The 139423-nt window shown below is 38.4% G+C and overlaps 5 protein-coding genes and 3 long non-coding RNA genes across 13 annotated transcripts; 4 read left to right on the top strand and 4 right to left on the bottom strand.

Annotated features, from left to right (window-relative positions):
• The first annotated feature begins 531 nt into the window (after positions 1-531).
• LOC126927384 (uncharacterized) lies at positions 532-12523 on the top strand. The gene is made up of 3 exons (XM_050743540.1): positions 532-973; positions 2921-3069; positions 11923-12523. The coding sequence occupies exons 1-3, from the start codon at positions 892-894 to the stop codon at positions 12094-12096; spliced, it is 405 nt and encodes a 134-aa protein (XP_050599497.1). The 5' UTR covers positions 532-891; the 3' UTR covers positions 12097-12523.
• Positions 12524-17933: 5410 nt separating this feature from the next.
• On the bottom strand, positions 17934-18665 carry LOC126927388 (uncharacterized). The gene is made up of 2 exons (XR_007715431.1): positions 18214-18665; positions 17934-18082 (listed from the first exon to the last, which is right to left on the bottom strand). It is a non-coding gene; the product is annotated as an uncharacterized LOC126927388 (long non-coding RNA).
• Positions 18666-44254: 25589 nt separating this feature from the next.
• LOC126927386 (omega-amidase NIT2-like) lies at positions 44255-46551 on the bottom strand (the record flags this gene model as incomplete). Its single annotated transcript, XM_050743544.1, has 5 exons — positions 44255-44413; positions 44530-44763; positions 45043-45211; positions 45654-45838; positions 46410-46551. Coding segments are annotated over 5 exons (822 nt in total), but the record flags the coding sequence as incomplete, so codon positions are not given.
• Positions 46552-47383: 832 nt separating this feature from the next.
• Positions 47384-49639, bottom strand: LOC126927383 (G-patch domain and KOW motifs-containing protein-like). 3 transcript variants are annotated; one of them, XR_007715428.1, is made up of 5 exons: positions 49262-49581; positions 48792-49149; positions 48609-48712; positions 48236-48494; positions 47384-47962 (listed from the first exon to the last, which is right to left on the bottom strand). XR_007715428.1 is itself a non-coding variant. In XM_050743538.1 (5 exons), the coding sequence occupies exons 2-4, from the start codon at positions 49399-49401 to the stop codon at positions 48617-48619; spliced, it is 594 nt and encodes a 197-aa protein (XP_050599495.1). In that variant the 5' UTR covers positions 49402-49449; positions 49527-49639; the 3' UTR covers positions 47908-48494; positions 48609-48616. The 3 variants fall into 3 exon arrangements, 2 of the variants coding, with proteins under 2 accessions (XP_050599495.1, XP_050599494.1); XM_050743538.1 differs by having other exon boundaries at positions 47908-48494; positions 49262-49449; positions 49527-49639; XM_050743537.1 differs by having other exon boundaries at positions 47908-48494.
• A 1221-nt stretch (positions 49640-50860) lies between these two features.
• LOC126927387 (uncharacterized) lies at positions 50861-52685 on the top strand. The gene is made up of 3 exons (XR_007715430.1): positions 50861-51007; positions 51558-51738; positions 51840-52685. It is a non-coding gene; the product is annotated as an uncharacterized LOC126927387 (long non-coding RNA).
• Positions 52686-55505: 2820 nt separating this feature from the next.
• Positions 55506-75040, top strand: LOC126927385 (uncharacterized). 4 transcript variants are annotated; one of them, XM_050743542.1, is made up of 4 exons: positions 55506-55596; positions 63309-63490; positions 65439-65587; positions 74440-75040. In XM_050743542.1, the coding sequence occupies exons 2-4, from the start codon at positions 63409-63411 to the stop codon at positions 74611-74613; spliced, it is 405 nt and encodes a 134-aa protein (XP_050599499.1). In that variant the 5' UTR covers positions 55506-55596; positions 63309-63408; the 3' UTR covers positions 74614-75040. The 4 variants fall into 4 exon arrangements, 3 of the variants coding, with proteins under 3 accessions (XP_050599499.1, XP_050599500.1, XP_050599498.1); XM_050743543.1 differs by lacking the exon at positions 55506-55596 and adding an exon at positions 56327-56569; XM_050743541.1 differs by lacking the exon at positions 55506-55596 and adding an exon at positions 59939-60992.
• Positions 56535-58045, bottom strand: LOC126927389 (uncharacterized). The gene is made up of 2 exons (XR_007715432.1): positions 56792-58045; positions 56535-56703 (listed from the first exon to the last, which is right to left on the bottom strand). It is a non-coding gene; the product is annotated as an uncharacterized LOC126927389 (long non-coding RNA).
• Positions 75041-90900: 15860 nt separating the features above from the next.
• On the top strand, positions 90901-94746 carry LOC126927382 (uncharacterized). The gene has a single exon (XM_050743536.1). It carries the CDS (start codon positions 90901-90903, stop codon positions 94744-94746), a length of 3846 nt encoding a protein of 1281 aa, XP_050599493.1.
• Positions 94747-139423: the final 44677 nt, after the last annotated feature.

Raw genomic sequence — 139423 nt, 5'->3', positions numbered from 1 at the left:
TAATATATAAAATAGAGAAAAGCCATAGTTGATTGTAATGGAAATTTAGAAAACCTCAAACTCGATATAGAAGGGAAAAATAAAGGAAAGGAAGGGAGAGATAATTGGAAGCTTGGGGCCAGGTTTAATTCACTGAAACCGGGCTGCTTGTGTCATCACGAAACAGAATTGCCAGTACGTCATTTCTGTGCACCCGTCCTCGTAAAAACGGTTTCACTCGTTAAGAAAAAACGAATAGGCGGTGAAGAGAGAAAAAAGCAGACAGAGAGCGCTTTTAAAAAGCTGACGAAGCGTGCGTTGCCACAACGAGACACACGGTGCTATTTGTCGTTTTAAATTGCGCCGCAACTTGTTTTTGAGATCTTTGCTAGAGACATGTGAAAACACGTTGGAAGTATATTTCTTGTTTTTATGGAATTTAGCTGGAAAATGAAAAATAACGTAAAACATGTACTTACGACTTACAGAGTAATTGAATGTATACACTATAATAACCAGCGATTTAAGGCTTTAAAAGATTTTAAAAGATCGAAAGAAAAGAAAAGAAAAGAAGAAAGATAATATGTTGTGGCAGTCTAACTCGATTTAAGGAAATAGAGAGGGAGGGGGGGGGGCAAAGCTTGTTAATCTGGAAAGAATACAAGCATCAATTTCAAGCACTTATAGGGAATCAAGCGGGCTTGTTAAGGTCGTAAGTTGGACAATTATCCCGTGTTAGGTTCAATCAGCTTAGTCCTACACAAAATTGATCCAATCATGTGAAAACAAATGTATTCTGATTTTTGTCGCAGATATTTCTGGTCTACGCACTCCAGTGACCGCACAACAGATATTGAAACACCTGATTTTCACCTATTCTACAGCGACAACATTTCTTGATTTTTTACAACCATGAAGAATTCGTACTCGGAAATACTTGCAATGCTCATCTGCTTGCAGGTTATTTTCGTCACTTTCTTCCCGTTAGGGGCTGGTAAGTTGATACTGATTAATTATACCATCGAAATTCTATATAACGGCTACAAAAAATATTTGCATCATTACCCTCATTTCCTAACGAAGCGCGTTTTTTTTACCAAGTTTTATATTTCATTTCATAGTATCAAATCTCTGTAGTTACACGAAAGTATTAAATGATAGGAAACTTGATATACACGAATTTAATTAATTAATAGGTTAGTCGATATACAGCCATTATTATTTCATGTGAAATATTACAACGTCAAAAACTTAACGTTCCTGTACGTACAGTATTAATCACAAATTGTAAGAATGTTTACTGATAAGCAAAATAGATAATATGGAAAACGCAGACCTATGGAAAGAGAATTCCTGACATTAGACAGGAATACGCGATTGCACGAAATATTTTATGGTATGTCTAACATGGAGAATATATGCGGCAAAGTACGAAAAATTCATCCTGAGATATGTATACGACCTACGCGGTACGGGACGTGTTATAAATGGTTTCCGCCACTCAGCCGTATTTGAATTTGTGAACACGATCGAACAAATGACGCGACAATTATTAATTGCCGTCTCTGCCTTAGTAACGATTCGCGTTGGAACGAGGTCGAATCGTTCCGATTCCACGCGCGATTAACAAATAATTACAGTGGACATCAATTACTTGGATGACCTTCGTCATTTCAGCTTAAAACGATTAATTTGATCAAACCAACCAATTATTTCAATTAATACAATCTGCACTTTAAACTCGCACGTCTTGTGTATACACACCGGGCCAGAGAAAAGTTTTCATTCGTTCGAGTAGAACCTTCGTAGTCCTTGAGGACGCGTGTCGCTTCTCGTGCACCTAAAGTTTCGTTCAAATTAACCGATTTATTTGAATTCGAGCGAGTGAAAACCTCTTTGTCACCGTGAGTTTGTTACTTAATTCATACTCTTAGATGCCCTTTGCTTTCAATCTCTTACATCCATTCTTAATTAGTCAAGTCGTTCGACTTTTGACAAGTATTTTAAAACCATTTTACTAGCACGAACCTACTTTTTTACTTGAGATTATCCGCTATTTTTATTCAAATGTTTATGTACGTATATACACTTTTGAATTTTAAACGAACCTTCTATTATACCTATATCCTTTAAGTGCCGTTTTAAGTTTCAAGAGACTTTAACTCGGATAGCTCGACTTGGAGTTCTAACGTATACTGTAAAGCACACTTGCGAAGTAAAACAGCAAACACGATATAAAAACTTTTTCCCCATGTAAGAAATCGAATAACCTATTTCAACGGTGCTTTAATCTCATCGATGAAGCATCGATGCAACGAAGAAGCATCGTGATAGCCGCAATGCGGATCCGTTGAACAAAAATTTCCTGGTACGGTCGTTTTCGTAATGTTATTAACCGTTTTAGTGTCGGATGTTTCAAGACTCCGTATCGGTTTGTGCTATGCAGCGCGATAGCGCTTCGTTCATTTATTTGCGAGGAGTACCGATCGACGCGATCGCGTTGCCCTTTTTCATCCTGTTTTTTTCATCGAAATATACCGTTCGACGTGCTCGCGCTTCATTTCATCGGTTATACTGGAAGCGTTACAACAAACACTCAAAAGTTTGCGAAATATTTATGCTCTGCGTTTCGTTTGCGTGATAACATTCTATAATGCAGGATTTGGTTTTCCGATTCAAGAGGTAATTTTTTATATTGGTTTTTTTTTTATTTGGTTTATGATTATTTGAAAAACAAGTAATTACGAGAGGAAACTCTGATATGACTCACGACGAGCACGCTTGAGCGCGTTGCGAATTAATGATCGTGACCATACATCGTGGCACAATTTACCACGGTACGCGAATAGAGCGATCACGCTGCGTGGCGTTAAAACGGTTAGCGTAACTGCGCGTACGATTGTCGAGTGGCAAAGATATTGACGCTGGTAATCGTTTTCAGCGGCTTTAGGAAAACACTGTACTGATTTCGAAGGAGAAGTTGTCTCGCATGGAATGATGTATGTGCCGGGACCATCGGTTTGCAACCTCTGCTTCTGTTACCATTCGGAGCCAAAATGGTGCCGGGCTATCTTCTGTTCACCTCCTTTTGTAAGTATATGCTCATTCTAAGAGCAACCAGCTTAACACAACCATGAGAAACTAAAGTACACCGTTAACGCTTGCATGCTGGTCGTTAAAACACATGCTGCGCGAATAGGGTACACAGCGATTCATTTAACTCGCCTTGAATTAGTTTTAGAAAGACAAACATGGACAGGGATAATTTTTGTCACGAGCCGTTCAATTTATTCGTTCATTAGAACGAATTAATTTACACCTGCTGAGATCGCGATTGATGTGACAAATTTGAAATCTTGTTCCATATAAATATTTTTAAACAAGCACGTCGTAAGCTTTGTATATTTTTTAATCGCAACGAAACTGTTCAGAGAAATGCTGAAATTATTAATTAGAAAAGGAGATTTCTACGCATCGTTGTAAAAGTGTCAGGGAAAATATTGGTGAAACAGTTACGTTGTTACAAGTTCTACAAGAAGAAATATTGAAAATCACGTTCCACTTATTCAGTTGCACGTGTAAAAGGTATCTTGCGTTCGCGCAAAAAATCTCTGAAGGATACATGCTTTATAATAATTGGAGTGTCGAAGTTGTTACGCGGATCGGCGTACACGTACCTTTTAATGAAACTAGGTTACTCATTCGTTATTCGTTCCTAATTTTCAGCTTCACGATTTTTACGCAATAAAATTTTATACACCTGTTCGGTTTATAAATGATTCAATTCAAATTTAACAGAATTAAAGTTGAAATAATCATTTGTACTTCATTAAAAGGTTCTTTCAGCATCTCGTTTTAATAGTTTTATTGGTAATATTTTGTTAATCGTTATATTTAAATGGAGTTTTTCAAAGGAGAGACATTTTAAGGTAGGAAATGGACATACATTTATAATAAGAATTCAGAAGAAAGAATATTTCATACAGAGAGAAATATTCCGTCTGTATGTATAAATAACTACGCTATGAATTTTATATGTATCGGATATTCCTTCTGGTTAATGTATCTGATGTTTTTTCACGCGAGGTAGCGTATATTTGCATCTATATGTCTCTTCGTTTCTCAGTAGTAAAACTTAGCATTCATGCGGCTGATAAGTAGTTACGCACTGACAACGAGAAACATAAAATGAGTAAGAAGCATGAGACATTCTATAAGAAAAATAAAGTTGTTTTTATCTTTCATTGCATATTCGTCAGAATATTGTTAATAAATATTTAAGTTAAGATTTCAGTTGAAATAAATACATAGGATTAGACATTTATTTATATATGTATCTATGAACGCATTTGACATAAAATTTTGATAACGACTAAAATTATATATTCTGATATTAAATTAATTTAATGAGAATAAAAAACTAATTTTTTTAAACGAGATTTTGTATAAAGTTATATTTATTAGGAAAAGTTCGTTCATCCCTTTATAATATGATAGGATTACAGACTCATAGCTGTGTAAATCATTTCGTGGAATAGTACATGTGTGCGTGTGTGTTCTAAGTTTTTATTATAAAAATGCTAAATGTACTAGGAGACGTTTTTAAAAATTCATAAATTTTTCTTCATCAAACATATCAATCGTTATATTGAAAAGTTAATTATCTTTTATTTGTTTCGAGCTGCACATTGATTGAGACATTCGTGTTGGTTATAATTGCGAATTTAACGCAACGAAGTTGTTTGAATCCCTTGCGAGCATGTAAATATATCGTCGAATTAATAGGTCAATTACTTGAGGTTGGAATTGAAAGAAAGGGAAAGGTGGAGGAGAAGTCTTGCGTTTGAATGCGGGACACTTTTAAAGCCCACAGTTCGCTGAAATTGCCAGAGAATTCAATTAAATGGCAAATTAAACCATCGAACTGAATCTGTTTCCAATCGCGAGCTTAGAAGTTCTATCCTTTGAATTTTTATGTCAGTCAACTTTCTTTTTGTACGTACGGTAACGAATATAATTCATGAATTAATGAAGTATGTAATTGGATGAAAGTTCTTCTTCCTGGATTTAGTTTAGACTGAAAAAAGAAAAATTGAGGAGAGGAAAATGCTGTTACGCATACCGAGTGATGCGGATCACTGGGTTATGTGCGACTCGGGCGGATGTTGTTGCCATACCCACTAAAAACCCCTCCTCCTTTTTCCTTTGCTTTGAGGACAGACAACCCCAGACAACAAAACCTGTCGGCAGTCATCAGGTTGTCCTTTCATGCCCCGTCGTATCTTCTTCTTCGGGCAGTTATTCTGTATATTCTGTATTGCTCTCGTCATCTTCTCAGCTAGTTCAGAATACTGGGCTGATCTCCTTCTGTGGTTCTTTGTTGTCTTGTATCTCTGCCTTCACTGCTCCGAGTAGTTGTTGTTGCTCTCGTTCTCCTCCTTGCCTCCTTCAAGGCCTTCGCTGTCACCCTCCTGTGAGACATGACGGTCTTGCGAAATTGCCTGAATTTATCCCAGCTCTCGTTCTTGGCGGTCACCGTGGCGATCAGATTGTCCACGTCTATCTTCTCGCCAAGAGCGTCCTCCAGCTCAATCCTCCTGTCCGTTCACTTCGGGCACGTGAAGAGGGCGTGCTCTGCATCGTCGTTAGGGTCTCCACAGTCGAGACAGTTGCTGTCGCTGCTCTTGCCAATCCTCTCTCTATAGACACCAAAACTCCTGTAGAGGTGGCCGTGTGTGCGTTATATATTTATTGGATGTGCGTGATAGTTGTAGTAGTTGGGCCTGGTCCGCTGTAATTGTCACTGGGGGCTGTAGATGTCGCTGCCGTCGTCCGACACTAGTTAGTGTCGAGTGGTGGTATTTGGCTTGTCGAGTGCCGCCACACTCCCATTCCCGGTTAACAGCTGCATGGTGTGATGATCGATGTCCATCTTCTTTTTGGTAAATAGCAGCGCACTCGGCATTAATTTCCTTGCGCCTCCAGTTCCTCCTTCAGCTCGTTGCCGTCATCCGCGCCGATCCTGGTCTTATGGATCTTGTTCCTCTCGTAAGTCTCTCCGAGCATCTTTATCTTTATGTAGATCGGGAGATTCCCGGTCAACACGCAATGTGCCGCGTGGGAGACGGTACGGTATGCCGTCGTTGTTATGCACAGGGCCGTTCGTTGTGCCCGTTTCAGCTTCTTCCTGTTCTTATCGGTATTCGCTAAGCTAATTCTTCTTTCTGAACCCATACTGCCTCCGATGGAACGGGTCCGTTCCGATGCATCTCTCGATGATCTTCTTAAAGCATTTTTCCCAGATCTTGCTCATGGCTGGGAGTATGCTTATCGGCCGGTACGCGTTAGGGAGACTGGGATCCTTTCCTGGCTTCCTTAGCAATATTACTCTGGCCGTCTTCCAGCAGTCTGGTTCCAGCTTGCTTCCAGCTCCTGCGTCCAGCAGTCCAGGAGTCTTCCATCGACTCCTGCAGCCTTCTTGGTGTTCATTCTTCCGGCGGCATCGACGACATCGCCTTCGCCGATGACGACGCTGAAGCTGATGTCTTCTTCTTCTTCGGTCTCTGCCTCTTCGCGGCCCTCGTAATGGGAGGGTCCGTGTCCCATGGTGAATAGCCTCTGTAGGACTGATTCCACCATGTCGATCGGCATGTCGTTAGTTGGTTTCTTGCTTTTGCATCTCCTCATGACTGTGCGATAGGGTTTGCCTTCTTGCTTTTCTGTATGGATGGAAACGCGTTCGAAAAGTAGAACGGAGTAATTAGCGATGCACGATCCCAGGCTGGTGAATATTTTTCCATCGGGAGAAGTCAGGTCGAGCGATACAAGATTTATATGCTCGTTCTGCCAGTTATTTCAACGTCTGTTACGCGATAGAAAATGAACATAAATGAATAATAAATGTATTACAGCCATAAAGATTGCTTGATGTACGCCACCGTATTTCCCCTATTTCTCCGATACAATTTTCCTTTTTTTTTTCTTTGCCAAACACTTTACTAATCGGTACGTATTCGAATTATCCTCAATTATTCTCGGTTGTTTCCGTTTCCTTTGGATTTACATAAGTACTCGTTTGATGTACGTGCAGAGTGAGATAATAACTATTAACAGCTATAAAATAAGAAGCGAAAATACGTTGAAACTCGACTTCTAGATTCGCGAGACTTTGCAGAGCTTCGAAACTCTCGTGTTTCAAACCTAATAAAAAGTTGTAGAGGGAGAATTACATTGCGAGATCTGTTAAGGAAAATCGTATCGTTGTAACAGGATTATTTCAGCGAGGGAAATTCCGTGTTGCGTGTAACGCGTTGCAAAGCCATGAGCTTTCTTTCGGGTTAATATACATAATCGCCTTATCGAACTTTCCATCTCACACGTGAATTTTGCATTTCAATCTTCTTACTTGCAGTCAAGTCCAGTTTAGTGTGACTAAGCTAAATGTTTCAGCCCTTCCAGGTAGAATATGTTTTATAGAGAGACGTACAACTCTATGAAGAGGAGATCAATAAATTGGGTTATCTTTAAATCACTGACAATTATTTCATCGACACGATTTCACCGACAGCGAATTCACCGGCAATGTCTATCAAAGTTTATTTACCGATACACCGAGTGAAATCACCCACAATCATTTCACCAATATTCTCCTTCGTCGATAATTATCATGCTTGCCACTACATGTTATCGTTGATTATATGTCTTTATTTACACATTCGTTTACGCGCATAACGAGATAAACGAAGAAACGAAAATGATATGTTGTCATGATGTATTGTTAAATTACTAAATAACACGAGTTATATATCTACCTACATGAAAGCTTCTAAATATCAATTATAATTCATGAAAGCACACAAGCTATTTTGCTATACACAAATAGAATTATAAGGAAATGTTACGTGCTAATGATTTAACGAAATCTATTCCTCTGTACATTTGACATTTCTGTATTATTACTTGTGTACTTTCTGCTCTTATTTACGTCATCGGAAGTAAAAATACGTTAAGCGAATCAGCTAATCTATTTGAGATATTCAATGGCTCGGTCTTCTCTTATGCGACTACCAAGTAGAAGATAAGTTCCTGGTTATATAACATTTTATAACATCCAAATTAACTATTTTTTTTCTTTTTCTTTTTCTTTTTCTTTTTCTTTTTCTTTTTCTTTTTCTTTCTCTTTTTCTTTCTCTTTTTCTTTTTTTCCCCCTTTTTCTTTTTCTTTTTTTTTTTTACGTGGGGGAAATCCGCTCGGACACGAAGCCACTTCTTAAGTGGCGTGGTAGTGAACATCCAAATTAACTGGGGCACTAATTAGCTGAAGCTTCTAGTCAAACCAGGTATCAGTCTTTGTACGCAAAGGCATTCATTACAATCGTTTAATGTTTGAAGAAACACCGTTACAAATTCGTGATATAGGAGAAAGCGATTCAAAACTCGGATTCATTTGTTGGAACGACGCCGTGGGCAAAAGTACATAATGGAAAACTTTCTTCCAAGACCAATTGATAGCGCTGACGTAATTAAAATGTGACGATATTGCCAGCGACGTTTCTCCAAATAGACGACTAACTTATTTACGAATTGCCGTAACACGATTGCCGCTGGTAATACGGTTAGTAATCACTTTATTGAATTTTCGCTTGACGTGACATCGTCGAGTTCCTAGAGAGATTCTTCTCCCTTGTAAAACTATGTTCCTGCAACGACTGTATTTGTTGAATTACCGTTCGTGAACAAGTCCTTCTCTTTATTACGTGTAATAGATTCTTCTTTTTAAGTTTTAATTTACGTTGGTAATTTTCTATAATTTATTACTCGAATATGGTAATTTTTTCTTAAAAAGTTTGCTTTTTCTACAATTATTTTACGACAAAACCCATCAAAAACATGATGTATCTATATATACCCTCAAATATTATCGGTTTATTCTCAAGCTATAGTTTAATTTCGGAAATTGCCAATTAAAATCATAAAAAAAAGACACACAGAAAGTTCGTTAAAATATTCGATTTTCCAATCAAGATATAGAATTTATTCGAGTAATATAGATTACAGTAGCGATGGTGACGGCAACGATGAATGGACTGATTCTTCGTGCGAAAATAAATTGGAAGCGCAGAAGGATGCATTGTTTCAGGGAATATCGATTTTCAAGCATGGTTTTAAAGTACGTGTGCGCGTGACTAGGTTTGTTAATTAATGCCGCTCCCAGGTTTTCAATATATAAATGTGACACCTACATATCTTTAAGCTTAAAACAATTGGACTAAGAATTTCGTTAAATTTAAATCAATATTTATCTTTTTAAACGCAACAATATTTTTAATGACAACTTCACGTGTAAATCAAGTGCATACATATTCGATCGTTCTTGAAAACCTGATTCTCTGCGAAGAGAAAAAATCCTTGAATAAAGATTTGATCTACGTTTTATATGCTACGTTTTACATCCACCTCTTTTCAGATATACCTCTCTATTTAAAATCATAGATCGTCACACTCTATAGGTATTTCCTTGAAAAGGTTAAAGTCGTTCTGTATAAAACCCAATTCAAAGGGGAAGGAAATTCTGCGAAAAATTCTTTCAGATTTCCCTATGTTTGAGCTCGAATCAAAGCAATCCTGTATAATAGGATAGGATGATAGGATGATTCTGTATTATTCCTTGTGTACTTTCTGTTCCTGTTATTTACAATAGGATGATTATGCGTTTAACTTCTCATAGAATCTCTCTGATTCCGTATGATATCATCAGTGTTTTTGAAATATGTTATTAATGTCGTAACGTCAACCGTTTCCAGTGCAAATTCAATTTTGAATCGCAATTTCCACGTTTGCGTGGCAAAAGCGTAAAATCGATAACGCACGCAAACATGTCTTCTTTGCTAATGGCGTACTATAAATATAAATATTTGAATAAATATTGCGAATTTCATATTGCTAAAAGATTTATACTATTTGTTCGTAAATAATCGTCGGATCTATATTTAAGTTGAAACTGCTGCATTAGATCTCTTTTCTTACTTAAAATTATTTGGATTGGTAACTTGGATGCAACATGTAATTTATTCTTCTTTTATAAATAGTGTACAGAAGATACCAATTCAGAGAAATGGAAGGAAAGTCTAAAAGCAAAGAAAATCTACAGGAAGATAAAACGTTCGAGCCTTGACAGGCTATATAAGATGCTAAGTAATCTTCCTAGTCCTGCAGTTCTTTCTATTTTCATCAATAATTATTGGTATATGTTAGGAATGCAATTAGAATTTTTGTCCTCAAGCAAAGTATAATTTCAATTTTGTATGTAAACCAAAATATTAAATATCAAATAACCATCAAATAAAATTATATTGTATGGACTACTGTTTCTTTAAATATTTGAATATTTGGTAAATATTGTTTATTTAAATATTTTAAATTGCATGAAAAAAAAAATGATGCAAATAAATCATAGGGCATTTTAACCAAAGAGACCAATATCTATTTAACTGTGATTAAATCGTCACCGTTTAACGCTCTATCTCTTTTATTAACTGTGCCTTGTTAAACTACAGAGGATTACAGAGGATGCGTTTTTTTGATAAACAAACGTTCTGACAAATACGGCAGCAAAATCAGATATGTAGATTCTTACAACAGCAGTTATATTGTATGAATTCCGTTTTTCAGAAGCTTTATTTGTGAACGACAATTCGCCAGAGTACGGATTCACTGTAGTTATAGCTGTAGGATCTCTATCTAGTTGACAGATCTGCTTTACGTAAAGCATTCCTGTCTCTTGTTCTACCTTATCGCGATTCTCTCCTCACCTTATACGCTTTGTCGAGGAAAGTAATATCGCTACATATCTCGGCTCCGGTTACAATAATTAGTTTCCGCCTAAACTGTTAGAACCGCGTAGCACGCACCCTACTCTCGTTTATTAAACATTCAGGCCATCTGATCGCATGCGACGAGTTTTATGTTAATCCCGACCAATTACAATATCTTTCTCTCGTTTACAAGGGACGACGAGACTGGCAGTTGCGTGCTTTCCAAAGCAAAAGCCACGATATCTGCATGATAACCTAACCTCAACCGATTTTGTTGTACTATTCTTAAGTGGACTTCGTTTGTACCATTTTCGTAACAAAAATAGAATATCTGGAACACAGCATTCCGTTATGCGATATTGTCAATTTCTAACATCTGAAACATCAGAGATAATTTTTTCCCTACAGTTGTAAATTTGTGTGAAAAATTACGAACGTAAAGGTGTTTGGCGCATGTACAGTTCTCCCCACCCCCCTCCCCCCTCCAACCATCATTTGCGTAGACATGCTAGAAAGATCCACTTTTCCACGGTGAAACTGTCTGTATTGTAATTTCATTTTGACAATGGTCCAACATCCGACTATGCATAAATTTAATATTAATATAAGCAGGTTTCATGCCAAGTATTACACATCTAACGTATAAGCACAAGCCCTGGTTTTAAATGCCTTGTAGTAAGACCGAAAAGATTATTCAGTTGGATGTCTGACTCAACATCAATATTTTACTTAGATGATAATACGTCGAGAGCATGTTGGTGGATGGAATGGGAGATGAATGAAGGCTTACTTCTGTAAAATACATAAAATACAAGTCGGAATGAATTTTGCCGCTTGGGGACAGAAAAACAGCTGACTGATACTGTCATACACCTGAATTTATAAAATTTTGAAAATCGATGTAACCTTTGAACTTTATCGTATTTTGTTTCATAGCACAAGTTATTCTTCCCGAAATGTACGTTTAGTGTTATAATATATTTGACCAATGGTTCTCAAATACTAGTTTTGCAAAAGCAATGGTGGAATTGCAGCAATTCTTTCTTCTTTCATTCTTTGAATGACCTGGATTTTCGAGTAGTCTAGTGACGATTGATCCGTACAATTAATCGATTTCTTTTTATTACAGAACTGCAAGAAATTCCGCGTTGAACGCCGATGTTGCGAGTTCCAATGCCTGGATGAGGTTGGCACTGAGTATTGGTCCGGATCTGATGTGGTTATCGTCAATGGTTCACCTAAACTTGAAAAACGTAGTGTATTGTGGACGCTGAGCTTAGTGATGGTAATTGTAATATTTTAATTTCTCAATAAAGATTCCGATGGCGCCGTTAACAAAATTCGTACCTTATAAACATCGACGATTAGCTTCAGCCATCGGGAAAAGAAGTAGTGTACAATTTAGTGTGTTAACGAAGAATCATTTGTAACTGAATAATTATACCTCGAGAAGATTATGCCTGAGTAATTATATTTATTCTTATTTTCTTCCCCTTTATTTCATTTTAATAGATTTTTGTATTCAAAGAGCGAGGTATGGTTATATCAGACGGGTTAATTTGTTTTTACATATGTCAAAAGAATGAAAGGAGATGACGATGAATCGGTGACAGGTAGAAAATTGTAATCTGTTGTATTTCCATGGTACTGTAGTTGATTATATTTTGTTCAATATTATTCATATTCTATCATGTAATTTGGGAATATACATACATATACATATATGAAAATATAGTGGTATACTTATCCCCTAATCTTTGTGATTTCTATGAAACTTTTATGATTCATTGTCACTTGTATGAAGGATGGAAATATAAAAAAATTGATAAAATTATTAATAATATTTACAAAGAAAAAGTGAGCTGTTGGATATACAGGGTGGTTGGTAACTGGTAAAAAAAAGAAGTCGAAAATATACAAATTTTTCATTTGAGGCTTTGTTTTCGAGAAAATCGACTTTGAATTTTCGCTCGGTACGCGTGCACTTTATCACGTTTCGTTATAACGGATTTTATTGTAGATTGTGTTTCGATTGACGTTATGTTGATAAACCCTTCCAATATGTTGCACGCGTTGCACGCATACCGATCAAAAATTCAAAGTCGATTTTCTCGAGAATAAAGTCTGGAACGAAAAATTTTTATTCTATATTTTCGACTTCTTTTTTCGAGTAGAATCACCAATTTTCCGCTTGTACTATCAATTACCAACCAGCCTGTATGACAAAATTCTATTTTAGACACGAAACTCGCCACGAGTGGCTATTTTGTTTACGAAATTAAACGAATTTAATAAATGAAATGGCAAGGAAGGAACTACAAGTGACCGTCAAACTATTTTTATGCTTGAAAAGTAATTCGCAAAGTAATATAAAATAATACTACTGATTTGTGTCTCTTTCAGAATTTTTTCTTAATCTCTTGTTTTTTCCCTTCAAATTTATTATTTATTATTTATTCGGTGTCACGAAAACCGATTAAATATTAAATATCTTAAATATAGATTGAAATGAAAGCTTGTCAGTTCTCGTTCAGTTGTCACTTCAAAGTCGTTAGTTCAAAGGTTCTCGTACATCATAAAGCAAGGGATCAAATCTTTAACTTATTACAAATTAAATCTTTTATTGTAATTGCGAAAATTATGAAAGTACCAAGCAAAACAAGTAGGGAACATGAACTGCTCAACGAACCAAAGAACGGCTCAGTGACAAAATTAATAAAGTAAGCATCACAAATATTACAACATTACACTCTTACATCACATAATAGTTCTCTATACAAAAGATATATAGCGAATCGACTTTTCACAACGATAAGAATCAACAGAACCAATTAAGACCAGGCGAAACTCTCGTAAGACAACAATATCAGAGGGATCAAATCAGCGATTTTAATCTATGTTACAAATTATAGTTATCAAGAAAAATTGCTCTTTTCGCGAAAATTATGCTGATGACACAATCACAATGCATTTTATATGTGGTAGTTGGATGTGCTCGTGGCCATCAGGAGTATAAAGACGACGTTTTTAGAAAATGACGGCGCTGTCGGGTTTTAAAAGCTTTTATTTTTTTCTTCATCATTACAAAGATTGTGATGGAAGAACGTAATGGGGTAAAATCTGACGATTCCTTAATGAAGAATGCTTAAAGAGATTCTATAGAAAACAGTGATCGTTTCGTTGGGTAGTTCATTCGAATTTTGATCAGGATTATTGAGATAGAAGGGTCGAGAGCTTGGTGGAATATCAACTTTGACGCTTCAACGCTTCATCTCTTTTCAAGCTCACCAGTCACGAACCATGGTTCACTGAATATATCTTTTTGGAAAATCCTTTTTGGATTTTCGTACGAAAAACATGGTATGTTTGACAAGGGATTTTCTTTTGAGGCAATTTAGAGTGACAAAAAGGTCTTTCTGTTAGGTAGCTTGTCGATAAAAATGTTTTATTAATAACGTAAATGGAACGAGTAGTTACGAATTTAAATAGAATATGACCAAATGGAATATATATCTTCTCTTCGACTTTCATAAGCTGAAAGCCCCGTATCTAAATTTTATCTTAATTATTTGAAGCAAAACGTATGTTCTTTTATCTTCTTTTAGTTGTAACATTCACTATACTATGCTTTGTTTATATGCTAAAGCACATATTTTATGATTTAAGGAATAAATTAGATATGGGGGGACTATATTGTTAGATTGTTAAATGTGACTAAATGGAACTCATAGTTTATTAAAAACTACGGGATAAATACGTATAAATGTTGTAGTCGTTGTAATCTATTATTGTGCTATTATAGGTATACGTGTGTACTATAGAGGGACCACCCTATTAGATACTGACAGCTTTCTTCTAACATAATCTTTCCATAGAATCTTATAATCTTTTTCCTCTCATTGTCTCCGAATAAGAAGTGTGTAATAAATGTTCGAATTTCGGTGTGTTGAGAAAGCTGCTCGGTTAAGTTTCTGACTACAAAAATGGTCTTTTTCTATCAGAAAGAACGAAAATAAATGTTCGGCAACGAGTTTTTTTTTTTTTTTTTAAGATTTTTATTTTTACGTATCAAGTATAGGGAAGAAGTAGTGATCTCTCTTTTATGGATGAAATCATGTTAGGCGAACGTAGTAAATGGCTTCTGCAGTATCACGGAACTATTCGTATTACTCGATTAACTGAGTTCCCCTGAGTCAGTGGTTCTCAATTCTTGAAGCGTTTATTTATCGATTAGGGAATAGTTCTAAATCTTTTTCGACTTTCTCCAAAGCAATCTCAAATTGAATATTTAAGACAGCATTTAATGAATTCAAATTGAAACACCTTATTTTATTACGTAAAATTAAAATAACATACTACAAGGAATGTCAGTAATTTGGTATTTCTCTATGCCAATTTCCTTAAAATTTGTATCAAATTTAAATGTACCTTTTGTTACTAATCTAAAAATGATTACTGTTTCCAATAATAAAAGAAATAATACCTTAAAAATCGCTTAAGAAGTACGCAAAATACTTTGAAGGTAACCGAGCCAAAAAAAAAAAAAAAAATAAAAATAAAAAATAAATAAAAATAAAAAAGAAATAAATAAATTTAATAGTAAACACGTAGGTGAAACACTTGCTGAAATTTGCATCACTCGACACGAGCGAACCGTTCGGAAGGAAAACGCGTTCAGCCCCCAAGGCTGTGGAATTGGCATCACTTAATTAACTCCGTTTGAATCTATCTTGAATTAATTCTCGTTTAACGACCTGTGCGTATTCAACATCATATCATTTCCGACCATATCGTTCCCAGAAGATGAAACAGCACGGTAAAACAGATGTGAATACCTATCACGAGCGAAACAGAAATGCGAAGATCCTTTGGAACGATAATAATAAAATCGCATGCATAGGAACCATGGATGGAACGCAAGGCAAAGGTGTAGATGGTATTATAAGCTTTGAAACGAGCGTATAGGACGAGAGAAATTGATCAAAAAATTGAGTTGAGCCCTTTGAAGTTAGGAACAACATACTTTGATGTTTTGTTTAAAGGAGAGATATTGAGCTGTGCAAAAATTGTATAGGTTCTCTGAAGGTAAATAAGATTTTGTTGCTGAGTAAATAAACGAGATTTCAAGTTTCTCTTGAATATTGGAAATTTAAAGGTTTTGATGGTATTTTATCGTTATATTACTTCTAAATTTTAAAGGACCAAATCACATTGCTGAAATTTTTAAAGTCTTTCTATATCTTTGAGGAAGTAAGATAAGGTTGATAGATGGTCGTTGTTGGTACTTAACCGAGTATGATCATATAGTCGATTAAATGAAATTTCTATTCTTTCAGATATATATCATCAAATATATATTATATATCAATGTTAATTGTTATCTGTGTTGGCGTAGTGAATAAACACATTGATGTTCGGTGTTTCGATTATCAGAATTATAATCGATGTTAAATGTATAGAGTGTCAAAAAATTATTTGTTATAGCTGTGGAAGATGGAGATCTGTTAGAGAAAATGGATCATGAAATTGATCTTGAGTATAATTTTCGGACAAAATTTTTTATTGCATCGTAAAGTACTCATCACGAGAAACGAAAGTTTCAGAAAACCCCTGGATCGTAAATGATTCGTTCTTTTGAAAAAAGCTGTTTAAAATTTCTTATATTAATCCTTATACTAATTGTGTATAGTAATTATATTTAGTATATTATGTTATAAATAATGGTTAATATAAGTATCAAAACAAATAGACAACAATTAATTAGATAACATCGTAATAACATAATATAATATAATGGGTGTAATCATATACAGTAAAACTTAGAAAATGTGCTCTGCATGAATTCGGTGAAAATTATCCTTTGTTCCGTGGTATATATAGGCAAAAACGAATGGTAGACCGCAGCATAATAGTTTCCAACCATCCACAATTGTTCTAATTCCTCACTCGACGTCTTTCATGTTCATTCATGTAGGAAAAAGTATGTTATCGTTTAATAATAAGCTTTTAAGCGTTTAATAACATCTCGTCGAGTAGAAATTCCACACGAAGCAGTGAGAAAAATAATATTTGAAGAAGATCTATGTTCTCAGGTTCGTCGTGTGCCAGAACTTTGTAGGATAGATTGTATCATGCGATGAAAATTTTATACTTATAAGTTGAGAAAATTGGAACGAAAATTCACGTTGTCTCAAAGATATCTTGTTTTTGGATAGAAATAGTTACTTTACTAACAACATTCTCAATATTAAGGATATCGCCATCTTAGATTTAATCAAAGCCGCTGGAATACGCCAGATATTTCATATCTGACTTAACATGTACAGTGACGAGCGAAAAAAGTAAGCACATAAATGTAAAAGACTAATTTTTCAAGTGATCGGTAAAGATTAGGTAACAGTAACTACAAGTTATTATTAACGAAATGTAATAGTTAATTTTCATTAACATTAATAATGTACAAAACATTTTACAAAAATGGATATCTCAAACCATGTTTACAGTTTTGCACATTAATTATACTCGTCGAATCAAGGTTTCAACATAGTATTTCGTTCACTAGTACTACTTCACGTTTATTATATCCAATAGAATTAACTACTATTTAGGTAAATTATTTTTTGGAATGGTCAAATAATGCTCTTTTCTCATTATACCTTCGACATTCGCTTTTTACATAAAATCAACGGGCTGTGTTTACACTTTTGTCAACTTTTGCTTGTCACTGCATATCAAGGAAGATTGAAATATAAAGTAATTCGCACAAAATAGTAGATATTAGTATTGATGTTATTGTATTCCATATTTGACCTTAAAACATGAATCAAATATGAAAAATCAGTCTAAGTATTAATGAAATTTCAAACATTTTTTCTAAAAGAACGGAACTTTCCTTTCTCATGAGCACTATATGATGCAATAGAAAAACAATTTGACACTGAAAATTGTGGTCAAGATCAATTTTGCGCTACACTTATTTAACCAATTTTCATCAAATCGAAGGTGTAGAATGGCTTGAAAAAGAAACCGCGATAAATACTTTTTTGACACTTTGTACAAAGGTGTATATCAATGTGTATATCGATACACATACTCTGTATGTGTATATCCGTGGAATATATATCCGTTTTTCGAAGCAAAATGTTATCTACCTGTTCAAAAGAGCAAAGCAAAAACACTACATAGAGGGTTTGTTACTGTTGACACTCTGTATTTCCGTGCGCAAAGTATCCAACCAGATATCCAGGAACAGCTTTCAGGGAACGAGATTGAATGTTGATTGAACATACCTATTTGATCGAATATATTTAATATGGCAATGTTACGTATAACAATATACGTATGGAATTTTAAATGTCATGAGGGTTGCAGCGGACTCGATTTTAATTACATTAAACATTTTGCTCATTGATGACCTTACCTTAATTTTTTTCTCCTTCCTCACTTTCTTCTCCTATGCGAGTGACACAGCAAGATTGATAGTAACAAGCGATTTCATTAAAACACAATCTCCTTTTCCATTTGATGAACACGATACGAGACGAGGGAATGATTTAGGAACACGACTTTCAAGCGGTTTCAACAACTATTAAGTTTCATTTATAGCAACGAACACTGCCAAAGACGCAATCAAGAAGCTTCGCGTAGGTGCCGTAGATGACGTAGATGAAAAAAGGTAGATCAAACGTAAATGACGAAATTATACATTAATTTATTTTAACGCGTTAAAATTACGCTAATGACAGTTGCTCCTTTCTATCCGTTCATATATTTAAGCCCTATATGCAACAAAGTGAATGTAGCATCTGCAAGCGTGTTAATTGGACAACGACGAATTTCGTTTCGCAAACACGGACACGTGAAACATTTTGAAGTTACGCGGACGCGAGAGTAATTCGTTCCCTTAAATTGCTCAATTTCCATTTCTTTCGCCATGTATATTCGAGTACTGCATTTGAATTGCAGAGCAGTCGGAAGTAACGGCGCACGTCGTTGATATATCGACAGGAACATGAATTCTTTTTTCATCGACCTATTAAACCGAATCAAGTTTTCAAATTCAATCATTTAATTTCATCGTTTTACATCGAACGTTTCAATCTTTTTTCTTTTAAATACCTTACCTATATTTCATCTCGTTGAATATTCCATATTTTTAATGCTACTACCACTTATTGGTAATTACAAATATGTAATTATCGTTCTGAAGTTAGAAATTCGAAATAACATTCGTCAGTATATGATTCTACGTTTTATATAGAGTAGTAAAAATGATACAATGAGTTTCGGTAAATAACCAATAAAAATTTTTGTTCCTTTTTCTTTTTCTTTTCTTTTGTTTTTTTTTTTTTTTTTTTTTTTTTTGGTTTTATGTATCCAAGGTCGAGAATAAACTATGTGCACGTTTCTTTTTTTTTTACGTATGTTTTTTTTTATTTTTTATTTATTTATTAAAATTCACAATTTGTCCAATTTGGACATTTGGTGGAATTTTTTAACCGTTAAATTAGCATGTTGGTGGCTACCCCCAGCGGGATACCATCCTCGTGTTTGTTAGGTTATGTCCTTTATAAGGTCTGCTGGGTGCTTCCTTTTTAGTCTTCTGTCCATGTTTATGGTTTTGTATGTTTCGGCAGGTAACCGGTTTGGGTGTGTTGCTATTCTTGATTTGTATTTCTCGGAGTATCTGCTAATTTCTTCCTTGACCGTTGGGATTCCCAGGTCCCTTCGTATATCTTCGTTTCTGACGTACCAAGGTCCGTTTACTATTGTTCTGAGGATTTTAGCCTGTATTACCTCTATTTTGTTTATATGGCTCATTGCTGCCGTCCCCCATAGTGGTATTCCGTACGTCCAGATTGGTTTTATGATCGTTTTATATATTTTTAATTTATTTTCAATGCTTAATTTGGATTTTCGGCTTGTTAGCCAATGCATTTGTCTCCTTGTTTTCTGTATTTTTTCTACTATTGATTTGATGTGTAGTTTCCATGTTAGTTGTGTATCTAAGTGGAGTCCTAGGTATTTGACATGCTTTGTTTGCGTTATATGTGTGCCGTTCAATAGGATGTTTGGTGGTATCTTTTTTCGTAGCGTGAATGTAATATGGTTGCATTTATTGGGGTTTGCTTTTATTGGTTTTTCTTGTAGCCAATTTTCTATTTTTATGATATGTTCTTGTAGTATTTTGACTGCCGTTTCTGGGTTAGTATGCCTGACTAGTATAGCTGTGTCGTCCACGAATGTCAATACTGTGCTGTTGGTAGTTGTTGGTATGTTCGCCGTGTATAATTTTTTTTTTTTTTTTCTTTTTTTTAATTTATTTATTTAAATTCACTATTTGTCCAATTTGGACATTTGGTGGAATTTTTTAGCGGTTACATTAGCATGTTGGTGGCTACCCCCAGCGGGGTACCATCCTCGTGTTTGTTAGGTTATGTCCTTTATAAGGTCTGCTGGGTGCTTCCTTTTTAGTCTTCTGTCCATATTTGTGATTTTGTATGTTTCCGCAGCTAGCCGGTTTATGTGTGTTGCTATTCTTGATTTGTATTTCTCGGAGTATCTGCTGATTTCTTCCTTGACCGTTGGCATTCCCAGGTCCCTTCGTATATCTTCGTTTCTGACGTACCAAGGTCCGTTTACTATTGTTCTGAGGATTTTAGCCTGTATTACCTCTATTTTGTTTATATGGCTCATTGCTGCCGTCCCCCATAGTGGTATTCCGTACGTCCAGATTGGTTTTATGATCGTTTTATATATTTTTACTTTATTTTCTGTGCTTAGTTTGGATTTTCGGTTTGTTAGCCAATACATTTGTCTCCTTGTTTTCTGTATTTTTTCTACTATTGATTTGATGTGTAGTTTCCAGGTAAGTTTTTGATCTAAGTGGAGTCCTAGGTATTTGACATGCTTTGTTTGCGTTATATGCGTACCGTTCAATAGGATGTTTGGTGGTATCTTTTTCCGTAGCGTGAATGTAATATGGTTGCATTTATTGGGGTTTGCTTTTAATTGTTTTTCTTGTAGCCAATTTTCTATTTTTACGATATGTTCTTGTAGTATTTTGACTGCCGTTTCTGGGTTAGTATGCCTGACTAGTATAGCTGTGTCGTCCGCGAATGTCAATACTGTGCTGTTGGTAGTTGTTGGTATGTTCGCCGTGTATAATGTGTATAGTATTGGGCCTAGGACGCTTCCTTGTGGTACCCCGGCCTTGATGTCTTTAACTTGAGAATGTGTGTCCTTGATTTTTATTACGAAGGTTCTGCTGCTTAGGTAGGATTTTATTAAATGGTGTATTTGCTCCGGGAATTGTTTCCTAATTGTTTGTAGTAGACTTTCATGGTTAATTTTATCGAATGCTTTCTCTATGTCTATAAAGAGGGCTGTGCAGTATTCCTTGTTTTCTAGTGCTACTATTATTTCGTTTATAAGCCTGTGCATTTGCTCTATCGTGGAGTGTTTGTTTCTGAAACCAAATTGGTGATCCGGTATTAGTTTTTTTGTCTCTATTATTGGTTTTATGCGGTCGTATATTATCTTTTCCAGTATTTTGGAAAATACTGGGAGCAGTGATATTGGTCTGTAAGATGCAGTTTGGTGCGGGTCTTTGCCTGGTTTGTGTAACATTTTGATTTGTGCTAATTTCCATGGTTTGGGGAAGTATTGAATTCTTAGAATTGCATTGAATATTATTGTAATTAGTCTTATTGCTTTTGGCGGAAGGTTTTTCAAGATTTTACCATTGATTAGGTCGATTCCTGGTGCTTTGTTGTTTTTTGTTTTATCAATTATGTTTCTAATTTCTTGTGCCGATGTTTTAGGTATGGTGTATTCCTTGTCGGCTGTGGTAGTAGTGGTTTGTGGATCCTCCTCCGTATGGCTTTTGAGGTTGCTGTTGTTGATAATGTGTGGTGTGAATGTGTTGCAGAGGTGGTTGGAGAATTCTTCGGCTTGTTCTTCGTTGCTTCTTGCCCATGTGTTATCTGCTTTTCTGATTGCCGGGACGGGTATTATTGGCTTCCTTATTTTTTTCGTGGCTTTCCATAGTGAGTAGTTGGTGTTCTCGTGTGTGGAGAGTGTCCCTATGAACTTTGCGAATTCGTTATCGTTGTGCTCCTTTATTTTGTTTTTTATTTCCTTTGCAAGTTTGTTTAAGTGTTTTTTGTTTTCTCGGGTTCTGTATTTTTGCCATTTTGCTTTTGCTTTTCTTTTTTCTTTGATTTTGTCGAGTATTTCTTGCGGGATTGTTATTGTTTGTCTGCTGGTTGGTTCGGGAGTAGTGGTTGTCCTTGCTGCTTCCTGAATAGTTGCTGTCAATGTTGCTACTGCCTGTTCTATGTGTTCAGGAGTTTTTAACGGGATGTTGCAGTTTATTTTGCTTTCTATTATTTCTTTGAAAGTTTGCCATTTGGTGGTTTTGTTGCATAGTGTTTCTGGTTTGCTATAGTGAATTGGTTTGTTTCTGTATTCAATTATTATGGGTGTATGATCGGAGCTGAGCTCGAGGTTGGGTGTTATTTTTAGTTTATTTGTGTTTAGTCCCCTTGTAACTGCAAAGTCCAGAAGATCTGGTTTTTTGTTCAGGTCAGTCGGCCAATGTGTCGGTGTTCCTGTGGATAATATATTGAGGTTATTATTTCTTATGTATTTTTCCAGTGTTCTACCTCGAGGTGTAATGTTTCTTGACCCCCAAAGCGTGTGCTTTGAGTTGTAGTCTCCCGCTGCGATGTACTTGTCCCCTAGGTCCTGGAAGTATTCTTCCCACATTTGTGTTGTTATTTTGTGTCGCGGAGGCACATATACTGCTGACAACTGGAAGTAGTTGCTGCTAGTTTGAACTGTGACAGTGGTTGCTTGTAAATATTCTTTGTTAACTTGGCTGTGTAGATAATGTTTGATATCGTTTCTGACTATCACTGCTGTCCCTCCGTGAGCTTTTCCTGAGGGGTGTTTGGTATCATATATGGTGTAGTATGGTATTTTCAAGTAGCTTTTTGTAGTGAAGTGTGTTTCTGAGACAAGTAGTATGTCTATATTGTTATTGTATATGAATGTTTTAATTTCGAGGGCCCGTTGTTGCAGGCCATTTGAGTTCCAGGCTGCTATTTTTAGAGTGTCCGTTTTTATTTTTTGCTTAGCACGTTTGTAATTAGTTGTAGCATGACTGTGATTTGTTGAGTTTGCTGTTTTAGTACTGCATTTTGTTCGCTTATCATTCTGGTTAGCATTTCGGTGTTCTTTATGGATTGTTTGAGTAGTTCTTTGATTTCTGCAGTGTCATTGTTACTATTGCTGTGGTATTGGTTGTGTGTATGTGTTGATTGGCTGGTTATTTGAGCATAGCTTAGACCACCAATGGTGTTGGTGCTGATAGGTTTGGTGTTTGTTGCTTGCTCTGTACTTGGAATTATTTCAGGATTTGTGCTGTCCTGTTGGGCTTGTGTGTTAGTGATTGTTCTGCTTCGTAGGGACGGGAACAGTTTACGTTGTAATTGTTTTCTTACTTCACATCCTTTATAGCTGGCTGGGTGGTTTCCGTTACAGTTGTAGCATTTAACCTCCTCAATTTTTCCCGTGGATGGGCAGTGTGTCGTGAGATGATTTTTTGCGCATTTAACGCATGCCGGGGTTCTATTACAATAGTTTTTGGTGTGTCCGTATTGTTGGCATCTTATGCATTGTGGGATTTCTTTTTTATGTCTGGGTGGCTCCACTTTTACTATTGTGTTTAGTAATTTTTCTATATCGTATATTTCCTTATTGTTGTTTTTAGGTTCTAGTTCAACTAGGAATAGCGGTAGTGGTTGTTTGGTATCGTATTTGTTTATGTTATTTATTGACCTTACTTGGTGTCCGATTTTTGCCAGTTCTTCACTTATTTTTCCAGTATTTGTTTTTGGGTGTAGTCCCCTGATTACTGCTTTGTAGCTTTTGTCTGTTTTGAGCTGAAAAGTGTGATATGCTGCATTTTTTTCCTTTAGTGATCTTGTAATTTTTCTGAATGTTTCTGGGGTGTTGGTTTGTACTTTAACCTGGTCTATTTTTATCTGTTTGATGATGTAGTTGTCTTTCCCTGCGATGTTGTTTAGCAGTTCGATGAGGGGGTCAATTATTTTTGCGTCTACGTATATGGGTGGTGGTTTGGGTGTACGGTTTGTCGGACTTTCAGTTGGGTCCGTTGCTGCCTCTTCTGGCAGTGCGCTGAATGGATTGTGCAGTTTGATATCTTGTAGCCATTGTTTTTTTTCATATGTATCAATTTTCCTCGCGCTTGCGAGCGGGGTTACCTTCCGTTTTTTGCTGGAGGTTGCCACCGTCCAGCTTTCTTCCTGGTGTATTGGTATGTTTTGCTCTTCGTCGGATTGTGTTGTTTCCATAATATCATCATTTTTCTCTACATATGTAGAGTCTGTAGCTTTATTTATGAAAAATGTTTCACCGGAGTTAATTATTTTTATTGGTGGAATCTGCATGATTCCACGTTTTGTCTATTTTTGGCTTTAACTTTGTCCCTATCTCTTCTCTCTTGCCGCACTTTCACTGGAGCACTGTTTCGCACGTCCGTTTAGGTCGCCTGCCCAGGCGGAACTCCCGCCGTGTATAATGTGTATAGAATTGGGCCTAGGACGCTTCCTTGTGGTACCCCGGCCTTGATGTCTTTAACTTGAGAATGTGTGTCCTTGATTTTTATTACGAAGGTTCTGCTGCTTAGGTAGGATTTTATTAATTGGTGTATTTGCTCCGGGAATTGTTTCCTAATTGTTTGTAGTAGACTTTCATGGTTAATTTTATCGAATGCTTTCTCTATGTCTATAAAGAGGGCTGTGCAGTATTCCTTGTTTTCTAGTGCTACTATTATTTCGTTTATAAGCCTGTGCATTTGCTCTATCGTGGAGTGCTTGTTTCTGAAACCAAATTGGTGATCCGGTATTAGTTTTTTTGTCTCTATTATTGTTTTTATCCGGCAATATATTATTTTTTCCAGTATTTTGGAAAATACTGGAAGCAGAGATATTGGTCTGTAAGATGCAGTTTGGTGCGGGTCTTTGCCTGGTTTATGTAACATTTTGATCTGTGCTAATTTCCATGGTTTGGGGAAGTATTGAATTCTTAGAATTGCATTGAATATTATTGTCATTAGTCTTATTGCTTTTGGCGGAAGGTTTTTCAAGATTTTACCATTGATTAGGTCGATACCTGGCGCTTTGTTGTTTTTTGTTTTATCAATTATGTTTCTAATTTCTTGTGCTGATGTTTTAGGTATGGTGTATTCCTTGTCGGTGGTGGTAATAGTGGATTGTGGATCCTCCTCCGTATGACTTTTGAGGTTGCTGTTGTTGATAATGTGTGGTGCGAATGTGTTGCAGAGGTGGTTGGAGAATTCTTCGGCTTGTTCTTCGTTGCTTCTTGCCCATGTGTTATCTGCTTTTCTGATTGCCGGGACGGGTATTATTGGCTTCCTTATTTTTTTCGTGGCTTTTCATAGTGAATAGTTGGTGTTCTCGTGTGTGGAGAGTGTCCCTATGAACTTTGCGAATTCGTTATCGTTGTGCTTCTTTATTTTGTTTTTTATTTCCTTTGCAAGTTTGTTTAAGTGTTTTTTGTTTTCTCGGGTTCTGTATTTTTGCCATTTTGCTTTTGCTATTCTTTTTTCTCTGATTTTGTCGAGTATTTCTTGCGGGATTGTTATTGTTTGTCTGCTGGTTGTTTCGGGTGTAGTTGTTGTCCTTGCTGCTTCTTGAATAGTTGCTGTCAGTGTTGCTACTGCCTGTTCTATGTGTTCAGGAGTTTTCAACGGGATATTGCAGTTTATTTTGCTTTCTATTATTTCTTTGAAAGTTTGCCATTTGGTGGTTTTATTGCATAGTGTTTCTGGTTTGCTATAGTGTATTGGTTTGTTTCTGTATTCAATTATTATGGGTGTATGATCGGAGCTGAGCTCGAGGTTGGGTGTTATTTTTAGTTTATTTGTGTTTAGTCCCCTTGTAACTGCAAAGTCCAGAAGATCTGGTTTTTTGTTCAGGTCAGTCGGCCAATGTGTCGGTGTCCCTGTGGATAATATATTGAGGTTATTATTTCTAATGTATTTTTCCAGTGTTCTGCCTCGAGGTGTAATGTTTCTTGACCCCCATAGCGTGTGCTTGGAGTTGTAGTCTCCCGCTGCGATGTACTTGTCCCCTAGGTCCTGGAAGTATTCTTCCCACATTTGTGTTGTTATTTTGTGTCGCGGAGGCACATATACTGCTGACAACTGGAAGTAGTTGCTGCTAGTTTGAACTGTAACAGTGGTTGCTTGTAAATATTCTTTGTTAACTTGGCTGTGTAGATAATGTTTGATATCGTTTCTGATTATCACTGCTATCCCTCCGTGAGCTTTTCCTGAGGGGTGTTTGGTATCATATATGGTGTAGTATGGTATTTTCAAGTAGCTTTTTGTAGTGAAGTGTGTTTCTGAGACAAGTAGTATGTCTATATTGTTACTGTATATGAATGTTTTAATTTCAAGGGCCCGTTGTTGTAGGCCGTTTGAGTTCCAGGCTGCTATTTTTAGAGTGTCCGTTTTTATTTTTTGCTTAGCACGTTTGTAATTAGTTGTAGCATGACTGTGATTTGTTGGGTTTGCTGTCTGAGTACTGCGTTTTGTTCGCTTATCATTCTGGTTAGCATTTCGGTGTTCTTTATGGATTGTTTGAGCAGTTCTTTGATTTCTGCAGTGTCATTGTTACTATTGCTGTGGTATTGGTTGTGTGTATGTGTTGATTGGCTGGTTACTTGAGCGTAGCTTAGACCACCAATGGTGTTGGTGCTGTTAGGTTTGGTGTTTGTTGCTTGCTTTGTATTTGGTATTATTTCAGGTTTTATGCTGTCCTGTTGGGCTTGTGTGTTAGTGATTGTCCTGCTTCGTAGGGGCGGGAACAGTTTGCGTTGTAGTTGTTTCCTAGCTTCGCAACCTTTGTAACTGGCTGGGTGTTTTCCGTTGCAGTTGTAGCATTTCACCTCCTCTATATTTCCCGTGGATGGACAGTGTATCGTAAGATGATTTTTTGCGCATTTAACGCATGCCGGGGTTCTATTGCAATAGTTTTTAGTGTGTCCATATTGTTGGCACCTTATGCATTGTGGGATTTCTTTTTTATGTCTAGGTGGCTCCACTTTTACTATTGTGTTTAGTAATTTTTCTATATCGTATATTTCTTTGTTGTTGTTTTTAGGTTCTAGTTCAACTAGGAATAGCGGTAACGGTTGTTTGGTATCGTATTTGTTGATGTTATTAATTGACCTTACCTGATGTCCGATTTTTGCCAGTTCTTCACTTATTTTTCCGGTATTTGTTTTTGGGTGTAGTCCCCTGATTACTGCTTTGTAGCTATTGTCGGTTTTGAGTTGAAAAGTGTGATATGCTGCGTTTTTTTCCTTTAGTGATCTTGTAATTTTTCTGAATATTTCTGGGGTGTTGGTTTGCACTTTCACCTGGTCTATTTTTATCTGTTTGATGATATAGTTGTCTTTCCCTGCGGTGTTGTTTAGTAGTTCGATGAGGGGGTCAATTATTTTCGCGTCTATGTATATCGGTGGTGGTTTGGGAATACGGTTTGTCGGACTTTCCGTTGGGTCCGTTGCTGCCTCTTCTGGCAGTGCGCTGAATGGATTGTGTAACTTGATGTCTTGTAGCCATTGTTTTTTTTCATATGTATCAATTTTCCTCGCGCTTGCGAGCGGGGTTACCTTCCGTTTTTTGCTGGAGGTTGCCACCGTCCAGCTTTCTTCCTGGTGTATTGGTATGTTTTGCTCCCCGTCGGATTATGTTGTTTCCATAATATCATCATTTTTCTCTACATATGTAGAGTCTGTAGCTTTATTTATGAAAAATGTTTCACCGGAGTTAATTATTTTTATTGGTGGAATCTGCATGATTCCACGTTTTGTCTATTTTTGGCGTTAACTTTGTCCCTTTCTCTTCCCTCTTGCCGCACTTTCACTGGAGCACTGTTTCGCACGTCCGTTTAGGTCGCCTGCCCAGGCGGAACTGTGCACGTTTCTTGTATTCGTTTCTTGTATTTTTATGAGGAATTCAGTCTTTTTACGCCACAAGAGTCTCAACGTTTTCGTTTTCACGCCTACGTTACGCTCGTTAAACACGTTGCAACAAGACCATGAATAAGGATAACAGCTTTAATGTTTTCACATGTGTTAATTTATTATTTTAGACCTTAAATATTTTATTTATAAAATCTTTATTCAAACAAGTTACCATTGTCGCTACAATAAATCAATGAACGAAATCAGTTTAAATTTAAAATATCATTTCATAATTTCTCGTCACTTGTATCTAAAAACAACAAGAAAACGGTGTATCCACATCGTGCGTAGACGGGAAATTAAAACAGTGGAGCTTAATTGAAACACTGATCATATTCCGCGATTGTAAAACAATAATAGAAAATCGTGTTTCTTTCGAAGGGTATGAAATTGTCAGGAGATTATGCCATAAATGAAATTGGAAACTGGCTGGTCAAAGGGATTAAACTCAATTAAACTGAACTGTGTTATATTGTACAAAGGCTAGAGAACTGCTACCAAATATCTGCTAGTTTAAAGGTGTCCATTATAATTATAAATTATAATTATATTTCAAATTCAATCTCCTAGTAATAAGTAAATTAATATTTTACCTAAAATCTGTGATATAGATAACAAAAATAAATTCTTTACATTATTCGTTAGTTTGCAATATAATTTGAATATTATCTTTATTTTCTGGTGTCTTTGTTATTCTTAAAAGATAAACTGCTTATTTACAAATGTAACACTGCATATGCTATTGATAAATCATTTTATATTTAATTCTGCAACCTTCAGTCATTGTTAAAACTTGTTGTTGACAATACTGTCGGTTAATAGAAATTTCTAAAATCCCCTTGTTTCTACTCGATTAAAGGGTATATTGCAGAAACTATGTTAGCTACAGTGTTAGCTACAAATCACCTTTGTCACTCCATTAAACTTATACACAATAGTATTGTTTCTTGTTTTCATTTAAAATAAAATATGTTATTGTAGGAATGAAGCAGAATGTTCAAATAATTGAAACAACTTTTTGTCCTATAATTAGTGGCTTTCATTATAAAAATTAAAAAAATTTTAATCAACGATATTTGGAAGTTTCGATCTAAAATGACCAGGAATTGAAATAGAAAATATTTTGATGCCAATAAATACGTATTCTTCACACATGAAACAAATATGAAAACAAAAATCGATGTATATGAATGAATTTTGAAATGGGGAGGAATTATATGATTATACCCATTCTCTGTTGCGTTTAATTGTTTCAATTGATGTCTCATGAGAATTTTCATCGAATTTTTTAGAGATCCTGGCTGTAAGGTCTTTTTAAAATTATAAGAACAGATTCAAATTATAACATTTGAAAACTTGTGGTTACAAAACTTACTTGTTTCTCATAATTATTTAAATGAATCTATTCGGCATTTTGAGTGACCGTCCCTTTATGGCTCGGACGGTACCTCTCCTTCCTTTGGTAAATTCCGAATTATCTTTTTTTTTTTTTTTTTTTTTATTTATTTATTTAAATTCACTATTTGTCCAATTTGGACATTTGGTGGAATTTTTTAGCGGTTACATTAGCATGTTGGTGGCTACCCCCAGCGGGGTACCATCCTCGTGTTTGTTAGGTTATGTCCTTTATAAGGTCTGCTGGGTGCTTCCTTTTTAGTCTTCTGTCCATATTTGTGATTTTGTATGTTTCCGCAGCTAGCCGGTTTATGTGTGTTGCTATTCTTGATTTGTATTTCTCGGAGTATCTGCTGATTTCTTCCTTGACCGTTGGCATTCCCAGGTCCCTTCGTATATCTTCGTTTCTGACGTACCAAGGTCCGTTTACTATTGTTCTGAGTATTTTAGCCTGTATTACCTCTATTTTGTTTATATGGCTCATTGCTGCCGTCCCCCATAGTGGTATTCCGTACGTCCAGATTGGTTTTATGATCGTTTTATATATTTTTACTTTATTTTCTGTGCTTAGTTTGGATTTTCGGCTTGTTAGCCAATACATTTGTCTCCTTGTTTTCTGTATTTTTTCTACTATTGATTTGATGTGTAGTTTCCAGGTAAGTTTTTGATCTAAGTGGAGTCCTAGGTATTTGACATGCTTTGTTTGCGTTATATGCGTACCGTTCAATAGGATGTTTGGTGGTATCTTTTTCCGTAGCGTGAATGTAATATGGTTGCATTTATTGGGGTTTGCTTTTAATTGTTTTTCTTGTAGCCAATTTTCTATTTTTACGATATGTTCTTGTAGTATTTTGACTGCCGTTTCTGGGTTAGTATGCCTGGCTAGTATAGCTGTGTCGTCCGCGAATGTCAATACTGTGCTGTTGGTAGTTGTTGGTATGTTCGCCGTGTATAATGTGTATAGTATTGGGCCTAGGACGCTTCCTTGTGGTACCCCGGCCTTGATGTCTTTAACTTGAGAATGTGTGTCCTTGATTTTTATTACGAAGGTTCTGCTGCTTAGGTAGGATTTTATTAAATGGTGTATTTGCTCCGGGAATTGTTTCCTAATTGTTTGTAGTAGACTTTCATGGTTAATTTTATCGAATGCTTTCTCTATGTCTATAAAGAGGGCTGTGCAGTATTCCTTGTTTTCTAGTGCTACTATTATTTCGTTTATAAGCCTGTGCATTTGCTCTATCGTGGAGTGTTTGTTTCTGAAACCAAATTGGTGATCCGGTATTAGTTTTTTTGTCTCTATTATTGGTTTTATGCGGTCGTATATTATCTTTTCCAGTATTTTGGAAAATACTGGGAGCAGTGATATTGGTCTGTAGGATGCAGTTTGGTGCGGGTCTTTGCCTGGTTTATGTAACATTTTGATTTGTGCTAATTTCCATGGTTTGGGGAAGTATTGAATTCTTAGAATTGCATTGAATATTATTGTAATTAGTCTTATTGCTTTTGGCGGGAGGTTTTTCAAGATTTTACCATTGATTAGGTCGATTCCTGGCGCTTTGTTGTTTTTTGTTTTATCAATTATGTTTCTAATTTCTTGTGCCGATGTTTTAGGTATGGTGTATTCCTTGTCGGCTGTGGTAGTAGTGGTTTGTGGATCCTCCTCCGTATGACTTTTGAGGTTGCTGTTGTTGATAATGTGTGGTGTGAATGTGTTGCAGAGGTGGTTGGAGAATTCTTCAGCTTGTTCTTCGTTGCTTCTTGCCCATGTGTTATCTGCTTTTCTGATTGCCGGGACGGGTATTATTGGCTTCCTTATTTTTTTCGTGGCTTTCCATAGTGAGTAGTTGGTGTTCTCGTGTGTGGAGAGTGTCCCTATGAACTTTGCGAATTCGTTATCGTTGTGCTCCTTTATTTTATTTTTTATTTCCTTTGCAAGTTTGTTTAAGTGTTTTTTGTTTTCTCGGGTTCTGTATTTTTGCCATTTTGCTTTTGCTTTTCTTTTTTCTTTGATTTTGTCGAGTATTTCTTGCGGGATTGTTATTGTTTGTCTGCTGGTTGGTTCGGGAGTAGTGGTTGTCCTTGCTGCTTCCTGAATAGTTGCTGTCAATGTTGCTACTGCCTGTTCTATGTGTTCAGGAGTTTTTAACGGGATGTTGCAGTTTATTTTGCTTTCTATTATTTCTTTGAAAGTTTGCCATTTGGTGGTTTTGTTGCATAGTGTTTCTGGTTTGCTATAGTGAATTGGTTTGTTTCTGTATTCAATTATTATGGGTGTATGATCGGAGCTGAGCTCGAGGTTGGGTGTTATTTTTAGTTTATTTGTGTTTAGTCCCCTTGTAACTGCAAAGTCCAGAAGATCTGGTTTTTTGTTCAGGTCAGTCGGCCAATGTGTCGGTGTTCCTGTGGATAATATATTGAGGTTATTATTTCTTATGTATTTTTCCAGTGTTCTACCTCGAGGTGTAATGTTTCTTGACCCCCAAAGCGTGTGCTTTGAGTTGTAGTCTCCCGCTGCGATGTACTTGTCCCCTAGGTCCTGGAAGTATTCTTCCCACATTTGTGTTGTTATTTTGTGTCGCGGAGGCACATATACTGCTGACAACTGGAAGTAGTTGCTGCTAGTTTGAACTGTGACAGTGGTTGCTTGTAAATATTCTTTGTTAACTTGGCTGTGTAGATAATGTTTGATATCGTTTCTGACTATCACTGCTGTCCCTCCGTGAGCTTTTCCTGAGGGGTGTTTGGTATCATATATGGTGTAGTATGGTATTTTCAAGTAGCTTTTTGTAGTGAAGTGTGTTTCTGAGACAAGTAGTATGTCTATATTGTTATTGTATATGAATGTTTTAATTTCGAGGGCTCGTTGTTGCAGGCCATTTGAGTTCCAGGCTGCTATTTTTAGAGTGTCCGTTTTTATTTTTTGCTTAGCACGTTTGTAATTAGTTGTAGCATGACTGTGATTTGTTGGGTTTGCTGTCTGAGTACTGCGTTTTGTTCGCTTATCATTCTGGTTAGCATTTCGGTGTTCTTTATGGATTGTTTGAGCAGTTCTTTGATTTCTGCAGTGTCATTGTTACTATTGCTGTGGTATTGGTTGTGTGTATGTGTTGATTGGCTGGTTACTTGAGCGTAGCTTAGACCACCAATGGTGTTGGTGCTGTTAGGTTTGGTGTTTGTTGCTTGCTTTGTATTTGGTATTATTTCAGGTTTTATGCTGTCCTGTTGGGCTTGTGTGTTAGTGATTGTCCTGCTTCGTAGGGGCGGGAACAGTTTGCGTTGTAGTTGTTTCCTAGCTTCGCAACCTTTGTAACTGGCTGGGTGTTTTCCGTTGCAGTTGTAGCATTTCACCTCCTCTATATTTCCCGTGGATGGACAGTGTATCGTAAGATGATTTTTTGCGCATTTAACGCATGCCGGGGTTCTATTGCAATAGTTTTTAGTGTGTCCATATTGTTGGCACCTTATGCATTGTGGGATTTCTTTTTTATGTCTAGGTGGCTCCACTTTTACTATTGTGTTTAGTAATTTTTCTATATCGTATATTTCTTTGTTGTTGTTTTTAGGTTCTAGTTCAACTAGGAATAGCGGTAACGGTTGTTTGGTATCGTATTTGTTGATGTTATTAATTGACCTTACCTGGTGTCCGATTTTTGCCAGTTCTTCACTTATTTTTCCGGTATTTGTTTTTGGGTGTAGTCCCCTGATTACTGCTTTGTAGCTATTGTCGGTTTTGAGTTGAAAAGTGTGATATGCTGCGTTTTTTTCCTTTAGTGATCTTGTAATTTTTCTGAATATTTCTGGGGTGTTGGTTTGCACTTTCACCTGGTCTATTTTTATCTGTTTGATGATATAGTTGTCTTTCCCTGCGGTGTTGTTTAGTAGTTCGATGAGGGGGTCAATTATTTTCGCGTCTATGTATATCGGTGGTGGTTTGGGAATACGGTTTGTCGGACTTTCCGTTGGGTCCGTTGCTGCCTCTTCTGGCAGTGCGCTGAATGGATTGTGTAACTTGATGTCTTGTAGCCATTGTTTTTTTTCATATGTATCAATTTTCCTCGCGCTTGCGAGCGGGGTTACCTTCCGTTTTTTGCTGGAGGTTGCCACCGTCCAGCTTTCTTCCTGGTGTATTGGTATGTTTTGCTCCCCGTCGGATTATGTTGTTTCCATAATATCATCATTTTTCTCTACATATGTAGAGTCTGTAGCTTTATTTATGAAAAATGTTTCACCGGAGTTAATTATTTTTATTGGTGGAATCTGCATGATTCCACGTTTTGTCTATTTTTGGCGTTAACTTTGTCCCTTTCTCTTCCCTCTTGCCGCACTTTCACTGGAGCACTGTTTCGCACGTCCGTTTAGGTCGCCTGCCCAGGCGGAACTGTGCACGTTTCTTGTATTCGTTTCTTGTATTTTTATGAGGAATTCAGTCTTTTTACGCCACAAGAGTCTCAACGTTTTCGTTTTCACGCCTACGTTACGCTCGTTAAACACGTTGCAACAAGACCATGAATAAGGATAACAGCTTTAATGTTTTCACATGTGTTAATTTATTATTTTAGACCTTAAATATTTTATTTATAAAATCTTTATTCAAACAAGTTACCATTGTCGCTACAATAAATCAATGAACGAAATCAGTTTAAATTTAAAATATCATTTCATAATTTCTCGTCACTTGTATCTAAAAACAACAAGAAAACGGTGTATCCACATCGTGCGTAGACGGGAAATTAAAACAGTGGAGCTTAATTGAAACACTGATCATATTCCGCGATTGTAAAACAATAATAGAAAATCGTGTTTCTTTCGAAGGGTATGAAATTGTCAGGAGATTATGCCATAAATGAAATTGGAAACTGGCTGGTCAAAGGGATTAAACTCAATTAAACTGAACTGTGTTATATTGTACAAAGGCTAGAGAACTGCTACCAAATATCTGCTAGTTTAAAGGTGTCCATTATAATTATAAATTATAATTATATTTCAAATTCAATCTCCTAGTAATAAGTAAATTAATATTTTACCTAAAATCTGTGATATAGATAACAAAAATAAATTCTTTACATTATTCGTTAGTTTGCAATATAATTTGAATATTATCTTTATTTTCTGGTGTCTTTGTTATTCTTAAAAGATAAACTGCTTATTTACAAATGTAACACTGCATATGCTATTGATAAATCATTTTATATTTAATTCTGCAACCTTCAGTCATTGTTAAAACTTGTTGTTGACAATACTGTCGGTTAATAGAAATTTCTAAAATCCCCTTGTTTCTACTCGATTAAAGGGTATATTGCAGAAACTATGTTAGCTACAGTGTTAGCTACAAATCACCTTTGTCACTCCATTAAACTTATACACAATAGTATTGTTTCTTGTTTTCATTTAAAATAAAATATGTTATTGTAGGAATGAAGCAGAATGTTCAAATAATTGAAACAACTTTTTGTCCTATAATTAGTGGCTTTCATTATAAAAATTAAAAAAATTTTAATCAACGATATTTGGAAGTTTCGATCTAAAATGACCAGGAATTGAAATAGAAAATATTTTGATGCCAATAAATACGTATTCTTCACACATGAAACAAATATGAAAACAAAAATCGATGTATATGAATGAATTTTGAAATGGGGAGGAATTATATGATTATACCCATTCTCTGTTGCGTTTAATTGTTTCAATTGATGTCTCATGAGAATTTTCATCGAATTTTTTAGAGATCCTGGCTGTAAGGTCTTTTTAAAATTATAAGAACAGATTCAAATTATAACATTTGAAAACTTGTGGTTACAAAACTTACTTGTTTCTCATAATTATTTAAATGAATCTATTCGGCATTTTGAGTGACCGTCCCTTTATGGCTCGGACGGTACCTCTCCTTCCTTTGGTAAATTCCGAATTATCTTTTTTTTTTTTTTTTTTTTTATTTATTTATTTAAATTCACTATTTGTCCAATTTGGACATTTGGTGGAATTTTTTAGCGGTTACATTAGCATGTTGGTGGCTACCCCCAGCGGGGTACCATCCTCGTGTTTGTTAGGTTATGTCCTTTATAAGGTCTGCTGGGTGCTTCCTTTTTAGTCTTCTGTCCATATTTGTGATTTTGTATGTTTCCGCAGCTAGCCGGTTTATGTGTGTTGCTATTCTTGATTTGTATTTCTCGGAGTATCTGCTGATTTCTTCCTTGACCGTTGGCATTCCCAGGTCCCTTCGTATATCTTCGTTTCTGACGTACCAAGGTCCGTTTACTATTGTTCTGAGTATTTTAGCCTGTATTACCTCTATTTTGTTTATATGGCTCATTGCTGCCGTCCCCCATAGTGGTATTCCGTACGTCCAGATTGGTTTTATGATCGTTTTATATATTTTTACTTTATTTTCTGTGCTTAGTTTGGATTTTCGGCTTGTTAGCCAATACATTTGTCTCCTTGTTTTCTGTATTTTTTCTACTATTGATTTGATGTGTAGTTTCCAGGTAAGTTTTTGATCTAAGTGGAGTCCTAGGTATTTGACATGCTTTGTTTGCGTTATATGCGTACCGTTCAATAGGATGTTTGGTGGTATCTTTTTCCGTAGCGTGAATGTAATATGGTTGCATTTATTGGGGTTTGCTTTTAATTGTTTTTCTTGTAGCCAATTTTCTATTTTTACGATATGTTCTTGTAGTATTTTGACTGCCGTTTCTGGGTTAGTATGCCTGGCTAGTATAGCTGTGTCGTCCGCGAATGTCAATACTGTGCTGTTGGTAGTTGTTGGTATGTTCGCCGTGTATAATGTGTATAGTATTGGGCCTAGGACGCTTCCTTGTGGTACCCCGGCCTTGATGTCTTTAACTTGAGAATGTGTGTCCTTGATTTTTATTACGAAGGTTCTGCTGCTTAGGTAGGATTTTATTAAATGGTGTATTTGCTCCGGGAATTGTTTCCTAATTGTTTGTAGTAGACTTTCATGGTTAATTTTATCGAATGCTTTCTCTATGTCTATAAAGAGGGCTGTGCAGTATTCCTTGTTTTCTAGTGCTACTATTATTTCGTTTATAAGCCTGTGCATTTGCTCTATCGTGGAGTGTTTGTTTCTGAAACCAAATTGGTGATCCGGTATTAGTTTTTTTGTCTCTATTATTGGTTTTATGCGGTCGTATATTATCTTTTCCAGTATTTTGGAAAATACTGGGAGCAGTGATATTGGTCTGTAGGATGCAGTTTGGTGCGGGTCTTTGCCTGGTTTATGTAACATTTTGATTTGTGCTAATTTCCATGGTTTGGGGAAGTATTGAATTCTTAGAATTGCATTGAATATTATTGTAATTAGTCTTATTGCTTTTGGCGGGAGGTTTTTCAAGATTTTACCATTGATTAGGTCGATTCCTGGCGCTTTGTTGTTTTTTGTTTTATCAATTATGTTTCTAATTTCTTGTGCCGATGTTTTAGGTATGGTGTATTCCTTGTCGGCTGTGGTAGTAGTGGTTTGTGGATCCTCCTCCGTATGACTTTTGAGGTTGCTGTTGTTGATAATGTGTGGTGTGAATGTGTTGCAGAGGTGGTTGGAGAATTCTTCAGCTTGTTCTTCGTTGCTTCTTGCCCATGTGTTATCTGCTTTTCTGATTGCCGGGACGGGTATTATTGGCTTCCTTATTTTTTTCGTGGCTTTCCATAGTGAGTAGTTGGTGTTCTCGTGTGTGGAGAGTGTCCCTATGAACTTTGCGAATTCGTTATCGTTGTGCTCCTTTATTTTATTTTTTATTTCCTTTGCAAGTTTGTTTAAGTGTTTTTTGTTTTCTCGGGTTCTGTATTTTTGCCATTTTGCTTTTGCTTTTCTTTTTTCTTTGATTTTGTCGAGTATTTCTTGCGGGATTGTTATTGTTTGTCTGCTGGTTGGTTCGGGAGTAGTGGTTGCTGCTTCCTGAATAGTTGCTGTCAATGTTGCTACTGCCTGTTCTATGTGTTCAGGAGTTTTTAACGGGATGTTGCAGTTTATTTTGCTTTCTATTATTTCTTTGAAAGTTTGCCATTTGGTGGTTTTGTTGCATAGTGTTTCTGGTTTGCTATAGTGAATTGGTTTGTTTCTGTATTCAATTATTATGGGTGTATGATCGGAGCTGAGCTCGAGGTTGGGTGTTATTTTTAGTTTATTTGTGTTTAGTCCCCTTGTAACTGCAAAGTCCAGAAGATCTGGTTTTTTGTTCAGGTCAGTCGGCCAATGTGTCGGTGTTCCTGTGGATAATATATTGAGGTTATTATTTCTTATGTATTTTTCCAGTGTTCTACCTCGAGGTGTAATGTTTCTTGACCCCCAAAGCGTGTGCTTTGAGTTGTAGTCTCCCGCTGCGATGTACTTGTCCCCTAGGTCCTGGAAGTATTCTTCCCACATTTGTGTTGTTATTTTGTGTCGCGGAGGCACATATACTGCTGACAACTGGAAGTAGTTGCTGCTAGTTTGAACTGTGACAGTGGTTGCTTGTAAATATTCTTTGTTAACTTGGCTGTGTAGATAATGTTTGATATCGTTTCTGACTATCACTGCTGTCCCTCCGTGAGCTTTTCCTGAGGGGTGTTTGGTATCATATATGGTGTAGTATGGTATTTTCAAGTAGCTTTTTGTAGTGAAGTGTGTTTCTGAGACAAGTAGTATGTCTATATTGTTATTGTATATGAATGTTTTAATTTCGAGGGCTCGTTGTTGCAGGCCATTTGAGTTCCAGGCTGCTATTTTTAGAGTGTCCGTTTTTATTTTTTGCTTAGCACGTTTGTAATTAGTTGTAGCATGACTGTGATTTGTTGAGTTTGCTGTTTTAATACTGCATTTTGTTCGCTTATCATTCTGGTTAGCATTTCGGTGTTCTTTATGGATTGTTTGAGTAGTTCTTTGATTTCTGCAGTGTCATTGTTACTATTGCTGTGGTATTGGTTGTGTGTATGTGTTGATTGGCTGGTTATTTGAGCATAGCTTAGACCACCAATGGTGTTGGTGCTGATAGGTTTGGTGTTTGTTGCTTGCTCTGTACTTGGAATTATTTCAGGATTTGTGCTGTCCTGTTGGGCTTGTGTGTTAGTGATTGTTCTGCTTCGTAGGGGCGGGAACAGTTTACGTTGTAATTGTTTTCTTACTTCACATCCTTTATAGCTGGCTGGGTGGTTTCCGTTACAGTTGTAGCATTTAACCTCCTCAATTTTTCCCGTGGATGGGCAGTGTGTCGTGAGATGATTTTTTGCGCATTTAACGCATGCCGGGGTTCTATTACAATAATTTTTGGTGTGTCCGTATTGTTGGCATCTTATGCATTGTGGGATTTCTTTTTTATGCCTGGGTGGCTCCACTTTTACTATTGTGTTTAGTAATTTTTCTATATTGTATATTTCCTTATTGTTGTTTTTAGGTTCTAGTTCAACTAGGAATAGCGGTAGTGGTTGCTTGGTATCGTATTTGTTGATGTTATTAATTGACCTTACCTGGTGTCCGATTTTTGCCAGTTCTTCACTTATTTTTCCGGTATTTGTTTTTGGGTGTAGTCCCCTGATTACTGCTTTGTAGCTATTGTCGGTTTTGAGTTGAAAAGTGTGATATGCTGCGTTTTTTTCCTTTAGTGATCTTGTAATTTTTCTGAATATTTCTGGGGTGTTGGTTTGCACTTTCACCTGGTCTATTTTTATCTGTTTGATGATATAGTTGTCTTTCCCTGCGGTGTTGTTTAGTAGTTCGATGAGGGGGTCAATTATTTTCGCGTCTATGTATATCGGTGGTGGTTTGGGAATACGGTTTGTCGGACTTTCCGTTGGGTCCGTTGCTGCCTCTTCTGGCAGTGCGCTGAATGGATTGTGTAACTTGATGTCTTGTAGCCATTGTTTTTTTTCATATGTATCAATTTTCCTCGCGCTTGCGAGCGGGGTTACCTTCCGTTTTTTGCTGGAGGTTGCCACCGTCCAGCTTTCTTCCTGGTGTATTGGTATGTTTTGCTCCCCGTCGGATTATGTTGTTTCCATAATATCATCATTTTTCTCTACATATGTAGAGTCTGTAGCTTTATTTATGAAAAATGTTTCACCGGAGTTAATTATTTTTATTGGTGGAATCTGCATGATTCCACGTTTTGTCTATTTTTGGCGTTAACTTTGTCCCTTTCTCTTCCCTCTTGCCGCACTTTCACTGGAGCACTGTTTCGCACGTCCGTTTAGGTCTCTGCACGTTTCTTGTATTCGTTTCTTGTATTTTTATGAGGAATTCAGTCTTTTTACGCCACAAGAGTCTCAACGTTTTCGTTTTCACGCCTACGTTACGCTCGTTAAACACGTTGCAACAAGACCATGAATAAGGATAACAGCTTTAATGTTTTCACATGTGTTAATTTATTATTTTAGACCTTAAATATTTTATTTATAAAATCTTTATTCAAACAAGTTACCATTGTCGCTACAATAAATCAATGAACGAAATCAGTTTAAATTTAAAATATCATTTCATAATTTCTCGTCACTTGTATCTAAAAACAACAAGAAAACGGTGTACCCACATCGTGCGTAGACGGGAAATTAAAACAGTGGAGCTTAATTGAAACACTGATCATATTCCGCGATTGTAAAACAATAATAGAAAATCGTGTTTCTTTCGAAGGGTATGAAATTGTCAGGAGATTATGCCATAAATGAAATTGGAAACTGGCTGGTCAAAGGGATTAAACTCAATTAAACTGAACTGTGTTATATTGTACAAAGGCTAGAGAACTGCTACCAAATATCTGCTAGTTTAAAGGTGTCCATTATAATTATAAATTATAATTATATTTCAAATTCAATCTCCTAGTAATAAGTAAATTAATATTTTACCTAAAATCTGTGATATAGATAACAAAAATAAATTCTTTACATTATTCGTTAGTTTGCAATATAATTTGAATATTATCTTTATTTTCTTGTGTCTTTGTTATTCTTAAAAGATAAACTGCTTATTTACAAATGTAACACTGCATATGCTATTGATAAATCATTTTATATTTAATTCTGCAACCTTCAGTCATTGTTAAAACTTGTTGTTGACAATACTGTCGGTTAATAGAAATTTCTAAAATCCCCTTGTTTCTACTCGATTAAAGGGTATATTGCAGAAACTATGTTAGCTACAGTGTTAGCTACAAATCACCTTTGTCACTCCATTAAACTTATACACAATAGTATTGTTTCTTGTTTTCATTTAAAATAAAATATGTTATTGTAGGAATGAAGCAGAATGTTCAAATAATTGAAACAACTTTTTGTCCTATAATTAGTGGCTTTCATTTTAAAAATTAAAAAATTTTTAATCAACGATATTTGGAAGTTTCGATCTAAAATGACCAGGAATTGAAACAGAAAATATTTTGATGCCAATAAATACGTATTCTTCACACATGAAACAAATATGAAAACAAAAATCGATGTATATGAATGAATTTTGAAATGGGGAGGAATTATATGATTATACCCATTCTCTGTTGCGTTTAATTGTTTCAATTGATGTCTCATGAGAATTTTCATCGAATTTTTTAGAGATCCTGGCTGTAAGGTCTTTTTAAAATTATAAGAACAGATTCAAATTATAACATTTGAAAACTTGTGGTTACAAAACTTACTTGTTTCTCATAATTATTTAAATGAATCTATTCGGCATTTTGAGTGACCGTCCCTTTATGGCTCGGACGGTACCTCTCCTTCCTTTGGTAAATTCCGAATTATCTGTCCTCCCCGAGCTGCAAACCTGATGACTTAGACAGTAGGGAAAAACATCAGGGAAAACCTTTGGCTAGAAAAGTACGATAGACGAACAAAATTTAACGGCTGATGGGGAGTATCAACAACATACAAGGACAATCATCAACAAAGTGTCGTACCGTGCGGGTGAAATACTGGAGTTTCAATAAGATCCTATTATAACCATCGAGTTCAGACCATCAAACTTTGTTTGCATAAAGTAAGTGTAAACAAAGTGTCAAATTACACTAACACTCGATCTATTAAATCCGTTCCACCTTGAGCGTTAATTCATTCAAGGTTCGTGGTATCGATCGATCGGTCGGACGTGCCCGGTGGCTCTTTAGTTGATGATTTGTAACAGAATCCTTGCATTAACACAGATTCTCAGAACACACAACTTCACCCAGCAGATATCGATTACAGTCAGTTGTCACTAACGATGCTTTTATCAACAATTTCTTTACCTGATCCTCTGTTGATCCTCTGGAAGTTTTAACTATATATATTCTCTAGGAACAGTAAGATTTTAATGATATAACTTTACTAATGAGATCTTAATGTCATAAACGGTATCGAAACTTCTTAATTAATGTCGTTATCGAAGAAGAGACTCGTAATCTTCTCAAACGAAGAGCACTTGATGTTTACAAGTAGAACTCGATATCTTAGTTTCTTAAAATGTGTTTCTGTCTTTACTTTCTAAATGTAAATGTTACGTCGCGTGAAAAGGTCCGCGCGACGTACTTTAATGTCTGACCGTCCAGACCCAAACGTCATTAGAGAACCCTCAATAAAACTAAGGCCCACCATAAACCGATTCTCATTAGCTTGCAGAAACCTTGAATCCTGCAAGCATTTTCGGTTTATAGCGGGTACTTAAAAGGTCCTTCGGTTTATTGAACGTTCTTAAATATTACGGAGTAAGCTGGTAGTTATGACGGGAAAAATTGTTAATTATATGACAGGGAAAATCAGGCATTTAGAGATTAGAAACATCTGGGTTTTCCCACGAGTCATGCCATTAGGATACTTCCATATCCCAACTTCAACCGTTAACGTCTTAGCTAATGGTAACGGGGATCTGTGTCCTCACATTCATAACGGAAAGTACGAACAACGAATCAGCTTACTTTGTTAAAAACCTCCATCGTCATTGACACAGGTAGACGTCCGAATCAGTCAGTCGTTCGAGTCAGTCGTTCGTAGTCGTTCGAGTTAGTCGTTCGTAGTAGTACGAGTTAGTCGTTCGAGTAGTACGAATCAGTCAGTCGTTCGAGTCAGTCGTCAGTGCAAGCCACCCAAGTCAACCAGTCGGAGTCAAGCAGTCGACGTCTCTTCATTCAGTCTTTCGGTTGATCCTGTTGATTCGATTCAGTCAAGGTTGGATCTGATCAATCGCCACATCTACTACGACCCACGAGCCTTCCTCTCTCAGATTGGCAGTCTGAATCTGAGCAAGATCCAGGCAATCTTCAGACTCAACGACGTTACTATTGTGTGTGATTAAACGAAGCTGTTGGAGAAAAATATAATCATAACCCTACCAATCACGGAGTTATATTAATTCAACCACCCCTATTATCTTAACGGAAATCAGGGGATCGATCTACTCGCGGCGTCGATCATTAGAATCGTAACGGGAATTTACGACTCCCATTGACGTGTTTCCTCGCGATTGCGTCTCCCCGCGATAGCTCGAAAATACAGTAAACTTTATTCAATACGAGCCGTTTATTCGTTACAGGCCGTTAATAAAATTGCACTTTGCACAAAGGAATTGCCGTTAATAATTTAAGATTCTCTGCTCGTCGTACAGGCTATATATCACGTAATTATTCACGACGATCGTAACGTTTAAGTCCAATTCGAGCTTAAAATCCCACGTGAGCTATACTACCACAATAGCCTGAATTTCTATTTGTTCGTTTACTGCCTGTTCGTACTGCCTGTTCATCCGTTGTAAATTACAGCAAAATCTTCTAATGTGTTCCAGAATATGTCTTCATGGAATTTTAATAATTTATTAAATCTATAGATAACAAATGTAAAACTTATTAATTTATAATTAATATAAAATAAGAGAGCACGAAACTTCCTATTTTATGGACATATTAAATATTTGTAAAAAATTCTCTATCATTAGTATCACTTTAATTACTTTAAAGGATATAATCCCATAAAGCCGTGACCCCTGAAAGAATCGATGTTCACGCGTGACAAATTGGCGTCGTATGAAAGTTCCGGTATGAACGTTACTAGAGCTGATACCAGCTAGGGGCACAGGTATATGTTCTGGGTCCATTATATATTTATAAAGGGCTGCCGATTCAACGAGTGGTCCGGGTAAATTTAAATTGTAAATAGACAGAGATTTCAAGTAAAAGCCTGGATAAGAGCGGATATGGTATGAGAGTCTGTTGTGGAAAGAGGAACAGGCTGCTTTTATTTGTAAAGTTTGAATTTCCTCTATATCGAAGGTGTTTAAGCCGCAAGTGTGTTTCATGTTAATCGTTCATGTTAATTCATTCGAGACCGAGATTTTATTGAAATACGATTCCTGGGTGTCAGTACGATCTGAATGTTTTGTTAGAATGATACTGTGCTTTTCTCTCTCTGGAATATCCTTTTCATATTTTAATTTTAAATCGATGACAATCTTAAATTTTGTACCTCATGTTTTTAAAATATAAAATTATATACTATGTTATGCTATAATGTATTATGTACAGTTATATATATTATGCCTACTGATTGATATGAATTTCTTTCGGTCTCGAATGCGTTAAAACGGAGCGCAAAGAAGTCGAAATTACTTATTGTAATTGGTAAAACATCGTGAAAGGCAAACAGATACAAGAAAGAAGTTAAACTATAAATTATATTTGCGACATTGTTCTGTTTTTGCTTTCATTAAGCCTTTCATCAAGACAGCCGATCTATAAATATTAATCGACCGATTTCTCTAAGCTTGTAACTTCAAATTAATGTTTATATATATAAAGAGTTACGTATTAATCTATCTAAATATTTAAAAAGATGTTTAATGTTATAAATGATGGATATTAAAGATGTTCAAAAGAATGTAGTCTTCGCGTGTTCTTTATCATATCCCTGATCAAAGACATTCCAATATTATTACAATATCCAATTACATATTGATACACAAGATATACAGATTATTATTTATCACATTTTGGTTTTCTTAATTGAGTTATTCATTTAGTATCATTAAATAATAAGTAATTAGTAATAATTCATAAAAAAAAAAACGGTATTGTAGTAGAAATATTATAAGAAAACATTTTCTGTTTCAGTGTAGAGTTACTCCTTCTTATAGACAGTGTCGTACAAATCCGTACGTCTTTGAGAAAATGTAGGTATCTGAGCCCTTACTTCCTCAACAACTTTCAAATCTGAGAGAAAAGAAAAACATACGAAGTAATAAGTAATGCTTGCTAATAAATTCAGCAAATACAGAGGGAGCCGGCAAAATCGATAAACCAACGTTTAATGTTAAGCTGGAAATTACCGATATCGGTGACCACGATATTTTCCTGAGTTTCCAAATCATAAAGGATTTTCCCCCAGGGATTTGTCAACTGTGTATGTCCCCATGCGACATAACTTGCTGAAGGAACACGAGCCGGTGATATACAGGCGACGTATAATTGATTGTCATTCGCTCTGGAACGCTGAAGTAATGACCAGTGCAGTGGTCCAGTGGTCATATTGAATGCCGCCGGATATATCAGCATTTGGCAACCTAACACAGAGAAACGGGAAATATGAGACCACTGAATTTTAGTTAACTTTGTAGGTGCACAGTCCACATTCCATAATTTATGAATATGCGAGAACAGTCCTCTTGTCGTGCTTCTAATTCTTTTATTTATTTCATTTTCAGCGAATATACTGGTTTTTTTAATTAAGCTCCTTTTTATACAGAGTTACAGATTATATTGATTATATTTTATATAGAATATATTTAAGAAAGATAGTTACTTTCCTGCTAGTTAAGTATTGTTCGATTAAGCTACTGTACCTTTGTTCCGATAAATGCGTGCCATTTCCTCGAATCTGATATCATAGCAAATGCCAATACCTATTTTCCAGCCCTTCACATCAAACATTGTTAGGGAATTACCAGGACTGAGTGAATCACTCTCTCGGAAAGTAATCTTGTTGGGAATGTCGATGTCGAATAGATGTACCTAATAACATAAAAATATAGTTGCTAACTCTATTGCTGTAACTTTTGTAATTTAACATCAATGTTACGAACTTTTAAACTTTAATTGTTTTTTATTTAATAACTGACAGCGTTTTTATCACTTTCTTTTATTAAAAAGTTTTATCATTTAATAATATTTGAGAAGGAATATTTTTTAAGAAAAAATAAGTTTTTTCCTATGTGAAAAATTTATATTACACGACAAATATATTGTACAAAAACTTATATATTATATTACGACAAAAATGTATGTTTCTCGTATCAAAAAGTATTTTATAAACCTATAACATATTTTGTAAATTATAGAATTGGTTATAGTACACGTATGTACATATGTATATTCCTAAATTATTCCTAGATAGAGTCACTTTCTCCACCCCAATATTTTCAATTTCAAAGCCACATGGACGTATATTATTTACCTTCCGGTGTTTTGCTATCAAAGTTCCATCGGGACCCCAAATAGTACAGGTATTGTACAATTTATCGCCCTCTATTTCAGGTATCGTACCACCAACTACATAAATGCTGTTTTCCTTAGCTGCCTTCGATAAAGCAACGCTCGTTTCACCATCAGGAATACTCTCGGCGTATTTTGGAAAGTATTCTGCATTGCAATATTTCAATTAATGAAAAATAACTGTCCTTTGTTCCAACCATAAATTAGGTTGAAATGTTTGTCAATTTTTTATTTTTTAAATTATTAAAATAACTAAATTTTATATTTCGATTTACTTAAATATATAATTACTTAGATAATAGTACATATAATAAATTGTTTCTACAGGTTCAAGATGAAAAATGAATATTTAGAAATGTTCAATTACAATCATGCTATTTGGGTTAGTACCAGTGACTTGTTACTTAACGACTTTGCTAGTACTTTTTCAAACATAAAGTTAGATTTTAACTAACTTTAATTTTTAACTACTATAGGTGGAATTATAAATACAAAATAATTGATAATACTAGTTTATAAGTACCTAATTATTAGTATCTTAAAAAATATATTTATACAAAAATCACGATAATCATAAAACTGGGGAAATTCTATATTCTCGAGTCAATTCACAATCTTTATGGAAGTATAAACGATAAGGTAATTTGTCTACTTTTACTTTTTTCTATATAGTTGTTATACATATAATAAATTATTAGAAAAAGAAACAAATTATTACGTATTCCATATGGTGAATTAAAGCATTCAGGAAGAGCGATAATATCAGCATTATGCTCTTTCGCGCTGGAAATGTAGGAAACTGCCCGCTCTACATTTTTGCTTTTTACTTCATTTACTTGAAGTTGTACCAAGTGCCAAGCGAAATGCTAAAATGTTGGAAAAGTTAAATACACTCGGTTATATATTTCCCATACTTTTTATCTATAAATACTTTATACATAGTGAATACTTACTCGACATCGTTCGCACTACTTGTTTAGCGATGTTCGTAAGTATCATAATGTTCTTTGAGGTCATGTATGGTACTACTCGATATCAACATTACGTAAGCAATACGCGGGGATTTTTTATAATTATTGATAAAGTTTAGGACATTAACTTTGATGTAATTGTAAACATTATTACATATTATAATTAAATGTAATTTTCAGTTAAGGGTAAGAAAAGAAATATACTGTAGTATCGTGGGCAAAAGGCCCAAGATATCGGCCGAACCGTATACAAAGTGGCGAGAGCCGTGGCGCCGTCGAGTACATCAATGTGTCGTCGGTCCTTTCAAGTGGACAGTTTTGTGGAAAGAGTCTGCGTGACCCTGGCCACGGGGTTTCGGGACACGTGTTCGATGGGACGAGAAAAGAGAAAGAGACGCTAAGGGTAGAGTTAGTTGAGACGCCAGCGAGAACGAATGCAAAAGGCGTGCAGTATGGGTTGAGAAGCGAGAGCGTGCGAGTGCAGATGCCGAAGACGAGAGTTGTAGAGTTGCTAGCGTTGTAGAGAGATCGAGTTGTTAGTTATAGAGTTGCGAGAGTGATTTGAACGGAATAAGACTTTTGTGTTTTAGTTCAAGTTGAACATTTATCGTTCTCTGTCCATTTAATCTCTGTTATTTTTATTTATCTTAATAAATAGTATTAGGAGAATTTTACAAATCTAAATCATCCTAATCCTATCCTTTTTCCGATACTACAATACTTTTGTAAAAATACACTTTATTATAAAATCTGTATAAATAAAATTGTACAATTTATCTTGAAAGTAAAATGACCGAATACGTTCCTGGAAAATATTACTGCCTACTAAATGATCGAGATCTTGATCTTTCTCGTCTTTCGTGTTTCATTCTGTCTGCATAATCTCTGGGTTTCTTATCTCTAACTTTTTCTCTTTCTTTGTCTTTCTTTTTATGTTTTTTACTTGATCTTTCAGATGAGCAATCGTGCTTCTTATGTTTCTTTGACTTCTTCAATCTTTTTAATTTATAAGAATCATTACTATTAGAGTTACTTCTTTCTCTCCGTCTCTTCTTTTCAGAATCACTATCGCTGTCATCATTAGATTCGGAGCGCCTTTTTCGCCTATCTGATTTTTTATCCCCCACTTTATCATACTTGTTCTTATTATGCATCGTACTTCCGATTTTCTTTCTTTTATTACTACTTTTGTCACCATCTTCACTGTCTTCGGGGTCAGGGGACATTGATCTTCTTCTATCCATCTTTTGCTTGATTCCCTTGGATTCCTTGTCCTTATATTCCTCATACTTTTTTGTATCTGAAATTAACCCCATAAGATACTGAAAGCTAAAACCTCTACATTTATCATATTTTATATAAAAATAGAAGGGACCTTTAAAAAATTGCATGCAACAACACACTTACAGGTACTCTTGAATTAGTTTTTCTACGCGTCTGATTATGTATTTATATGTATATGTCAATTCAAATTTATTTTCTTAAAAGTCCCTTAATGAAAAACTAACACTTCATATTAACTTTGAACTTTTGAGTTCTTATATAAATATTCTGATTTAGTCACTGGCTGTACCATAAATTCATTTACAGATATTATATTTCCACCAAGAGCTAGTTTTATTATGAGCCTTCCTGCATCATCATCGAATCCTTCTATTTGACCATAATTATTAATTTGTTTTCCAGCTATAATTTTCACAAATGTTCCTTTCTCGATTTTAACCTCTTCCTCTTCTTTTTTGGAATCTGTATTTTTCTTCTGCAACGCCACTTTGTCTGCTCCAAGACCCATACCTTTTGGTCGTAATTCTGGTATGACAGCTGCTACTAATCTGTAATAGTTAGAATAAACGATTGTGAAATAAAAAATGATGTTCTCTGTTTACTTTCCAATAAGTGATGTATTAAACACATATAGTTAATTTAATCCAGAGTAAAATTCATACTTTTCATTTCAACCAATTCCCTTTCCTGGTTGCCATCCCATTCCCCGTAACATAGCTACACCAAAAGCATCAATAGGAATTTTTTCATAATCTTCTAACGTAGACTGAAAAATACAAAACGATATTTATAATATGCAAATGTAATACATCTGTGCATTGCACATCAATATGCTGATAACGTACCTGTTCTTTGCCTCTTAATGATTCATCTTCTACTAAAGGTAAAGTTAAATCATTTGTTTTAATTTCATATTTATTCTTTGACTTAAGTTCCTCAATGATTTCTTTCGTCGCTTGCTCTTCTAAAGTAACAACTTTATTTTCACTATCTTCAACTGGCTCTTTCTTTATTGATATTATTGGCGATGTTTTTCCATTAGATAGCTTTGATTTTGCCTCGTTAACACTAGCGTCTCCTACCTTTTCCTTATCTGCCTTCGGAAGGAAAATGTCTGCATCTATTTTATTAACAATTCTATCATGCCAGGTTTTTGAACCTAGTAACGGAATAATTAGAGGTTCATCTTTTTTTTCTTCCTCACTGAAATAAAAAAATTGTTTTCAAATATATATATATTCCGCTATTGGTGATTTTTATAGGTTAGGTTGAGGTTACATGTTTCTTGATTATAAATTTTACTTTTTGAACTCACCCTATTACTTTAATACCTTTTTCATCAAGGCATTCAATGTAATCGACTTTCTTTTTTTCTTGTGGAATAGCATTTTTTAACACAGGTTTCTTAATAGATTTCAAAAAACCGAAGGAAATTTTCTTTCCTTCTTCTGCCATTTATTTGTTATTTCAACACTGACTTATAGATCAATACACATGTATATACTAGACATAAAGATCGATGTCACTTGAAACTATGTACATGAATCTAATATCTTATTATACTTTATTAATCTATTCACAATTACTTGCACATTACTAAAATTTCATTCCGACAATATATCAAGCGCCTGAATAAGTGACATTAAAGTAAACATATATCAGAGAGGAAATACGAAGAACTGACGCCTATGGTTTTCTATGTTACAGAGCTAGTGCTGCACCATACGGCCAAATGCCGAAGGTGGCTTATGTTAGTATATACCTGCCTATACGTTTCAATCAGAAAATCGATATTATGTGTTCATGTGAAAATTCACATTTCCCTAGGAGCTGTATTTTGATAGATTTAAGCTTCTAATGGAGCATTTTAAACGTATAGAGTATACTATGAAGTAGATAGTAGTGCGGATCATTTTATATTCATAGAAAATTTGAATGTATAGAAATGTACAAAATGTTCGTGATATGCAAAAATATGCAAAATATTCAAAGTAAACCAATCATCAAAAATTTTAGAAGGTGAAACAAATTTCTTTAATAACACCTAGATTAATTTTTATTTGTTAACCATCTACATTCTACTACGCTTTTCATTCTACCCTAGTTTATGCACCATAGCGCATGACAGCGCTATTATGTCCTTTACAATTTATTCAAGATCATTCTATTTTCAGATCAGACTCTCTATTTTTCTTTTTGCATCCTGCAAATTATCGTGTAGTGATGTAAAACGAAAGCTATTGCTCGTTAAAATTTGACGTAAAATTTTGTTTTCATGAAAATATACATATGTTGAATTAAATAAACTATGAATGAAATAAATAAATATTTATATATAACTTAGATTTCACAGATTATTTCGATATCGAAGTACTTCTTACGTATTAACGAAGAAGATAAAACATACTAATACAAGCATAATTCAACTGAGCGATTATGATAATGTTAATGCGCATCTCCGAACGTGCAGAGGATAAATGAGCAGATAAGTTGCTCCCATCACTTTCTCCTTTGTTTCATGCAACTGTAACTCTTAGAATGTAATGTATAAATGTATATAACTATCCTTAACCGCATTGACGAAATGATGATAGACACAATTACTTGTTTGTCAGTTGAAGATCTGTTCTTTCCTCTTACTACATATTTATGTACTCTTAACTTGTCTTTTTAGCGATACTATCGCTCGTTTGTTCTACAGTTTTCAGATTTCTATCTTTTAGCGTTCTACACACGATCGGAGCGTAAATGTGCCCGTAGTCTGCCTGTTCCTATAAGCTACGTTAAACGATCATCTTTGATTGTGTTGGTTCGTAGATCGTAGAGGAAGCCATTTACCTATCTTTCGGAACAAGAACTACAGGTAAAAACAGCGATCAATTGAGAACGGTAGTTAAGTCCGCGAGTAGAGGGGAGAGCGTGCTTTAGCGGCGACACCAGCGCACGGTTTGCAGATACGAAGCGGGGGTAAACCGGGAAGCCGTAGTTCACGAACCGTAGTAAGCGTGGTAACTCTGAGCAGTCGACGACAGTTGAAAGCCGGCCGCGCTCTGGAATTCAGGTAAATTTACCTCTTTTTCGTCTTAAATTTTCATTGACATTTCTCTGCTTATAGATTATTATACGGTTATAAATGACATATTTTTGGAGATATCGAGGAATGGTACTTTTAAGCAATTTTGATTTTCATCACTCATAAATTGAACCGAGGAAATTCCATCAATTTATTTACCGGCTGTTAAAAAGTTTTAATGAAATGGGACAAATGGTAATTAGTTGCGAAAATAAGGACAGTTGTGCCCTGAGTTACAGTGTGTGCCTTTAATTTCAATTAAATCAAAATTTTGACGGTGGATACGTATCGTTATCGTATACGTATCGTAAAATACATAGAAGAATGGCAATTATATTCTCCTTTTTATCATTTATATTCTATTATTAGAACACGTATCATTTTTCAAAATTTTCCTTGCAATCTACAATTGTTTATGTCATCTTCCTATTGATCATCGACTTTGTCATTTGCATGTCTCATTTTCCTCGTGATTCGGCATTTCAATATCAGGGAACGAATTTGTATCTTCTACATGAAATCATCTCTTTAATTTCAGATAGACGAATATGCGGCTGCTTCTGTTCCAAATATCTCCGTTGCTGTGCCTGTTGACGGAAATCGGCGCGGCTGGGATCGGTAAAGCATGGCAGATCCTGCCGTACGCGACCGATTCCTGGAATCACCCATCATGGCCACGGCTCGACTCTTCCGCGTTCGAAGTTCGCAGCGTGACCGGGGTTGGTCATCTCAATCCCTTGTTTAATTGTTCATTTTTTTAAATCTTTGTTTATTAATTCCAGGTTTTTTACATATTTTTTTTTACATGATTTTTTTCCAGAATAAACGCTGAATGCTGATTGTAGAGTGGTACAGGCAAAAGTACCGATACGCGACGGTACGACATAGCCATGCATCATTACATTTTTTTTTTTTTTTTTTTTTTAAGATTATTATTGTAACTTAAATTTAAGCCGCTGCTACGCTGTGCTTATGTGCGATATTTTAATTTATGTCCTGAATGCCTGGACGCAAAAACAGGACAGTTCGTTAGCGTAGGAGAGAACTTCTTCGTTAGACTGAACTCTGTTGATTGACTATTGAAAGCGCAAAGCGTAATAAGTTATAGTAATTCTTTTGCACGAGATTAAATAATTCAAGAGCGTTATTTTTTAGTATCGATTATTTATTTTAAACATTGAAATTTACAATAAACATTTAGAATTTCTCGATAACTAGATGCGACTGTCCTCACATAAATGTATCAGTATCTGTATCATAAATGTATCATAAATGTAATAGTATTACTTCTACTTGGTCGGAAAAATCGACAAACGCGTATATCTGTCGTTAGGCCGTGCGGAATACTTGCAAAAAACGCATATATGTGTTCTGAGTCCATACATGCGTTAATAAGATAAGAGGAAATAAAAGACAGATTACCGATAAGATACACTAACACATATGTAATACATGTATATATTACCACTCAGATTACACATATTATATATTATATTATATTATATATATTATATATATTATATTATATTATATAGGGAATATGTATACCACGTATATATGTAGAACTATATATTTCAAACTTGTTTATAGCGCGTGCGCACACATACATGCACGCACGCGAACAATTTTTCGAACGATAATTATATTAATAATTTATAACCATTTATATTTTTATATTTTTACATTTTTATATTTTTATACTTTTATACTTTTATATTTTTATATTTTTATACTTTTATATTTTTATACTTTTATATTTTTATACTTTTATATTTTTATACTTTCATATTTTTATACTTTTATATTTTTATATTTTTATATTTTTATATGATAACCATTTATATTTTTTTAAAATATGTTCTTATGGCATATATATATATATGGCAAGATATACATATATATCTTCTCTCCGAGGCGTCTGCGTACAGCTGCATCAATGTCCCTAATAATATATTTACAATAAATATTATTGTTCTGTTATATTAATAATAACGAAGGAATATTCTGAACAACACAATAATTAAGATTAAGATAATGAATAATTATGATATTAAGATATTTTCTACTTAGAAAACATTGAAATAGCGTGATATACATACCAAGGGCAATTAGTTGCAGCCAAAAGAACTACATTAGAATTTTCATTAGCAGAATACCTTTCCAGGGAGAAAATGGGCCATTAAAAAAGATAGGGTACTTAAGGGGGTACACAATGGCCTCCGTAATGGCAGATTTACATTCCTCTAGGCCTACGATGTTGTCCCAATATACATTTAATTTTTTCAGTATGATTTCCTGCGACAATACAAAGATGAAATGGCGCATAATCTCCGTATTAATTTCCAAAAGTGTTATGTAATTCATTATTTAAAGCTTTACTGAAATCCCTGCGTCATTGATATACAGTGGATTGTTTATCCAAGGTATTTGTTGGATATACAGTGGATATATACAACAATACATTTGTTGGATATTGATATACAGTGGATTGTTTATCCAAGGATAGGTATTTTATTTTTAAAAAGCTTTACAATACGTATATTAATCGAAAATAACTTACGGATAAAATGTCTTCAGCAATCTTCCACAATCCCGGATTGTCTATATAAAGCTTCTGAGCCTATTTTGATATCTTTGATTGCGTGGATTGTTCCATTAAGATGTTAAATAACTCCTCTTCTGATGAAGATTCATCGCTTTCATTGTCGAAAATTGATGTCAATGTCATTGCCAGATTAATATCATCCGTAGCATCACCCCTCATCTTCTGTTGTGCATTCCTCCCTTTCACAGACCCAGATACAGACTCACTTCTCCTTTGTTTGCTAACAGATTTGACACGTTTTACTACTTCTTTGAAGATTGAATGATATTGTAATCGATACGTTGAATACGTTGAGAAAGTTGAATAGTGTTAAATAATTTAAATTCTTACACTTTGTTCGCATTTGTCATTTCCCTCGTCTTTATTTCCTCTTCAGTTATTTCCTTGCACAATATAGGATAATTTTGGAATTTCATCTTGTAATAATTTTCATATTCTGTAAGAATAATTTCCAAATCGACGTTGTCGCAGACTCGATATTTCCGAGGTAGACGAGCTTCCCGGATTAATACATCGCTAACGTCTACATATCTAAAAAATATAATTTTTAATTCATTGAACAAATTTTATGCTATGAGTACACACTATACGATAATCATCAATTGGGACAACTGTTTTATTTCTAGGTAAGACAGACAAAAGGAATGTACTGTCTATTTATTATTATATAAATCCTCGGCGATAATTTTTTGCCTTCTGCTTTCTAATTTCTAATTTTTAAAGTTTGAATTTAAATATATTTTCATTTATAACTAGTTAATCTACGTTATCGATTGAGTTATTCAACTATAACTACTGAGTTACCGATGTCGATTTTCAAACTTTGGTTTCTTCCCCTATTTCCGCACTAATTTCTATTTCGATTGGTCACCGATATTATTCGAAAAAATTGGAACTAAGAAGATATCTAAATTGCAATATACTCACCCATTGCGTTCCAAATAATCACATATAAGGTACAATATGTTCCGATTACGTTCCGAAGTACGACTCTCCTCCTAATGAGACATTTATTTTTTTTTATTATTAACAATAATTATTAATAATATAAAGATTTTCATGCAATTTGCTGTTACATTGCGAGTTTAATAAATTTGTTACACATAATTTTGTTATCTACTATCTTGATACGTGCAAAGATAAATCTTAATGATATATAATACAGCGTAAATGGTTATAAATAATTAATTATTGACAATAATTATAAGAATTATCGAAAGAAAAAATCATAGATACTATGTGCGAGTGTAAAATATCACAAAAAATGAACAACAATTGTGAAAAACGCAATATGGCAAATCAATGACAAAACACACTCATGACTGTCATGGAAGTTCCAAAGTCTAAAATCTAGAATATTCCTTACCTGTTTTCGCAAATTATGAGATGTCTTATTTGTGGTACCTTGCAGCGATGATTCACCGTTCATTGTGATAGTTTTATATGTGATAATGATATCCTTGTATTGACTATCGTTTTTCGATAGTTACGAGAATTTTCGTTTATCACTTTGAGACAATCCGTCACTTCCTTTCTCTTATAAAGTTTCCCTTCAACTCCGTTGAAAACTGAGCATCAAACAGGAGACGAACGATTCGTTCGCACACATAAGCAGGGTGCGAATATAATGATGGAATAGTCGAGTCCTGTCTACTGTATAGTAAGATGGATGCGACATGGAAATAGAAAGAGAAGGCTGTATATAAGCATTTTCTGTCCTTGTTTAATCAGGCATGCACACTAGTGGACACTGACGGCGCTCGTTTACCGTTGTTACATATTTCTGGTACAAGTACGCGGGCATTAGAGAAGGACGGAACGGTCTCTCTCTTTATCCCTATATCGCGTTTTTAGTTCGCTCACGCGCTCTGTACTTATATCTATTACATTTCCACCATAAGCAGCGGCCGTGCAGTGACTTACAAAAGTTTCGAACTCGCGGACGTTTAATCACGTTCCCTACTCCGAAGGGGTAAGTACAAAGTTGCTCGTCTCAGTACTCTTGTTAGAAGTTTTATCATCTTTTTCATTTCGTGGCTACAAATTTTTCCAGGAAATTCTTATCGTTTTACAAGGGCTGTGCGACACAATGACGTGACGTCAGCTATCGATCATATACGCGAATTTGTTGTAAATTAATTAGCAGAATATCTGGAGTTCTTTATCGTTGCCAGCTGTAAAATATTAGAATTTTTCATTTATAATTGTCATATTTTCGACTCTTCCGTTGCCAAGACCACCTTGAAAGATTTTTGGTATGTTCCATCGCCCTTGTTAAAAGTGTGCCCATTGGTTAGCTATATTGATTTTAAAAATCAATACGTATATCAAGTTTATTATCTCACAGAAACAAAGAAATTCGTTTTATTAACGAATTTTCGATGTTTCTTCTCAATTTCCTTTAGCATCGAACGAAGAACATTATATGATCAAACGTTTCATCGTTCAGATTATATTTCGTTTAAAAAGATTGAAATTGATATTGAGATAAAATCAAAAAGTATCCGTTGTTCTCGAACATTCTAGTATTCCTTCGCCGCCCGGGAGAAAGACAGGTATGAAGAAAGAGGATATTTTTTTTATTAACTTTTTAATATTGACAAATATTTCGACAAATATTGACGCGTGCGACAAATAGTGAGAAAATCAAGTGAAATTTTGAATAATATCGTTTTAATAATTTGTGAAACGAATTAGTTTGGTTTTTTTCATTTTTATTAGTTTCCGTCAGTGCTGATTGACGCGCCACTCCAGTTTCCATTTCCGTTTCTCGAAATTTCCTACGTCCTTGGTCTTTGGGACTCTTTGCCCAGGTAACTGCATTGCTTCTGGGTACGTCTCACCGTTCGGGTCTCTCGAGCTTTCGGTGTCAGTTGTTACCGTTGAAGGAAGAGAAGCTGGTGACGGATATTATCGAATAAATCGTTTATTCTGGAAAAGTTCGAGTAAGTTCGTTCTGTTTGAATAAATCAAGACATAGATCAATTTTTATCGTATCATCGTGATTCGCCATGTCGTACGTTTGGTTTCGGGATACCATATGTTTTTAATTTGGTACTTTTAATTTGACATTTTACGCCTATAATCGTGACAGGAAGATACTTTCAGTGAATTATAAATATTTTAAATTATAAATTATAAATATTTGATATAAATTACAATCATACTACGGGGAAAAGTGAAACATGTGTTTTCTTGTGGAACATGTGATAGTAAATTATTCGAAGCATAATAATGCTTAATTAAACATCTATACGGTAACATTTACGGACGAATATTGGGGTAATATTATCGCGTCGCTTTAATCTGGCATTTAATGCTTTGATTGCGGTCTTTGAAATGGCATCGCAGATGCTGGTATAATATCACACGAAAAAGGAAGGACCAGTGGTTAATGTTGCAAGCGCACCAGTGCGTTGCAGCCATCGGGGGTGGCTTTGACGCCGGTGCCGAGGAGAGGCGCAGAACGTGTTCGATCGACCCGCGAACGCAGCCCGTGCTCATACTGTGACAGAGTTCGTTTCAGTTAGTCTCAGTCGCTGTTTGCCCGTCGACAGCGTATAGTCGCGCCGGCCAACGATTATTTTTTCTTTTTTTGTTTCTCGATAATTCTCTCGCAACACTCGTTCTATACGTACACCATCAGTTTATCGCGTGATCATTGTTCCCGCTTCTCCTACCTTGTCACGTCCTTCAAAGAAGATTTCCCTTCAGTTTTTTGTTGTTTGGGGAAAATTCATCGCTCGGACACATGGATTTATCGACACGACGGTTTATCGAGGCATCAGCGTGATGTACTTTTCAAGTTTCATATTTTCTCTATGATACTTTCTAAGGAAAATTTAGAATTCGAAAGATATCAATTTCCAGGAAATATAGGTCTTTATTTATCGATAGGTTTGAATTTAATTAACTCTCTTATAATTGGTATTTCAATTTTTTAATTCCTTAAATTCAGCTTTCTTTATGCTGTTAGACGATATAACGCGGGCATTTTATGATATATCGAATATATTCGTATATATTTTACTTTATACATTCGATAAATTTCCTTGGTTGGCCGGCCTGCAACCCACATACGGCACTTAATAAAAATTTGTTTCGTTAGAGGTCGGTGTTTGTTCATCTTCGTCATAAAAATGTCATGACGTCATATCATATCACAAGGGTTCTTCTGAAAGCTAGATATTCGATAACAAGATTAATGGTTTTCGGTAGCTTGCAATGTCAAGCTTTGAACTGGCGGGATCGCCTTGCTGTCAAATCGCCATTCAGCAGCGACCATATTCTTTAACTACGTTCAAGACGTATATCACGCTACAGAAACCATCAAAGGAGGATAATTGCAAGTTAGTTGCCTCTTAGAAACGAGACAGTTGGTTGTTACTTGTTATCCGTAGTTGGTAGTTGTTCTCCTTAGTCGCCACGTATTATAGAGACGACATTCATAGTCACCAGTTGCCTTCGCTAATAGTTTCTTGTTGTCTGTAGTTAGTTCTCGTCATCGCTATGTATTCCATCAACCACGTAAAATTTAACATATAGGATTTTATTCTTTTTTATTCTTTCTGTAGATTTAAGATTAAGATTCTTTAAGTAATATGAATTTAAGTAACTATTTTATGATACAATAAAGTGGAAAAACGATTATTTTACGTAACGTAATTTTTTAAAGAACTTTGAATTTAAAGGATTCAGATAGATATCTTAAACGTAATTAAACCCTCCATATCGTAACAAATTAAAAGAAATTGCGCAAGAAAGTACAAATACATTTAATGCATAAAACATATATTTAAAATCCAAATGTAGGCGTTGACGCGTGCGTGCTACATGTTCGAAACGTTCGTTACATCGGCGATAAAATTTGTACGAATTTGACGAAGAAGCTTAACATATGGTGTGCTTCAAGACGACAGTAAAAAGTGTTGGCGGATTTTTCGAAATTTCTTCCATTCTTAATAAAAATATATTGTATAAATATAGTAGGATTTTTCAAATTTAAATAGTTATAATGATTTGAAACTTTACAATTCGGTACGGTTCTGTTTTATCCTTTGAATATACCTGCCATTTTCATATCTCCTTTTAACTAAACTAAATATTTGGAAATCCTATAATTTGTACACTTCTATTTGTGAATAAGATCGATGAAATTAAAGCGTAACTATGCTTTCAATAATGGCTTCGATGTATTGCTCGCCATTATGGCGGATTAACGTCTCTAAGTGATCGACCTTAATCACTAAATGGCAGCCGCGATTCAGTGGTAGAGCCTTACACATGACGGACATTGCAAGCGCTTGTAAGACGTCTATTGTGAAACGTTTCCAATCGCATCGGTTACGACGACGGTGAAATCCGAATAGAAATATATATCGCGTATCGCTTCAGCCTGACATGTCTTAAAATAGAATCACAATTTTTCGTTCTTTAAAAAAAAAAAAAAAAGAAAAAAAGTCTATAAAAATTATATGCAAATAAAATAGATAAATGGATAAATGGTTGTACAAATTTATAAAACAGATATTACAAATATACGTAAATAAATTATATATTTATAAATTGTTTGTTTAAATATCTGTTTGTTTAAATAAATAAAAGGGATATTTACGACTTACAATGAACGTAGTCCTGTTTTTAGTTTTAAACAAAGCAAAAACGGATAACAACTTTTTAAAATGTAAAACTCAACGCAACAGTGGTTTTTTTAAATTAATCAATAACGTTCAAAGTTAATTAATTTAGAGTGGTTTGTACATTTTGTATGCTCGCCGTATTTTAACGTTTGATGTGTAACGTTTGATGTAGTACTTGATGCCCGAAAAATCGAAAAGTAATTAAATTTGATCGTTTCGTCGAATTTACAAGTGTGTATATTCGTGTGAAATCCTATGTGCTTGTGTATGCTGATGTGAAAGGCGGTAATATATTTTTCTTTTTTCGATTATTGTTGTCAACTTTTGTGTGGAATAAATCAATTCCGTGAATAGAAGTGCAATAATCAATACAGCTTACTATGAAATGATAGCACAACAACAGTACATATCGCCATTGACGTCAGCTTCACAAAATTTCTCGAATATCGAGGTTGTCCATTTGGGTTAAGAATTTATTTCCAAAATGCCACAAGCACGAATATCTTATGGAAATTTCCACTGTAATTTTTAATAATCAGATTCCATATTGTATGCTACGATTCGAGGAAAATCCGCAGCTAATATTCCGCTATTATTATCTTTGCTGCCTTTGAATACCATAAATAGTCGTCCGTAAATTTTAAAAGATTTTCTGTTGCATACTTATATTGTGTATTTTAGTCTTAAGGTGCGGGTCCTGTTCAATTAATTGAAAGTGATGAAACTGTAATGGGTCACGATAGTCAAATATTAAAAATGGTCTCGTTGGCTACATTTAAAATCTTTACGAGATATATATGCATAGTACGTTGCTACTAGCAACGGGTAGCGATGAGCAATAGAGAACAGTACCTTCCTTATCTCGTCGTGATTATGTACATACCAGTAATGCACAGTACTCGTACTGAATATCTTACAACATCTACATAGATTTTCAGATTTGTTTCGAATATTACCAGCATAACCATGATAGTAGAATTCTGTTACAGTATTAATTCTATAGTGCCGTTATGCATAATACAGCCCTAAAATGTTTCTACGAATATACGAATATTTTCGTCAGCTACTATATTCCAACCATGGCTTATTATGAAAGGAAATATATAACGAAATTACTTGTTTCTTTTAGACTAAATTAGTTTAATTTGAATAATTTTAGTAATTGTGTAGGATCGAACAACAACTTATCATTAGCTTCACTCGAGACTTGATTGCACGTAGCAACGTAATTGCGTTGGAACTGAGGGTAGAAAACAATGTCAACCGTTAGACGCGTCTGTCTGGCGAATGTGTAACGCGTGAATAATAGATGGCGTGAACCCTACTTATAGCTGTCTCGGCTTATATCGTAGCATTCAACCTAGGGTATAACGATAGGGATCATTAGAAGTTCAAAGGCCGGCTGATCAGCCTCATTTTGTTCCATTTTTTAATCAAGCGATGAATCGACAAATTGTACAGATTTCGATGGTTATCACAGTTCTCTGGAAATTTTAAAGCGCGGTACGTCGAATTTAGTCGGATTGGCTACAGACTCTTTTACGAGCAGCTTGAAACTCGATCTAGTTTCGAGAAAATGAAAAATTCGTTTTATCTCTTTGCTTCCCTGTTCCTTCCTTCCTCTTTTTTTTTTCTTTTTGCTTTTTACATTGCGTTAAGACCGGCTAAATAATATTGATTGCCATGGACGTTGGCTGGTTTAAAATCACTGACATCGACCATAACAAAAGTAAGTTTGATGATCATTTATCTGGGCCGCTGTTATTCGACTTGAGCTCTGCGCATTTGTTAATATTGTTCTAGTAGGGATGAGATATTAAAAATTTAAAATAACTTCGATTAAAATTATATTATAAAAATTATATTACATTAACGTTTAGAAGTCAATAAAGTGGAAAGAATTATAAAAGAATTATAAAAGAATAAATTATATTACAAGGAAACAATACGGCTAGGTAATTTGAAACATTCTGGCTAAAATTGCATTCTTTCAAAGTTAGGACGTACAGTATTTACAAAGTAGATTAAGTATCAAATGGGGTACTTAAGAAAATTCATGTTATCATTATTTAGTAAACATTTTCAGGTAATAGCCTTCTGCAAAAGCTGCTTTACGTTACGTTAACCTATTCATTATTAATATTAATCATATTGTTCTTATCTCCTAGGGGCATAACGATCCATTTTTATATCGTGTTAAAGCTAAATTTCTATTAGATTGTCGTAAAATTTTCTTTCGTTTTGTAAAGAAATGATAGATACACAACATTTTTTGTTTTATGTTATTTTTTATTAAATTGGAGAAAGGTGGATCGCACATAATTCAATAAAATAATATAAAGCAAAAGATATCGTACATCTATCATTTCTTAATAAAACGAAAGAAACTTTTGGAACAACCTAATATTTCTCTACAACGACACTTCTACAATGTTAAAATATTTGATAAAAATATTTGATAAAAATATGAAGAAATTCTAATATTGATTTAAACGTATCGATTTATTTACTTTTCGCTGCCAGAAATTGTTAATTATGATTTCCACTTAAAAGCGTATTTCATATTATGAGGATAAATGATCAAATTCATCTCTAATATACACATTAGAGAGTCATTTATAGCTGCAATCCTGTTTACCGCTCATATTCCTGGAACTCGATAATTCACTAGGTGATTGCTTTAACCGAGCAGAATACATCCATAAATAATTAATCGCTATTAATATTCCATCGACTTTTGAAAATCCCCGATGTGATCTATTTCACGTGATGAGAATACGTGTAAAGTGAGGTTATTGCTTGATTACCTTTAGTCGAATAAATCGAGTGATTCAAATTATAATGGGGAAGAAAGTCAAAACTATGTATATTATTTTTTTCAATTTTTATGTATCATTTGACGGAAGGAAATTTGGTAAGTAAGGTTCACCTTTTTTAATGTCAATGATTTTGAGATATGTTATTAAGCTCCAAATTCTAAGCAATCTTCTATATATATATATAACATACGTATAATAGCCAAAGTTCAACTCCCAAGTATACGCAAAGCTTTTATTTTCAATTTATGCGATACCACTATGTTCCATGAATTTATTTGCTAACGGTATTGAAACAAATAACAAGCAGAGGACGAACTATCCGTGAACTGTTTTGCCAACGAGTACGCTTCCAATATTTTCTGTTTGAGAAAACACACTTGTTGCTGTTGCAACTCCAAATATTTTTACAGCCGACGCTTTTGCCATGAATCATCGGCTAATATATAAAATAGAGAAAAGCCATAGTTGATTGTAATGGAAATTTAGAAAACCTCAAACTCGATATAGAAGGGAAAAATAAAGGAAAGGAAGGGAGAGATAATTGAAAGCTTGGGGCCAGGTTTAATTCACTGAAACCGGGCTGCTTGTGTCATCACGAAACAGAATTGCCAGTACGTCATTTCTGTGCTCCCGTCCTCGTAAAAACGGTTTCACTCGTTAAGAAAAAACGAATAGGCGGTGAAGAGAGAAAAAAGCAGACAGAGAGCGCTTTTAAAAAGCTGACGAAGCGTGCGTTGCCACAACGAGACACACGGTGCTATTTGTCGTTTTAAATTGCGCCGCAACTTGTTTTTGAGATCTTTGCTAGAGACATGTGAAAACACGTTGGAAGTATATTTCTTGTTTTTATGGAATTTAGCTGGAAAATGAAAAATAACGTAAAACATGTACTTACGACTTACAGAGTAATTGAATGTATACACTATAATAACCAGCGATTTAAGGCTTTAAAAGATTTTAAAAGATCGAAAGAAAAGAAAAGAAAAGAAGAAAGATAATATGTTGTGGCAGTCTAACTCGATTTAAGGAAATAGAGAGAGAGGGGGGGGCAAAGCTTGTTAATCTGGAAAGAATACAAGCATCAATTTCAAGCACTTATAGGGAATCAAGCGGGCTTGTTAAGGTCGTAAGTTGGACAATTATCCCGTGTTAGGTTCAATCAGCTTAGTCCTACACAAAATTGATCCAATCATGTGAAAACAAATGTATTCTGATTTTTGTCGCAGATATTTCTGGTCTACGCACTCCAGTGACCGCACAGCAGATATTGAAACACCTGATTTTCACCTATTCTACAGCGACAACATTTCTTGATTTTTTACAACCATGAAGAATTCGTACTCGGAAATACTTGCAATGCTCATCTGCTTGCAGGTTATTTTCGTCACTTTCTTCCCGTTAGGGGCTGGTAAGTTGATACTGATTAATTATACCATCGAAATTCTATATAACGGCTACAAAAAATATTTGCATCATTACCCTCATTTCCTAACGAAGCGCGTTTTTTTTACCAAGTTTTATATTTCATTTCATAGTATCAAATCTCTGTAGTTACACGAAAGTATTAAATGATAGGAAACTTGATATACACGAATTTAATTAATTAATAGGTTAGTCGATATACAGCCATTATTATTTCATGTGAAATATTACAACGTCAAAAACTTAACGTTCCTGTACGTACAGTATTAATCACAAATTGTAAGAATGTTTACTGATAAGCAAAATAGATAATATGGAAAACGCAGACCTATGGAAAGAGAATTCCTGACATTAGACAGGAATACGCGATTGCACGAAATATTTTATGGTATGTCTAACATGGAGAATATATGCGGCAAAGTACGAAAAATTCATCCTGAGATATGTATACGACCTACGCGGTACGGGACGTGTTATAAATGGTTTCCGCCACTCAGCCGTATTTGAATTTGTGAACACGATCGAACAAATGACGCGACAATTATTAATTGCCGTCTCTGCCTTAGTAACGATTCGCGTTGGAACGAGGTCGAATCGTTCCGATTCCACGCGCGATTAACAAATAATTACAGTGGACATCAATTACTTGGATGACCTTCGTCATTTCAGCTTAAAACGATTAATTTGATCAAACCAACCAATTATTTCAATTAATACAATCTGCACTTTAAATTCGCACGTCTTGTGTATACACACCGGGCCAGAGAAAAGTTTTCATTCGTTCGAGTAGAACCTTCGTAGTCCTTGAGGACGCGTGTCGCTTCTCGTGCACCTAAAGTTTCGTTCAAATTAACCGATTTATTTGAATTCGAGCGAGTGAAAACCTCTTTGTCACCGTGAGTTTGTTACTTAATTCATACTCTTAGATGCCCTTTGCTTTCAATCTCTTACATCCATTCTTAATTAGTCAAGTCGTTCGACTTTTGACAAGTATTTTAAAACCATTTTACTAGCACGAACCTACTTTTTTACTTGAGATTATCCGCTATTTTTATTCAAATGTTTATGTACGTATATACACTTTTGAATTTTAAACGAACCTTCTATTATACCTATATCCTTTAAGTGCCGTTTTAAGTTTCAAGAGACTTTAACTCGGATAGCTCGACTTGGAGTTCTAACGTATACTGTAAAGCACACTTGCGAAGTAAAACAGCAAACACGATATAAAAACTTTTTCCCCATGTAAGAAATCGAATAACCTATTTCAACGGTGCTTTAATCTCATCGATGAAGCATCGATGCAACGAAGAAGCATCGTGATAGCCGCAATGCGGATCCGTTGAACAAAAATTTCCTGGTACGGTCGTTTTCGTAATGTTATTAACCGTTTTAGTGTCGGATGTTTCAAGACTCCGTATCGGTTTGTGCTATGCAGCGCGATAGCGCTTCGTTCATTTATTTGCGAGGAGTACCGATCGACGCGATCGCGTTGCCCTTTTTCATCCTGTTTTTTTCATCGAAATATACCGTTCGACGTGCTCGCGCTTCATTTCATCGGTTATACTGGAAGCGTTACAACAAACACTCAAAAGTTTGCGAAATATTTATGCTCTGCGTTTCGTTTGCGTGATAACATTCTATAATGCAGGATTTGGTTTTCCGATTCAAGAGGTAATTTTTTATATTGGTTTTTTTTTTTATTTGGTTTATGATTATTTGAAAAACAAGTAATTACGAGAGGAAACTCTGATATGACTCACGACGAGCACGCTTGAGCGCGGTGCGAATTAATGATCGTGACCATACATCGTGGCACAATTTACCACGGTACGCGAATAGAGCGATCACGCTGCGTGGCGTTAAAACGGTTAGCGTAACTGCGCGTACGATTGTCGAGTGGCAAAGATATTGACGCTGGTAATCGTTTTCAGCGGCTTTAGGAAAACACTGTACTGATTTCGAAGGAGAAGTTGTCTCGCATGGAATGATGTATGTGCCGGGACCATCGGTTTGCAACCTCTGCTTCTGTTACCATTCGGAGCCAAAATGGTGCCGGGCTATCTTCTGTTCACCTCCTTTTGTAAGTATATGCTCATTCTAAGAGCAACCAGCTTAACACAACCATGAGAAACTAAAGTACACCGTTAACGCTTTTATGCTGGTCGTTAAAACACATGCTGCGCGAATAGGGTACACAGCGATTCATTTAACTCGCCTTGAATTAGTTTTAGAAAGACAAACATGGACAGGGATAATTTTTGTCACGAGCCGTTCAATTTATTCGTTCATTAGAACGAATTAATTTACACCTGCTGAGATCGCGATTGATGTGACAAATTTGAAATCTTGTTCCATATAAATATTTTTAAACAAGCACGTCGTAAGCTTTGTATATTTTTTAATCGCAACGAAACTGTTCAGAGAAATGCTGAAATTATTAATTAGAAAAGGAGATTTCTACGCATCGTTGTAAAAGTGTCAGGGAAAATATTGGTGAAACAGTTACGTTGTTACAAGTTCTACAAGAAGAAATATTGAAAATCACGTTCCACTTATTCAGTTGCACGTGTAAAAGGTATCTTGCGTTCGCGCAAAAAATCTCTGAAGGATACATGCTTTATAATAATTGGAGTGTCGAAGTTGTTACGCGGATCGGCGTACACGTACCTTTTAATGAAACTAGGTTACTCATTCGTTATTCGTTCCTAATTTTCAGCTTCACGATTTTTACGCAATAAAATTTTATACACCTGTTCGGTTTATAAATGATTCAATTCAAATTTAACAGAATTAAAGTTGAAATAATCATTTGTACTTCATTAAAAGGTTCTTTCAGCATCTCGTTTTAATAGTTTTATTGGTAATATTTTGTTAATCGTTATATTTAAATGGAGTTTTTCAAAGGAGAGACATTTTAAGGTAGGAAATGGACATACATTTATAATAAGAATTCAGAAGAAAGAATATTTCATACAGAGAGAAATATTCCGTCTGTATGTATAAATAACTACGCTATGAATTTTATATGTATCGGATATTCCTTCTGGTTAATGTATCTGATGTTTTTTCACGCGAGGTAGCGTATATTTGCATCTATATGTCTCTTCGTTTCTCAGTAGTAAAACTTAGCATTCATGCGGCTGATAAGTAGTTACGCACTGACAACGAGAAACATAAAATGAGTAAGAAGCATGAGACATTCTATAAGAAAAATAAAGTTGTTTTTATCTTTCATTGCATATTCGTCAGAATATTGTTAATAAATATTTAAGTTAAGATTTCAGTTGAAATAAATACATAGGATTAGACATTTATTTATATATGTATCTATGAACGCATTTGACATAAAATTTTGATAACGACTAAAATTATATATTCTGATATTAAATTAATTTAATGAGAATAAAAAACTAATTTTTTTAAACGAGATTTTGTATAAAGTTATATTTATTAGGAAAAGTTCGTTCATCCCTTTATAATATGATAGGATTACAGACTCATAGCTGTGTAAATCATTTCGTGGAATAGTACATGTGTGCGTGTGTGTTCTAAGTTTTTATTATAAAAATGCTAAATGTACTAGGAGACGTTTTTAAAAATTCATAAATTTTTCTTCATCAAACATATCAATCGTTATATTGAAAAGTTAATTATCTTTTATTTGTTTCGAGCTGCACATTGATTGAGACATTCGTGTTGGTTATAATTGCGAATTTAACGCAACGAAGTTGTTTGAATCCCTTGCGAGCATGTAAATATATCGTCGAATTAATAGGTCAATTACTTGAGGTTGGAATTGAAAGAAAGGGAAAGGTGGAGGAGAAGTCTTGCGTTTGAATGCGGGACACTTTTAAAGCCCACAGTTCGCTGAAATTGCCAGAGAATTCAATTAAATGGCAAATTAAACCATCGAACTGAATCTGTTTCCAATCGCGAGCTTAGAAGTTCTATCCTTTGAATTTTTATATCAGTCAACTTTCTTTTTGTACGTACGGTAACGAATATAATTCATGAATTAATGAAGTATGTAATTGGATGAAAGTTCTTCTTCCTGGATTTAGTTTAGACTGAAAAAAGAAAAATTGAGGAGGGGAAAATGCTGTTACGCATACCGAGTGATGCGGATCACTGGGTTATGTGCGACTCGGGCGGATGTTGTTGCCATACCCACTAAAAACCCCTCCTCCTTTTTCCTTTGCTTTGAGGACAGACAACCCCAGACAACAAAACCTGTCGGCAGTCATCAGGTTGTCCTTTCATGCCCCGTCGTATCTTCTTCTTCGGGCAGTTATTCTGTATATTCTGTATTGCTCTCGTCATCTTCTCAGCTAGTTCAGAATACTGGGCTGATCTCCTTCTGTGGTTCTTTGTTGTCTTGTATCTCTGCCTTCACTGCTCCGAGTAGTTGTTGTTGCTCTCGTTCTCCTCCTTGCCTCCTTCAAGGCCTTCGCTGTCACCCTCCTGTGAGACATGACGGTCTTGCGAAATTGCCTGAATTTATCCCAGCTCTCGTTCTTGGCGGTCACCGTGGCGATCAGATTGTCCACGTCTATCTTCTCGCCAAGAGCGTCCTCCAGCTCAATCCTCCTGTCCGTTCACTTCGGGCACGTGAAGAGGGCGTGCTCTGCATCGTCGTTAGGGTCTCCACAGTCGAGACAGTTGCTGTCGCTGCTCTTGCCAATCCTCTCTCTATAGACACCAAAACTCCTGTAGAGGTGGCCGTGTGTGCGTTATATATTTATTGGATGTGCGTGATAGTTGTAGTAGTTGGGCCTGGTCCGCTGTAATTGTCACTGGGGGCTGTAGATGTCGCTGCCGTCGTCCGACACTAGTTAGTGTCGAGTGGTGGTATTTGGCTTGTCGAGTGCCGCCACACTCCCATTCCCGGTTAACAGCTGCATGGTGTGATGATCGATGTCCATCTTCTTTTTGGTAAATAGCAGCGCACTCGGCATTAATTTCCTTGCGCCTCCAGTTCCTCCTTCAGCTCGTTGCCGTCATCCGCGCCGATCCTGGTCTTATGGATCTTGTTCCTCTCGTAAGTCTCTCCGAGCATCTTTATCTTTATGTAGATCGGGAGATTCCCGGTCAACACGCAATGTGCCGCGTGGGAGACGGTACGGTATGCCGTCGTTGTTATGCACAGGGCCGTTCGTTGTGCCCGTTTCAGCTTCTTCCTGTTCTTATCGGTATTCGCTAAGCTAATTCTTCTTTCTGAACCCATACTGCCTCCGATGGAACGGGTCCGTTCCGATGCATCTCTCGATGATCTTCTTAAAGCATTTTTCCCAGATCTTGCTCATGGCTGGGAGTATGCTTATCGGCCGGTACGCGTTAGGGAGACTGGGATCCTTTCCTGGCTTCCTTAGCAATATTACTCTGGCCGTCTTCCAGCAGTCTGGTTCCAGCTTGCTTCCAGCTCCTGCGTCCAGCAGTCCAGGAGTCTTCCATCGACTCCTGCAGCCTTCTTGGTGTTCATTCTTCCGGCGGCATCGACGACATCGCCTTCGCCGATGACGACGCTGAAGCTGATGTCTTCTTCTTCTTCGGTCTCTGCCTCTTCGCGGCCCTCGTAATGGGAGGGTCCGTGTCCCATGGTGAATAGCCTCTGTAGGACTGATTCCACCATGTCGATCGGCATGTCGTTGGTTGGTTTCTTGCTTTTGCATCTCCTCATGACTGTGCGATAGGGTTTGCCTTCTTGCTTTTCTGTATGGATGGAAACGCGTTCGAAAAGTAGAACGGAGTAATTAGCGATGCACGATCCCAGGCTGGTGAATATTTTTCCATCGGGAGAAGTCAGGTCGAGCGATACAAGATTTATATGCTCGTTCTGCCAGTTATTTCAACGTCTGTTACGCGATAGAAAATGAACATAAATGAATAATAAATGTATTACAGCCATAAAGATTGCTTGATGTACGCCACCGTATTTCCCCTATTTCTCCGATACAATTTTCCTTTTTTTTTTCTTTGCCAAACACTTTACTAATCGGTACGTATTCGAATTATCCTCAATTATTCTCGGTTGTTTCCGTTTCCTTTGGATTTACATAAGTACTCGTTTGATGTACGTGCAGAGTGAGATAATAACTATTAACAGCTATAAAATAAGAAGCGAAAATACGTTGAAACTCGACTTCTAGATTCGCGAGACTTTGCAGAGCTTCGAAACTCTCGTGTTTCAAACCTAATAAAAAGTTGTAGAGGGAGAATTACATTGCGAGATCTGTTAAGGAAAATCGTATCGTTGTAACAGGATTATTTCAGCGAGGGAAATTCCGTGTTGCGTGTAACGCGTTGCAAAGCCATGAGCTTTCTTTCGGGTTAATATACATAATCGCCTTATCGAACTTTCCATCTCACACGTGAATTTTGCATTTCAATCTTCTTACTTGCAGTCAAGTCCAGTTTAGTGTGACTAAGCTAAATGTTTCAGCCCTTCCAGGTAGAATATGTTTTATAGAGAGACGTACAACTCTATGAAGAGGAGATCAATAAATTGGGTTATCTTTAAATCACTGACAATTATTTCATCGACACGATTTCACCGACAGCGAATTCACCGGCAATGTCTATCAAAGTTTATTTACCGATACACCGAGTGAAATCACCCACAATCATTTCACCAATATTCTCCTTCGTCGATAATTATCATGCTTGCCACTACATGTTATCGTTGATTATATGTCTTTATTTACACATTCGTTTACGCGCATAACGAGATAAACGAAGAAACGAAAATGATATGTTGTCATGATGTATTGTTAAATTACTAAATAACACGAGTTATATATCTACCTACATGAAAGCTTCTAAATATCAATTATAATTCATGAAAGCACACAAGCTATTTTGCTATACACAAATAGAATTATAAGGAAATGTTACGTGCTAATGATTTAACGAAATCTATTCCTCTGTACATTTGACATTTCTGTATTATTACTTGTGTACTTTCTGCTCTTATTTACGTCATCGGAAGTAAAAATACGTTAAGCGAATCAGCTAATCTATTTGAGATATTCAATGGCTCGGTCTTCTCTTATGCGACTACCAAGTAGAAGATAAGTTCCTGGTTATATAACATTTTATAACATCCAAATTAACTATTTTTTTTCTTTTTCTTTTTCTTTTTCTTTTTCTTTTTCTTTTTCTTTTTCTTTCTCTTTTTCTTTCTCTTTTTCTTTTTTTCCCCCTTTTTCTTTTTCTTTTTTTTTTACGTGGGGGAAATCCGCTCGGACACGAAGCCACTTCTTAAGTGGCGTGGTAGTGAACATCCAAATTAACTGGGGCACTAATTAGCTGAAGCTTCTAGTCAAACCAGGTATCAGTCTTTGTACGCAAAGGCATTCATTACAATCGTTTAATGTTTGAAGAAACACCGTTACAAATTCGTGATATAGGAGAAAGCGATTCAAAACTCGGATTCATTTGTTGGAACGACGCCGTGGGCAAAAGTACATAATGGAAAACTTTCTTCCAAGACCAATTGATAGCGCTGACGTAATTAAAATGTGACGATATTGCCAGCGACGTTTCTCCAAATAGACGACTAACTTATTTACGAATTGCCGTAACACGATTGCCGCTGGTAATACGGTTAGTAATCACTTTATTGAATTTTCGCTTGACGTGACATCGTCGAGTTCCTAGAGAGATTCTTCTCCCTTGTAAAACTATGTTCCTGCAACGACTGTATTTGTTGAATTACCGTTCGTGAACAAGTCCTTCTCTTTATTACGTGTAATAGATTCTTCTTTTTAAGTTTTAATTTACGTTGGTAATTTTCTATAATTTATTACTCGAATATGGTAATTTTTTCTTAAAAAGTTTGCTTTTTCTACAATTATTTTACGACGAAACCCATCAAAAACATGATGTATCTATATATACCCTCAAATATTATCGGTTTATTCTCAAGCTATAGTTTAATTTCGGAAATTGCCAATTAAAATCATAAAAAAAAGACACACAGAAAGTTCGTTAAAATATTCGATTTTCCAATCAAGATATAGAATTTATTCGAGTAATATAGATTACAGTAGCGATGGTGACGGCAACGATGAATGGACTGATTCTTCGTGCGAAAATAAATTGGAAGCGCAGAAGGATGCATTGTTTCAGGGAATATCGATTTTCAAGCATGGTTTTAAAGTACGTGTGCGCGTGACTAGGTTTGTTAATTAATGCCGCTCCCAGGTTTTCAATATATAAATGTGACACCTACATATCTTTAAGCTTAAAACAATTGGACTAAGAATTTCGTTAAATTTAAATCAATATTTATCTTTTTAAACGCAACAATATTTTTAATGACAACTTCACGTGTAAATCAAGTGCATACATATTCGATCGTTCTTGAAAACCTGATTCTCTGCGAAGAGAAAAAATCCTTGAATAAAGATTTGATCTACGTTTTATATGCTACGTTTTACATCCACCTCTTTTCAGATATACCTCTCTATTTAAAATCATAGATCGTCACACTCTATAGGTATTTCCTTGAAAAGGTTAAAGTCGTTCTGTATAAAACCCAATTCAAAGGGGAAGGAAATTCTGCGAAAAATTCTTTCAGATTTCCCTATGTTTGAGCTCGAATCAAAGCAATCCTGTATAATAGGATAGGATGATAGGATGATTCTGTATTATTCCTTGTGTACTTTCTGTTCCTGTTATTTACAATAGGATGATTATGCGTTTAACTTCTCATAGAATCTCTCTGATTCCGTATGATATCATCAGTGTTTTTGAAATATGTTATTAATGTCGTGACGTCAACCGTTTCCAGTGCAAATTCAATTTTGAATCGCAATTTCCACGTTTGCGTGGCAAAAGCGTAAAATCGATAACGCACGCAAACATGTCTTCTTTGCTAATGGCGTACTATAAATATAAATATTTGAATAAATATTGCGAATTTCATATTGCTAAAAGATTTATACTATTTGTTCGTAAATAATCGTCGGATCTATATTTAAGTTGAAACTGCTGCATTAGATCTCTTTTCTTACTTAAAATTATTTGGATTGGTAACTTGGATGCAACATGTAATTTATTCTTCTTTTATAAATAGTGTACAGAAGATACCAATTCAGAGAAATGGAAGGAAAGTCTAAAAGCAAAGAAAATCTACAGGAAGATAAAACGTTCGAGCCTTGACAGGCTATATAAGATGCTAAGTAATCTTCCTAGTCCTGCAGTTCTTTCTATTTTCATCAATAATTATTGGTATATGTTAGGAATGCAATTAGAATTTTTGTCCTCAAGCAAAGTATAATTTCAATTTTGTATGTAAACCAAAATATTAAATATCAAATAACCATCAAATAAAATTATATTGTATGGACTACTGTTTCTTTAAATATTTGAATATTTGGTAAATATTGTTTATTTAAATATTTTAAATTGCATGAAAAAAAAAAATGATGCAAATAAATCATAGGGCATTTTAACCAAAGAGACCAATATCTATTTAACTGTGATTAAATCGTCACCGTTTAACGCTCTATCTCTTTTATTAACTGTGCCTTGTTAAACTACAGAGGATTACAGAGGATGCGTTTTTTTGATAAACAAACGTTCTGACAAATACGGCAGCAAAATCAGATATGTAGATTCTTACAACAGCAGTTATATTGTATGAATTCCGTTTTTCAGAAGCTTTATTTGTGAACGACAATTCGCCAGAGTACGGATTCACTGTAGTTATAGCTGTAGGATCTCTATCTAGTTGACAGATCTGCTTTACGTAAAGCATTCCTGTCTCTTGTTCTACCTTATCGCGATTCTCTCGTCACCTTATATGCTTTGTCGAGGAAAGTAATATCGCTACATATCTCGGCTCCGGTTACAATAATTAGTTTCCGCCTAAACTGTTAGAACCGCGTAGCACGCACCCTACTCTCGTTTATTAAACATTCAGGCCATCTGATCGCATGCGACGAGTTTTATGTTAATCCCGACCAATTACAATATCTTTCTCTCGTTTACAAGGGACGACGAGACTGGCAGTTGCGTGCTTTCCAAAGCAAAAGCCACGATATCTGCATGATAACCTAACCTCAACCGATTTTGTTGTACTATTCTTAAGTGGACTTCGTTTGTACCATTTTCGTAACAAAAATAGAATATCTGGAACACAGCATTCCGTTATGCGATATTGTCAATTTCTAACATCTGAAACATCAGAGATAATTTTTTCCCTACAGTTGTAAATTTGTGTGAAAAATTACGAACGTAAAGGTGTTTGGCGCATGTACAATTCTCCCCACCCCCCTCCCCCCTCCAACCATCATTTGCGTAGACATGCTAGAAAGATCCACTTTTCCACGGTGAAACTGTGTGTATTGTAATTTCATTTTGACAATGGTCCAACATCCGACTATGCATAAATTTAATATTAATATAAGCAGGTTTCATGCCAAGTATTACACATCTAACGTATAAGCACAAGCCCTGGTTTTAAATGCCTTGTAGTAAGACCGAAAAGATTATTCAGTTGGATGTCTGACTCAACATCAATATTTTACTTAGATGATAATACGTCGAGAGCATGTTGGTGGATGGAATGGGAGATGAATGAAGGCTTACTTCTGTAAAATACATAAAATACAAGTCGGAATGAATTTTGCCGCTTGGGGACAGAAAAACAGCTGACTGATACTGTCATACACCTGAATTTATAAAATTTTGAAAATCGATGTAACCTTTGAACTTTATCGTATTTTGTTTCATAGCACAAGTTATTCTTCCCGAAATGTACGTTTAGTGTTATAATATATTTGACCAATGGTTCTCAAATACTAGTTTTGCAAAAGCAATGGTGGAATTGCAGCAATTCTTTCTTCTTTCATTCTTTGAATGACCTGGATTTTCGAGTAGTCTAGTGACGATTGATCCGTACAATTAATCGATTTCTTTTTATTACAGAACTGCAAGAAATTCCGCGTTGAACGCCGATGTTGCGAGTTCCAATGCCTGGATGAGGTTGGCACTGAGTATTGGTCCGGATCTGATGTGGTTATCGTCAATGGTTCACCTAAACTTGAAAAACGTAGTGTATTGTGGACGCTGAGCTTAGTGATGGTAATTGTAATATTTTAATTTCTCAATAAAGATTCCGATGGCGCCGTTAACAAAATTCGTACCTTATAAACATCGACGATTAGCTTCAGCCATCGGGAAAAGAAGTAGTGTACAATTTAGTGTGTTAACGAAGAATCATTTGTAACTGAATAATTATACCTCGAGAAGATTATGCCTGAGTAATTATATTTATTCTTATTTTCTTCCCCTTTATTTCATTTTAATAGATTTTTGTATTCAAAGAGCGAGGTATGGTTATATCAGACGGGTTAATTTGTTTTTACATATGTCAAAAGAATGAAAGGAGATGACGATGAATCGGTGACAGGTAGAAAATTGTAATCTGTTGTATTTCCATGGTACTGTAGTTGATTATATTTTGTTCAATATTATTCATATTCTATCATGTAATTTGGGAATATACATACATATACATATATGAAAATATAGTGGTATACTTATCCCCTAATCTTTGTGATTTCTATGAAACTTTTATGATTCATTGTCACTTGTATGAAGGATGGAAATATAAAAAAATTGATAAAATTATTAATAATATTTACAAAGAAAAAGTGAGCTGTTGGATATACAGGGTGGTTGGTAACTGGTAAAAAAAAGAAGTCGAAAATATACAAATTTTTCATTTGAGGCTTTGTTTTCGAGAAAATCGACTTTGAATTTTCGCTCGGTACGCGTGCACTTTATCACGTTTCGTTATAACGGATTTTATTGTAGATTGTGTTTCGATTGACGTTATGTTGATAAACCCTTCCAATATGTTGCACGCGTTGCACGCATACCGATCAAAAATTCAAAGTCGATTTTCTCGAGAATAAAGTCTGGAACGAAAAATTTTTATTCTATATTTTCGACTTCTTTTTTCGAGTAGAATCACCAATTTTCCGCTTGTACTATCAATTACCAACCAGCCTGTATGACAAAATTCTATTTTAGACACGAAACTCGCCACGAGTGGCTATTTTGTTTACGAAATTAAACGAATTTAATAAATGAAATGGCAAGGAAGGAACTACAAGTGACCGTCAAACTATTTTTATGCTTGAAAAGTAATTCGCAAAGTAATATAAAATAATACTACTGATTTGTGTCTCTTTCAGAATTTTTTCTTAATCTCTTGTTTTTTCCCTTCAAATTTATTATTTATTATTTATTCGGTGTCACGAAAACCGATTAAATATTAAATATCTTAAATATAGATTGAAATGAAAGCTTGTCAGTTCTCGTTCAGTTGTCACTTCAAAGTCGTTAGTTCAAAGGTTCTCGTACATCATAAAGCAAGGGATCAAATCTTTAACTTATTACAAATTAAATCTTTTATTGTAATTGCGAAAATTATGAAAGTACCAAGCAAAACAAGTAGGGAACATGAACTGCTCAACGAACCAAAGAACGGCTCAGTGACAAAATTAATAAAGTAAGCATCACAAATATTACAACATTACACTCTTACATCACATAATAGTTCTCTATACAAAAGATATATAGCGAATCGACTTTTCACAACGATAAGAATCAACAGAACCAATTAAGACCAGGCGAAACTCTCGTAAGACAACAATATCAGAGGGATCAAATCAGCGATTTTAATCTATGTTACAAATTATAGTTATCAAGAAAAATTGCTCTTTTCGCGAAAATTATGCTGATGACACAATCACAATGCATTTTATATGTGGTAGTCGGATGTGCTCGTGGCCATCAGGAGTATAAAGACGACGTTTTTAGAAAATGACGGCGCTGTCGGGTTTTAAAAGCTTTTATTTTTTTCTTCATCATTACAAAGATTGTGATGGAAGAACGTAATGGGGTAAAATCTGACGATTCCTTAATGAAGAATGCTTAAAGAGATTCTATAGAAAACAGTGATCGTTTCGTTGGGTAGTTCATTCGAATTTTGATCAGGATTATTGAGATAGAAGGGTCGAGAGCTTGGTGGAATATCAACTTTGACGCTTCAACGCTTCATCTCTTTTCAAGCTCACCAGTCACGAACCATGGTTCACTGAATATATCTTTTTGGAAAATCCTTTTTGGATTTTCGTACGAAAAACATGGTATGTTTGACAAGGGATTTTCTTTTGAGGCAATTTAGAGTGACAAAAAGGTCTTTCTGTTAGGTAGCTTGTCGATAAAAATGTTTTATTAATAACGTAAATGGAACGAGTAGTTACGAATTTAAATAGAATATGACCAAATGGAATATATATCTTCTCTTCGACTTTCATAAGCTGAAAGCCCCGTATCTAAATTTTATCTTAATTATTTGAAGCAAAACGTATGTTCTTTTATCTTCTTTTAGTTGTAACATTCACTATACTATGCTTTGTTTATATGCTAAAGCACATATTTTATGATTTAAGGAATAAATTAGATATGGGGGGACTATATTGTTAGATTGTTAAATGTGACTAAATGGAACTCATAGTTTATTAAAAACTACGGGATAAATACGTATAAATGTTGTAGTCGTTGTAATCTATTATTGTGCTATTATAGGTATACGTGTGTACTATAGAGGGACCACCCTATTAGATACTGACAGCTTTCTTCTAACATAATCTTTCCATAGAATCTTATAATCTTTTTCCTCTCATTGTCTCCGAATAAGAAGTGTGTAATAAATGTTCGAATTTCGGTGTGTTGAGAAAGCTGCTCGGTTAAGTTTCTGACTACAAAAATGGTCTTTTTCTATCAGAAAGAACGAAAATAAATGTTCGGCAACGAGTTTTTTTTTTTTTTTTTTAAGATTTTTATTTTTACGTATCAAGTATAGGGAAGAAGTAGTGATCTCTCTTTTATGGATGAAATCATGTTAGGCGAACGTAGTAAATGGCTTCTGCAGTATCACGGAACTATTCGTATTACTCGATTAACTGAGTTCCCCTGAGTCAGTGGTTCTCAATTCTTGAAGCGTTTATTTATCGATTAGGGAATAGTTCTAAATCTTTTTCGACTTTCTCCAAAGCAATCTCAAATTGAATATTTAAGACAGCATTTAATGAATTCAAATTGAAACACCTTATTTTATTACGTAAAATTAAAATAACATACTACAAGGAATGTCAGTAATTTGGTATTTCTCTATGCCAATTTCCTTAAAATTTGTATCAAATTTAAATGTACCTTTTGTTACTAATCTAAAAATGATTACTGTTTCCAATAATAAAAGAAATAATACCTTAAAAATCGCTTAAGAAGTACGCAAAATACTTTGAAGGTAACCGAGCCAAAAAAAAAAAAAAAAAATAAAAATAAAAAATAAATAAAAATAAAAAAGAAATAAATAAATTTAATAGTAAACACGTAGGTGAAACACTTGCTGAAATTTGCATCACTCGACACGAGCGAACCGTTCGGAAGGAAAACGCGTTCAGCCCCCAAGGCTGTGGAATTGGCATCACTTAATTAACTCCGTTTGAATCTATCTTGAATTAATTCTCGTTTAACGACCTGTGCGTATTCAACATCATATCATTTCCGACCATATCGTTCCCAGAAGATGAAACAGCACGGTAAAACAGATGTGAATACCTATCACGAGCGAAACAGAAATGCGAAGATCCTTTGGAACGATAATAATAAAATCGCATGCATAGGAACCATGGATGGAACGCAAGGCAAAGGTGTAGATGGTATTATAAGCTTTGAAACGAGCGTATAGGACGAGAGAAATTGATCAAAAAATTGAGTTGAGCCCTTTGAAGTTAGGAACAACATACTTTGATGTTTTGTTTAAAGGAGAGATATTGAGCTGTGCAAAAATTGTATAGGTTCTCTGAAGGTAAATAAGATTTTGTTGCTGAGTAAATAAACGAGATTTCAAGTTTCTCTTGAATATTGGAAATTTAAAGGTTTTGATGGTATTTTATCGTTATATTACTTCTAAATTTTAAAGGACCAAATCACATTGCTGAAATTTTTAAAGTCTTTCTATATCTTTGAGGAAGTAAGATAAGGTTGATAGATGGTCGTTGTTGGTACTTAACCGAGTATGATCATATAGTCGATTAAATGAAATTTCTATTCTTTCAGATATATATCATCAAATATATATTATATATCAATGTTAATTGTTATCTGTGTTGGCGTAGTGAATAAACACATTGATGTTCGGTGTTTCGATTATCAGAATTATAATCGATGTTAAATGTATAGAGTGTCAAAAAATTATTTGTTATAGCTGTGGAAGATGGAGATCTGTTAGAGAAAATGGATCATGAAATTGATCTTGAGTATAATTTTCGGACAAAATTTTTTATTGCATCGTAAAGTACTCATCACGAGAAACGAAAGTTTCAGAAAACCCCTGGATCGTAAATGATTCGTTCTTTTGAAAAAAGCTGTTTAAAATTTCTTATATTAATCCTTATACTAATTGTGTATAGTAATTATATTTAGTATATTATGTTATAAATAATGGTTAATATAAGTATCAAAACAAATAGACAACAATTAATTAGATAACATCGTAATAACATAATATAATATAATGGGTGTAATCATATACAGTAAAACTTAGAAAATGTGCTCTGCATGAATTCGGTGAAAATTATCCTTTGTTCCGTGGTATATATAGGCAAAAACGAATGGTAGACCGCAGCATAATAGTTTCCAACCATCCACAATTGTTCTAATTCCTCACTCGACGTCTTTCATGTTCATTCATGTAGGAAAAAGTATGTTATCGTTTAATAATAAGCTTTTAAGCGTTTAATAACATCTCGTCGAGTAGAAATTCCACACGAAGCAGTGAGAAAAATAATATTTGAAGAAGATCTATGTTCTCAGGTTCGTCGTGTGCCAGAACTTTGTAGGATAGATTGTATCATGCGATGAAAATTTTATACTTATAAGTTGAGAAAATTGGAACGAAAATTCACGTTGTCTCAAAGATATCTTGTTTTTGGATAGAAATAGTTACTTTACTAACAACATTCTCAATATTAAGGATATCGCCATCTTAGATTTAATCAAAGCCGCTGGAATACGCCAGATATTTCATATCTGACTTAACATGTACAGTGACGAGCGAAAAAAGTAAGCACATAAATGTAAAAGACTAATTTTTCAAGTGATCGGTAAAGATTAGGTAACAGTAACTACAAGTTATTATTAACGAAATGTAATAGTTAATTTTCATTAACATTAATAATGTACAAAACATTTTACAAAAATGGATATCTCAAACCATGTTTACAGTTTTGCACATTAATTATACTCGTCGAATCAAGGTTTCAACATAGTATTTCGTTCACTAGTACTACTTCACGTTTATTATATCCAATAGAATTAACTACTATTTAGGTAAATTATTTTTTGGAATGGTCAAATAATGCTCTTTTCTCATTATACCTTCGACATTCGCTTTTTACATAAAATCAACGGGCTGTGTTTACACTTTTGTCAACTTTTGCTTGTCACTGCATATCAAGGAAGATTGAAATATAAAGTAATTCGCACAAAATAGTAGATATTAGTATTGATGTTATTGTATTCCATATTTGACCTTAAAACATGAATCAAATATGAAAAATCAGTCTAAGTATTAATGAAATTTCAAACATTTTTTCTAAAAGAACGGAACTTTCCTTTCTCATGAGCACTATATGATGCAATAGAAAAACAATTTGACACTGAAAATTGTGGTCAAGATCAATTTTGCGCTACACTTATTTAACCAATTTTCATCAAATCGAAGGTGTAGAATGGCTTGAAAAAGAAACCGCGATAAATACTTTTTTGACACTTTGTACAAAGGTGTATATCAATGTGTATATCGATACACATACTCTGTATGTGTATATCCGTGGAATATATATCCGTTTTTCGAAGCAAAATGTTATCTACCTGTTCAAAAGAGCAAAGCAAAAACACTACATAGAGGGTTTGTTACTGTTGACACTCTGTATTTCCGTGCGCAAAGTATCCAACCAGATATCCAGGAACAGCTTTCAGGGAACGAGATTGAATGTTGATTGAACATACCTATTTGATCGAATATATTTAATATGGCAATGTTACGTATAACAATATACGTATGGAATTTTAAATGTCATGAGGGTTGCAGCGGACTCGATTTTAATTACATTAAACATTTTGCTCATTGATGACCTTACCTTAATTTTTTTCTCCTTCCTCACTTTCTTCTCCTATGCGAGTGACACAGCATGATTGATAGTAACAAACGATTTCATTAAAACACAATCTCCTTTTCCATTTGATGAACACGATACGAGACGAGGGAATGATTTAGGAACACGACTTTCGAGCGGTTTCAACAACTATTAAGTTTCATTTATAGCAACGAACACTGCCAAAGACGCAATCAAGAAGCTTCGCGTAGGTGCCGTAGATGACGTAGATGAAAAAAGGTAGATCAAACGTAAATGACGAAATTATACATTAATTTATTTTAACGCGTTAAAATTACGCTAATGACAGTTGCTCCGTTCTATCCGTTCATATATTTAAGCCCTATATGCAACAAAGTGAATGTAGCATCTGCAAGCGTGTTAATTGGACAACGACGAATTTCGTTTCGCAAACACGGACACGTGAAACATTTTGAAGTTACGCGGACGCGAGAGTAATTCGTTCCCTTAAATTGCTCAATTTCCATTTCTTTCGCCATGTATATTCGAGTACTGCATTTGAATTGCAGAGCAGTCGGAAGTAACGGCGCACGTCGTTGATATATCGACAGGAACATGAATTCTTTTTTCATCGACTTATTAAACCGAATCAAGTTTTCAAATTCAATCATTTAATTTCATCGTTTTACATCGAACGTTTCAATCTTTTTTCTTTTAAATACCTTACCTATATTTCATCTCGTTGAATATTCCATATTTTTAATGCTACTACCACTTATTGGTAATTACAAATATGTAATTATCGTTCTGAAGTTAGAAATTCGAAATAACATTCGTCAGTATATGATTCTACGTTTTATATAGAGTAGTAAAAATGATACAATGAGTTTCGGTAAATAACCAATAAAAATTTTTGTTCCTTTTTCTTTTTCTTTTCTTTTGTTTTTTTTTTTTTTTTTTTTTTGGTTTTATGTATCCAAGGTCGAGAATAAACTATGTGCACGTTTCTTTTTTTTTACGTATGTTTTTTTTTATTTTTTATTTATTTATTAAAATTCACAATTTGTCCAATTTGGACATTTGGTGGAATTTTTTAACCGTTAAATTAGCATGTTGGTGGCTACCCCCAGCGGGATACCATCCTCGTGTTTGTTAGGTTATGTCCTTTATAAGGTCTGCTGGGTGCTTCCTTTTTAGTCTTCTGTCCATGTTTATGGTTTTGTATGTTTCGGCAGGTAACCGGTTTGGGTGTGTTGCTATTCTTGATTTGTATTTCTCGGAGTATCTGCTAATTTCTTCCTTGACCGTTGGGATTCCCAGGTCCCTTCGTATATCTTCGTTTCTGACGTACCAAGGTCCGTTTACTATTGTTCTGAGGATTTTAGCCTGTATTACCTCTATTTTGTTTATATGGCTCATTGCTGCCGTCCCCCATAGTGGTATTCCGTACGTCCAGATTGGTTTTATGATCGTTTTATATATTTTTAATTTATTTTCAATGCTTAATTTGGATTTTCGGCTTGTTAGCCAATGCATTTGTCTCCTTGTTTTCTGTATTTTTTCTACTATTGATTTGATGTGTAGTTTCCATGTTAGTTGTGTATCTAAGTGGAGTCCTAGGTATTTGACATGCTTTGTTTGCGTTATATGTGTGCCGTTCAATAGGATGTTTGGTGGTATCCTTTTTCGTAGCGTGAATGTAATATGGTTGCATTTATTGGGGTTTGCTTTTATTGGTTTTTCTTGTAGCCAATTTTCTATTTTTATGATATGTTCTTGTAGTATTTTGACTGCCGTTTCTGGGTTAGTATGCCTGACTAGTATAGCTGTGTCGTCCACGAATGTCAATACTGTGCTGTTGGTAGTTGTTGGTATGTTCGCCGTGTATAATGTGTATAGAATTGGGCCTAGGACGCTTCCTTGTGGTACCCCGGCCTTGATGTCTTTAACTTGAGAATGTGTGTCCTTGATTTTTATTACGAAGGTTCTGCTGCTTAGGTAGGATTTTATTAATTGGTGTATTTGCTCCGGGAATTGTTTCCTAATTGTTTGTAGTAGACTTTCATGGTTAATTTTATCGAATGCTTTCTCTATGTCTATAAAGAGGGCTGTGCAGTATTCCTTGTTTTCTAGTGCTACTATTATTTCGTTTATAAGCCTGTGCATTTGCTCTATCGTGGAGTGCTTGTTTCTGAAACCAAATTGGTGATCCGGTATTAGTTTTTTTGTCTCTATTATTGTTTTTATCCGGCAATATATTATTTTTTCCAGTATTTTGGAAAATACTGGAAGCAGAGATATTGGTCTGTAAGATGCAGTTTGGTGCGGGTCTTTGCCTGGTTTATGTAACATTTTGATCTGTGCTAATTTCCATGGTTTGGGGAAGTATTGAATTCTTAGAATTGCATTGAATATTATTGTCATTAGTCTTATTGCTTTTGGCGGAAGGTTTTTCAAGATTTTACCATTGATTAGGTCGATACCTGGCGCTTTGTTGTTTTTTGTTTTATCAATTATGTTTCTAATTTCTTGTGCTGATGTTTTAGGTATGGTGTATTCCTTGTCGGTTGTGGTAATAGTGGATTGTGGATCCTCCTCCGTATGACTTTTGAGGTTGCTGTTGTTGATAATGTGTGGTGCGAATGTGTTGCAGAGGTGGTAGGAGAATTCTTCGGCTTGTTCTTCGTTGCTTCTTGCCCATGTGTTATCTGCTTTTCTGATTGCCGGGACGGGTATTATTGGCTTCCTTATTTTTTTCGTGGCTTTTCATAGTGAATAGTTGGTGTTCTCGTGTGTGGAGAGTGTCCCTATGAACTTTGCGAATTCGTTATCGTTGTGCTTCTTTATTTTGTTTTTTATTTCCTTTGCAAGTTTGTTTAAGTGTTTTTTGTTTCCTCGGGTTCTGTATTTTTGCCATTTTGCTTTTGCTATTCTTTTTTCTCTGATTTTGTCGAGTATTTCTTGCGGGATTGTTATTGTTTGTCTGCTGGTTGTTTCGGGTGTAGTTGTTGTCCTTGCTGCTTCTTGAATAGTTGCTGTCAGTGTTGCTACTGCCTGTTCTATGTGTTCAGGAGTTTTCAACGGGATATTGCAGTTTATTTTGCTTTCTATTATTTCTTCGAAAGTTTGCCATTTGGTGGTTTTATTGCATAGTGTTTCTGGTTTGCTATAGTGTATTGGTTTGTTTCTGTATTCAATTATTATGGGTGTATGATCGGAGCTGAGCTCGAGGTTGGGTGTTATTTTTAGTTTATTTGTGTTTAGTCCCCTTGTAACTGCAAAGTCCAGAAGATCTGGTTTTTTGTTCAGGTCAGTCGGCCAATGTGTCGGTGTCCCTGTGGATAATATATTGAGGTTATTATTTCTAATGTATTTTTCCAGTGTTCTGCCTCGAGGTGTAATGTTTCTTGACCGCCATAGCGTGTGCTTGGAGTTGTAGTCTCCCGCTGCGATGTACTTGTCCCCTAGGTCCTGCAAGTATTCTTCCCACATTTGTGTTGTTATTTTGTGTCGCGGAGGCACATATACTGCTGACAACTGGAAGTAGTTGCTGCTAGTTTGAACTGTAACAGTGGTTGCTTGTAAATATTCTTTGTTAACTTGGCTGTGTAGATAATGTTTGATATCGTTTCTGATTATCACTGCTATCCCTCCGTGAGCTTTTCCTGAGGGGTGTTTGGTATCATATATGGTGTAGTATGGTATTTTCAAGTAGCTTTTTGTAGTGAAGTGTGTTTCTGAGACAAGTAGTATGTCTATATTGTTACTGTATATGAATGTTTTAATTTCAAGGGCCCGTTGTTGTAGGCCGTTTGAGTTCCAGGCTGCTATTTTTAGAGTGTCCGTTTTTATTTTTTGCTTAGCACGTTTGTAATTAGTTGTAGCATGACTGTGATTTGTTGGGTTTGCTGTCTGAGTACTGCGTTTTGTTCGCTTATCATTCTGGTTAGCATTTCGGTGTTCTTTATGGATTGTTTGAGCAGTTCTTTGATTTCTGCAGTGTCATTGTTACTATTGCTGTGGTATTGGTTGTGTGTATGTGTTGATTGGCTGGTTACTTGAGCGTAGCTTAGACCACCAATGGTGTTGGTGCTGTTAGGTTTGGTGTTTGTTGCTTGCTTTGTATTTGGTATTATTTCAGGTTTTATGCTGTCCTGTTGGGCTTGTGTGTTAGTGATTGTCCTGCTTCGTAGGGGCGGGAACAGTTTGCGTTGTAGTTGTTTCCTAGCTTCGCAACCTTTGTAACTGGCTGGGTGTTTTCCGTTGCAGTTGTAGCATTTCACCTCCTCTATTTTTCCCGTGGATGGACAGTGTATCGTAAGATGATTTTTTGCGCATTTAACGCATGCCGGGGTTCTATTGCAATAGTTTTTAGTGTGTCCATATTGTTGGCACCTTATGCATTGTGGGATTTCTTTTTTATGTCTAGGTGGCTCCACTTTTACTATTGTGTTTAGTAATTTTTCTATATCGTATATTTCTTTGTTGTTGTTTTTAGGTTCTAGTTCAACTAGGAATAGCGGTAACGGTTGTTTGGTATCGTATTTGTTGATGTTATTAATTTACCTTACCTGGTGTCCGATTTTTGCCAGTTCTTCACTTATTTTTCCGGTATTTGTTTTTGGGTGTAGTCCCCTGATTACTGCTTTGTAGCTATTGTCGGTTTTGAGTTGAAAAGTGTGATATGCTGCCTTTTTTTCCTTTAATGATCTTGTAACTTTTCTGAATATTTCTGGGGTGTTGGTTTGCACTTTCACCTGGTCTATTTTTATCTGTTTGATGATATAGTTGTCTTTCCCTGCGGTGTTGTTTAGTAGTTCGATGAGGGGGTCAATTATTTTCGCGTCTATGTATATCAGTGGTGGTTTGGGAATACGGTTTGTCGGACTTTCCGTTGGGTCCGTTGCTGCCTCTTCTGGCAGTGCGCTGAATGGATTGTGTAGCATGATGTCTTGTAGCCATTGTTTTTTTTCATATGTATCAATTTTCCTCGCGCTTGCGAGCGGGGTTACCTTCCGTTTTTTGCTGGAGGTTGCCACCGTCCAGATTTCTTCCTGGTGTATTGGTATGTTTTGCTCCCCGTCGGATTATGTTGTTTCCATAATATCATCATTTTTCTCTACATATGTAGAGTCTGTAGCTTTATTTATGAAAAATGTTTCACCGGAGTTAATTATTTTTATTGGTGGAATCTGCATGATTCCACGTTTTGTCTATTTTTGGCGTTAACTTTGTCCCTTTCTCTTCCCTCTTGCCGCACTTTCACTGGAGCACTGTTTCGCACGTCCGTTTAGGTCTGTGCACGTTTCTTGTATTCGTTTCTTGTATTTTTATGAGGAATTCAGTCTTTTTACGCCACAAGAGTCTCAACGTTTTCGTTTTCACGCCTACGTTACGCTCGTTAAACACGTTGCAACAAGACCATGAATAAGGATAACAGCTTTAATGTTTTCACATGTGTTAATTTATTATTTTAGACCTTAAATATTTTATTTATAAAATCTTTATTCAAACAAGTTACCATTGTCGCTACAATAAATCAATGAACGAAATCTGTTTAAATTTAAAATATCATTTCATAATTTCTCGTCACTTGTATCTAAAAACAACAAGAAAACGGTGTACCCACATCGTGCGTAGACGGGAAATTAAAACAGTGGAGCTTAATTGAAACACTGATCATATTCCGCGATTGTAAAACAATAATAGAAAATCGTGTTTCTTTCGAAGGGTATGAAATTGTCAGGAGATTATGCCATAAATGAAATTGGAAACTGGCTGGTCAAAGGGATTAAACTCAATTAAACTGAACTGTGTTATATTGTACAAAGGCTAGAGAACTGCTACCAAATATCTGCTAGTTTAAAGGTGTCCATTATAATTATAAATTATAATTATATTTCAAATTCAATCTCCTAGTAATAAGTAAATTAATATTTTACCTAAAATCTGTGATATAGATAACAAAAATAAATTCTTTACATTATTCGTTAGTTTGCAATATAATTTGAATATTATCTTTATTTTCTGGTGTCTTTGTTATTCTTAAAAGATAAACTGCTTATTTACAAATGTAACACTGCATATGCTATTGATAAATCATTTTATATTTAATTCTGCAACCTTCAGTCATTGTTAAAACTTGTTGTTGACAATACTGTCGGTTAATAGAAATTTCTAAAATCCCCTTGTTTCTACTCGATTAAAGGGTATATTGCAGAAAATATGTTAGCTACAGTGTTAGCTACAAATCACCTTTGTCACTCCATTAAACTTATACACAATAGTATTGTTTCTTGTTTTCATTTAAAATAAAATATGTTATTGTAGGAATGAAGCAGAATGTTCAAATAATTGAAACAACTTTTTGTCCTATAATTAGTGGCTTTCATTTTAAAAATTAAAAAATTTTTAATCAACGATATTTGGAAGTTTCGATCTAAAATGACCAGGAATTGAAACAGAAAATATTTTGATGCCAATAAATACGTATTCTTCACACATGAAACAAATATGAAAACAAAAATCGATGTATATGAATGAATTTTGAAATGGGGAGGAATTATATGATTATACCCATTCTCTGTTGCGTTTAATTGTTTCAATTGATGTCTCATGAGAATTTTCATCGAATTTTTTAGAGATCCTGGCTGTAAGGTCTTTTTAAAATTATAAGAACAGATTCAAATTATAACATTTGAAAACTTGTGGTTACAAAACTTACTTGTTTCTCATAATTATTTAAATGAATCTATTCGGCATTTTGAGTGACCGTCCCTTTATGGCTCGGACGGTACCTCTCCTTCCTTTGGCAAATTCCGAATTATCTGTCCTCCCCGAGCTGCAAACCTGATGACTTAGACAGTAGGGAAAAACATCAGGGAAAACCTCTGGCTAGAAAAGTACGATAGACGAACAAAATTTAACGGCTGATGGGGAGTATCAACAACATACAAGGACAATCATCAACAAAGTGTCGTACCCTGCGGGTGAAATACTGGAGTTTCAATAAGATCCTATTATAACCATCGAGTTCAGAACATCAAACTTTGTTTGCATAAAGTAAGTGTAAACAAAGTGTCAAATTACACTAACACTCGATCTATTAAATCCGTTCCACCTTGAGCGTTAATTCATTCAAGGTTCGTGGTATCGATCGATCGGTCGGACGTGCCCGGTGGCTCTTTAGTTGATGATTTGTAACAGAATCCTTGCATTAACACAGATTCTCAGAACACACAACTTCACCCAGCAGATATCGATTACAGTCAGTTGTCACTAACGATGCTTTTATCAACAATTTCTTTACCTGATCCTCTGTTGATCCTCTGGAAGTTTTAACTATATATATTCTCTAGGAACAGTAAGATTTTAATGATATAACTTTACTAATGAGATCTTAATGTCATAAACGGTATCGAAACTTCTTAATTAATGTCGTTATCGAAGAAGAGACTCGTAATCTTCTCAAACGAAGAGCACTTGATGTTTACAAGTAGAACTCGATATCTTAGTTTCTTAAAATGTGTTTCTGTCTTTACTTTCTAAATGTAAATGTTACGTCGCGTGAAAAGGTCCGCGCGACGTACTTTAATGTCTGACCGTCCAGACCCAAACGTCATTAGAGAACCCTCAATAAAACTAAGGCCCACCATAAACCGATTCTCATTAGCTTGCAGAAACCTTGAATCCTGCAAGCATTTTCGGTTTATAGCGGGTACTTAAAAGGTCCTTAGGTTTATTGAACGTTCTTAAATATTACGGAGTAAGCTGGTAGTTATGACGGGAAAAATTGTTAATTATATGACAGGGAAAATCAGGCATTTAGAGATTAGAAACATCTGGGTTTTCCCACGAGTCATGCCGTTAGGATACTTCCATATCCCAACTTCAACCGTTAACGTCTTAGCTAATGGTAACGGGGATCTGTGTCCTCACATTCATAACGGAAAGTACGAACAACGAATCAGCTTACTTCGTTAAAAACCTCCATCGTCATTGACACAGGTAGACGTCCGAATCAGTCAGTCGTTCGAGTCAGTCGTTCGTAGTCGTTCGAGTTAGTCGTTCGAGTAGTACGAATCAGTCAGTCGTTCGAGTCAGTCGTCAGTGCAAGCCACCCAAGTCAACCAGTCGGAGTCAAGCAGTCGACGTCTCTTCATTCAGTCTTTCGGTTGATCCTGTTGATTCGATTCAGTCAAGGTTGGATCTGATCAATCGCCACATCTACTACGACCCACGAGCCTTCCTCTCTCAGATTGGCAGTCTGAATCTGAGCAAGATCCAGGCAATCTTCAGACTCAACGACGTTACTATTGTGTGTGATTAAACGAAGCTGTTGGAGAAAAATATAATCATAACCCTACCAATCACGGAGTTATATTAATTCAACCACCCCTATTATCTTAACGGAAATCAGGGGATCGATCTACTCGCGGCGTCGATCATTAGAATCGTAACGGGAATTTACGACTCCCGTTAACGTGTTTCCTCGCGATTGCGTCTCCCCGCGATAGCTCGAAAATACATGGTCCTTCGAGCCGGATCACGTGCCAGTGTCAAGTAAGTGTCCACACACAGTGCCACGTGTTCCCTTTGAATCCAACAGCGGAAGTGTATCACTCCATTAAGGTCAGCGACGTCAGGAGCAACACCTTCAAAAAGATATACACACTGGTCGATGCACGCAACCAGGCAGCGTCCCGACGTAACTGAGTAATCAATTTAAGAAGATTTCAAGTCGATCCACATCCCGAATCATGCCGACCCCAGCTAAGATCAACAACTTAAGGAAACGACGTGATAAATTGTTCGAAGGAACGTTAACGACTATAAGGGACCGCATCGATAGATAGACGAACAGTCAGGCATGCAAGATCTTGCATATTTGAGATCATCTCAAGCCCTACTCCAAACCGGGTGGAAACGATTCCTATCACTCCAGGACGAGTTAGACGACATCGAGGACGAGGATATCGTTCAGGAACGCGTAGCGTCGGAACAGTACAGTTCCCTGGACGAGAGAATACAGCATCTCCGGGAAGGAAAGCCATCTTCAATCCCGCCGCCATCTAAGGGCACCGATTTTCCCGAAGCGAAAATGCATTTACCAGAAATGCGGCTACCAGCATTCGACGGGAAATTCGAAAATTGGAACGCATTTTTTAACACATTCAACTCGACTATCGACATGAACTCTCACCTAACCACCTTACAAAAATTTCATTATCTGCGGGCTTCCTTAGTAGGGGAAGCCGCGAATTGTGTGAATTCTCTAGTTTTCCATGAGGAGAACTATCCGAAGGCGCTGAGCCTTCTCAAGCAGAGGTACGATTGTCCCCGACGCATCGTGTCATGCCATGGATTTGCAATCATTGACTACCCAAAGCTGACGCATTGTTCTCCAATGGCCCTAAGAGACTTGGCCAATGTCGTAAGACAGAACCTCGACGCACTAAGCAGTTTGGGACAAACCGTATATCCGAATAGCCTCATTCTTGATCTCATCAGCTCCAAACTACCCGATTACGTCAGGCAACAATGGGAGCTAACCTTGACCAACAAGGAGGTGCCTCAATACACCGATTTGCTAGATTACCTCGAGAATCTAGCGCTCACAGGCATATCACCTTCCGATATCAAACAAATTAAAACACCGGACCAATCCAAAAAAATCCGACAGCGTAAGACACGAGGACAGACATTCACCGCATCCTGGGTCAAGAATTCCTGCCATTCTTGCAAGGGCCAACACTCCATTTGGCATTGCGACGCCTTCAGAGCCAAAAGCGTCAGTGAACGCTTGAAGGAGGTCAAAAGTGCACTCCTGTGTCTGAACTGCCTGAGTGCGGGACACACAACTCGGGATTGTCATGCCGGGTCTTGTAGGGTGTGTGGAGGTCGCCATCATACAATGCTACATCGGGACAGGCAAAAGGTAAGGTCGACTTCCTCCAATTCAGATCAAGGTTCCTCCCCTTCCAGCAGGAGATCATCGACATCCCCGTCAAAGACTCGGAAGGCCGCAAGGAAGCACAAACCAAGGACTTCACGGACTTCAAGTCCATCAACCAGTCCGAGACAGACACACAATTGACGCCAGGCACGCCGAACCCCAACAAGGACCGATCAAACCCGACCATCAGATCTCGAATTATTGTGCAATGACCTGGTAATTACAGCACAAGTTAACATGCTGACCGACAAACGGCAACCTATTCGTTGCCGTGCGTTGCTCGATACTGGATCCAGCATGAACTTCATTACTAGAAGACTAGCCAATTCCCTTGGAATAAGACAAAAGAAGTGTTCGGTCCCAATTGGGGTTCTCGATACTTTAACGACGACGGCAAGGCGATACATAACGGCTACGATCACGTCAACCGACGGCAGCTATGAACGTAAAATAACGTTCCTCGTCATTCCGGCTATCTCGACCCTGATCCCAAGTCAACACATCGATCGCTCGACATTGGAAATACCAAAGAATATCAATCTGGCCGATCCACGATTTCATGTGCCAGGTCCGATCGATGTCTTACTGAGTTCAGGTACGACACCTGCTTCGATGTGCGTCGGACAGATTAATCTGACGCGACCAGACGAGCCGGAACTGCGTTTACAGAAAACCCGATTCGGCTGGGTAATCGAGGGGAGTCCAACTTACCAAATCGCGACAAATGCATTCCACTCCTCCACAACGGCTCTGCAAGCTGATCTCGCGCGGTTTTGGGAAATCGACGAAGGACCCCCGATTCAACATCTCTCAGAGGCAAAGCGACGATGCGAAGAACACTTCCGAGATCACGTCCGACGCACCAGCGAAGGACGATACATCGTCGCCCTTCCATTTAACAGCCAGCTCCCATCCCTTGGATCAACCAAGGCACTAGCGATGAGACGACTCGCATCACTCCACCGCCGATTCCAACGCGATAACTCATACGAAATCGCGTACAGTAATGTGATCCAAGAGTACATAGACTTGGGTCACGCGACGAAGATCGACCCTGGTCACCTCGCTAATCACGAGTATTATCTGCCACATCACGGCGTGATCAAGGAATCAAGCGACACCACTAAGCTCCGGGTTGTGTTCGATGGATCAGCGGCAAGCAACACTGGAGAATCGCTAAACGATACTTTGCTCACCGGACCAAAGTTGCAGGAGGATCTATTCGACATCCTACTTAGATTCCGGTCTCACCAGTATGTTCTAACTGGCGATATTGAAAAAATGTATCGCCAGATATTGATACGCCCAGAAGATAGGAAATATCAACAAATTCTATGGCGCAATTCCGACGGTGAGATCGACTCCTATCAACTTAACACCGTAACGTTTGGGTTGTCAGCCGCTCCATACTTGGCCATACGGTGTCTCAAACAATTGGCAGACGACGAGGGACACCAATTCCCGCGAGCATCACTGGTATTAAAGCGAGACTTCTACGTAGACGACGCCCTCACCGGAGCTGATACGAAGGAAGAGTTACTGTCGATTCGGAAGGAGCTCACCGACCTTCTGCAATCAGGCGGCTTCAATATTAGAGGATGGGCGTCCAACGATTCGGACGTACTGAAGGGGCTATCCGAACAAGACAAATGCCGGAAGCTACAATTAGGTGAGTCTCAGACCCTAAAAACCCTCAGGGTTTTTCGGGAGTCCCAAGTTGATTCAATCCTGTATTCAGTCGATACCCTAGCTGATCTCCCACGCGTTACAAAGCGATCAATAAGTTCGGTGATCGCCAGAATTTATGATCCATTAGGATTGCTAGCTCCAGTGATAATTCGAGCAAAGATTATTTTGCAACATATATGGTCATTAAAAATCAACTGGGATGAATCACTTCCCGCAGATTTGCATACGGAATGGAGCCGGTACTACACCCAATTAGCGTTGATAAACAACGTCCGGTTTCCACGAAAAGCTGTAATACCAGCAGCGATTAGGATGGAACTCCACGTGTTTTGCGATGCCAGCGAGAAGGCTTACGGAGCCTGCGTCTATCTCCGCACCATTAGTTCCGACGCCTCCATCCAATCCCATCTACTCACCGCTAAGTCAAAGGTCGCTCCGCTCAAAACACAGACGATCCCACGACTCGAACTGAGCGGAGCACTCCGTCTGGCTACCCTGATCGCATCAATCCAGAAGGCCCTGACGATCGAAATCTCTCGGATCGTATACTGGACTGATTCCACCATCGTGCTCCAGTGGATCAAATCTTCGCCGCATATGTTAAAAACATTTGTGGCGAACCGAGTAGCCGAGATCCAACTTAAGACTAACCTCTCCGATTGGCGCCATGTACCCACCGCCGACAACCCAGCGGACCTCATCTCACGAGGTCAGACGCCCAAGGAGTTCCTGCGCCCGTCCATTTGGAAAAATGGACCAGAATGGCTCCAGCAAAATGAAGAGCATTGGCCAACATGGAACCCAACTACGTCGGGCGAAATCCCTGAGCAAAAGAGGTCACCCTGCCTGGCAGCGAACCCAGTCGACCATACGATATTAGAAAAATACTCGTCATGGTCAAAACTAACCAGAGTCGTCGCTCGCTGCTTTCGATGGAGACACAAGCAAAGCCGGGCAGTATCTCTAACAGTAGATGAGCTCATTTCGGCAGAAAATAGATTGCTTAAACTCCTACAAAACATCCATTTTTCGAAGGAGATTCGCTCACTACAAAAAGATCGGACCACGTCCGTGGGAGGGAAACTCCAACGCCTAAATCCTTTCCTCGACAATGAAGGGATAATACGAGTCGGAGGACGACTCACTAACTCACAGATGCCCTTCCACCAAAGGCATCCGATCATTCTACCAAAATCATCAGTGACTGAGCTCATCATCGACCAGGAGCATCGACGCAACCATCATTCCGGAACCCAGGCCACACTATACGCTATTAGACAACGTTATTGGCCTGTCGACGGCCGAAGCCAAGTATGGCGCACCATCAAGAAGTGCGTCCGTTGTTGCCGAGCCAATCCACCATCAGTAGAATATCTGATGGGAGACCTGCCGGAGTCACGGATCACCGAGTCGCGGCCCTTTACGAACATCGGGGTTGATTATTGCGGCCCATTCTATGTCAAGGAGAGAAGGGATCGCAATCGCCGAAGGGTAAAGGTGTACGTCGCCATATTCATATGCCTGGCTACCAAAGCCGTTCATATCGAATTAGTGAGCGATATGACAACCGACGCATTCCTTGCCGCGCTCCGCCGGTTTATCTCTCGGAGAGGACATTGTGCGACCATCCTTTCGGACAACGGAACTAACTTCGTCGGAGCAAACAGGGAGTTGAAAGAACTTCACCTCCTATTACAATCCGACGACCATCAAGAAAGGGTGCAGACCTTCCTCACCGATCGGCAGATACAGTGGTCATTCAACCCTCCGAATTCACCACATTTTGGCGGTTTATGGGAAGCCGCGGTGAAATCATTTAAACGGCATCTTCTTCGCGCCGTTGGCACGGAACTCTTGACTTTCGAGCATCTCAATACTCTGGTTATTGAGATCGAAGCGATGTTGAATTCCCGTCCACTTACTCCCATCTCAACAGATCCTAACGATCTCCCAGTCCTCACTCCCAGACATTTTTTGATAGGCGACACATTTACCAACATTCGGGAACGAGATCTTAGGACAATCCAACCAAGCCACTTATCTAACTGGCAACGTATCCATCAGCTTAAGCAGGAATTTTGGAGTCGATGGCACCGAGAATATCTCAACGAATTAACCAGCCGTAGCAAATGGTACAAGGGCAAACATGGCATTCGTGAGGGCACAATCGTAATTCTCCGAGAAGACAACGTTCCACCTATGCATTGGCCCTTGGGCCGCGTCATTAAGGTCCACCCAGGAGCCGACGGAATTATACGGACAGCCACGGTGAAGACAGCGACGAGCATCCTGGATCGCGGCGTCAAACGATTGATTCCACTACCCTGTCAACCCGAATCGAGGGAACCCGGACAACCACGAACAGCGGAGAACGCAGACGAAAGTTCCCCCTGATACCATCCATGGACTTTTGATCGGAATTCTCTCAACGGGGGGAGGATGTTACGTCGCGTGAAAAGGTCCGCGCGACGTACTTTAATGTCTGACCGTCCAGACCCAAACGTCATTAGAGAACCCTCAATAAAACTAAGGCCCACCATAAACCGATTCTCATTAGCTTGCAGGAACCTTGAATCCTGCAAGCATTTTCGGTTTATAGCGGGTACTTAAAAGGTCCTTAGGTTTATTGAACGTTCTTAAATATTACGGAGTAAGCTGGTAGTTATGACGGGAAAAATTGTTAATTATATAACAGGGAAAATCAGGCATTTAGAGATTAGAAACATCTGGGTTTTCCCACGAGTCATGCCGTTAGGATACTTCCATATCCCAACTTCAACCGTTAACGTCTTAGCTAATGGTAACGGGGATCTGTGTCCTCACATTCATAACGGAAAGTACGAACAACGAATCAGCTTACTTCGTTAAAAACCTCCATCGTCATTGACACAGGTAGACGTCCGAATCAGTCAGTCGTTCGAGTCAGTCGTTCGTAGTCGTTCGAGTTAGTCGTTCGTAGTAGTACGAGTTAGTCGTTCGAGTAATACGAATCAGTCAGTCGTTCGAGTCAATCGTCAGTGCAAGCCACCCAAGTCAACCAGTCGGAGTCAGGCAGTCGACGTCTCTTCATTCAGTCTTTCGGTTGATCCTGTTGATTCGATTCAGTCAAGTTGGAGCTGATCAGTTGGAGCTGATCAATCGCCACATCTACTACGACCCACGAGCCTTCCTCTCTCAGATTGGCAGTCTGAATCTGAGCAAGATCCAGGCAATCTTCAGACTCAACGACGTTACTATTGTGTGTGATTAAACGAAGCTGTTGGAGAAAAATATAATCATAACCCTACCAATCACGGAGTTATATTAATTCAACCACCCCTATTATCTTAACGGAAATCAGGGGATCGATCTACTCGCGGCGTCGATCTTTAGAATCGTAACGGGAATTTACGACTCCCGTTGACGTGTTTCCTCGCGATTGCGTCTCCCCGCGATAGCTCGAAAATACAGTAAACTTTATTCAAAACGAGCCGTTTATACGTTACAGGCCGTTAATAAAATTGCACTTTGCACAAAGGAATTGCCGTTAATAATTTAAGATTCTCTGCTCGTCGTACAGGCTATATATCGTAATTATTCACGACGATCGTAACGTTTAAGTCCAATTCGAGCTTAAAATCCCACGTGAGCTATACTACCACAATAGCCTGAATTTCTATTTGTTCGTTTACTGCCTGTTCGTACTGCCTGTTCATCCGTTGTAAATTACAGCAAAATCCTCTAATGTGTTCCAGAATATGTCTTCATGGAATTTTAATAATTTATTAAATCTATAGATAACAAATGTAAAACTTATTAATTTATAATTAATATAAAATAAGAGAACACGAAACTTCCTATTTTATGGACATATTAAATATTTGTAAAAAAATTCTCTATCATTAGTATCACTTTAATTACTTTAAAGGATATAATCCCATAAAGCCGTGACCCCTGAAAGAATCGATGTTCACGCGTGACAAATTGGCGTCGTATGAAAGTTCCGGTATGAACGTTACTAGAGCTGATACCAGCTAGGGGCACAGGTATATGTTCTGGGTCCATTATATATTTATAAAGGGCTGCCGATTCAACGAGTGGTCCGGGTAAATTTAAATTGTAAATAGACAGAGATTTCAAGTAAAAGCCTGGATAAGAGCGGATATGGTATGAGAGACTGTGGTGGAAAGAGGAACAGGCTGCTTTTATTTGTAAAGTTTGAATTTCCTCGATACAGCGGTTGTCGAGGGAGCGGAGCGAGCGAGGAACTCGTAAAGGTGTGTCTCAAACCATCGGTTTGGCACATAGGGACGTTGAAATATTCGCACCATCCCGAGGTGCCGTAAGTATTTAACAAATTGCCTACTGACAAAAGTTTACAATTTATCAATAGTTTTACATAAATAGTAATATTTCCACACAGTACAGTGCAACGTGATGTCCGAAATCGCTGACAAATACAGGTAATAAAAGGAAATATATGCAAGGCGATATAAGGTATATGTATAGCTTGAAAATTGTAATCGTTGCTCGCTCGCTGCGCTCGCTCTTATAAATCTAGTCCATCCTCACAACCGATCCGATACGTTCTCAAATTTGAAATTAGTCCCCTCCTTATCCTATAGCGAACGTAAGAGGGATTGGTTTTAGGTTAGGCTATTGTTTTCGAGCGAGCGCATCGAGCGAGGCACGCGTAAAGGTGTGTCACAAACCATCGGTTTGGTACATAGGGGCACTGAAATATTCGCACCTGCCCGAGGAGCCGGAAGTCTTTATCGAATTGCATACTGACAAATGTGTACAGTTTATCAATAGCTTTACATAAATAGTAATATTTTCAAGCAGTACAGTGCAACGTGAGGTCCGGAATCGCCGACAAATTAAGGTAATAACAGGAAATATACGCAAGGCAATAGAAGGTATATGTATAGCTTAGAAATTGTAATCGTTGCTCGCTCGCTCCGCTCGCTCGTATAAATCTAGTCCATTCTCACAACTGATCCGACACGTTCTGAAATTTGAAACTAGTCCCCTCCTTATCGAATAGCGAACGTAATAGGGATTTGTTTTAGGTTAGGCTATTGTTTTCGAGCGAGCGCAGCGAGCGAGCGACGCGTAAAGGTGTGTCACGAACCTACGGTTTGGCACATAGGGACATTGAAATATTCGCACCAGCCCGAGGAGTCGGAAGTCTTTATCGAGTTGCCTACTGACAAAGGTTTACAGTTTATCAATAGTTTTACATAAATAGTAATATTTTCACACTGTACAGTGCAACGTGAGATCCGAAATCGCTGACAAATTAAGGTAGTAACAGGAAATATGCAACGCAATATAAGGTATATGTATAGCTTGGAAATTGTAATCGTTGCTCGCTCGCTCCGCTCGCTCGTAAAAATCTAGTCCAACCTCACAACCGATCCGACACGTTCGCAAATTTGAAATTAGTCGCCTCCTTCTCGGATAACGAACGCAAGAGGGCTTGGTTTTAGGTTAGGCTATTGTTTTCGAGCGAGCGCAGCGAGCGAGGCACGCGTAAAGGTGTGTCACAAACCATCTGTTTGGCACATAGGGACATTGAAATATTCGCACCAGCCCGAGGAGCCGGAAGTCTTGATCGTTTTCCCTACTGACAAAAGTTTCCAGTTGATCAATAGTTTTACATAACTAGTAATATTTTCACACAGTGCAGTACAACGTGAGGTCCGAAATTGCTGACAAAATTATGCAATAACAGGAAATATATGTAGTACCGGGGCCACAAGGCCTAAGGTACCGGCCGAACTGTAAACAATGTACCGTTGGGTCCTTTAAGTGGACAGTTTACGTGGAAAGGCTGCGTGACCTTGATCACGGGGGTTTCGGGATACCTGTTCCGAAGAACGGGAAAAGGAAGAGCGGGCAGAGCGTGTAGAGCGGGCAGAGTGTGCAGAGCGTGTAGAGCGAGCAGAGCGTGTAGAGTGTGGAGAGCGTGCAGAGCGTGTGGAGTGTGCGGAGTGGACAGAGTTTGGATTGGGATGCAGAAAGCTGCATGCGAGAATAGAACGTAGAACAGCATTGTAATCATTTCGTTGCTCTTAATAATATATATTAAATCAAAACATCATCACTTGTCGTTTCTCTCTAAGACCCATTTGGATACTACATATATGCAGGACAATGTATGGTATATATAGAGCTTGGAAATTGTAATCGTTGCTCGCTCGCTTCGCTCGCTCGTAAAAATCTAGTCCAACCTCACAACCGATCCGACACGTTCACTAATTTGAAATTAGTCGCCTCCATCTCGGATAACGAACGCAAGAGGGATTGGTTTTAGGTTAGGCTATAGTTTCCGAGCGAGCGCAGCGAGCGTGAGACGCCTAAAGAAGAAACGGTTTGGCACATAGGGACATTGAAATATTCGCACCAGCCCGAGGAGTCGCAAGTCTTTATCGAGTTGCCTACTGACAAAAGTTTACAGTTTATCAATAGTTTTACATTAATAGTAATATGTTCACACATTACAGTGCAACGTGAGGTCCGGAATCGCAGACAGAATTAGGTAATAATAGGAAATATATGCAGAACAATATAAGATATATGTATAGCTTGGAAATTGTAGTAGTTGCTCGCTCGCTCCGCTCGCTCGTAAAAATCTAGTCCAACCTCACAACCGATCCGACACGTTCACTAATTTGAAATTAGTCGCCTCCATCTCGGATAACGAACGCAAGAGGGATTGGTTTTAGGTTAGGCTATAGTTTCCGAGCGAGCGCAGCGAGCGTGCGACGCCTAAAGGTATGTCACGAAGAAACGGTTTGGCACATAGGGACATTGAAATATTCGCACCAGCCCGAGGAGTCGCAAGTCTTTATCGAGTTGCCTACTGACAAAAGTTTACAGTTTATCAATAGTTTTACATTAATAGTAATATGTTCACACATTACAGTGCAACGTGAGGTCCGGAATCGCAGACAGAATTAGGTTATAATAGGAAATATATGCAGAACAATATAAGATATATGTATAGCTTGGAAATTGTAGTAGTTGCTCGCTCGCTCCGCTCGCTTGTAAAACTCTAGTCCAACCACACAGCCGATCCGACACGTTCGCAAATTTGAAATTAGTCGACTCCTTCTCGGACAACGAACGCAAGAGGGATTGGTTTTAGGTTAGACTATTGTTTTCGAGCGAGCGCAGCGAGCGTGCGTCGCGTAAAGGTGTTTCACGAACCTACGGTTTGGCAGATAGGGACATTGAAATATTCGCACCAGCCCGAGGAGTCGGAAGTCTTTATCGAGTTGCCTACTGACCAAGGTTTACAGTTTATCAATAGTTTTACATAAATAGTAATATTTTCACACTGTACAGTGCAACGTGAGATCCGAAATCGCAGACAAATTAAGGTAACAACAGGAAATATATGCAAGGCAATATAAGATACTTGTATAGCTTGGAAATTGTAATCGTTGCTCGCACGCTTCGCTCGCTCGTATAAATCTAGTCCAACGTCACAACCAGTCCGACATTTTCGCAAATTTGAAATTAGTCGCCTGCTTATCGAATAGCGAACGTAAGAGGGGTTGGTTTTAGGTTAGGCTATAGAATTCCAGCGAGCGCAGCGAGCCGGCGACGCGTAAAGGTGTGTCAGGAACCAACGGTTTGGCACATAGGGACATTGAAATATTCGCACCAGCCCGAGGAATCGCAAGTCTTTATCGAGTTGCCTACTGACCAAGGTTTACAGTTTATCAATAGTTTTACATAAATGGTAATATTTTCACACTGTACAGTGCAACGTGAGATCCGAAATCGCAGACAAATTAAGGTAACAACAGGAAATATATGCAAGGCAATATAAGATACTTGTATAGCTTGGAAATTGTAATCGTTGCTCGCTCGCTCCGCTCGCTCGTAAAAATCTAGTCCAACCTCACAACCGATCCGACACGTTCGCTAATTTGAAATTAGTCGCTTCCTTCTCGGATAACGAACGCAAGAGGGATTGGTTTTAGGTTTGACTATTGTTTTCGAGCGAGCGCAGCGAGCGTGCGTCGCGTAAAGGTGTTTCACGAACCTACGGTTTGGCACATAGGGACATTGAAATATTCGCACCAGCCCGAGGAGTCGGATGTCTTTATCGAGTTGCCTTCTGACAAAAGTTTGCAGTTTATCAATAGTTTTACATTAATAGTAATATTTTCACACAGTACAGTGCAACGTGAGGTCCGAAATCGCAGACAGAATTAGGTAATAACAGGAAATATATGCAGAACAATATAAGATATATGTATAGCTTGGAAATTGTAATCGTTGCTCGCTCGCTCCGCTCTCTCGTAAAAATCTAGTCCAACCTCACAACCGATCCGACACGTTCGCTAATTTGAAATTAGTCGCCTCCTTCTCGGATAACGAACGCAAGAGGAATTGGTTTTAGGTTAGACTATAGTTTCCGAGCGAGCGCAGCGAGCGAGCGACGCGTAAAGGTGTGTCACGAACCTACGGTTTGGCACATAGGGACATTGAAATATTCGCACCAGCCCGAGGAGTTGGAAGTCTTTATCGAGTTGCCTACTGACCAAGGTTTACAGTTTATCAATAGTTTTACATAAATAGTAATATTTTCACACTGTACAGTGCAACGTGAGATCCGAAATCGCTGACAAATTAAGGTAACAACAGGAAATATATGCAAGGCAATATAAGATACTTGTATAGCTTGGAAATTGTAATCGTTGCTCGCACGCTTCGCTCGCTCGTATAAATCTAGTCCAACGTCACAACCAGTCCGACATTTTCGCAAATTTGAAATTAGTCGCCTGCTTATCGAATAGCGAACGTAAGAGGGGTTGGTTTTAGGTTAGGCTATAGAATTCCAGCGAGCGCAGCGAGCCGGCGACGCGTAAAGGTGTGTCAGGAACCAACGGTTTGGCACATAGGGACATTGAAATATTCGCACCAGCCCGAGGAGTCGGAAGCCTTTATCGAGTTGCCTACTGACAAAAGTTTACATTTTATCAATAGTTTTACATAAAAAGAAATATTTCCACATAGTCGAGTGCAACGTGAGGTCCGAAATTGCTGACAAATTAAGGTAGTAACACGAAATATATGCAGAACAGTATAAGATATATGTATAGCTTGGAAATTGCAATCGTTGCTCGCTCGTTCCGCTCGCTCGTAAAAATCTAGTCCAACCTCACAACCGGTCCGACACGTTCGCTAATTTGAAATTAGTCGCCTCCTTCTCGGATAACGATCGCAAGAGGGATTGATTTTAGGTTAGACTATAGTTTCCGAGCGAGCGCAGCGAGCGAGCGACGCGTAAAGTTGTGTCAGGAACAAACGGTTTGGCAGATAGGGACATTGAAATATTCGCACCAGCCCGAGGAGACGGAAGTCTTTATCGAGTTGCCTACTGACAAAAGTTTGCAGTTTATCAATAGTTTTACATTAATAGTAATATTTTCACACAGTACAGTGCAACGTGAGGTCCGAAATCGCAGACAGAATTAGGTAATAACAGGAAATATATGCAGAACAATATAAGATATATGTATAGCTTGGAAATTGTAATCGTTGCTCGCTCGCTCCGCTCTCTCGTAAAAATCTAGTCCAACCTCACAACCGATCCGACACGTTCCCTAATTTGAAATTAGTCGCCACCTTCTCGGATAACGAACGCAAGAGGAATTGGTTTTAGGTTAGACTATAGTTTCCGAGCGAGCGCAGCGAGCGAGCGACGCGTAAAGGTGTGTCACGAACCTACGGTTTGGCACATAGGGACATTGAAATATTCGCACCAGCCCGAGGAGTCGGAAGTGTTTATCGAGTTGCCTACTGACAGATGTATCCAGTTGATCCATAGTTTTACATAACTAGTAATATTTTCACACAGTGCAGTGCAACGTGAGGTCCGAAATCGCTGACAAAATTATGTAATAACAGGAAATATATGCAGGACAATATATGGTATATATATAGCTTGGAAATTGTAATCGTTGCTCGCTCGCTCCGCTCGCTCGTAAAAATCTAGTCCAACCTCACAACCGATCCGACACGTTCACTAATTTGAAATTAGTCGCCTCCTTCTCGGATAACGAACGCAAGAGGGATTGGTTTTAGGTTAGACTATAGTTTCCGAGCGAGCCCAGCGAGCGTGCGACGCGTAAAGGTGTGTCACGAACCAACGGTTTGGCACATAGGGACATTGAAATATTCGCACCAGCCCGAGGAGCCGGAAGTCTTTATCGTTTTGCCTACTGACAAAAGTTTCCAGTTGATCAATAGTTTTACATAACTAGTAATATTTTCACACAGTACAATGCAACGTGAGGTCCGAAATCGCTGACAAAATTATGTAATAACAGGAAATATATGCAGGACAATATATGGTATATATATAGCTTGGAAATTGTAATCGATGCTCGCTCGCTCCGCTCGCTCGTAAAAATCTAGTCCAACCTCACAACCGATCCGACACGTTCGCTAATTTGAAATTAGTCGCTTCCTTCTCGGATAACGAACGCAAGAGGGATTGGTTTTAGGTTAGACTATTGTTTTCGAGCGAGCGCAGCGAGCGTGCGTCGCGTAAAGGTGTTTCACGAACCTACGGTTTGGCACATAGGGACATTGAAATATTCGCACCAGCCCGAGGAGTCGGAAGTCTTTATCGAGTTGCCTACTGACAAAAGTTTGCAGTTTATCAATAGTTTTACATTAATAGTAATATTTTCACACAGTACAGTGCAACGTGAGGTCCGAAATCGCAGACAGAATTAGGTAATAACAGGAAATATATGCAGAACAATATAAGATATATGTATAGCTTGGAAATTGTAATCGTTGCTCGCTCGCTCCGCTCTCTCGTAAAAATCTAGTCCAACCTCACAACCGATTCGACACGTTCGCTAATTTGAAATTAGTCGCCTCCTTCTCGGATAACGAACGCAAGAGGAATTGTTTTTAGGTTAGACTATAGTTTCCGAGCGAGCGCAGCGAGCGAGCGACGCGTAAAGGTGTGTCACGAACCAACGGTTTAGCACATAGGGACATTGAAATATTCGCACCAGCCCGAGGAGTCGGAATTCTTTATCGAGTTGCCTACTGACAAAAGTTTACAGTTTATCAATAGTTTTACATTAATAGTAATATGTTCACACATTACAGTGCAACGTGAGGTCCGAAATCGCAGACAAAATTAGGTAATAATACGAAATATATGCAGAACAGTATAAGATATATGTATAGCTTGGAAATTGTAACAGTTGCTCGCTCGCTCCGCTCGCTCGTAAAAATCTAGTCCAACCTCACAACCGATCCGACACGTTCGCTAATTTGAAATTAGTCGCCTCCTTCTCGGATAACGAACGCAAGAGGGCTTGGTTTTAGGTTAGACTATAGTTTCCGAGCGAGCGCAGCGAGCGAGCGACGCGTAAAGGTGTGTCACGAACCAACGGTTTGGCACATAGGGACATTGAAATATTCGCACCAGCCCGAGGAGCCGGAAGTCTTTATCGTTTTGCCTACTGACAAAAGTTTCCAGTTGATCAATAGTTTTACATTAATAGTAATATGTTCACACATTACAGTGCAACGTGAGGTCCGGAATCGCAGACAGAATTAGGTAATAATAGGAAATATATGCAGAACAATATAAGATATATGTATAGCTTGGAAATTGTAGTAGTTGCTCGCTCGCTCCGCTCGCTTCTAAAACTCTAGTCCAACCACACAGCCGATCCGACACGTTCGCTAATTTGAAATTAGTCGCTTCCTTCTCGGATAACGAACGCAAGAGGGCTTGGTTTTAGGTTAGACTATAGTTTCCGAGCGAGCGCAGCGAGCGAGCGACGCGTAAAGGTGTGTCACGAACCAACGGTTTGGCACATAGGGACATTGAAATATTCGCACCAGCCCGAGGAGCCGGAAGTCTTTATCGAGTTGCCTACTGACAAAAGTTTGCAGTTTATCAATAGTTTTACATAAATAGTAATATTTTCACACTGTACAGTGCAACGTGAGATCCGAAATCGCTGACAAATTAAGGTAACAACAGGAAATATATGCAAGGCAATATAAGATACTTGTATAGCTTGGAAATTGTAATCGTTGCTCGCACGCTTCGCTCGCTCGTATAAATCTAGTCCAACGTCTCAACCAGTCCGACATTTTCGCAAATTTGAAATTAGTCGCCTGCTTATCGAATAGCGAACGTAAGAGGGGTTGGTTTTAGGTTAGGCTATAGAATTCCAGCGAGCGCAGCGAGCCGGTGACGCGTAAAGGTGTGTCAGGAACCAACGGTTTGGCACATAGGGACATTGAAATATTCGCACCAGCCCGAGGAGTCGCAAGTCTTTATCGAGTTGCCTACTGACCAAGGTTTACAGTTTATCAATAGTTTTACATAAATAGTAATATTTTCACACTGTACAGTGCAACGTGAGATCCGAAATCGCTGACAAATTAAGGTAACAACAGGAAATATATGCAAGGCAATATAAGATACTTGTATAGCTTGGAAATTGTAATCGTTGCTCGCACGCTTCGCTCGCTCGTATAAATCTAGTCCAACCTCACAACCGATCCGACACGTTCGCTAATTTGAAATTAGTCGCTTCCTTCTCGGATAACGAACGCAAGAGGGCTTGGTTTTAGGTTAGACTATAGTTTCCGAGCGAGCGCAGCGAGCGAGCGACGCGTAAAGGTGTGTCACGAACCAACGGTTTGGCACATAGGGACATTGAAATATTCGCACCAGCCCGAGGAGCCGGAAGTCTTTATCGTTTTGCCTACTGACAAAAGTTTCCAGTTGATCAATAGTTTTACATTAATAGTAATATGTTCACACATTACAGTGCAACGTGAGGTCCGGAATCGCAGACAGAATTAGGTAATAATAGGAAATATATGCAGAACAATATAAGATATATGTATAGCTTGGAAATTGTAGTAGTTGCTCGCTCGCTCCGCTCGCTTGTAAAACTCTAGTCCAACCACACAGCCGATCCGACACGTTCGCTAATTTGAAATTAGTCGCTTCCTTCTCGGATAACGAACGCAAGAGGGCTTGGTTTTAGGTTAGACTATAGTTTCCGAGCGAGCGCAGCGAGCGAGCGACGCGTAAAGGTGTGTCACGAACCAACGGTTTGGCACATAGGGACATTGAAATATTCGCACCAGCCCGAGGAGCCGGAAGTCTTTATCGAGTTGCCTACTGACAAAAGTTTGCAGTTTATCAATAGTTTTACATAAATAGTAATATTTTCACACTGTACAGTGCAACGTGAGATCCGAAATCGCTGACAAATTAAGGTAACAACAGGAAATATATGCAAGGCAATATAAGATACTTGTATAGCTTGGAAATTGTAATCGTTGCTCGCACGCTTCGCTCGCTCGTATAAATCTAGTCCAACGTCACAACCAGTCCGACATTTTCGCAAATTTGAAATTAGTCGCCTGCTTATCGAATAGCGAACGTAAGAGGGGTTGGTTTTAGGTTAGGCTATAGAATTCCAGCGAGCGCAGCGAGCCGGCGACGCGTAAAGGTGTGTCAGGAACCAACGGTTTGGCACATAGGGACATTGAAATATTCGCACCAGCCCGAGGAGTCGCAAGTCTTTATCGAGTTGCCTACTGACCAAGGTTTACAGTTTATCAATAGTTTTACATAAATAGTAATATTTTCACACTGTACAGTGCAACGTGAGATCCGAAATCGCTGACAAATTAAGGTAACAACAGGAAATATATGCAAGGCAATATAAGATACTTGTATAGCTTGGAAATTGTAATCGTTGCTCGCCCGCTTCGCTCGCTCGTATAAATCTAGTCCAACCTCACAACCGATCCGACACGTTCGCTAATTTGAAATTAGTCGCTTCCTTCTCGGATAACGAACGCAAGAGGGATTGGTTTTAGGTTTGACTATTGTTTTCGAGCGAGCGCAGCGAGCGTGCGTCGCGTAAAGGTGTTTCACGAACCTACGGTTTGGCACATAGGGACATTGAAATATTCGCACCAGCCCGAGGAGTCGGATGTCTTTATCGAGTTGCCTTCTGACAAAAGTTTGCAGTTTATCAATAGTTTTACATTAATAGTAATATTTTCACACAGTACAGTGCAACGTGAGGTCCGATATCGCAGACAGAATTAGGTAATAACAGGAAATATATGCAGAACAATATAAGATATATGTATAGCTTGGAAATTGTAATCGTTGCTCGCTCGCTCCGCTCTCTCGTAAAAATCTAGTCCAACCTCACAACCGATCCGACACGTTCGCTAATTTGAAATTAGTCGCCTCCTTCTCGGATAACGAACGCAAGAGGAATTGGTTTTAGGTTAGACTATAGTTTCCGAGCGAGCGCAGCGAGCGAGCGACGCGTAAAGGTGTGTCACGAACCTACGGTTTGGCACATAGGGACATTGAAATATTCGCACCAGCCCGAGGAGTCGGAAGTCTTTATCGAGTTGCCTACTGACAAAAGTTTACAGTTTATCAATAGTTTTACATTAATAGTAATATTTTCACACAGTGCAGTGCAACGTGAGGTCCGAAATAGCGGACAAAATTATGTAATAACAGGAAATATATGCAGGACAATATATGGTATATATATAGCTTGGAAATTGTAATCGTTGCTCGCTCGCTCCGCTCGCTCGTAAAAATCTAGTCCAACCTCACAATCGATCCGACACGTTCGCTAATTTGAAATTAGTCGCTTCCTTCTCGGATAACGAACGCAAGAGGGATTGGTTTTAGGTTAGACTATTGTTTTCGAGCGAGCGCAGCGAGCGTGCGTCGCGTAAAGGTGTTTCACGAACCTACGGTTTGGCAGATAGGGACATTGAAATATTCGCACCAGCCCGAGGAGTCGGAAGTCTTTATCGAGTTGCCTACTGACAAAAGTTTGCAGTTTATCAATAGTTTTACATTAATAGTAATATTTTCACACAGTACAGTGCAACGTGAGGTCCGAAATCGCAGACAGAATTAGGTAATAACAGGAAATATATGCAGAACAATATAAGATATATGTATAGCTTGGAAATTGTAATCGTTGCTCGCTCGCTCCGCTCTCTCGTAAAAATCTAGTCCAACCTCACAACCGATTCGACACGTTCGCTAATTTGAAATTAGTCGCCTCCTTCTCGGATAACGAACGCAAGAGGAATTGGTTTTAGGTTAGACTATAGTTTCCGAGCGAGCGCAGCGAGCGAGCGACGCGTAAAGGTGTGTCACGAACCAACGGTTTAGCACATAGGGTCATTGAAATATTCGCACCAGCCCGAGGAGTCGGAATTCATTATCGAGTTGCCTACTGACAAAAGTTTACAGTTTATCAATAGTTTTACATTAATAGTAATATGTTCACACATTACAGTGCAACGTGAGGTCCGAAATCGCAGACAAAATTAGGTAATAATACGAAATATATGCAGAACAGTATAAGATATATGTATAGCTTGGAAATTGTAACCGTTGCTCGCTCGCTCCGCTCGCTCGTAAAAATCTAGTCCAACCTCACAACCGATCCGACACGTTCGCTAATTTGAAATTAGTCGCCTCCTTCTCGGATAACGAACGCAAGAGGGCTTGGTTTTAGGTTAGACTATAGTTTCCGAGCGAGCGCAGCGAGCGAGCGACGCGTAAAGGTGTGTCACGAACCAACGGTTTGGCACATAGGGACATTGAAATATTCGCTCCAGCCCGAGGAGCCGGAAGTCTTTATCGTTTTGCCTACTGACAAAAGTTTCCAGTTGATCAATAGTTTTACATTAATAGTAATATGTTCACACATTACAGTGCAACGTGAGGTCCGGAATCGCAGACAGAATTAGGTAATAATAGGAAATATATGCAGAACAATATAAGATATATGTATAGCTTGGAAATTGTAGTAGTTGCTCGGTCGCTCCGCTCGCTTGTAAAACTCTAGTCCAACCACACAGCCGATCCGACACGTTCGCAAATTTGAAATTAGTCGACTCCTTCTCGGACAACGAACGCAAGAGGGATTGGTTTTAGGTTAGGCTATAGTTTTCGAGCGAGCGCAGCGAGCGTGCGACGCGTGAAGGTGTGTCACGAACCGACGGTTTGGCACATAGGGACATTGAAATATTCGCACCAGCCCGAGGAGTCGGAAGTCTTTATCGAGTTGCCTACTGACAAAAGTTTGCAGTTTATCAATAGTTTTACATTAATAGTAATATTTTCACACAGTACAGTGCAACGTGAGGTCCGAAATCGCAGACAGAATTAGGTAATAACAGGAAATATATGCAGAACAATATAAGATATATGTATAGCTTGGAAATTGTAATCGTTGCTCGCTCGCTCCGCTCTCTCGTAAAAATCTAGTCCAACCTCACAACCGATTCGACACGTTCGCTAATTTGAAATTAGTCGCCTCCTTCTCGGATAACGAACGCAAGAGGAATTGGTTTTAGGTTAGACTATAGTTTCCGAGCGAGCGCAGCGAGCGAGCGACGCGTAAAGGTGTGTCACGAACCAACGGTTTAGCACATAGGGACATTGAAATATTCGCACCAGCCCGAGGAGTCGGAATTCTTTATCGAGTTGCCTACTGACAAAAGTTTACAGTTTATCAATAGTTTTACATTAATAGTAATATGTTCACACATTACAGTGCAACGTGAGGTCCGAAATCGCAGACAAAATTAGGTAATAATACGAAATATATGCAGAACAGTATAAGATATATGTATAGCTTGGAAATTGTAACAGTTGCTCGCTCGCTCCGCTCGCTCGTAAAAATCTAGTCCAACCTCACAACCGATCCGACACGTTCGCTAATTTGAAATTAGTCGCCTCCTTCTCGGATAACGAACGCAAGAGGGCTTGGTTTTAGGTTAGACTATAGTTTCCGAGCGAGCGCAGCGAGCGAGCGACGCGTAAAGGTGTGTCACGAACCAACGGTTTGGCACATAGGGACATTGAAATATTCGCACCAGCCCGAGGAGCCGGAAGTCTTTATCGCTTTGCCTACTGACAAAAGTTTCCAGTTGATCAATAGTTTTACATTAATAGTAATATGTTCACACATTACAGTGCAACGTGAGGTGCGAAATCGCAGACAGAATTAGGTAATAACAGGAAATATATGCACGACAATATATGGTATATATATAGCTTGGAAATTGAAATCGTTGCTCGCTCGATCCGCTCGTTCGTAAAAATCTAGTCCAACCTCACAACCGATCCGACACGTTCGCAAATTTGAAATTAGACGACTCCTTCTCGGACAACGAACGCAAGAGGTATTGGTTTTAGGTTAGGCTATAGTTTTCGAGCGAGCGCTGCGAGCGTGCGACGCGTAAACGTGTGTCACGAACCGACGGTTTGGCACATAGGGACATTGAAATATTCGCACCAGCCCGAGGAGTCGGAAGTCTTTATCGAATTGCGTACTGACAAAAGTTTACAGTTTATCAATAGTTTTACATTAATAGTAATATGTTCACACATTCCAGTGCAACGTGAGGTCCGAAATCGCAGACAGAATTAGGTAATAACAGGAAATATATGCAGGACAATATATGGTATATATGTAGCTTGGAAATTGAAATCGTTGCTCGCTCGCTCCGATCGCTCGTAAAAATCTAGTCCAACCTCACAACCGATCCGACACGTAAGCAAAATTGAAATTAGGCCCCTTCTTCTCGGATAACGAACGCAAGAGGGCTTGGCTTTAGGTTAGGCCATTGTTTTCGAGCAGGCGCAGCGAGCGTGCGCCGCGTAGAGGTGTGTCACGAACCAACAGTTTAGCACATAGGGACATTGAAATATTCGCACCAGCCCGAGGAGTCAAAAGACTTTATCGAGTTGCCTACTGACAAAAATTTACAGTTTATCAATAGTTTTACATTAATAGTAATATGTTTACACATTACAGTGCAACGTGATGTCCGAAATCGCAGACAAAATTAGGTAATAATAGGAAATATATGCAGAAGAATATAAGATATATGTATAGCTTGGAAATTGTAGTAGTTGCTCGCTCGCTCCGCTCGCTCGTAAAAATCTAGTCCAACCTCACAACCGATCCGACACGTAAGCAAATTTGAAATTAGTCGACTGCTTCTCGGATAACGAAGGCAAGAGGGATTGGTTTTAGGTTAGGCTATAGTTTTCGAGCGAGCGCTGCGAGCGTGCGACGCGTAAAGGTGTGTCACGAACCGACGGTTTGGCACATAGGGACATTGAAATATTCGCACCAGCCCGAGGAGTCGGAAGTCTTTATCGAATTGCGTACTGACAAAAGTTTACAGTTTATCAATAGTTTTACATTAATAGTAATATGTTCACACATTACAGTGCAACGTGAGGTCCGAAATCGCAGACAGAATTAGGTAATAACAGGAAATATATGCAGGACAATATATGGTATATATATAGCTTGGAAATTGTAATCGTTGCTCGCTCGCTCCGCTCGCTCGTAAAAATCTAGTCCAACCTCACAACCGATCCGACACGTAGGAAAATTTGAAATTAGTCTACTCCTTCTCGGATAACGAACGCAAGAGGGATTGGTTTTAGGTTAGGCTATAGTTTTCGAGCGAGCGCAGCGAGCGTGCGACGCCTAATGGTGTGTCACGAACCAACGGTTTGGCATATAGGGACATTGAAATATTCGCACCAGCCGGAGGAGTCGGAAGTCTTTATCGAATTGCCTACTGACAAAAGTTTACAGTTTATCAATAGTTTTACATTAATAGTAATATTTTCACACAGTACAGTGAAACGTGAGGTCCGAAATCGCAGACAAAATTAGGTAATAATAGGAAATATATGCAGAAGAATATAAGATAAATGTATAGCTTGGAAATTGTAATCGTTGCTCGCTCCCTCCGCTCGCTTGTAAAGCTCTAGTCCAACCTCAGAGCCGATCGGACACGTTCGCAAATTTGAAATTAGTCGACTCGTTCTCGGACAACGAACGCAAGAGGGATTGGTTTTAGGTTAGGCTATAGTTTTCGAGCGAGCGCAGCGAGCGTGCGACGCCTAAAGGTGTGTTACGAACCAACGGTTTGGCACATAGGGACACTGAAATATTCGCAGCAGCCCGAGGAGTCGCAAGTCTTTATCTAGTTGCCTACTGACAAAAGTTTACAGTTTATCAATAGTTTTACATTAATAGTAATATGTTCACACATTACAGTGCAACGTGAGGTCCGAAATCGCAGACAGAATTAGGTAATAACAGGAAATATATGCAGGACAATATATGGTATATATATAGCTTGGAAATTGTAATCGTTGCTCGCTCGCTCCGGTCGCTCGTAAAAATCTAGTCCAACCTCACAACCGATCCGACACGTTCGCTAATTTGAAATTAGTCGCCTCCTTCTCGGATAACGAACGCAAGAGGAATTGGTTTTAGGTTAGACTATAGTTTCCGAGCGAGCGCAGCGAGCGAGCGACGCGTAAAGGTGTGTCACGAACCAACAGTTTAGCACATAGAGACATTGAAATATTCGCACCAGCCCGAGGAGTCGGAAGTCTTTATCGAGTTGCCTACTGACAAAAGTTTACAGTTTATCAATAGTTTTACATTAATAGTAATATATTCACACATTACAGTGCAACGTGAGGTCCGAAATCGCAGACAGAATTAGGTAATAACAGGAAATATATGCTGGACAATATATGGTATATATATAGCTTGGAAATTGTAATCGTTGCTCGCTCGCTCCGCTCGCTCGTAAAAATCTAGTCCAACCTCACAACCGATCCGACACGTAAGCAAAATTGAAATTAGGCCCCTTCCTCTCGGATAACGAACGCAAGAAGGCTTGGTTTTAGGTTAGGCCATTGTTTTCGAGCAGGCGCAGAGAGCGTGCGACGCGTAAAGGTGTTTCACGAACCAACGGTTTGGCACACAGGGACATTGAAATATTCGCACCAGCCCGAGGAGTCAGAAGACTTTATCGAGTTGCCTTCTGACAAAAGTTTACAGTTTATCAATAGTTTTACATTGATAGTAATATGTCCACACATTACAGTGCAACGTGAGGTCCGAAATCGCAGACAAAATTTGGTAATAATAGGAAATATATGCAGAACAATATAAGATATATGTATAGCTTGGAAAATGCAATCGTTGCTCGCTCGCTCCGCTCGCTGGTAAAAATCTAGTCCAACCTCACAACCGATCCGACACGTAGGCAAATTTGAAATTAGTCTACTCCTTCTCGGATAACGAACGCAAGAGGGATTGGTTTTAGGTTAGGCTATAGTTTTCGAGCGAGCGCAGCGAGCGTGCGACGCCTAATGGTGTGTCACGAACCAACGGTTTGGCATATAGGGACATTGAAATATTCGCACCAGCCGGAGGAGTCGGAAGTCTTTATCGAATTGCCTACTGACAAAAGTTTACAGTTTATCAATAGTTTTACATTAATAGTAATATTTTCACACAGTACAGTGCAACGTGAGGTCCGAAATCGCAGACAAAATTAGGTAATAATAGGAAATATATGCAGAAGAATATAAGATAAATGTATAGCTTGGAAATTGTAATCGTTGCTCGCTCCCTCCGCTCGCTTGTAAAATTCTAGTCCAACCTCACAGCCGATCCGACACGTTCGCAAATTTGAAATTAGTCGACTCCTTCTCGGACAACGAACGCAAGAGGGATTGGTTTTAGGTTAGGCTATAGTTTTCGAGCGAGCGCAGCGAGCGTGCGACGCGTAAAGGTGTGTCACTAACCAACGGTTTGGCATATAGGGACATTGAAATATTCGCACCAGCCCGAGGAGCCGGAAGTCTTTATCGAGTTGCCTACTGACAAAAGTTTGCAGTTTATCAATAGTTTTACATAAATAGTAATATTTTCACACTGTACAGTGCAACGTGAGATCCGAAATCGCTGACAAATTAAGGTAACAACAGGAAATATATGCAAGGCAATATAAGATACTTGTATAGCTTGGAAATTGTAATCGTTGCTCGCACGCTTCGCTCGCTCGTATAAATCTAGTCCAACGTCACAACCAGTCCGACATTTTCGCAAATTTGAAATTAGTCGCCTGCTTATCGAATAGCGAACGTAAGAGGGGTTGGTTTTAGGTTAGGCTATAGAATTCCAGCGAGCGCAGCGAGCCGGCGACGCGTAAAGGTGTGTCAGGAACCAACGGTTTGGCACATAGGGACATTGAAATATTCGCACCAGCCCGAGGAGTCGCAAGTCTTTATCGAGTTGCCTACTGACCAAGGTTTACAGTTTATCAATAGTTTTACATAAATAGTAATATTTTCACACTGTACAGTGCAACGTGAGATCCGAAATCGCTGACAAATTAAGGTAACAACAGGAAATATATGCAAGGCAATATAAGATACTTGTATAGCTTGGAAATTGTAATCGTTGCTCGCACGCTTCGCTCGCTCGTATAAATCTAGTCCAACCTCACAACCGATCCGACACGTTCGCTAATTTGAAATTAGTCGCTTCCTTCTCGGATAACGAACGCAAGAGGGATTGGTTTTAGGTTTGACTATTGTTTTCGAGCGAGCGCAGCGAGCGTGCGTCGCGTAAAGGTGTTTCACGAACCTACGGTTTGGCACATAGGGACATTGAAATATTCGCACCAGCCCGAGGAGTCGGATGTCTTTATCGAGTTGCCTTCTGACAAAAGTTTGCAGTTTATCAATAGTTTTACATTAATAGTAATATTTTCACACAGTACAGTGCAACGTGAGGTCCGATATCGCAGACAGAATTAGGTAATAACAGGAAATATATGCAGAACAATATAAGATATATGTATAGCTTGGAAATTGTAATCGTTGCTCGCTCGCTCCGCTCTCTCGTAAAAATCTAGTCCAACCTCACAACCGATCCGACACGTTCGCTAATTTGAAATTAGTCGCCTCCTTCTCGGATAACGAACGCAAGAGGAATTGGTTTTAGGTTAGACTATAGTTTCCGAGCGAGCGCAGCGAGCGAGCGACGCGTAAAGGTGTGTCACGAACCTACGGTTTGGCACATAGGGACATTGAAATATTCGCACCAGCCCGAGGAGTCGGAAGTCTTTATCGAGTTGCCTACTGACAAAAGTTTACAGTTTATCAATAGTTTTACATTAATAGTAATATTTTCACACAGTGCAGTGCAACGTGAGGTCCGAAATAGCGGACAAAATTATGTAATAACAGGAAATATATGCAGGACAATATATGGTATATATATAGCTTGGAAATTGTAATCGTTGCTCGCTCGCTCCGCTCGCTCGTAAAAATCTAGTCCAACCTCACAATCGATCCGACACGTTCGCTAATTTGAAATTAGTCGCTTCCTTCTCGGATAACGAACGCAAGAGGGATTGGTTTTAGGTTAGACTATTGTTTTCGAGCGAGCGCAGCGAGCGTGCGTCGCGTAAAGGTGTTTCACGAACCTACGGTTTGGCAGATAGGGACATTGAAATATTCGCACCAGCCCGAGGAGTCGGAAGTCTTTATCGAGTTGCCTACTGACAAAAGTTTGCAGTTTATCAATAGTTTTACATTAATAGTAATATTTTCACACAGTACAGTGCAACGTGAGGTCCGAAATCGCAGACAGAATTAGGTAATAACAGGAAATATATGCAGAACAATATAAGATATATGTATAGCTTGGAAATTGTAATCGTTGCTCGCTCGCTCCGCTCTCTCGTAAAAATCTAGTCCAACCTCACAACCGATCCGACACGTTCGCTAATTTGAAATTAGTCGCCTCCTTCTCGGATAACGAATGCCAGAGTGATTGGTTTTAGGTTATGCTATAGTTTTGGATTGAGCGCAGAGAGCGTGCGACGCCTAAAGGTGTGTCACGAACCAACGGTCTGGCGCATAGGGACATTGAAATATTCGCACCAGCCCGAGGAGTCGGAAGTCTTTATCGAGTTGCCTACTGACAAAAGTTTCCAGTTGATCAATAGTTTTACATAACTAGTAATATTTTCACACAGTGCGGTGCAATGTGAGGTCCGAAATCGCTGACAAAATTATGTAATAACAGGAAATATATGCAGGACAATATATGCTATATATATAGCTTGGAAATTGTAATCGTTGCTCGCTCGCTCCGTTCGCTCGTAAAAATCTAGTCCAACCTCACAACCGATCCGACACGTTCACTAATTTGAAATTAGTCGCCTCCTTCTCGGATAACGAACGCAAGAGGGATTGGTTTTAGGTTAGGCTATAGTTTCCGAGCGATCGCAGCGAGCGTGCGACGCCTAAAGGTATGTCACGAACAAACGGTTTGGCACATAGGGACATTGAAATATTCGCACCAGCCCGAGGAGTCGGAAGTCTTTATCGAATTGCGTACTGACAAAAGTTTACAGTTTATCAATAGTTTTACATAAAAAGTAATATTTCCACATAGTACAGTGCAACGTGAGGTCCGATATCGCTGACAAATCAAGGTAGTAACAGGAAATATATGCAACGCAATATAAGGTATATGTATGGCTTGGAAATTGTAGTAGTTGCTCGCTCGCTCCGCTCGCTCGTAAAAATCTAGTCCAACCTCACAACCGATCCGACACGTAAGCAAATTTGAAATTAGTCGACTGCTTCTCGGATAACGAAGGCAAGAGGGATTGGTTTTAGGTTAGGCTATAGTTTTCGAGCGAGCGCTGCGAGCGTGCGACGCGTAAAGGTGTGTCACGAACCGACGGTTTGGCACATAGGGACATTGAAATATTCGCACCAGCCGGAGGAGTCGGAAGTCTTTATCGAATTGCCTACTGACAAAAGTTTACAGTTTATCAATAGTTTTACATTAATAGTAATATGTTCACACATTACAGTGCAACGTGAGGTCCGAAATCGCAGACAGAATTAGGTAATAACAGGAAATATATGCAGGACAATATATGGTATATATATAGCTTGGAAATTGTAATCGTTGCTCGCTCGCTCCGCTCGCTCGTAAAAATCTAGTCCAACCTCACAACCGATCCGACACGTAGGAAAATTTGAAATTAGTCTACTCCTTCTCGGATAACGAACGCAAGAGGGATTGGTTTTAGGTTAGGCTATAGTTTTCGAGCGAGCGCAGCGAGCGTGCGACGCCTAATGGTGTGTCACGAACCAACGGTTTGGCATATAGGGACATTGAAATATTCGCACCAGCCGGAGGAGTCGGAAGTCTTTATCGAATTGCCTACTGACAAAAGTTTACAGTTTATCAATAGTTTTACATTAGTAGTAATATTTTCACACAGTACAGTGCAACGTGAGGTCCGAAATCGCAGACAAAATTAGGTAATAATAGGAAATATATGCAGAAGAATATAAGATAAATGTATAGCTTGGAAATTGTAATCGTTGCTCGCTCCCTCCGCTCGCTTGTAAAACTCTAGTCCAACCTCACAGCCGATCGGACACGTTCGCAAATTTGAAATTAGTCGACTCGTTCTCGGACAACGAACGCAAGAGGGATTGGTTTTAGGTTAGGCTATAGTTTTCGAGCGAGCGCAGCGAGCGTGCGACGCCTAAAGGTGTGTTACGAACCAACGGTTTGGCACATAGGGACACTGAAATATTCGCACCAGCCCGAGGAGTCGCAAGTCTTTATCTAGTTGCCTACTGACAAAAGTTTACAGTTTATCAATCAAATTTTACATTAATAGTAATATGTTCACACATTACAGTGCAACGTGAGGTCCGAAATCGCAGACAGAATTAGGTAATAACAGGAAATATATGCAGGACAATATATGGTATATATATAGCTTGGAAATTGTAATCGTTGCTCGCTCGCTCCGGTCGCTCGTAAAAATCTAGTCCAACCTCACAACCGATCCGACACGTTCGCTAATTTGAAATTAGTCGCCTCCTTCTCGGATAACGAACGCAAGAGGAATTGGTTTTAGGTTAGACTATAGTTTCCGAGCGAGCGCAGCGAGCGAGCGACGCGTAAAGGTGTGTCACGAACCAACAGTTTAGCACATAGAGACATTGAAATATTCGCACCAGCCCGAGGAGTCGGAAGTCTTTATCGAGTTGCCTACTGACAAAAGTTTACAGTTTATCAATAGTTTTACATTAATAGTAATATGTTCACACATTACAGTGCAACGTGAGGTCCGAAATCGCAGACAAAATTAGGTAATAATACGAAATATATGCAGAACAGTATAAGATATATGTATAGCTTGGAAATTGTAACCGTTGCTCGCTCGCTCCGCTCGCTCGTAAAAATCTAGTCCAACCTCACAACCGATCCGACACGTTCGCTAATTTGAAATTAGTCGCCTCCTTCTCGGATAACGAACGCAAGAGGGCTTGGTTTTAGGTTAGACTATAGTTTCCGAGCGAGCGCAGCGAGCGAGCGACGCGTAAAGGTGTGTCACGAACCAACGGTTTGGCACATAGGGACATTGAAATATTCGCACCAGCCCGAGGAGCCGGAAGTCTTTATCGTTTTGCCTACTGACAAAAGTTTCCAGTTGATCAATAGTTTTACATTAATAGTAATATGTTCACACATTACAGTGCAACGTGAGGTCCGGAATCGCAGACAGAATTAGGTAATAATAGGAAATATATGCAGAACAATATAAGATATATGTATAGCTTGGAAATTGTAGTAGTTGCTCGCTCGCTCCGCTCGCTTGTAAACCTCTAGTCCAACCACACAGCCGATCCGACACGTTCGCAAATTTGAAATTAGTCGACTCCTTCTCGGACAACGAACGCAAGAGGGATTGGTTTTAGGTTAGGCTATAGTTTTCGAGCGAGCGCAGCGAGCGTGCGACGCGTGAAGGTGTGTCACGAACCGACGGTTTGGCACATAGGGACATTGAAATATTCGCACCAGCCCGAGGAGTCGGAAGTCTTTATCGAGTTGCCTACTGACAAAAGTTTGCAGTTTATCAATAGTTTTACATTAATAGTAATATTTTCACACAGTACAGTGCAACGTGAGGTCCGAAATCGCAGACAGAATTAGGTAATAACAGGAAATATATGCAGAACAATATAAGATATATGTATAGCTTGGAAATTGTAATCGTTGCTCGCTCGCTCCGCTCTCTCGTAAAAATCTAGTCCAACCTCACAACCGATTCGACACGTTCGCTAATTTGAAATTAGTCGCCTCCTTCTCGGATAACGAACGCAAGAGGAATTGGTTTTAGGTTAGACTATAGTTTCCGAGCGAGCGCAGCGAGCGAGCGACGCGTAAAGGTGTGTCACGAACCAACGGTTTAGCACATAGGGACATTGAAATATTCGCACCAGCCCGAGGAGTCGGAATTCTTTATCGAGTTGCCTACTGACAAAAGTTTACAGTTTATCAATAGTTTTACATTAATAGTAATATGTTCACACATTACAGTGCAACGTGAGGTCCGAAATCGCAGACAAAATTAGGTAATAATACGAAATATATGCAGAACAATATAAGATATATGTATAGCTTGGAAATTGTTATCGTTGCTCGCTCGCTCCGCTCGCTCGTAAAAATCTAGTCCATCCTCACAACCGATTCGACACGTTCGCTAATTTGAAATTAGTCTCCTCCTTCTCGGATAACGAATGCCAGAGTGATTGGTTTTAGGTTAGGCCATTGTTTTCGAGCAGGCGCAGCGAGCGTGCGCCGCGTAGAGGAGTGTCACGAACCAACAGTTTAGCACATAGGGACATTGAAATATTCGCACCAGCCCGAGGAGCCGGAAGTCTTTATCGTTTTGCCTACTGACAAAAGTTTCCAGTTTATCAATAGTTTTACATTAATAGTAATATGTTTACACATTACAGTGCAACGTGATGTCCGAAATCGCAGACAAAATTAGGTAATAATAGGAAATATATTCAGAAGAATATAAGATAAATGTATAGCTTGGAAATTGTAATCGTTGCTCGCTCGCTCCGCTCGCTCGTAAAAATCTAGTCCAACCTCACAACCGATCCGACACGTTCGCTAATTTGAAATTAGTCGCCCCCTTCTCGGATAACGAACGCAAGAGGAATTGGTTTTAGGTTAGGCTATAGTTTTCGAGCGAGCGCAGCGAGCGTGCGACGCCTAAAGGTGTGTTACGAACCAACGGTTTGGCACATAGGGACACTGAAATATTCGCACCAGCCCGAGGAGTCGCAAGTCTTTATCTAGTTGCCTACTGACAAAAGTTTACAGTTTATCAATAGTTTTACATTAATAGTAATATTTTCACACAGTACAGTGCAACGTGAGGTCCGAAATCGCAGACAAAATTAGGTAATAATAGGAAATATATGCAGAAGAATATAAGATAAATGTATAGCTTGGAAATTGTAATCGTTGCTCGCTCCCTCCGCTCGCTTGTAAAACTCTAGTCCAACCTCACAGCCGATCGGACACGTTCGCAAATTTGAAATTAGTCGACTCGTTCTCGGACAACGAACGCAAGAGGGATTGGTTTTAGGTTAGGCTATAGTTTTCGAGCGAGCGCAGCGAGCGTGCGACGCCTAAAGGTGTGTTACGAACCAACGGTTTGGCACATAGGGACACTGAAATATTCGCAGCAGCCCGAGGAGTCGCAAGTCTTTATCTAGTTGCCTACTGACAAAAGTTTACAGTTTATCAATAGTTTTACATTAATAGTAATATGTTCACACATTACAGTGCAACGTGAGGTCCGAAATCGCAGACAGAATTAGGTAATAACAGGAAATATATGCAGGACAATATATGGTATATATATAGCTTGGAAATTGTAATCGTTGCTCGCTCGCTCCGGTCGCTCGTAAAAATCTAGTCCAACCTCACAACCGATCCGACACGTTCGCTAATTTGAAATTAGTCGCCTCCTTCTCGGATAACGAACGCAAGAGGAATTGGTTTTAGGTTAGACTATAGTTTCCGAGCGAGCGCAGCGAGCGAGCGACGCGTAAAGGTGTGTCACGAACCAACAGTTTAGCACATAGAGACATTGAAATATTCGCACCAGCCCGAGGAGTCGGAAGTCTTTATCGAGTTGCCTACTGACAAAAGTTTACAGTTTATCAATAGTTTTACATTAATAGTAATATATTCACACATTACAGTGCAACGTGAGGTCCGAAATCGCAGACAGAATTAGGTAATAACAGGAAATATATGCTGGACAATATATGGTATATATATAGCTTGGAAATTGTAATCGTTGCTCGCTCGCTCCGCTCGCTCGTAAAAATCTAGTCCAACCTCACAACCGATCCGACACGTAAGCAAAATTGAAATTAGGCCCCTTCCTCTCGGATAACGAACGCAAGAAGGCTTGGTTTTAGGTTAGGCCATTGTTTTCGAGCAGGCGCAGAGAGCGTGCGACGCGTAAAGGTGTTTCACGAACCAACGGTTTGGCACACAGGGACATTGAAATATTCGCACCAGCCCGAGGAGTCAGAAGACTTTATCGAGTTGCCTTCTGACAAAAGTTTACAGTTTATCAATAGTTTTACATTGATAGTAATATGTCCACACATTACAGTGCAACGTGAGGTCCGAAATCGCAGACAAAATTTGGTAATAATAGGAAATATATGCAGAACAATATAAGATATATGTATAGCTTGGAAAATGCAATCGTTGCTCGCTCGCTCCGCTCGCTGGTAAAAATCTAGTCCAACCTCACAACCGATCCGACACGTAGGCAAATTTGAAATTAGTCGCCTCCTTCTCGGATAACGAATGCCAGAGTGATTGGTTTTAGGTTATGCTATAGTTTTGGATTGAGCGCAGAGAGCGTGCGACGCCTAAAGGTGTGTCACGAACCAACGGTCTGGCGCATAGGGACATTGAAATATTCGTACCAGCCCGAGGAGTCGGAAGTCTTTATCGAGTTGCCTACTGACAAAAGTTTCCAGTTGATCAATAGTTTTACATAACTAGTAATATTTTCACACAGTGCGGTGCAATGTGAGGTCCGAAATCGCTGACAAAATTATGTAATAACAGGAAATATATGCAGGACAATATATGCTATATATATAGCTTGGAAATTGTAATCGTTGCTCGCTCGCTCCGTTCGCTCGTAAAAATCTAGTCCAACCTCACAACCGATCCGACACGTTCACTAATTTGAAATTAGTCGCCTCCTTCTCGGATAACGAACGCAAGAGGGATTGGTTTTAGGTTAGGCTATAGTTTCCGAGCGATCGCAGCGAGCGTGCGACGCCTAAAGGTATGTCACGAACAAACGGTTTGGCACATAGGGACATTGAAATATTCGCACCAGCCCGAGGAGTCGGAAGTCTTTATCGAATTGCGTACTGACAAAAGTTTACAGTTTATCAATAGTTTTACATAAAAAGTAATATTTCCACATAGTACAGTGCAACGTGAGGTCCGATATCGCTGACAAATCAAGGTAGTAACAGGAAATATATGCAACGCAATATAAGGTATATGTATGGCTTGGAAATTGTAGTAGTTGCTCGCTCGCTCCGCTCGCTCGTAAAAATCTAGTCCAACCTCACAACCGATCCGACACGTAAGCAAATTTGAAATTAGTCGACTGCTTCTCGGATAACGAAGGCAAGAGGGATTGGTTTTAGGTTAGGCTATAGTTTTCGAGCGAGCGCTGCGAGCGTGCGACGCGTAAAGGTGTGTCACGAACCGACGGTTTGGCACATAGGGACATTGAAATATTCGCACCAGCCGGAGGAGTCGGAAGTCTTTATCGAATTGCCTACTGACAAAAGTTTACAGTTTATCAATAGTTTTACATTAATAGTAATATGTTCACACATTACAGTGCAACGTGAGGTCCGAAATCGCAGACAGAATTAGGTAATAACAGGAAATATATGCAGGACAATATATGGTATATATATAGCTTGGAAATTGTAATCGTTGCTCGCTCGCTCCGCTCGCTCGTAAAAATCTAGTCCAACCTCACAACCGATCCGACACGTAGGAAAATTTGAAATTAGTCTACTCCTTCTCGGATAACGAACGCAAGAGGGATTGGTTTTAGGTTAGGCTATAGTTTTCGAGCGAGCGCAGCGAGCGTGCGACGCCTAATGGTGTGTCACGAACCAACGGTTTGGCATATAGGGACATTGAAATATTCGCACCAGCCGGAGGAGTCGGAAGTCTTTATCGAATTGCCTACTGACAAAAGTTTACAGTTTATCAATAGTTTTACATTAGTAGTAATATTTTCACACAGTACAGTGCAACGTGAGGTCCGAAATCGCAGACAAAATTAGGTAATAATAGGAAATATATGCAGAAGAATATAAGATAAATGTATAGCTTGGAAATTGTAATCGTTGCTCGCTCCCTCCGCTCGCTTGTAAAACTCTAGTCCAACCTCACAGCCGATCGGACACGTTCGCAAATTTGAAATTAGTCGACTCGTTCTCGGACAACGAACGCAAGAGGGATTGGTTTTAGGTTAGGCTATAGTTTTCGAGCGAGCGCAGCGAGCGTGCGACGCCTAAAGGTGTGTTACGAACCAACGGTTTGGCACATAGGGACACTGAAATATTCGCACCAGCCCGAGGAGTCGCAAGTCTTTATCTAGTTGCCTACTGACAAAAGTTTACAGTTTATCAATCAAATTTTACATTAATAGTAATATGTTCACACATTACAGTGCAACGTGAGGTCCGAAATCGCAGACAGAATTAGGTAATAACAGGAAATATATGCAGGACAATATATGGTATATATATAGCTTGGAAATTGTAATCGTTGCTCGCTCGCTCCGGTCGCTCGTAAAAATCTAGTCCAACCTCACAACCGATCCGACACGTTCGCTAATTTGAAATTAGTCGCCTCCTTCTCGGATAACGAACGCAAGAGGAATTGGTTTTAGGTTAGACTATAGTTTCCGAGCGAGCGCAGCGAGCGAGCGACGCGTAAAGGTGTGTCACGAACCAACAGTTTAGCACATAGAGACATTGAAATATTCGCACCAGCCCGAGGAGTCGGAAGTCTTTATCGAGTTGCCTACTGACAAAAGTTTACAGTTTATCAATAGTTTTACATTAATAGTAATATGTTCACACATTACAGTGCAACGTGAGGTCCGAAATCGCAGACAAAATTAGGTAATAATACGAAATATATGCAGAACAGTATAAGATATATGTATAGCTTGGAAATTGTAACCGTTGCTCGCTCGCTCCGCTCGCTCGTAAAAATCTAGTCCAACCTCACAACCGATCCGACACGTTCGCTAATTTGAAATTAGTCGCCTCCTTCTCGGATAACGAACGCAAGAGGGCTTGGTTTTAGGTTAGACTATAGTTTCCGAGCGAGCGCAGCGAGCGAGCGACGCGTAAAGGTGTGTCACGAACCAACGGTTTGGCACATAGGGACATTGAAATATTCGCACCAGCCCGAGGAGCCGGAAGTCTTTATCGTTTTGCCTACTGACAAAAGTTTCCAGTTGATCAATAGTTTTACATTAATAGTAATATGTTCACACATTACAGTGCAACGTGAGGTCCGGAATCGCAGACAGAATTAGGTAATAATAGGAAATATATGCAGAACAATATAAGATATATGTATAGCTTGGAAATTGTAGTAGTTGCTCGCTCGCTCCGCTCGCTTGTAAACCTCTAGTCCAACCACACAGCCGATCCGACACGTTCGCAAATTTGAAATTAGTCGACTCCTTCTCGGACAACGAACGCAAGAGGGATTGGTTTTAGGTTAGGCTATAGTTTTCGAGCGAGCGCAGCGAGCGTGCGACGCGTGAAGGTGTGTCACGAACCGACGGTTTGGCACATAGGGACATTGAAATATTCGCACCAGCCCGAGGAGTCGGAAGTCTTTATCGAGTTGCCTACTGACAAAAGTTTGCAGTTTATCAATAGTTTTACATTAATAGTAATATTTTCACACAGTACAGTGCAACGTGAGGTCCGAAATCGCAGACAGAATTAGGTAATAACAGGAAATATATGCAGAACAATATAAGATATATGTATAGCTTGGAAATTGTAATCGTTGCTCGCTCGCTCCGCTCTCTCGTAAAAATCTAGTCCAACCTCACAACCGATTCGACACGTTCGCTAATTTGAAATTAGTCGCCTCCTTCTCGGATAACGAACGCAAGAGGAATTGGTTTTAGGTTAGACTATAGTTTCCGAGCGAGCGCAGCGAGCGAGCGACGCGTAAAGGTGTGTCACGAACCAACGGTTTAGCACATAGGGACATTGAAATATTCGCACCAGCCCGAGGAGTCGGAATTCTTTATCGAGTTGCCTACTGACAAAAGTTTACAGTTTATCAATAGTTTTACATTAATAGTAATATGTTCACACATTACAGTGCAACGTGAGGTCCGAAATCGCAGACAAAATTAGGTAATAATACGAAATATATGCAGAACAATATAAGATATATGTATAGCTTGGAAATTGTTATCGTTGCTCGCTCGCTCCGCTCGCTCGTAAAAATCTAGTCCATCCTCACAACCGATTCGACACGTTCGCTAATTTGAAATTAGTCTCCTCCTTCTCGGATAACGAATGCCAGAGTGATTGGTTTTAGGTTAGGCCATTGTTTTCGAGCAGGCGCAGCGAGCGTGCGCCGCGTAGAGGAGTGTCACGAACCAACAGTTTAGCACATAGGGACATTGAAATATTCGCACCAGCCCGAGGAGCCGGAAGTCTTTATCGTTTTGCCTACTGACAAAAGTTTCCAGTTTATCAATAGTTTTACATTAATAGTAATATGTTTACACATTACAGTGCAACGTGATGTCCGAAATCGCAGACAAAATTAGGTAATAATAGGAAATATATTCAGAAGAATATAAGATAAATGTATAGCTTGGAAATTGTAATCGTTGCTCGCTCGCTCCGCTCGCTCGTAAAAATCTAGTCCAACCTCACAACCGATCCGACACGTTCGCTAATTTGAAATTAGTCGCCCCCTTCTCGGATAACGAACGCAAGAGGAATTGGTTTTAGGTTAGGCTATAGTTTTCGAGCGAGCGCAGCGAGCGTGCGACGCCTAAAGGTGTGTTACGAACCAACGGTTTGGCACATAGGGACACTGAAATATTCGCACCAGCCCGAGGAGTCGCAAGTCTTTATCTAGTTGCCTACTGACAAAAGTTTACAGTTTATCAATAGTTTTACATTAATAGTAATATTTTCACACAGTACAGTGCAACGTGAGGTCCGAAATCGCAGACAAAATTAGGTAATAATAGGAAATATATGCAGAAGAATATAAGATAAATGTATAGCTTGGAAATTGTAATCGTTGCTCGCTCCCTCCGCTCGCTTGTAAAACTCTAGTCCAACCTCACAGCCGATCGGACACGTTCGCAAATTTGAAATTAGTCGACTCGTTCTCGGACAACGAACGCAAGAGGGATTGGTTTTAGGTTAGGCTATAGTTTTCGAGCGAGCGCAGCGAGCGTGCGACGCCTAAAGGTGTGTTACGAACCAACGGTTTGGCACATAGGGACACTGAAATATTCGCAGCAGCCCGAGGAGTCGCAAGTCTTTATCTAGTTGCCTACTGACAAAAGTTTACAGTTTATCAATAGTTTTACATTAATAGTAATATGTTCACACATTACAGTGCAACGTGAGGTCCGAAATCGCAGACAGAATTAGGTAATAACAGGAAATATATGCAGGACAATATATGGTATATATATAGCTTGGAAATTGTAATCGTTGCTCGCTCGCTCCGGTCGCTCGTAAAAATCTAGTCCAACCTCACAACCGATCCGACACGTTCGCTAATTTGAAATTAGTCGCCTCCTTCTCGGATAACGAACGCAAGAGGAATTGGTTTTAGGTTAGACTATAGTTTCCGAGCGAGCGCAGCGAGCGAGCGACGCGTAAAGGTGTGTCACGAACCAACAGTTTAGCACATAGAGACATTGAAATATTCGCACCAGCCCGAGGAGTCGGAAGTCTTTATCGAGTTGCCTACTGACAAAAGTTTACAGTTTATCAATAGTTTTACATTAATAGTAATATATTCACACATTACAGTGCAACGTGAGGTCCGAAATCGCAGACAGAATTAGGTAATAACAGGAAATATATGCTGGACAATATATGGTATATATATAGCTTGGAAATTGTAATCGTTGCTCGCTCGCTCCGCTCGCTCGTAAAAATCTAGTCCAACCTCACAACCGATCCGACACGTAAGCAAAATTGAAATTAGGCCCCTTCCTCTCGGATAACGAACGCAAGAAGGCTTGGTTTTAGGTTAGGCCATTGTTTTCGAGCAGGCGCAGAGAGCGTGCGACGCGTAAAGGTGTTTCACGAACCAACGGTTTGGCACACAGGGACATTGAAATATTCGCACCAGCCCGAGGAGTCAGAAGACTTTATCGAGTTGCCTTCTGACAAAAGTTTACAGTTTATCAATAGTTTTACATTGATAGTAATATGTCCACACATTACAGTGCAACGTGAGGTCCGAAATCGCAGACAAAATTTGGTAATAATAGGAAATATATGCAGAACAATATAAGATATATGTATAGCTTGGAAAATGCAATCGTTGCTCGCTCGCTCCGCTCGCTGGTAAAAATCTAGTCCAACCTCACAACCGATCCGACACGTAGGCAAATTTGAAATTAGTCTACTCCTTCTCGGATAACGAACGCAAGAGGGATTGGTTTTAGGTTAGGCTATAGTTTTCGAGCGAGCGCAGCGAGCGTGCGACGCCTAATGGTGTGTCACGAACCAACGGTTTGGCATATAGGGACATTGAAATATTCGCACCAGCCGGAGGAGTCGGAAGTCTTTATCGAATTGCCTACTGACAAAAGTTTACAGTTTATCAATAGTTTTACATTAATAGTAATATTTTCACACTGTACAGTGCAACGTGAGGTCCGAAATCGCAGACAAAATTAGGTAATAATAGGAAATATATGCAGAAGAATATAAGATAAATGTATAGCTTGGAAATTGTAATCGTTGCTCGCTCCCTCCGCTCGCTTGTAAAATTCTAGTCCAACCTCACAGCCGATCCGACACGTTCGCAAATTTGAAATTAGTCGACTCCTTCTCGGACAACGAACGCAAGAGGGATTGGTTTTAGGTTAGGCTATAGTTTTCGAGCGAGCGCAGCGAGCGTGCGACGCGTAAAGGTGTGTCACTAACCAACGGTTTGGCATATAGGGACATTGAAATATTCGCACCAGCCCGAGGAGTCGGAAGTCTTTATCGAATTGCCTACTGACAAAAGTTTACAGTTTATCAATAGTTTTACATTAATAGTAATATTTTCACACAGTACAGTGCAACGTGAGGTCCGAAATCGCAGACAGAATTAGGTAATAACAGGAAATATATGCTGGACAATATATGGTATATATATAGCTTGGAAATTGTAATCGTTGCTCGCTCGCTCCGCTCGCTCGTAAAAATCTAGTCCAACCTCACAACCGATCCGACACGTAAGCAAAATTGAAATTAGGCCCCTTCTTCTCGGATAACGAACGCAAGAAGGCTTGGTTTTAGGTTAGGCCATTGTTTTCGAGCAGGCGCAGCGAGCGTGCGCCGCGTAGAGGTGTGTCACGAACCAACAGTTTAGCACATAGGGACATTGAAATATTCGCACCAGCCCGAGGAGTCAAAAGACTTTATGGAGTTGCCTACTGACAAAAGTTTACAGTTTATCAATAGTTTTACATTAATAGTAATATGTTTACACATTACAGTGCAACGTGATGTCCGAAATCGCAGACAAAATTAGGTAATAATGGGAAATATATGCAGAAGAATATAAGATAAATGTATAGCTTGGAAATTGTAATCGTTGCTCGCTCGCTCCGCTCGCTCGTAAAAATCTAGTCCAACCTCACAACCGATCCGACACGTTCGCTAATTTGAAATTAGTCGCCCCCTTCTCGGATAACGAACGCAAGAGGAATTGGTTTTAGGTAAGACTATAGTTTCCGAGCGAGCGCAGCGAGCGAGCGACGCGTAAAGGTATGTCACGAACCAACGGTTTCGCACATAGAGACATTGAAATATTCGCACCAGCCCGAGGAGTCGGAAGTCTCTATCGAGTTGCCCACTGACAAAAGTTTACAGTTTATCAATAGTTTTACATTAATAGTAATATTTTCACACAGTACATTGCAACGTGAGGTCCGAAATCGCAGACAAAATTAGGTAATAATAGGAAATATATGCAGAAGAATATAAGATAAATGTATAGCTTGGAAATTGTTATCGTTGCTCGCTCGCTCCGCTCGCTCGTAAAAATCTAGTCCATCCTCACAACCGATTCGACACGTTCGCTAATTTGAAATTAGTCTCCTCCTTCTCGGATAACGAATGCCAGAGTGATTGGTTTTAGGTTAGGCCATTGTTTTCGAGCAGGCGCAGCGAGCGTGCGCCGCGTAGAGGAGTGTCACGAACCAACAGTTTAGCACATAGGGACATTGAAATATTCGCACCAGCCCGAGGAGCCGGAAGTCTTTATCGTTTTGCCTACTGACAAAAGTTTCCAGTTGATCAATAGTTTTACATAACTAGTAATATTTTCACACAGTGCGGTGCAATGTGAGGTCCGAAATCGCTGACAAAATTATGTAATAACAGGAAATATATGCAGGACAATATATGCTATATATATAGCTTGGAAATTGTAATCGTTGCTCGCTCGCTCCGCTCGCTCGTAAAAATCTAGTCCAACCTCACAACCGATCCGACACGTTCACTAATTTGAAATTAGTCGCCTCCTTCTCGGATAACGAACGCAAGAGGGATTGGTTTTAGGTTAGGCTATAGTTTCCGAGCGATCGCAGCGAGCGTGCGACGCCTAAAGGTATGTCACGAACAAACGGTTTGGCACATAGGGACATTGAAATATTCGCACCAGCCCGAGGAGTCGGAAGTCTTTATCGAATTGCGTACTGACAAAAGTTTACAGTTTATCAATAGTTTTACATAAAAAGTAATATTTCCACATAGTACAGTGCAACGTGAGGTCCGATATCGCTGACAAATCAAGGTAGTAACAGGAAATATATGCAACGCAATATAAGGCATATGTATGGCTTGGAAATTGTAGTAGTTGCTCGCTCGCTCCGCTCGCTCGTAAAAATCTAGTCCAACCTCACAACCGATCCGACACGTAAGCAAATTTGAAATTAGTCGACTGCTTCTCGGATAACGAAGGCAAGAGGGATTGGTTTTAGGTTAGGCTATAGTTTTCGAGCGAGCGCTGCGAGCGTGCGTCGCGTAAAGGTGTGTCACGAACCGACGGTTTGGAACATAGGGACATTGAAATATTCGCACCAGCCCGAGGAGTCGGAAGTCTTTATCGAATTGCGTACTGACAAAAGTTTACAGTTTATCAATAGTTTTACATTAATAGTAATATGTTCACACATTACAGTGCAACGTGAGGTCCGAAATCGCAGACAGAATTAGGTAATAACAGGAAATATATGCAGGAAAATATATGGTATATATATAGCTTGGAAATTGTAATCGTTGCTCGCTCGCTCCGCTCGCTCGTAAAAATCTAGTCCAACCTCACAACCGATCCGACACGTAGGCAAATTTGAAATTAGTCTACTACTTCTCGGATAACGAACGCAAGAGGGATTGGTTTTAGGTTAGGCTATAGTTTTCGAGCGAGCGCAGCGAGCGTGCGACGCGTAATGTTGTGTCACGAACCGACGGTTTGGCACATAGGGACATTGAAATATTCGCACCAGCCCGAGGAGTCGGAAGTCTTTATCGAATTGCCTACTGACAAAAGTTTACAGTTTATCAATAGTTTTACATTAATAGTAATATTTTCACACAGTACAGTGCAACGTGAGGTCCGAAATCGCAGACATAATTAGGTAATAATAGGAAATATATGCAGAAGAATATAAGATAAATGTATAGCTTGGAAATTGTAATCGTTGCTCGCTCGCTCCGCTCGCTCGTAAAAATCTAGTCCAACCTCACAACCGATCCGACACGTTCGCTAATTTGAAATTAGTCGCCTCCTTCTCGGATAACGAATGCCAGAGTGATTGGTTTTAGGTTATGCTATAGTTTTGGATCGAGCGCAGAGAGCGTGCGACGCCTAAAGGTGTGTCACGAACCAACGGTTTGGCGCATAGGGACATTGAAATATTCGCACCAGCCCGAGGAGACGGAAGTCTTTATCGAGTTGCCTACTGACAAAAGTTTACAGTTTATCAATAGTTTTACATTAATAGTAATATATTCACACATTACAGTGCAACGTGAGGTCCGAAATCGCAGACAGAATTAGGTAATAACAGGAAATATATGCTGGACAATATATGGTATATATGTAGCTTGGAAATTGTAATCGTTGCTCGCTCGCTCCGCTCGCTCGTAAAAATCTAGTCCAACCTCACAACCGATCCGACACGTAAGCAAAATTGAAATTAGGCCCCTTCCTCTCGGATAACGAACGCAAGAAGGCTTGGTTTTAGGTTAGGCCATTGTTTTCGAGCAGGCGCAGCGAGCGTGCGACGCGTAAAGGTGTTTCACGAACCAACGGTTTGGCACACAGGGACATTGAAATATTCGCACCAGCGCGAGGAGTCGGAAGTGTTTATCGAGTTGCCTACTGACAAAAGTTTACATTTTATCAATAGTTTTACATAAAAAGTAATATTTCCACATAGTCCAGTGCAACGTGAGGTCCGATATCGCTGACAAATTAAGGTAGTAACAGGAAATATATGCAACGCAATATAAGGTATATGTATGGCTTGGAAATTGAAATCGTTGCTCGCTCGCTCCGATCGCTCGTAAAAATCTAGTCCAACCTCACAACCGATCCGACACGTAAGCAAAACTGAAATTAGGCCCCTTCTTCTCGGATAACGAACGCAAGAGGGATTGGTTTTAGGTTAGGCCATTGTTTTCGAGCGGGCGCAGCGAGCGTGCAACGCGTAAAGGTGTTTCACGAACCAACGGTTTGGCACATAGGGACATTGAAATATTCGCACCAGCCCGAGGAGCCGGAAGTCTTTATCGTTTTGCCTACTGAAAAAAGTTTCCAGTTGATCAATAGTTTTACATAACTAGTAATATTTTCACACAGTGCAGTGCAACGTGAGGTCCGAAATCGCTGACAAAATTATGTAATAACAGGAAATATATGCAGGACAATATATGGTATATATATAGCTTGGAAATTGTAATCGTTGCTAGCTCGCTCCGCTCGCTCGTAAAAATCCAGTCCAACCTCACAACCGATCCAACACGTAGGCAAATTTGAAATTAGTCTACTCCATCTCGGATAACGAACGCAAGAGGGATTGGTTTTAGGTTAGGCTATAGTTTTCGAGCGAGCGCAGCGAGCCTGCGACGCGTAATGGTGTGTCACGAACCAACGGTTTGGCATATAGGGACATTGAAATATTCGCACCAGCCCGAGGAGTCGGAAGTCTTTATCGAATTGCCTACTGACAAAAGTTTACAGTTTATCAATAGTTTTACATTAATAGTAATATTTTCACACAGTACAGTGCAACGTGAGGTCCGAAATCGCAGACAAAATTAGGTAATAATAGGAAATATATGCAGAAGAATATAAGATAAATGTATAGCTTGGAAATTGTAATCGTTGCTCGCTCCCTCCGCTCGCTTGTAAAACTCTAGTCCAACCTCACAGCCGATCCGATACGTTCGCAAATTTGAAATTAGTCGACTCCTTCTTCTCGGATAACGAACGCAAGAAGGCTTGGTTTTAGGTTAGGCCATTGTTTTCGAGCAGGCGCAGCGAGCGTGCGACGCGTAAAGGTGTTTCACGAACCAACGGTTTGGCACATAGGGACATTGAAATATTCGCACCAGCCCGAGGAGTCAGAAGACTTTATCGAGTTGCCTACTGACAAAAGTTTACAGTTTATCAATAGTTTTACATTGATAGTAATATGTTCACACATTAGAGTGCAACGTGAGGTCCGAAATCGCTGACAAAATTATGTAATAACAGGAAATATATGCAGGACAATATATGGTATATATAGCTTGGAAATTGTAATCGTTGCTCGCTCGCACCGCTCGCTCGTAAAAATCTAGTCCAACCTCACAACCGATCCGACACGTTCACTAATTTGAAATTAGTCGCCTCCTTCTCGGATAACGAACGCAAGAGCTATTGGTTTTAGGTTAGGCTATAGTTTCCGAGCGAGCGCAGCGAGCGTGCGACGCCTAAAGGTATGTCACGAACAAACGGTTTGGCACATAGGGACATTGAAATATTCGCACCAGCCCGAGGAGTCGGAAGTCTTTATCGAATTGCGTACTGACAAAAGTTTACAGTTGATCAATAGTTTTACATAACTAGTAATATTTTCACACAGTGCAGTGCAACATGAGGTCCGAAATCGCTGACAAAATTATGTAATAACAGGAAATATATGCAGGACAATATATGGTATATATATAGCTTGGAAATTGTAATCGTTGCTCGCTCGCTCCGCTCGCTCGTAAAACTCTAGTCCAACCTCACAACCGATCCGACACGTTCGCAAATTTGAAATTAGTCGCCTCCTTCACGGATAACGAACGCAAGAGGGCTTGGTTTTAGGTTAGGCTATTGTTTTCGAGCGAGCGCAGCGAGCGTGCGACGCGTAAAGGTGTTTCACGAACCAACGGTTTGGCACATAGGGAAATTGAAATATTCGCACCAGCCCGAGGAGTCGGAAGTCTTTATCGAATTGCGTACTGACAAAAGTTTACAGTTTATCAATAGTTTTACATTAAAAGTAATATTTCCACATAGTCCAGTGTAACGTGAGGTCCGAAATCGCTGACAAATTAAGGTAGTAACAGGAAATATATGCAGAACAAAATAAGATATATGTATAGCTTGGAAATTGTAATCGTTGCTCGCTCGCTCCGCTCGCTCGTAAAAATCTAGTCCAACCTCACAACCGTTCCGACATGTTCGCTAATTTGAAATTAGTCGCCTCCTTCTCGGACAACGAACGCAAGAGGGATTGGTTTTAGGTTAGGCTATAGTTTCCGAGCGAGCGCAGCGAGCGTGCGACGCCTAAAGGTATGTCACGGACAAACGGTTTGGCACATAGGGACATTGAAATATTCGCACCAGCCCGAGGAGTCGGAAGTCTTTATCGAATTGCGTACTGACAAAAGTTTACAGTTTATCAATAGTTTTACATAACTAGTAATATTTTCACACAGTGCAGTGCAACGTGAGGTCCGAAATCGCTGACAAAATTATGTAATAACAGGAAATATATGCAGGACAATATATGCTATATATATAGCTTGGAAATTGTAATCGTTGCTCGCTCGCTCCGCTCGCTCGTAAAAATCTAGTCCAACCTCACAACCGATCCGACACGTTCACTAATTTGAAATTAGTCGCCTCCTTCTCCGATAACGAACGCAAGAGGGATTGGTTTTAGGTTAGGCTACAGTTTCCGAGCGAGCGCAGCGAGCGTGCGACGCCTAAAGGTATGTCACGGACAAACGGTTTGGCACATAGGGACATTGAAATATTCGCACCAGCCCGAGGAGACGGAAGTCTTTATCGAGTTGCCTACTGACAAAAGTTTACAGTTTATCAATAGTTTTACATTAATAGTAATATATTCACACATTACAGTGCAACGTGAGGTCCGAAATCGCAGACAGAATTAGGTAATAACAGGAAATATATGCTGGACAATATATGGTATATATATAGCTTGGAAATTGTAATCGTTGCTCGCTCGCTCCGCTCGCTCGTAAAAATCTAGCCCAACCTCACAACCGATCCGACATGTAAGCAAAATTGAAATTAGGCCCCTTCCTCTCGGATAACGAACGCAAGAAGGCTTGGTTTTAGGTTAGGCCATTGTTTTCGAGCAGGCGCAGCGAGCGTGCGTCGCGTAAAGGTGTGTCACGAACCGACGGTTTGGAACATAGGGACATTGAAATATTCGCACCAGCGCGAGGAGTCGGAAGTGTTTATCGAGTTGCCTACTGACAAAAGTTTACAGTTTATCAATAGTTTTACATTAATAGTAATATGTTCACACATTACAGTGCAACGTGAGGTCCGAAATCGCAGACAGAATTAGGTAATAACAGGAAATATATGCAGGAAAATATATGGTATATATATAGCTTGGAAATTGTAATCGTTGCTCGCTCGCTCCGCTCGCTCGTAAAAATCTAGTCCAACCTCACAACCGATCCGACACGTAGGCAAATTTGAAATTAGTCTACTACTTCTCGGATAACGAACGCAAGAGGGATTGGTTTTAGGTTAGGCTATAGTTTTCGAGCGAGCGCAGCGAGCGTGCGACGCGTAATGTTGTGTCACGAACCGACGGTTTGGCACATAGGGACATTGAAATATTCGCACCAGCCCGAGGAGTCGGAAGTCTTTATCGAATTGCCTACTGACAAAAGTTTACAGTTTATCAATAGTTTTACATTAATAGTAATATTTTCACACAGTACAGTGCAACGTGAGGTCCGAAATCGCAGACATAATTAGGTAATAATAGGAAATATATGCAGAAGAATATAAGATAAATGTATAGCTTGGAAATTGTAATCGTTGCTCGCTCGCTCCGCTCGCTCGTAAAAATCTAGTCCAACCTCACAACCGATCCGACACGTTCGCTAATTTGAAATTAGTCGCCTCCTTCTCGGATAACGAATGCCAGAGTGATTGGTTTTAGGTTATGCTATAGTTTTGGATCGAGCGCAGAGAGCGTGCGACGCCTAAAGGTGTGTCACGAACCAACGGTTTGGCGCATAGGGACATTGAAATATTCGCACCAGCCCGAGGAGACGGAAGTCTTTATCGAGTTGCCTACTGACAAAAGTTTACAGTTTATCAATAGTTTTACATTAATAGTAATATATTCACACATTACAGTGCAACGTGAGGTCCGAAATCGCAGACAGAATTAGGTAATAACAGGAAATATATGCTGGACAATATATGGTATATATGTAGCTTGGAAATTGTAATCGTTGCTCGCTCGCTCCGCTCGCTCGTAAAAATCTAGTCCAACCTCACAACCGATCCGACACGTAAGCAAAATTGAAATTAGGCCCCTTCCTCTCGGATAACGAACGCAAGAAGGCTTGGTTTTAGGTTAGGCCATTGTTTTCGAGCAGGCGCAGCGAGCGTGCGACGCGTAAAGGTGTTTCACGAACCAACGGTTTGGCACACAGGGACATTGAAATATTCGCACCAGCGCGAGGAGTCGGAAGTGTTTATCGAGTTGCCTACTGACAAAAGTTTACATTTTATCAATAGTTTTACATAAAAAGTAATATTTCCACATAGTCCAGTGCAACGTGAGGTCCGATATCGCTGACAAATTAAGGTAGTAACAGGAAATATATGCAACGCAATATAAGGTATATGTATGGCTTGGAAATTGAAATCGTTGCTCGCTCGCTCCGATCGCTCGTAAAAATCTAGTCCAACCTCACAACCGATCCGACACGTAAGCAAAACTGAAATTAGGCCCCTTCTTCTCGGATAACGAACGCAAGAGGGATTGGTTTTAGGTTAGGCCATTGTTTTCGAGCGGGCGCAGCGAGCGTGCAACGCGTAAAGGTGTTTCACGAACCAACGGTTTGGCACATAGGGACATTGAAATATTCGCACCAGCCCGAGGAGCCGGAAGTCTTTATCGTTTTGCCTACTGAAAAAAGTTTCCAGTTGATCAATAGTTTTACATAACTAGTAATATTTTCACACAGTGCAGTGCAACGTGAGGTCCGAAATCGCTGACAAAATTATGTAATAACAGGAAATATATGCAGGACAATATATGGTATATATATAGCTTGGAAATTGTAATCGTTGCTAGCTCGCTCCGCTCGCTCGTAAAAATCCAGTCCAACCTCACAACCGATCCAACACGTAGGCAAATTTGAAATTAGTCTACTCCATCTCGGATAACGAACGCAAGAGGGATTGGTTTTAGGTTAGGCTATAGTTTTCGAGCGAGCGCAGCGAGCCTGCGACGCGTAATGGTGTGTCACGAACCAACGGTTTGGCATATAGGGACATTGAAATATTCGCACCAGCCCGAGGAGTCGGAAGTCTTTATCGAATTGCCTACTGACAAAAGTTTACAGTTTATCAATAGTTTTACATTAATAGTAATATTTTCACACAGTACAGTGCAACGTGAGGTCCGAAATCGCAGACAAAATTAGGTAATAATAGGAAATATATGCAGAAGAATATAAGATAAATGTATAGCTTGGAAATTGTAATCGTTGCTCGCTCCCTCCGCTCGCTTGTAAAACTCTAGTCCAACCTCACAGCCGATCCGATACGTTCGCAAATTTGAAATTAGTCGACTCCTTCTTCTCGGATAACGAACGCAAGAAGGCTTGGTTTTAGGTTAGGCCATTGTTTTCGAGCAGGCGCAGCGAGCGTGCGACGCGTAAAGGTGTTTCACGAACCAACGGTTTGGCACATAGGGACATTGAAATATTCGCACCAGCCCGAGGAGTCAGAAGACTTTATCGAGTTGCCTACTGACAAAAGTTTACAGTTTATCAATAGTTTTACATTGATAGTAATATGTTCACACATTAGAGTGCAACGTGAGGTCCGAAATCGCTGACAAAATTATGTAATAACAGGAAATATATGCAGGACAATATATGGTATATATAGCTTGGAAATTGTAATCGTTGCTCGCTCGCACCGCTCGCTCGTAAAAATCTAGTCCAACCTCACAACCGATCCGACACGTTCACTAATTTGAAATTAGTCGCCTCCTTCTCGGATAACGAACGCAAGAGCTATTGGTTTTAGGTTAGGCTATAGTTTCCGAGCGAGCGCAGCGAGCGTGCGACGCCTAAAGGTATGTCACGAACAAACGGTTTGGCACATAGGGACATTGAAATATTCGCACCAGCCCGAGGAGTCGGAAGTCTTTATCGAATTGCGTACTGACAAAAGTTTACAGTTGATCAATAGTTTTACATAACTAGTAATATTTTCACACAGTGCAGTGCAACATGAGGTCCGAAATCGCTGACAAAATTATGTAATAACAGGAAATATATGCAGGACAATATATGGTATATATATAGCTTGGAAATTGTAATCGTTGCTCGCTCGCTCCGCTCGCTCGTAAAACTCTAGTCCAACCTCACAACCGATCCGACACGTTCGCAAATTTGAAATTAGTCGCCTCCTTCACGGATAACGAACGCAAGAGGGCTTGGTTTTAGGTTAGGCTATTGTTTTCGAGCGAGCGCAGCGAGCGTGCGACGCGTAAAGGTGTTTCACGAACCAACGGTTTGGCACATAGGGAAATTGAAATATTCGCACCAGCCCGAGGAGTCGGAAGTCTTTATCGAATTGCGTACTGACAAAAGTTTACAGTTTATCAATAGTTTTACATTAAAAGTAATATTTCCACATAGTCCAGTGTAACGTGAGGTCCGAAATCGCTGACAAATTAAGGTAGTAACAGGAAATATATGCAGAACAAAATAAGATATATGTATAGCTTGGAAATTGTAATCGTTGCTCGCTCGCTCCGCTCGCTCGTAAAAATCTAGTCCAACCTCACAACCGTTCCGACATGTTCGCTAATTTGAAATTAGTCGCCTCCTTCTCGGACAACGAACGCAAGAGGGATTGGTTTTAGGTTAGGCTATAGTTTCCGAGCGAGCGCAGCGAGCGTGCGACGCCTAAAGGTATGTCACGGACAAACGGTTTGGCACATAGGGACATTGAAATATTCGCACCAGCCCGAGGAGTCGGAAGTCTTTATCGAATTGCGTACTGACAAAAGTTTACAGTTTATCAATAGTTTTACATAACTAGTAATATTTTCACACAGTGCAGTGCAACGTGAGGTCCGAAATCGCTGACAAAATTATGTAATAACAGGAAATATATGCAGGACAATATATGCTATATATATAGCTTGGAAATTGTAATCGTTGCTCGCTCGCTCCGCTCGCTCGTAAAAATCTAGTCCAACCTCACAACCGATCCGACACGTTCACTAATTTGAAATTAGTCGCCTCCTTCTCCGATAACGAACGCAAGAGGGATTGGTTTTAGGTTAGGCTACAGTTTCCGAGCGAGCGCAGCGAGCGTGCGACGCCTAAAGGTATGTCACGGACAAACGGTTTGGCACATAGGGACATTGAAATATTCGCACCAGCCCGAGGAGACGGAAGTCTTTATCGAGTTGCCTACTGACAAAAGTTTACAGTTTATCAATAGTTTTACATTAATAGTAATATATTCACACATTACAGTGCAACGTGAGGTCCGAAATCGCAGACAGAATTAGGTAATAACAGGAAATATATGCTGGACAATATATGGTATATATATAGCTTGGAAATTGTAATCGTTGCTCGCTCGCTCCGCTCGCTCGTAAAAATCTAGCCCAACCTCACAACCGATCCGACATGTAAGCAAAATTGAAATTAGGCCCCTTCCTCTCGGATAACGAACGCAAGAAGGCTTGGTTTTAGGTTAGGCCATTGTTTTCGAGCAGGCGCAGCGAGCGTGCGACGCGTAAAGGTGTTTCACGAACCAACGGTTTGGCACACAGGGACATTGAAATATTCGCACCAGCGCGAGGAGTCGGAAGTGTTTATCGAGTTGCCTACTGACAAAAGTTTACATTTTATCAATAGTTTTACATAAAAAGTAATATTTCCACATAGTCCAGTGCAACGTGAGGTCCGATATCGCTGACAAATTAAGGTAGTAACAGGAAATATATGCAACGCAATATAAGGTATATGTATGGCTTGGAAATTGAAATCGTTGCTCGCTCGCTCCGATCGCTCGTAAAAATCTAGTCCAACCTCACAACCGATCCGACACGTAAGCAAAACTGAAATTAGGCCACTTCTTCTCGGATAACGAACGCAAGAGGGATTGGTTTTAGGTTAGGCCATTGTTTTCGAGCGGGCGCAGCGAGCGTGCAACGCGTAAAGGTGTTTCACGAACCAACGGTTTGGCACATAGGGACATTGAAATATTCGCACCAGCCCGAGGAGCCGGAAGTCTTTATCGTTTTGCCTACTGAAAAAAGTTTCCAGTTGATCAATAGTTTTACATAACTAGTAATATTTTCACACAGTGCAGTGCAACGTGAGGTCCGAAATCGCTGACAAAATTATGTAATAACAGGAAATATATGCAGGACAATA

This window comes from Bombus affinis, unplaced genomic scaffold, assembly GCF_024516045.1.
Source record: "Bombus affinis isolate iyBomAffi1 unplaced genomic scaffold, iyBomAffi1.2 ctg00000092.1, whole genome shotgun sequence".
Taxonomy (NCBI): Eukaryota; Metazoa; Arthropoda; class Insecta; order Hymenoptera; family Apidae; genus Bombus; species Bombus affinis.
This window is presented reverse-complemented; position numbering and strand designations above follow the sequence as displayed.

Coding starts and splice junctions, on each gene's coding strand:
- LOC126927384 (XM_050743540.1), top strand. CDS start 892: ATGAAGAATTCGTACTCGGAAATACTTGCAATGCTCATCTGCTTGCAG. Junction 974..2,920: donor TTTCTTCCCGTTAGGGGCTG/GTAAGTTGATAC, acceptor AATCGTTTTCAG/CGGCTTTAGGAAAACACTGT. Junction 3,070..11,922: donor TCTTCTGTTCACCTCCTTTT/GTAAGTATATGC, acceptor TTTTTATTACAG/AACTGCAAGAAATTCCGCGT.
- LOC126927383 (XM_050743538.1), bottom strand. CDS start 49,401: ATGGCAGAAGAAGGAAAGAAAATTTCCTTCGGTTTTTTGAAATCTATT. Junction 49,150..49,261: donor AAAGGTATTAAAGTAATAGG/GTGAGTTCAAAA, acceptor TTTTTATTTCAG/TGAGGAAGAAAAAAAAGATG. Junction 48,713..48,791: donor CATTAAGAGGCAAAGAACAG/GTACGTTATCAG, acceptor TGTATTTTTCAG/TCTACGTTAGAAGATTATGA.
- LOC126927385 (XM_050743542.1), top strand. CDS start 63,409: ATGAAGAATTCGTACTCGGAAATACTTGCAATGCTCATCTGCTTGCAG. Junction 63,491..65,438: donor TTTCTTCCCGTTAGGGGCTG/GTAAGTTGATAC, acceptor AATCGTTTTCAG/CGGCTTTAGGAAAACACTGT. Junction 65,588..74,439: donor TCTTCTGTTCACCTCCTTTT/GTAAGTATATGC, acceptor TTTTTATTACAG/AACTGCAAGAAATTCCGCGT.
- LOC126927382 (XM_050743536.1), top strand. CDS start 90,901: ATGCTGACCGACAAACGGCAACCTATTCGTTGCCGTGCGTTGCTCGAT.